Source organism: Carcharodon carcharias, chromosome 13 (assembly GCF_017639515.1).
Source record: "Carcharodon carcharias isolate sCarCar2 chromosome 13, sCarCar2.pri, whole genome shotgun sequence".
Taxonomy (NCBI): domain Eukaryota; kingdom Metazoa; phylum Chordata; class Chondrichthyes; order Lamniformes; family Lamnidae; genus Carcharodon; species Carcharodon carcharias.
This window is the reverse complement of record NC_054479.1, coordinates 137,550,199-137,681,693: the sequence shown is the minus strand read 5'-3', so window position 1 is coordinate 137,681,693 and position 131,495 is coordinate 137,550,199. Positions and strand designations below refer to the sequence as shown.

The 131,495-nt window shown below is 41.4% G+C and overlaps 3 protein-coding genes across 6 annotated transcripts; 2 read left to right on the top strand and 1 right to left on the bottom strand.

Annotated features, from left to right (window-relative positions):
• Nucleotides 1-20,253: 20,253 nt before the first annotated feature.
• itih2 (inter-alpha-trypsin inhibitor heavy chain 2) lies at nt 20,254-85,598 on the top strand. The gene is made up of 21 exons (XM_041203140.1): nt 20,254-20,343; nt 21,838-21,915; nt 25,938-25,970; nt 27,664-27,836; nt 38,462-38,566; nt 38,765-38,927; nt 41,217-41,324; nt 43,543-43,671; nt 43,787-43,903; nt 47,975-48,143; nt 50,915-51,040; nt 60,834-61,015; nt 61,923-62,105; nt 69,472-69,611; nt 70,908-71,080; nt 73,812-73,943; nt 77,762-77,875; nt 80,661-80,859; nt 81,718-81,890; nt 83,088-83,199; nt 84,996-85,598. The coding sequence occupies exons 1-21, from the start codon at nt 20,254-20,256 to the stop codon at nt 85,141-85,143; spliced, it is 2,847 nt and encodes a 948-aa protein (XP_041059074.1). The 3' UTR covers nt 85,144-85,598.
• Nucleotides 85,599-86,137: 539 nt separating this feature from the next.
• On the bottom strand, nt 86,138-109,461 carry kin (Kin17 DNA and RNA binding protein). Of its 2 annotated transcripts, XM_041203418.1 has the most exons (13): nt 109,303-109,461; nt 105,885-105,979; nt 104,679-104,722; nt 99,915-100,037; nt 99,313-99,494; nt 96,645-96,693; nt 94,927-94,984; nt 92,686-92,803; nt 91,405-91,455; nt 89,680-89,748; nt 88,587-88,686; nt 88,368-88,468; nt 86,138-87,317 (listed from the first exon to the last, which is right to left on the bottom strand). In XM_041203418.1, exons 1-13 carry the CDS (start codon nt 109,414-109,416, stop codon nt 87,255-87,257), a joined length of 1,167 nt encoding a protein of 388 aa, XP_041059352.1. In that variant the 5' UTR covers nt 109,417-109,461; the 3' UTR covers nt 86,138-87,254. The 2 variants fall into 2 exon arrangements, with proteins under 2 accessions (XP_041059352.1, XP_041059353.1); XM_041203419.1 differs by lacking the exon at nt 104,679-104,722 and having other exon boundaries at nt 109,303-109,441.
• A 435-nt stretch (nt 109,462-109,896) lies between these two features.
• On the top strand, nt 109,897-129,747 carry atp5f1c (ATP synthase F1 subunit gamma). 3 transcript variants are annotated; one of them, XM_041203415.1, is made up of 9 exons: nt 109,897-110,011; nt 113,346-113,380; nt 115,314-115,445; nt 116,077-116,281; nt 117,700-117,843; nt 118,597-118,661; nt 125,243-125,398; nt 126,730-126,826; nt 129,603-129,747. In XM_041203415.1, the coding sequence occupies exons 1-9, from the start codon at nt 109,914-109,916 to the stop codon at nt 129,604-129,606; spliced, it is 936 nt and encodes a 311-aa protein (XP_041059349.1). In that variant the 5' UTR covers nt 109,897-109,913; the 3' UTR covers nt 129,607-129,747. The 3 variants fall into 3 exon arrangements, with proteins under 3 accessions (XP_041059349.1, XP_041059350.1, XP_041059351.1); XM_041203417.1 differs by having other exon boundaries at nt 109,956-110,063; XM_041203416.1 differs by lacking the exon at nt 129,603-129,747 and having other exon boundaries at nt 126,730-126,830.
• The last annotated feature ends 1,748 nt before the right edge of the window (nt 129,748-131,495 follow it).

Below are 131,495 nucleotides of genomic sequence, written 5' to 3'. Positions count from 1 at the left end.
GGTTCCTGTGGAACTGGATCGTGCTCATCATTTTCTTGTAAAGGCAAATGGCTAAGGGCATTGGCGTTTGCAATTTGTTTGCCAGGCCTATGTATGAAAGTGTATTCGCATGCTGCCAGAATTAAAGCCCTATTAGTATTTCTGTATCTTCTTTCTAGAGCAGACTTTAATCTCGGCACTTTTGACTTCACTATTGGCCAGGCTTCTCTCAGGTGCACACTCAACTTGTCTGAGCTCAGTGGGTGAGTATCCCAAAATTTCGTTATCTGTCTGCTTCTTGGAAAATTCTGTGATTTTTGCTTCCAAAGCCTCTTTGGCTTCATTTTTGTTGATTCTTCATCTCTTCAATCTCTTTTTTGTATTTGTTTGCTGCCTCCTGGAAAACTGAACATTGTTGTGTCTTCTCTGCCAACCCATTCTTCAGTTTGTTCAGAGAGGTGTTCAATTTTTTCTGTTTCTCTTCATGCTTTTCCAGAGGTACAAACTTTGACTTGAGGGCATCTTGTAGTGTGTGAAGGTCTTTCAACAGGTTTTCTTTTTCCCTGAGAAGGTTGCTCACCTCGTCTCGAACTCTGTTATCCAGCAGGGTCTCTTCGAGTTTCTTTTGCTATTCTTCCAGGTTTTGACTTAAGACAGCCTATATTTCTTCAGGTTGTTGGGTCCTTGCACACTCCTTTTGCAAAACAGTAATGCTTCTGGCTTCCTTTTGGAATCCCAGTGGCCAATCAAGGTTGATTTCCCTTAGCCAATTTCACCCTAAAAGGCTTGGTCCTCTGCCTCTCAATACCAACACTTGTAGCTTTGTCAATTAGCTTCTATGATGGACAATTACTCTGCTTATGCCTTTTTCTTGAATGTCTTCACCTGTATTTGTTTTTAGCTTGGCAGCTGTTTGTTCTAAACTCAATTGATGTTCACCATTATTCAAATACCTGAAAGTACGTTCCCCAATTACTGTAGTGGAAGATCTCGTGTCGACTTCCATTCTTACAGGTTTGCCATTTACTTTCGCTGTGATAAATATGGGTTCTGTCTTTCCAACTTTCAGATTAAACAATGAGTAAATGTCTGAATTTGTTATTTCAGCCCCTTCTACATTGTAGATTTCATTGGGCTTCTTCTTTTGTTTACAAGCCTGCTTGAATCTTTCCTCGCCTTGCCTCATTATATGTTCATTTCTGTGACAATAGTAGCATTCGATTTTTTTAAATAGCCAATCGCTAAAAGGCTGGTTGTTTCCACCTCCATTAAAATTATTCTTCGATTTCACTGCTAAGTTATTTTTCTTTATTCTTTGGCCAGCGGGGGCTGTTTCCCACTCCTTGGTAGAATCTCTCTTTTTCATGACCTTTTTGGCTGAGGTTTCCCATCCAATGTGGAGGACAGCACCATTTTGCATAGCCTGTATTGCTTTTGAATCTCTTCCTGCACTTTCCATGGCCAGCACTATTTCTAGCGCCTTCTTGAAATCACTTCGGATAATAACCTTTTCTGAATAGTGTTCTCTTTCACACCACTAAATGATGTTTGAGCATGTCATTCAGAGTCATACTAAACTCATAATGGTCCATTAGCTGTTTTAAATTTGCCACATAACATGCAATTGTCTCACCCAGGGCTCTATTTCGTAAATTAAACCTGAATTGCTGCATTGTGACTGAGGGCTTTGGTTGGAAATAACCCTACATGAGGTCCACAAATTCATCAGAATTCTTCAAACCTGGGGCACTGGGTGCCATCAAGCTTTGAATCAGACTGTAGGTTTTGTTCCCACAAGTACTCAAGAGGATTGCTCACCTCTTCTCTTCCCCCATAATCTCATTTGCTGGAAAAAAGAACGTGAGGCATTCTATGTATTGAGACCAATTGCCTGTGGCTGGTTCAAAGGGATCAACTCTCCCAAATTGTGGCACTTTGAGAGGGGATAGCTTCTTCAATTCTAACGGAGCTTGCTACTTACCATCACTGGGAGAGGTACAGTGCTAATTTCTTTTAAACTTGATTTCTTCTGTTCAATCCTGTTTTATCCTCATCGCCAGTTTGTTGTAGGGTGGCTGAGTTATGCTATTAATGGTAGAGTTGCTCTGCAGACGCTTCTTGGGTGGAAACATTAAATTTGATTACAATATGCTCAGTAGTAATTACACGTGTGCTTTCAACTCCAACTCTATCTCTACACTGACTGCTAAGGTAGCCTGCGCTATTCTCCTATCAGTTGCTACAGATCATGTGATCTTCCTTAACAAGTATTTTAAGGTACATTACACACTAAATAAAACCATAATTACTTCAAAACCTGAAAATGGTTCCGGCCTTGTACGCTAGCACAGCCACACCACTGACTTCATGTCCTCTCTGGATGGAAGCTGAAAACTTCCCTTCACCACCACCGCCACCACCCACCTCCCCAAAAACCACCCACCTTGACACCTACCTGGGCTCAGTAACCTCCTGAGTTTTGTGCATTGGTGCATGACCAAAAGCAGGTTTGACAATATGACTTCAGCCAACAGGTATTTTATGCACAAGGACAGGAGAGTAAGGAAACAGAAGCTGGGAATGTAAGAAACTAAACTTCATTTAATAAATAACTCAGTCAGCTTCGGGCCTGGTGGCAATGCAATTAATTGCATTGAGTAACCTGATGTTGGTTCTTGTTGATAAAACAAGTGGCTGAATTTTAGTTTGCTGCTGTAGAAAACAGAACACGTCAATGTGGAATAAATAAAACTACTTCATTAGTGATTTCCCAATCAATAATGTTGTCAACATAATTATAGCATTGGCTTCCCATCACTATGTACAGCAGCAGCAGCAGCAAAAGAAATCTAATTGGACAATTGTGCAAATGCACAGCTTCCACCATCTTGTACCCACAAATTGAAATGTTTTTGGAATGTTTCACTGACTGGGTAATGTATCTCAACTTATTCGAACTGGCTTAGAGGTGAAGACTGCAGGGTAGCTTTTCCTTTATGGACACCTACTGGACATTTGAGCAAGCATTTCCACACATTTCCCTGCCCTGTGTCACTTACACAGCCTGGGCAAACTGCAGACATGTGACTGCTCCTTATCCAGAGTGGGCCCTTCTCTTGAATATCAGGCAGGAAACAGGCGCACAACTGCACACCTGCAGCTGTGCTCCAAACCAGCACCATTGGGAGTTCTTAAGATGCTACACCAAGGTCCTGTCTGCCTCTTTAGGTGGTTGTGAAAGCTTTCAGGGCACAATTGGATGAGGAACCAAATGCCCTGGCTGATTCTATTCTTAGCCAGTAGCATCTAAATATAACAATGATTCTTTACTCCTTTCATTGCTCTTCATGGAACATTGATTTGCCATATTTGCCTCCACAACAGTCATTGCATTTCAAAAAGTAATTTATGGTGCGAAGCATTTGGAGAAGTTTCATTGATAAGGCATTAATTTTGTATGAGTATTTATTTCTTGTCTTTTTATGTCATTTAAGCAACCACTTGGCTAAGTGTTCATCTATATATCTCTATTTATGATCTTCACTTTGCTGTAGCACCACATATACTGTTCAGATCTGCTAAGATTTTTTCTTCAGGCAAGCAGTGCAAAATTAAAGGAAATTCTTGAATATTCTTTGCCATCTAAACAACTGAAAAGCAAGTCCAGGCTGCTAACTTGTATTTAATAGTTTGCACTGAATATTTCTGGATTATCTAGTCTGAAGTATGATTGTTTAGCAATTTCCTCTGTTCAGTTAAAATGACTTCCAAAGTAGAAGCTTTCTCCATTTACTTGGTTGCAGCCATTAACTGCCATGGAGAGAGGCTAATCACCTTTACACACGAGGTAATGGTGTCAGAGGAGGGTTACCTGCTGCTGACTAACAGATAGGAAACTTGCCTATGTGTTTCAAATTCACAGTTTCCTTCATTTCAACAGAGTGCAAATCTGCTTTAGTACAGAGAAAGCTGCTTTACAGTAGAGTTTTTTTTAATGAAATCCTCAATTAAAAGAACGCTATTGTGCACTGATATTTTTGTTTCCTGTGTAGCTGATGGCCTTCTGACACCATTACTTGGTGACAAAAGATTGTTACTGCTTTATCCAGCCTGGTTAATGGCCACTCTCAGTAAATGGGGAAAACAGATGGTTTTGAAACTGACTTTCTCCGATGCAGATAAAATGATTTTAAAAACTGAATTATTGCTGGTCCGAGATATTGAAGAAAGCCAAATGCATTAAACATAAGTTATTTTGGAGTCTCCTTTTAAGCAGTTTTTGCGATAAGCACCATTTCTAATAAAGAATTTCAGAGATGCTGTTAGTAAAGATGTGATTTCTGCTGACAGTAAAGTTGAACATTTTTTTTCCAGCTGTGCGTATAAATAGTATTACAACAGAAAATGTTCAGCCTGTTGTGTATTTGCAAATATTTCAGGTGGAATTTATTCATGTGAAGAATAGTTCATATAGACATGTCAGCATTCTATGTTTTTTTTGGATTTCCAACAGCTGCAGGATTTTGCTTTTGTAGATGTGGCTATATGTTTTACTTGTACAGCAAACATCTGTCTCAATCCCTTTCCTGATTAAAAAATGCAGTGAACCCGTTAGCATTGTTATTAGCATTTTCATACCGTTCATTGTTACTCATCATTATTCCCTTCCCTATTTCTTTTGCTCAGTGCCATGAGATGCTTCTTCACCCTGACTTTGCCACTTTTTTGATGAAAGATCTCACAAACACTGGGGAATCCGTGATGAGGGATCATCAATTTGAAATTGTCACTAAGGGGTTGGAAGAAATTTCCTAACACAAAACGTTTTTGGAGCATGATATGTTTTACATAGAGAGTAAGCTGAGACAGAAACCATTGCATTTTTTAAGAGAAAAAAAAGTGGCAAAATAGCTGAAGCGGGGGAAAGATACACCGGCAGAGTAAGATTAGTCCTGGATTACACTAGCAAAGAGCTGGCATTGGTATGATGGATTCAATTTAATATTTTTGATAGTATAAAATGAGAAACATCAAATCAGTGCCTATCTTGACCACAAGCCATCCTAGAGAGCTTTACAGCCAATGAAGTACTTTTGAAGTGTAGTCATTGCTGTAATGTAGGAAATGCATGAGCCAATCGGTGCACAGCAAGTTCCAGCAAACAACGTGATCATTGTTAATGGTGTGTTGATTATGTTGTTAAAGATACACAGGTGAGGGGCATTAATTGATTAAAGCCTGGAATCACTCATAAAAAAAGCCAGCAGTAATTAGAGGTCTGGAAAGCTGCATGTTGTGAATAAACCTACTATCAAGGAAAAGAATTATGTCATGTTTTGTTCTTCAACATGTGGCTTGGATCCATTTGACATGGTAACAGAAAATAGTTGGCTAAAGGTGAAGATTTTTTTTTCTGACAGAAGACTGTAATTGGAGTTACTTTTGAGAAGAATGGCTGAAACCATTTGTTAAGTGTCAGGGTATGATTTCCCACCAACGTTCTCTGAATCTGAACCTTATGGCAAAATGAAGTAGATCTTTTGAACATGGGTTACGTCCTTACCAAAGAAAAACAAGATATGCCCTTGACACTCTTGCTTCCTACTAAAAGCAGGATCAGGTACAAAATATTTTCAGTGTTAGAGACTCATCAGCTGGACACTGAGGAAGGTTTGGACATTGTATTAAAATTTATGGACAAAATTTATAAGAAGGAGGATCTATTAAAAGCATATGAGACATAGTCAGACTTTGATAAATTTAGAAAAATAGATGATAATTCCATAGAAGAATATATCATGGAATTTAACAGACTATATACAAGATTCTATTTGGAAATTTCTAATTCAGTGCTTACTTTCAAATTGTGGGATTGTGCTAAAGAGTTGCACATGATAGGCTCCTGGTCTTAACTGGAGATAAATTCTCAGAAAGAGACATGTTTTTGGATCAGGCGTCTAAGGTTTTGAAAATATTCCAGGGGAAAGCAATCATTTCCAGCAATCTTCACAGTACAAATGGAACGTTTGGCAGTGTCACAAAATATGGAGGATTCAATCATTTTGAGACTGTTCAGATAGGGGGCATGGACATCAAAACAACAGAGGAATCACAGACAAAAGAAAGAAGGATGTAGACCTTTTTGGAAGATCTGTTAGACGACAGGAATGGAATAATAATAACTGAAGAAAGACCCCCAGGAATGCCTAGGGAATTATTAACAGGTGTTTCAGATACGATTTGTGGGCATCATGTGGTAAATTGTCCAAAGTGAAACAACAGAATTTTTGAGGCAAAGTATGACACACAAGTTTCAGAAGGGGAAGATGACAATATTGATCAATCTGAGGGAATTGTACTGACCACAAGAAGCTTCAGTCAGATAATGAGTATACTAGTCACAGATTTATTTAATTGCACCATGTTGGGCAGTAGCTGCATGTCCACAGTATGTGGAACGGAATTGGTTGAAATGTTATTTGGATTCACTCAGTAGTAAAGGTTGAAGTAAGATCAAGGACTATGGAAGTTCTACTTGCTTCAGGTTCGGGGATGACAACACATTAAAGTCAGTGAAAAGAGTGGTGATCCCATGTAGAATAGCAGGGGGAAGCCACTTTGTTAGTATACATGTAGTATCTAGTGAGATACCCTTGCTGCTGAGCAAGCCATACATGAAAAAGGCACAAATGAAATTAGACGTGGAACATGATAAAGCGATTAGTCTTTGAAAAGTCAGTAGATTTACAATTTACTCAATCAGGACATTATTGGATCCCTTTAACAAAACCTAGCGTCTCTAATCAGAATGATGAAGAAGGATTAATGGCACCATGTGATAGGAAATTGAGAGAAAGAAAAGACAAATTGTCTTAAAAGTTACATTGACAGTTTGCTCATCCTCTCTTGCCACAAGTTAAAGATCATCTTTAAATGTGCAGGGGCATCTGATGATGAGTACACAAAGCTTATTGAAGAGATTAGTGAAAAATGTGATATATGCAAAAAGTATCGAAGGGCACCATCATGGTCTAGAGCAAATCTTCCATTAGCATGAAACTTTCATGCAGTAGTAGTTATAGATTTAAAGGTGTGGGGCAAGGATAGAAACATTTTCATTTTACATTTCATAGACAACAAGGTTCGATCTGACTACAGTAATACATGGTAAAGACAAGAGTGATTGTGGATAAAATCATGGATAAGGACTGGACTGGATGTACTGGCTAAATTCGTAACTGACAATAGTGGGGGAATTTGCCAATGATGAATTCGGAGAAATGTGTGAAAATATGAATTTGTAATGACGAACACTGTAGCTGAATGTCTATTCACCAATGGGATTTGTGAAAAGAAATCACTCAGTGATTGATGAGCTGCTTCACAAGATCTTAGTTGACTGACCAATTCGTAAGCTAACATCTGCCCTGGCTTGGACAGTCCATGTGAGTAACTCAACTTCAAATGCTTGGGGGCAATAGTCCCTCTCAGTTGATGTGAGAAAAATCCCAAAATACCTTTGGTGATGTGTGATCACCCCCCTCCTGGCCATGGAAGGCACTACAGTTAGCTCCACCTTTTCCAAGTACTTGAATGCCCGAGATGCAGAGAGAAGGGTATTCATCAAAGCAGAAGGCATCACATAAAACCATCAGAAATAAACTTTAATCCTGGAGATTTAGTATACTATAAAAGAGAAAGTCAGAGAGTGGAAAGTTCTGGCTACAGTGATAGGGTGTGATGAGAAGGCAGCAATTCTGAAAAATTATAATCAAACTATTAAGGTCCATTCATCCCAGTTAATCGGGATTGATTGTAAACTTGCAGAAAATCTGAACAATTAGTAGAAGGTGATGAAACACCCTGTGTACATCACAACTCATATGTCTGACAGTTCTGAGGAGCAGAATATGGGAGATAAGGGGATGGATAATGATAGACAAAATGATAATGATGAATTGGGCTAATTATCCCACAATGCACTGCCAAAAATCGGTACTATGGTAACATTCGTACCTAAAGGGGCCAATGAATGGAGGGATGAGGCTACTATGGAGAGAAAAGGGAAAGCCACTGGAAAATTCAAACATTGGTTAAATGTCCATTATGATGGACAAGAGGTAAGATCTATGATTGGTAAAATGAGGTGAAAATGTGGAAAGCTAGAAAATGCAGTGCGAGTTCCCACAGCAGATGTGGAAGTGACTCTGACCCGAGGGAAAAGGTCACGTACTGGCAACAGAACTTCTGATCTTAGGAGGGCAAAGTCATGTAGCAATTGTACAGAATGAGTTAGGAGGGCAAGTAGAGGCCCTAGTTTGACTGGAACAAGGACTATAGAACAAACTAGGATTGCCACTAGAAGTAGAAGTGCTTATAATCGGGATGTTTTGGTGGCTACAAACTATATTAGAAGATGAATTGATAAGAGGTGTGAAACAAAGAGTCAGATCATTGAAAAGAATCTGGTGTATACACTGAAGTGTCAGATAGGAGACAACCAGCATTACCACACAGGTGGATATGTACAGAAAAAGTACTTCCTGATGGGACATATAAGGCCAAAGTGAAACTAGTGGCTTGGCATTTTGAAGAGAGACATTTATGACCAAGATGTTAGAGTAGACTCCCTCGCTGCAGGAATATTGATCATAAAGATTTTCTTCACTCTCTTAGCCACATATTCTTTGGAATGTAAGTCAATCGATGTAAAAGCTGCATTTATGAAGGGTGAAAAGGAAGTGTGTGATGTAGAAGGAAGCTTGGAAAATTAAAGGAAGGTGTTTATAGATTAAGTGATGCATCGAGGGCATGGTATTTCCCAGTTAGGTCTGTCTTGCTGAAAGTAAGTTATATTCAGCTGAAAACAGACCCAGCAATGTTCTACTGGTATTACAAAGGGAAACTTGCAGGCATCTTTATGATGCACATCGATGATTTTCTATGGGAACGTTCTGCAGAATTTGAGCAATTTGTTATAGGTAAGATAAAAGAGGAATTTAAGATTGGAAGTCGGAATATGGGACCCTTTAAATATATAGTGCGAGACAATAAGCTGAATAAGTCAGGAGTAGCCTTAAATCAACAATCATACCTAGAAACTGTTAAGTGTACCCTGATGAATCGAGCCAGGCCCTCACAGAAAGATGATCTTGCATCCAAGGAAGAAACAGGCCATTTAAGAAATTTGACTGAACACTTTAACTGGTTATGCACTCAGACAAGACCTGATGCCTTTTATGATGTTTGGAACTGAGTACTATGATGAAACATGCTACAGATTCTGAGGGCAAACAAAACCTTAAAATTAAATTCAGAGAAATGCACTCTCAAGTTTCCATCCTTGGGTGACTTGCAAGATATGAAGTTTGTCCTTTTTAGTGATGCTTTCCATGCAACCTTCCAGATAGATCATTGAGTACAGCTGGGTTTATCATATCCTTGTTGGGGGAAAAATGGAAAGTGTTTTTCCTTGGCCTGGGAAGCCAAGAAAATAAAGTTGGTTAAAAACACCCTAGCTGCAGAAAGCATGCAATACCATCTCCTCCTAAAGGTTAATAAATATTCCACTTACTCTGCACAAGTATCCTGCCAAAGAAGATGTTAGTGCTGACCCCATCATCTCAGTGGAAAATTAGACACCACATACAGAGCAAAATATTTTCAAAGGGAATAAATAAGTTTAAATATTTCTTAAAGTAACCAGACCAATTTGTGTCTAAAACCATATCTGAATAGTCAGGCAACTTGCTTTGCGGCAGCACGCCATCTAGTGCTACAATAATATTTGAGGTACAACACTAGCATAGATTTTCTACTGCATCCCATTTGATTTTGGGTGCGTATTGAGGTGAGGGTCCATTACATTCTCAGACATTCTTAAATTAGACAAGCTTTCTGGTGCGTATACAAAATGACTTTTCACGTCATAATTTATTCTAGACGCTGCAGGTCATTAAAACCTGCAGCAGGAACTTCCAGTGACTGGCATTCCTAATGCTGGAAGATCTTTGCATTGTTCATGTCCAAACATGGGAGCTGGAAGCGACAGGTAAGTAAGAGAGCATTGGTGAGGCTTGCTAGAGTTTCATAATATTAGCAGCACAGATACAATGGACCGAATGGCCTCCTTCTGTGATGTATCAATCTATGGCTTTTACTTCATTTGACTTCAGAAAAATTTTGAAATATGTAAAACGGGTTATTGATTTACTATCACCCATTTCGCACAATCGCACAAAGTGAATATTACCCCCACCGTGGGAAATGCTGATGTTTGTCAGGATGAGGAAGCACAGGGTGAGTCATTCAGCACCAATCAGGAAGAGACACCAAGAGAAAACAACTGGTTCACAGAAGCCCAACATGTTGAGCACCCCCACTGACTTCTGTGCAGAAAATAACCTTAGTGGTTTTGCTTTCAAATGGAGGCCAATAGCAAATGAGAGTCAAATTGAGAAACCACTAGCTTTCTCACATGTGACATTGGAAGGTGCTCTTGGCAAGTTGGAAGAGTCTGATAGTTAGATATGCATTTCCATCTCCCAAATAAATGAGACGCATGAATAAAGGTTGTATGAATGATCGTACGCCCACACATATGACAGCATATAATGACATTGCTCCCCAGGCAATTCTTTTTTAATGTTATGACACCTAGTAGCAGAATGCTTCTCTCAATGGTAAAAAGATTCCATTCTTTAAAGATATCCAAGCAGCTTTGTCCCTCGTCAGCACAAGCCCAGAGGTGTGAGATTACAGATGGCTTCATATCTCCCAGTGTCAGTGTACCCAAGCTATGGCTCACCAACTGACTCCCGAACTATACTGATGCTTTCACATTGTGGAAATAATAGTTTAATAGCAGCCTGGCACACATTGAAGCTGGGAAATAGCATTGATTAAAAGTAATAAATAGGCTATTAAAAGCTGCTCAGCTAAAAGATAAACAAATGGAGGGATAGATACATGTAAGTATAAATTCTAATTGTAAATATTATTTACAGAAGTTTATATTAACTACAACCTACAGCCTAAAAAATAACATTTATCCAAAGTGAAATAGATTGATGGCAATGAGTTCCAATTAACCATTTATGCTTACTACTATAGTAGTTAATGAATTCATTCATAAAATCCAGCATTCAGAAATTTAAACTCTTGAATTTGCATTTGAAACACCATTGGTGCAGGACTGCAAGATAAATGAATGAACCTTGAGGGAAAATCGACTGAATTGAGGGAGGAAAATTATCTTTAACAATAAAATTAGAGCTCTGCATTCTCGACATTTAGATCAGTGTCTGTCTACCTGTGGTAATCTAGAATGGCTATTTTTACAAAGGCCAGGATTTTCTGTGTTCCCCAGTGCTGGGCATGTTGGGTGGTGTGGGCAGTCAATATGGTGCCATAGGTTTCACAATGGCGTGAAATCAGTTTGCGATTGGCTGCTCAGCCTGCTGATGGTGGGCCATGTTCCCTGCCATCAGATGTCGGGAACCCCATTGTAATACATCAACATATCATTATAAGGCCAGCCCGCCGGACTCATCACCCCTACTGGATTGCCCGCACCCATCGCTGGGAAAGTACGCCAACGTATTTCACAACAGCACATAACCGAGGTGCACCTGATCGGCTGCACTTCGCGCGGGACTTCGAGGTTTGTTTGCCTACTTTTCTTCAGTCAGCATTCACAGTCATCAGCGCCAGGCTTCACAGACAGCACCACATCACTTTTAGGGGGACTCACGGCAGGTCTTTACCTACCAGATCAGCCATGTGTGTGGGGCTTTTCAATGGCTGCAGGGCTAGGGCTTGCTAGGCGAAAGGGGAGAAGTGGCCTCAGGCAAGGGAAGAGACTGCAGGAGGAGGAATGTCCTGGGAAGGAGGGTAACCCAGGGTGTGTGTGGGGGAACATGTTGATCTGTGCAAGTGGCCTCAAGGTGGTGAGGGCTGAGGAGGGCAGTCTCCAGAGGAGATGAGTCCAGATAGACATGTGAGGGTGTATGTGAGAATGGTTGGTGATGCCCCTTGAGCTGGCAGTGAGTGAGATGCCAGCGAATGTGCGATGGGTTTGAGTGTGTGAGTTTAGAGTGATGAGATGGTTGCCATACCCTGGTGGCACAGATGAGATCATTCAACCCCTATCAGCATTGGATGGCCAACCTCTTCTGTGCAGCATTGGCATTGATCACCATTGCCATCGTCTACCAAGTCGGAGTGGTAATGTAGCTGCCTGTCCTGCAGCCAGAGCGGGTGTAGAGGATATCACACCGGCTTCCACGGTGTCCAAAAGCTGCTCGAGGGCTGCAGTCTTCTTGCCTTTCAGGGCCATGTCTTCTTTGCTGCAGTCCTGGACTGGAAGCACTGAGCGCGGCTGGACTTTAAATATGGCACCTGGCGTGATGAAGCAGTGAGGTTATGGCGTGGCAGGCGAATGAGAGCCCGCCTGCCATTGAAACGGCGTGTTTCCTGGGAATGCATAAGTAATGCGGCAGGTTTGAGACGTTACGGTGTGAAAACCCGCCCTTGCGGCCGGCTGGTAAAGCCCACCTGCTACTGCACTTGTTGCAAATCTGGGATGATTCCACCCAATGACTCTTTTCAGATGATTAGCAATAATTCATGTTTTTGCATTTGGCTAAACAAGATGTTACATGGCAGACTGGAAAACAGCAATTACCAAAGCTGAAATAGTTTCAGGCTAATGAATTCCAGTAACTATCAGCTCCATTCACATGTGCTTCTAATTCTATGCCATTAGATTTTAAAAATATAACATTTGGGTATATTGAGCTGGCATAGGATATTGTTAATTAAATTAGAGTAACCTCAGCTATTATTGACCAAGTTAAAGAATGTTCCGTCATTCCAGCATTTCTTCAATCAAATTAATGTATAGCTCTTAATTAAGGTAATTAAACAGTTTGGGATATCCTCAATGAAGTCAAATTATCATCAGGCAATGTATAATATCCTTGCTTGATTTAAGCGTATTCTAAATTGAGTCAGACATGCTCAGTGATATGAAATATTAGTTGGAAGCTAATCAAAAGATAAAATCAAATGCACTTTTGAGGTTAGATTTTTTTTAATATTTAAAAATTAAAAGAATGCTATCAATGTAGAGTAAGCTAACAAAACAAACATGATCAGATTAAAAACTAGCTTGCCTCTTTTGATTGCTGTTGTGCGTTTTCCAGTGAGGTAGATCTATAAATTATTAACTCTCACATGTATCTGCCCAGCACCAGGGCCATCAAAACCTTTGAACTCCTTTCATTTCATTGCCTCAATAGGAAGGCTAGACTGTATCCATTGCAGATTTTTTTTTCCTGACACTCCCACAGGAGAGATTAAAGTTTATCTGTGGGCTTGCTGCATGCAGGCACAAACGGCAACAAGCAAGGGAGAGAGTCAATTAAAAGCCACCAGAAGTCAAGGGAGAAAGTTAAGACCAGATAAGTAAATGGTTAATTATAGAAAGCAGAAAGGACTCCTCAGAGGTGTAGTGTCAGATGAGGGGCAACTGTTGAGTTTAGCCACACAATGATTCAGATGCACCACGATAGATTTACACCTCCACTACATGGACATTAAGCATCGCCAAGTTGGAAGAGTGACAAAATTGTTGCATGCTCACTATGAAGCTCACCCCAGATTTTTCTTCCAATAATTTAACTGTGAAGAGAATCAAGCAGATTCCACAACAGGCATGTGCTTCTCCTTCTATACTTTAAATATACCTTGATTCTCATTTACAATAAATTTTGACAGTGTCTTGCAACTCCACAAATTCTACCACCTAGACGGTCAAGGGCAGCAGGCGCATGGAAATACCATTGCCTACAGGTTTCCCTGCAAGTCACACACCATCCTTGGAAATATATCACCATTCCTTCACTGACACTGGGCCAAAATCCTAGGGCCTGTATTCCACCTTCGGAGTGCGCCTGAAGTCGGCGCGGCTGGAAGCGGGTGTAAAACCCGCACCCAACCGAGTTCGCGCTATGAACGTGATCTTATGCCGGGCAGCCAATTAAGGCCTGCCCAGCATGTAACACGACTGCCGATGTGCTTTCCCTGCATGGGGGTGGGAACGTGTCAGGTGGCAGGTCCAATGGGGATCTGGCAGGGTATTAAAACAACGGAAGAGGCAGCTCCCTGAAGGCTGCCAGGGGTTGTGGGGGAGGCTGAGGGAGCTGCTTGGAAGCAATCCAACAAATGTCCTGCCATACAGACAGGGCCTCAGCACTTGGTGGTCATGGAAGATGGGAGGGCAAGTTGGGTGGGCACTCTGCCCCCCCTGTTTCTCAGATGAGTGCCTGGGAGTGCTGGTCAATGAGGTCAGTGCCAGGTGGCATATCCTCATGCCCAGGGGCGGCAAGAGAAGGCCGCTCCACCTGACCAGGGACACCTGGACAGAGGTAGCCGCCCAGGTCTGTGGGCACAATGTGGTGCCCATTGCTTGGAACGTTCAGGGGTCTAAGAATGCCTATGCCAACTGGCACTGAAGCCTGCTCTGCCAAGGCTGGGATATCAGCACGACTGGCCTCAGTGCAGTGCAGGGTGAGATGTACCACAGTGACACGGCCCACCTAATGCCCAAGTGGGAGGGTGGGTGGGAACCAGGAAAGGACCTTCAGCGAGACAGAGTAATACAAGACTATTTTTCCCTGTCAGGAGAAGAGCAGTCATAACGCTGCGGAGCGGCACAGAACAGATGGAGGAGGGCAAACTCTCTGCATCCTCATGAAGGATGAAAGCGGTGCGCTGGAGCTGGAATGCCACAGGCCAGCTCACTCCTCTGGTCGTGGTGAGGCAGGGGTCTCAGATAAAGGTAAGAGTGCAGGTGACAGACGCGTGTGCGCTGGGTACTGGAGACACAACGGGCTCCTCTCATCAAAAACTGAACTGTCACAGCCAGAGAGCCCATTGAAGCTCCCAATGCAGATGGCACCATGCAGCAGCTCTCCACTGTCTCCTCAGCCCAACCAGTACGCACAGTGACTATGACGATTGAATGTACTGATCTTCTGTCTTCCTCCCGCAGATGCATTCACAAGCCTGTGCTGCATCTGACACCTATTCATATCATCCAGACAACTCAGCCCATTTAAGTCTAATAAATGTTTATCTTACTTCACATAAACAATCAAAGAACAATCAAAGTCTCCATCCCTAACACAAGAGTCAAAATAATTAACGCAAAAAAATGTCACCCGTGGAACGGCCCTGTTGTGCTCAAGGTGCCTTCAACTTACATCTGCGGCTGCTGTGTCTTGGTGTCTCCCCTTCGCTGACAATGGTGTTGGAGGCAGCCTGTGACTCTGCTATCCTGGTGACTCTGATGAACCTTGGCAGTCATCCCCTGGCCGCGTGAGGTGCGTTTGTACCTCCTTGCTCACCATTGATGGACGGGGACCTAGCAGGGAGATTAGGTGCCTCATCCATTAGGTGACATCCTGAGGCGACTGTCTGTGTAAGGATTGCAGGTCCGAGTGCAACCCCAGGAACCTCTGAGTCTGCTCCTGAAGCTGCCTCTCCATGAGAGTCACCACTCTCTCAATGGAGGAGGTAGTGTGCTCGGTGCTCAAGGTCAATACAGAACTCGTGCTCTGCGTGGACTCTTCCATGGCATAGACCCTCATGGATCTCCACCAGTTCTCCCCGCTGGACATCCAGCATCTGCTGCCTGATGTGCGACTCCAAAGGCTCATCATCTGCCTCAGACACAGCATGCTCCTGGTCTCCAGCTGTGCTCCCACTGTGGACTCCCTTGGACCTCTCTGCCTCTGCCAGCTCCTTAATATGAATGGGATGTGCCCTCATCACTGTGTATTACCCGCAGAGCCGAATAACTAATGTCACTATTAAGCTGCTCGGGTGCACTGGCACACAGCAACCTGGAAGGTACCATGCCACCCTTGCCCCAGGACAAACCCACACATGCATGCCCAAGTAACATCTTTAAAGGAACCACACACTGAAATAAACTGGCCACGCACAACAACTACGTTTTAAGGGGAACACTGCTGTTGGTGCCCCTGCACCACACCGACTGCAGCAGTTCAAAAAGATGTTCATCGCCCCTCCTCAAGGGAAATTAGAATTGGGCAATAAATGTCTGCCTTGCCAGCGAAGCCCGTATCCAATGAACAAATAAATAAAAGGCACGAATATCAAAACCATTACTCTCAATGTACAGACAAAATCTTAGATAAGCTGTTAAATCACCAGGGCTTTGCTGTTACGTTTGCACTGCATCTAGTTGCATCTCAACGAGGCAGTTTCCACTCACTTTGTGTATCTCAGGATGTGAGATCTCACGATACCATGATGCTTAAGAAGCGTGGGTCATTGTTACACTGTTGTGTGATACATTCTTGAGTGACTGACATCCACAAATTCTGTTTAAAAAAAAGAATCAGACATACAACTGGCCCAAGTTGAACAACAAAGTACTCCATGTTAGAATGGGAGTGCAGCAGAATTCCAGATTCGAATACCAAATATCAGCATGAATGAGGTATAAGGTATCTCTAAAGCTAGTTGGCCAGTCTGGACTGGGAAGTCAATCGTGTTTTATTTATCTATTTTGTACTCTAGTGCTGGGTAGAGCTTCTCTGGACTTGCCTCTGGTGTTCTGTCTAAACTACAAATATCCCATCCTCAGTGTTTTTCATTCTCCTTAAATCTTTGCTGTTTTGAAATCAAACCTCTTTATTTTCTATTCTAAATCATTCTTTTTTAGGATGCAACAACTGTGGAACTCTTTATTTCCCTCCTTCCTTCTGCACTTGGCAAGTTTTTAAAACCCAAGCTGGACCTTAATCGTTATGTCCTCATTTACTGTGGCTTTTCTCCTATTCGTTCAGCCATGACGGTGTCCTGCATCGTGGACCTTGCCTGTTCACCTAGGTTTTGCAATTTAAAGAAGGGCTCTATTGTCATTTGTCCCAGACGCCTGTGACTTCGTAGCCTTTCAATCAGCCCCCGAGGCTGAATTTTCAGCTCGACTTGCAGGCACGCGCCCGACACGCATGAGCGTGAAATAGCAGGCGATGACATCGGACGAGCGTCCCGACATGACCACGCACTCGTGCACTATTTCAGTCGGTGGTCACATGCGGGAGTCAGCAGCGTGCCTGCTGACAATTAAAAGCGCTGTTAAGCCCGTTAATTAATTAATTAAACTGAATTTTTCCCTGAACCTCCAAGGGAAAAAGCCAAGCGGACTTTGGATTTTTGAGGAAACCTCATTCACGGGCGGGATGAGGTTTCCGACGTTAATTAAAAAATAAAATAAAAGTTTCTAAATCTCATTTTTAACAAGTCCCTGCTCATGTGACAGAGTTACATGTGGGGACATGTTTTACCTTCATTTTAAAATCTTTATTTTTAATGTTAGAAATCTTCAGCTCCCTGAGGCAGCTCTGTGCTTTCACTGAGCGCGCCCACTCCTGTGCTCGCCCTCCTCCCCCCACCCCTGTCCCCCCGCCACCCCCACCCAGGCAGTGTTGAGCACTTCAGCTCGTGATTCATGCTAGCTGGCCATTAATTGGCGAACCAGCATGGGTTTGCAGTCGGCGATCAGTTTCACGGCCACTCCTGGGCCAGCCCGCTGCACCCACCCGATGCCCCTGGCCTCATTACAGCCTTGGGTCCAAGTATGGACAAATGAGTTGAACCCATGAGATGAGGTGAGAGCGATTGGCTTAGACATCAAGGCAGCCTTGGACCGAGTGTGGCATCAAGGAGCCCTCGCAAAACTGGAGTCAATGGGTTTTGGGGGAATGCTCTCCACTGGTTGGAGTCATACTCAGCACAAAGGTAGTTGGTTGTGGTTGTTGGAGGTCAATCATTTCAGTTCCAATACATCGCTGTGGGAGTTCCTCAGGGTAGTGTCCTTGGCCAAACCACCTTCAGCTACTTCATCAATGATCTTCCCTCCATCATAAGGTTAGAAGTTGGGATGTTTGCTGATGATTGCACAATGTTCAGCACCATCAGCTACTCCTCAGATACTGAAGCAGTCCGTGTCCAATTGCAGTAAGACCTGGACAACATTTCAGGCTAGTGCAAGACAATGACCATCTCCAACAAGAGAGAATCTAACCATAAATAAACAGAAAATGCTGGAAAAAGTCAGCAGGTCTGCCAACATCTATGGAGAGAGAAACAGAGTTCACATTTCCAGTCCGTTTGCCCAAATGTTAACTCTGTTTCTCTCTCCACAGATGCTGCCAGACCTGCTGAGTTTTTCCAGCACTTACTGTTTTTATTTCAGATTTCCAGCATCCACAGTATTTTGCTTATATCTGAGAATCTACCAACCTCCCCTTGACATTCATTAACGTTACAATTGGTAAATCACCCTCAATCAATATCCTGGGAGTTACCATTGAACCAGAAACAAGTAACTCACCTCCTGACTCCTCAAAACCTGACCACCATCTACAAGGCACAAGTCAGAAATGTGATGGAATACTCCCCACTTGCCTGGATGAGTGCAGCTCCTACAAGACTGAAGAAGCTGGACACCATCCAGGACAAAGCAGTTGGCTTGATTGGCAGCACATCCATAAACATTCACTCCCTCCACCACCGAGGCACAGTAGCAGCAGTGTGGACCATCTATAAGATGCACTGCAGGAATTCACCAAGGTTCCTTAGACAGCACCTTCCAAACCCACAAAGGACAAGGACAGCAGATAGATGGGAACACCACCACCTGGAAGTTCCCCTCCAAGTCACTCAACATCCTGACTTGGAAATATATCGCCGTTCATCCACTGTCACAGGGTCAAAATCCTTGGAACTCCCCTCCTAACAGCACTGTGGGTGTAGCTACACCACACGGGCTGCAGTGGTTCAAGAAGGCAGTTCACCACCATCTTCTCAAGGGCAATCAAGGATGGGCAATAAATTCTGGCCCAGCCAGTGATGCCTATGCCGCATGAAAGAATAAATTCTAAAAAAATCAGCAATGCAATCATAACAATCGGCAAATTTTCCTGCTCACACCAGTCCTTATGATGCAATTTTTTTCTTAGTTTTTCATGGGATGTAGGTGATGCTGCCAAGGTTGTATTCACAATTACCTTGAAAAGACGATGATGTTCTTCTTGAATCACTACACTCCTCGTGGTGATGGGTGCTCCCCTGATGGTATTAGGTGCAAGCTTCTGACCCAGAGTCAGTGAAGGAATGGTGAAAAATTACAAAATCAGGTATTTGCGTGTGACTTGGAGGTAATGGTGATCCCACCATATTGCAGCTCTTGATCTTCTCAGTGATAGCATTGGCAGTGCTTGGAGGCACTGTCAAAGTAAACTTTTAGTATGCATTGGAAATCGGGGAAATTTGGCCAAAACCTGCTTTGAGCTGCTGCCAGTGCCTGTTGATAACTGGAAACTGGCTATAATCCAGGTTCAGGAGAAGTAACTCCCCAAATAAATTTAGTATTGATTCAACTCTAGAAAGAAATTGCTAATAGACATGACTAAGTGCAAAAGTTTATCTGTAAGAGGACCTGCCATCAATCCAAGTATCCCACATGGAGGCACTGGTAAGCCACCAATGGAATGACTGGAAATTATGGCACCTTTTTTTAAGTGAAATGTAGAGAAAATGAATAAACAGTTATTATGTGACACTTTTCTTCCATATCTGTGCATGAGGGAGTCCGCATTTACACTGGAAAGGTAATTTTCCAGGTTATAGAAACATAAATTCATAGATATAAATTAAAGTGTCATTGAGAGCATGTTTAATTGGAGTTAAACTAGAATCCAATTGACCCTCAAACCAGTAGAACATCTTATGACCACAAGCAACTTATTTTTGCTCTATCTGGCTGCATTCTTTATTAATTACTTGACATGCATCATTATTTTTAACATTTGTATAGTAGGATTTCCTCACTTACAGATGTAATTTTAATTTTTTTTTTGAATCTCCCAGTTTTTTAATCAAGTGAGATAACAAAGAGCCGACAAAGCAAAAGAGAAAAAAAATCAATCAGGTTTCAAATGGTTATAATTCAACGTTACAGAGAATGTCATCTTGTTGACACAACCTCTATAACTTATTTGCAGGTTTGGTAACATACCCAGTACAAATATTGACCATAGCTCAGGTCAAAGTGTTCACTGGACTCAAGAAAAGAACTTCAAATGTAACTTTTCCAGTTGTTTTGCCTGAATTTATAAGTGAGCTGCCAGCTCTGTATCTGGTGTCGCTATCATCAGTGTGGGAACATCAGGCAGCATGAAACATCTCATCTTCTTCATCTGGCTTTTGCTTATGTCTGAAATACAAAGTCTTGAAATAATTGCAGGCGACTTTTCTGATGTGAGTGTAAGTGCCTATTGCAGCGCTTGTGCATTGTTTGGCCTTTGTTTTATATTTTTAAAAGTTTGAATTTGATAATTAGCATTGTTCATTAAATTGTGCAAGGTAAGCATGTGACTTAAAGGGTCCGTGGTGTTGCTGTGATCTGAGAAACTGGATTAATTTTATGAAACAAAGATACACATATTAAATCAAGCCTTCTGTTTCTAACCATATTTTGCTTTAAGTGAGACTTCAGTGTTTATACGTACTTTGTATGCATATCCTTTATTACTTTGATTAGGGCTGTTTATCAATAAGTAGTTCTTTTTTATTCATTCATGAGATGTAGGTGTAGCTGGCAAGACTTTAATGGCCTTGACAAGGTGATGGTGAACCACCTTCTTGAACACAACTGAGAGGCTTGCTAGACCATTTCAAAGTCAACCACATTGCTGTGGAGTCACATATAGGCCAGGCCTGGCAAGAAGAGCAGATTTCCTTCCTTAAAAGGCACTAGTGAACTAGTTGGAATTTTGTGACAATTCAGTAGTTTCATGGTCACCATTACAGAGACTAGTTTTTCATTCCAGAGGTTATTTAATTCATTTAATTTATATTCCTCAGCTGTCATTTGAACACATGTCAATCGATACTTATTCTGCTTTCTGGATTACTAGTCCAGTAATATAATCGCTAACAAAAACAGAATTACCTGGAAAAACTCAGCGGGTCTGGCAGCATCGGCGGAGAAGAAAAGAGTTGACGTTTCGAGTCCTCATGACCCTTCGACAGAACTAATATAATCGCTATGTTACCATTCCCTGTATTTTGTATGACAGGAACAAAATACAAAAATTATTAAAAAAAGATATGTTATTTGTTCCTGTCATTTTCCATTACTTAGGAGTCTAGGATTTAACATTGGATCCAGTAGTATTTTGCATTTTCTCAATTATTTCAAGTTCTGTCGAAGGGTCATGAGGACTCGAAACATCAACTCTTTTCTTCTCCGCCGATGCTGCCAGACCTGCTGAGTTTTTCCAGGTAATTCTGTTTTTGTTTTCAATTATTTTCAAACCTGACTGGTGCAAAACTCTCTCAGTGTTGGGGAAAGCTATTAAAAGGGACATGTGTTAATTAATAGATAAAAACAAAAAACTGCGGATGCTGGAAATCCAAAACAAAAACAGAATTACCTGGAAAAACTCAGCAGGTCTGGCAGCATCGGCGGAGAAGAAAAGAGTTGACATTTCGAGTCCTCATGACCCCAGTAGGTTCTGGCAGCATCGGCGGAGAAGAAAAGAGTTGACGTTTCGAGTCCTCATGACCCTTCAACAATTCTGTCGAAGGGTCATGAGGACTCGAAACGTCAACTCTTTTCTTCTCCGCCGATGCTGCCAGACCTGCTGAGTTTTTCCAGGTAATTTGTTTTTGTGTTAATTAATAACTGGCTTTCACTAATAAAAGATCTATGTTGTTGTTTGGCCTCAGTAACAAACTTACTTCTTTCCGTATCAGCACATTGGAATTCCTGGATCTGATGAAAATACAGATGGTCCTCCTGCAAACATAAACAGATATGAAAGACGCCAGAAGGTATGGTTAAATCCATTGCCTCTGACAGCAATGTACTTCAGTAGTATATCGCATGAAAGTTGTCTGGATGAATCAATAGCTGCTGACATTGAGTGTACTAATCACTGAGGGTGCTGGAAAAAGTTTGACGCAACTCAAAGATCTTCATTGACTCTCTGGGTAGAAGAATGGTTCTTGTGATGGTCTGCAGTAGCATCAGAAACTTTGTAAAAGCTTTCAGAAGGAATATAATTATGACGTTCTATACACAGGAATCTGGGAAATCATTCCACTCTGGTGTCCACTAAGCAAATAAAAAGTAAAATTACATTCTTTTCCAGGACAGATTATTAGTTTGTGCGTAGTGAGCATTTATGTTTTTTATCAATGTTCTTGCCCTTCTTCTCCCGCTCTATTCAAGGTGCTGACTCTTAAGAAAGAAAGGACTTGCATTGATATCGCACAATTCACAACCTCAGGACATCCCAAAGCACTTTATATCCATTGAAGTACTACCAAAGTGTTGTCCCTGTTGTGATGTAGTGAAATACAGCAGCCAATGGCACACAGCCAGCTCCCACAAACAGTAATGTGTTAATGACTAGATCATTTTTTTTAGTGATGTTGGTTAAGGGATAAGTATTGGCCAATACACCAGGCTGAATTCCCCTGTTCTTCTTTGATTTGTAATGGGAGTGCCACTGCTGAGCCAAGGCTGGTTGGGTGGTTTCCTCGGCACCATTACTGACACTAGCATTTTAATTCCAGATTTAGTTAATTAAATGAATTTAAATTCTGCAGCTATCATGATGGGTCTTGAACTCATTCTTCACAATTATTTGTCCTGACCTCTGAATTACTGATCCAGTAACATAACCTCTATGCTACAGTACCCTTGACACATAATAAGTGGAAGTCTTCCCATTAGAACTCAATTTGACAAACTGCTTATTCAGGGAAAGGGAGGAGCTGTGAATTTTAAGATATTCTTTTACCTCCAGGGCTTTTTATCTGCTGTTGGGATCCTAGTATGTGAGTGATGTGGTGTAAGGGCTGTGTGTGTAGTCTGGGTTTACGTGCAGACATTAATATAACCATAATTTAGTATAAAATTATGGGAAGGCAAAATAATGGGTGACAGTGGAAATGAACCAAAGTTCTCATAAATGTGGCATGGGCACAAAATGAAGTTATGTGATTAGGCACAGTGTGAGGGTAGATTAAAAGTGTTGCACTCTGTACTTTTCAGTGTCTAACCTGGAAGGGTGGGGGGGGTGGGGGGGGGTGGTGGGGGGGGGGTGGGGTGGTGGTGGTGGTGGGGGGCATGGTGGTGGGGGACGGGTGGGGGTGTGTGTTGAGGGGTGTTTGACAAGGGAAACAGGTACTAAATGAGAAAAAAAGTGCTCCATCATCCAACACCAACAGTGTGTCTTTAACTTTGTGAACAAAGAAAATAATCATATCTTTATTTCGTTAACTTGCCTAAAGTGAGGCCAAAGTGAGTAAAATGAATATGAATTAACTAATATTAAGGAGAAACAGTGTCTTAAAATCTGAAAATCTCCACAATTCGTTTTGTTTTGATGGATAGGAACAGTGTTAAGAAAGTTTATTCCTCGTTGCAGAGAAAATGTCAGTTTTGGTTTGCAGATAATACACAAATTGTCAATGTTTACTTCTGTCTGATGTGGGTCAGTGAGGGAATGCTGATTTTTGTTGCATTCATAAAAAAGGAAAGACAACATTTAGTGATTTCAGTGACATGTAACTTTACTTTTTCTCTTTTATGCACATACCAAATACTTTTGGCTTTCGGACTTTGTGAAGTGTCTAACTGTTGGTTGACTGATGTGACTTATCAAACATACGAGAGGGTTTATAGGCCTGCAGATGGAGAGATACAGTCAGGGCAAAATAAGTCAAATGCAAACAGAAAATGTTGCTTTTAACAACGGTAAGCTAGAACACTGTGTATCTCAGAGATAAGGAATTGAATCAGAATTGAAAGAGATCAAATAAAAGCCTCCTCTCTTTCCTGTTAAAGGGTCTGAGTGAATTAAGTTTGAACAATTTTTGTTAGATGATCTGGTCTTAAATCACTTATCATCACAAAAGAAATGAGCCGAATCATGCTGTAGCGGGGCATCACATGTTGTGCACCATGTTAAGCTTCTTCCTGCACCCTTCAGCTTGAGTATAATTTGTGATGTGACTTGCTGGAAGTGCGAGCTGGTAATGGCGTAGGCAAACGGGCATCTGGGACTTCAGTGAATGACCAGATCAACAGTCAATCTCCTTAACCAATGAAATTTAAGGATAGAGAAGCAAAGCAGTGGAACGCTGCAGAAGGCGGGTGGACGAGAGTCAAATTAGGCACAGGAAGAGAAATAAAGAGAGGACAAGAAAATTTGGATTAAAAGAGGCAGAAAGGACAAGCAAGAAAAAAATGTGACGTTTAAAATTCAAAACTTTTTGAATCTCTAAGAACTTAACATTCACAGGAATGAGACTCAACAGCTTAAATTGTTTCCTTCCTGGGCCTAGAGAGATTTGTCATGTTCCAGTATATTATGAACTTTCAGTCAACACCTTAAAAATTTTGAACACAGTCTATTAAAATGGCCACTGCAAATCATGTGACCTTTTGCCTTCGGAACTCCAGGCAGTCTTGAGCCTCAAGCAAATACACGTGGACTTTCACAGCTATTTGGACAATTCACATATCCCTTTGTTTAAGGATGGACCGTCAACTAAAAGAACTCAGGCATTCCAGTGGGCTCATCTTTTTGTTTCACCATGGACAGAAGAAACATCAAAACTCAATGTGTTTTAGATGAATGTGTATGGATTCCCATCAACCCTCTGTAAGTTCAACTACAAGAAGTCTTGCTGCTTACTGTGAACTCCCTGCTTTAGAAGACCTTTACTTCGACTAAAGCATTAATTCATCTAAGAAACTACAGGCATGCCACAAAAGAGACTGAGACAACCATTAATTGTAATTGTATTACTTTATCCTCACCTGTATCTAATTTTTGTATTTGTGAAAGTGTGTGTGTGTTGAATGAATGGGTAGTCACGTTATAATCCTCTGGGGAAAGTGTGCGAAAATACAAACCTTCTTTATTTAAAACAAAACCCTCAAGTAAGCTCACTGATGGAAATATTTAAATGGGACAATCACTCTGAGGGTAAGAAAACACACTGATCACAGGCAGTAAGAAAACACATTAATTCTTTCTGTGACAGATTGATTGACATTATATTGTTAACAGGTATTTACACTGTTAATCATCAGCCTTACCCTCCTACAGTGAGTTTAATCAGCAAATAATATGCAAATCTAGTAACTTTTTAAATATAACATGGAGGCAAAAAATGAGATGCCATGTGCGCATAGCAAATGGTGGAAGTGCCAACAGGTTCTGATGATTCACCAGTTCACAATGTATCGCTTTTTCCCCTGAACATGATGGTTGATTTGCTCATTATTAATGTCACGCATTGTGGACTCACTGGCATTTTTCCGGAAATATTTGGTCCAACACTATTGCAGAACCAGAGATTGTAATTTTTTCTACATGATAGACTGGTTGAGAAGTGAATGCATACCAAGCCAGCAATTACATGTCTATATATTGCTATAGCCACGCCCTGGTAAATGAACTGAGAGGTGTGATTGAACGCTTCAGCAAAGGAGCCCTCTGTCAATGCAGCTTAGCAAATACCCATAAGGCCCACCCTCTAGCTAAGCCTGAATGCAAATGTCAACTTTGGTTTTTGAATCAAGAACCCAAAGTTCTAGCATCGTCACATTTTAATCCATGGAATTGAATCAGCAATATTACTGAAACATTGTAAAATCTCCCTGACTTTGAGACTTAATTGATGAAGAACAAATTAAGTTAACAAATTAATAAAGTAACTTTTGATTAATTATTACTTGTCTCAATTGAAATAACATTTTATAATGGCCTGAATGAGTTACATTTTCTAAACATGAAGAAAATGTTGATTTACCATTTTATTTTTGTATTTTACAGAGAAACGATGACAACATCGAGGAAGAGGTGGAGGTGGGATTGCTCTTTCTTGCTATTCTATAGTGTTTGAAATTGCTGACCAGTTTAACCATTATCTATCTACTGATCATGATGTTTACATGACTACTCGGTTATTGACATCTTTCCTTTTACTGGTACATTACTTTTGTAAATAATTTACATGCACAATTTCACGAATTTTCTTGTGTTTCATCTATCACTGGTCCTTTATTGAAAGCTTGATTAGACCATTGAATGAGTTGAAATAGCTCCTGAAAACTAAGTGTAATTGATTATTTCCATTGTTTATACCATATGCCTCTTTCAGAGGTCAGGAGATAGTTTTAATGAATGGATGAAGAAATGAATTGGTGATGGCTGAATAGATCCGGTGGGAACCCAGCATGTGGGCAGTTAGAGTTACCCAATTTATTTACCCACCCTAAAGCAGTCAGGAACTGACAGGTTCATATTCTACCCTGCTCAACTGAGCCAAACCAAAACCAATTGGTCTCAATCACATCACTGGAACTGACCCAAATTTTCGCTGGGTGGCTTGATTGGCTTTTTAAAAATTCATTTATGGGATGTGGCCAGCATTTATTGCCCATCCCTAATTGCCCTTGAGAAGGTGATTGTGAAATGCCTTCTTGAACTGCTGGAGTCCATGTGGTGTAGGTACACCCACAGTGCCATTAGGGAGGGAGTTCCAGGATTTTGACCTAGCGACAGCGAAGAAATGGTGACAAGTCAGGATGGTGGGTGGCTTGGAGAGGAACATTCAGGTGATGGTGTTCCCATGTATCTGCTGCCCTCATCCTTCTAGATGGTAGCGGTCATGGGTTTGGAAGGTGCTGCCTAAGGAGTCTTGGTGAATTTCTGCAGTGCATCTGGTGGATGGTACACATTGGTTTCCCACCAGGGTAACCCAGTGAAGTTCATTTGGGCCAGAAGGATCCCCAAAAGGTTTTTTTTAAAAATGTTTCACTTTTCTTGTGGGTCTAGGAGGAGCCTCTGGGAAAGCTGAGACCTTGCCTTCTGTGATCTTATCCCCACACCCTCAATCACAGGATCTCATTGTAGTGCTCTGCAGCGGATTTCTCCAGCTTACACATCGACCACAACATCTAGCTCATGCAATTTTCCATTGCTCCCTGCCGACTTTCCACCTGGAACATTGGGAAGCTGGGTATGGAATTTAAGTGATGTGGTGCTGTAAATTTAGGCACAGTCTCATTCTGTCACTGGCAGGAAATTAACTCACTAGTGCACATTGCCAGCCAGAAATCCATTTGGCATTTAAAAAGCAGGTTATTATTTGACCTCTGGGACCAAAGTCCAAGTCTAGGCCAAACTGTTCAGTTGAAAATTTCTTGCTTTTGCCATCAGCAACAAGCCTAGGCCAAATGAGCTTGGACAACTTTAGTCCACCAGGTACAGGTCTGCGATACTAAACACCCACGTTTTGGCATGTTGTTAATCTCATTCAGAACATACGCACGGATAGCTGGTCTGGGAAGAGATAAAACCTCTCAAGAGCACTCTTCTGAGGACAAAATGGTCAGAACTGGCCAGAAATGTAAAAGCTTTACACTTAATCTTCTCTGCGCTGTTCCTGACCCTGGGCAAGAAGTCTCTAGAGAGCAAGCCTTTATCTTAATTTACAAATTAATGCCCTCAGTTACAGACAAACATGTTTGTTAAAACCCCTTATTTTGTCAAATAGGATCACATGGATGAACAGCTCACCATACACAGCTATAAAGTTAAATCCATTATCACCTCACGCTTGGCTGAAACAGTCTTCAGCACTAAGGTAGTGAACAAGGAATCGAGTGCACAGAATGTGGCGTTCAATGTACAGATCCCACAGGGAGCCTACATCTCAAATTTCACAATGTGAGTATTCAAAGTGAGAAAAACTGTTCATTTTAACAGCTCCTGGTGGTTACTTTCATACACAGGTCCAGTGCACAAGATGCACAGAATCTCACCGTAGGACCCTTCACCAGCACTCAGCTTTTCTCTTTCAGATGCTAAAAACAAAAAACTGCGGATGCTGGAAATCCAAAACAAAAAATAAAAAATACATGGAAAAACTCAGCAGGTCTGGCAGCATCGGCGCAGATGCTGTCAGACCTGCTGAGTTTTTCCAGGTATTTTTTTATTTTTTCTCTTTCAGATGCTGATCAACCAGTTTCTATTTCAGATTTGCATCATTGTCAGCTTTTTCATTTATGTTAATCTTTTCATCAACCTATAGAGAAAAGATAGGAGTGGTTTGGATGAGAATTGCAGAACCAGAAGCAAACATGTAACCAGAAAGATGGGTGTATCACCATTTGTGTCTATGTGTAAACTTTCAGATTAGAGATACAATTACACAACAGTTCAGGAGGGGCTTATCCCAATGTTTCCTGACTGACTCTCACTGGGGCATCAGTTGGCAAAGGCTTGCTCAACAAGTCCTCAAATGAGTTGTCTTCATTTGCAAGCCTGAACAATGGGGTGTTAACAGGACTTTTGACCAAACTTTATGCTGCTTGCTTCCAAAGTCCACACATATAGATTTTCCAGGAGAGTCACTGAGTACAAATTGAGCTTAGGAGTATAGGATTTTCCTCTCCCTACCCAAGTAGTGCTGCGGCCAAATGTATCACTCTTACTGCTACCTCAGTTGGAACCCAAGCTCTGATAATCAAATGCGGGATCCACAGTTAATGTGAATTAGCACTGATATATGTGGGGCCTGTACTGATGCAGCCATTGAGGAGGCTGATAGATTGACCCATGAGATCCATGGGGCCAATTTTGGTCTACTGTGGTGATCAAGTGAGTGGCAGCAGGTTGATGTCACCCAAAGAGTAATAGCAGAAGCCAGTGGTAAAGGCCATGGTGGTATGAGGTCAAGCAAGAGTTAGAAGACAGCTTGGCAGTTTAGGAGGGCAGAAAACAGTCCAGCTGGCAGTATGGACTGGGGAGATGGGAGAAGCAATCCCACATGGAGAGGAAGTGTGGGTGCACACGGTGACCATCAGTAGCTGGGTGCTTTTGTGGGAGTACTATGCCTCCTCCTTTCCCCAACAAAAATGAAAGAAAAATAAATTTTGGCTGTTTGTGAAAAGATCTGCCAAAATGGCTCAGTTAAAGACCTCTTAGGGCGCTCCACACTAGGCTTGGGCTACACACATCCAGCCATTGGCCCACGAAAATCAGGGTCAGGGTCCCGCAATGAGCATAGAATCCAGTCTAGATATTTAAGCAGGGCTCCGGTCTGATCTAGACACCCATTTCGAGGCTTGCACAGAAATCGAAGCCTCTCACCACCTGTGGGAAAGACTCTTAGAAACTTGGAAAAGATAAATGAATGTAATGCCAACAAGGTGGCGAGTTCACCGAGGCCATTTCTCACTGGTGATTACCAAATTCACCCCCAGTGTATCTAAAATTAGTTATTAATTTAATCATAAACCACGGTTGTAAAATATCAAAGATTAAGATAAAAATTAGCTAAGTAGTGACTTTTTTTTTAAAAAACCTATTGCTAATGACAATTTTACTGAGAAGATATGATGTATTCTGTGAAATGGTTGGACTTTGGATCTTTATTTTTTTTTTCTGCATTGGCTCATGTAAATACTCTTTAGGTTGTTGACATTTAAGTTTGACTGCTCAATATGACCCCACTTTTAAAGCCGTATATGCTGGTGGGTTAATAGAAGTGTACTTTTAAAGGAAATTTAAAACCAAAATTATTTCCAAAAATTGTAAACTTTAGAAGCAGCAGTCTGCTACATTGTTTCAAAAGCCATTCCTACTCCCCCACTGCTTGTCTGACATCAAAGTCCCAATTTTAACTCAAACTAGAGATAACACCAGTCAGAAACCCATCTGCCAGAAATAGCTTGTTCTCTGATTAATAAATTCAAACCATGGGGCCATGACAACAGACCAGGGAGCAGTGCTTTTGACTCACTTCTCAACTCCCCTGGCCTGAGAAGTCAGAAAAAGCCCATTAGCACTAATAGTCCCGACTACCCCTTCACCACTTTATTGCTAAAGTGTATTGAAATCATTCAGCCAGTACCTATGTCAATGAAATTCCAGCAGTGCAGATCGAGAAGCTATAGCTCCAAATGTAATAAAGGAATTGGTTTTAATTCCTGGCACAATATTATAGTGAATCCTTGTCATCCAAGCCATCAACGCCTTGCTCTCTTCCCAAAAGAAGGTTTACTGACTCCACTACTCCAGCAATGTGGTGGCCTGATGGCTTCAGCAGAACTGGTGAACAGTTGTGTTGCTCAGTTTGGGGACTTCTGAGATGCTTCTAGGAGTTTCGAGTCCCTTCGGAAGACGAGTCATACGGACTTAAAACGTTAACTCTGTTTTTCTCTCCACAGATGCTATTAGAACTGCTAAGTTTTTCCAGCAATTTCTGTTTTTGTATCAGTGAAAAGGTTATTGCTAAGCAAGGTGCCACTTGATCGCACTGTTGATGGCCTCTTCCATTACTTTACTGATGATCCAGAGTAGACTGATAGGGCGGTAATTGGCTGGGTTGGATTTGTCCTGCTTTTTGTGTACAGGACATACCTGGGCAATTTTCCACATAGCCGGGTAGATGCCAGTGTTGTAGCTGTACTGGAACAGCTTGGCTAGGGATGTGGCAAGTTCCAGAGCACAAGTCTTCAGTACTATTGTTGGAATATTGTCAAGACCCATAGCTTTTGTACTATCCAGTGCTTTCAGTTGTTTCTTGGTATCACATGGAGTGAATTGAATTGGCTGAAGACTGGCATCTGTGATGCTGGGGACCTCCAGAGGACGCCAAGATGGATCATCCACTTGGCACTTCTGGCAGAAGATTGTTGCAAATGTTTCAGCCTTATCTTTTGTACTGATGTGCTGGACTCCCACATCATTGAGGATGGGGATATTTGTGGAGCCTCCTCCCCAAGTGAATTGTTTAATTGTCTGCCACCATCCACGACTGGATGTGGCAGGACTGCAGAGTTTAGATCTGATCCGTTAATTGTGGGATCGTTTAGCTCTGTCTGTTTATGCTGTTTGGCACGCAAGTAGTCCTGTGTTATCCCTTCACCAGGTTGACACCTCATTTTTAGGTATGCCTGGTGTTGCTCCTGGCATGCCCTTGTACGCTCTTCATTGAACCAGGGTTGATCCCCTGGCTTGATGGTAATGTTAGAATAGGGGATATGCAGGGCCATGAGGTTACAGACTGTGTTCCAGTACAATTCTGCTGCTGCTGATGGCCCACAGTGCCTCATGGATGTTCAATCTTGAGTTGCTAGATCTGTTTAAAATCTATCCCATTTAGCACGGTGGTAGTGCCACCCAAGACAATGGAGGGTATCCTCAATGTGAAAGCAGGACTCTGTCTCTACAAGGACTGTGCGGTGATCTCTCCTACTGATACTGTCATGGACAGATGCATCTGCGGCAGGCAGGCTGGTGGGGATGAAGTCAAGCATGTTCTTCCCTCTTGGTCATGGTACATCTTCTGCTTAGCTTATTGTGCCACACTGAAGCGCCCATTTCAGTCGCAGCTTTTTGTGACTGGTGGACATCACAGGGCAAACACAGCAACGTCTTTTGACAAAGATGGATGGAAACTGAACATGTTTTCCAGCTCATTTGGCTTGACTGTACTTACTAGTGACATTTTCCAAAAAGGAGAGCAGTTGTAGTGCTTGATGGCATTTAATGTGAACAGGTACCAACTCCAATGAAATTGAGTCACAGTGTGACTCTTGACATTGATTCAGTGCACTACACTGCCACAGAAATTAGATACATCAGTAGAGTATTATTACAGATCTTAAATTTAAGTGTCAACTATAGTATAGCTACAGCTGTGTTGGGCCCTGTAGCCATTCTACAGCTACAGGTGAAGCTGTCAGCATGCTACATCTGAAACCAATGCTTAGGCTTAAGTTTCTATACCTTGTTAATCATACCTTGAAAACCAAAAAGAACAACTGCATATCAGGTCAAACTACCCATGCACAAACCAATTTGGTTTAAGCTATTTACGCTATATGTAGACTAGCATCCTCGCTTCCCCATCCCATGAATGCTCAATTTTACCAAGCTGTTAGAGAGTAATGCTAAGCACTAACCAAGCATTTCCCACAGGAAGAGATAGGAAAAAAAGAGGGTCATTTCTCTGGTGATAAATGAAGTGTTGCTGTAGACTTTCGGATGAAACATTAAACTGAGGCCCAGTCTGGCCTTTCAAGGGAACATATAGGGTCCCATGGCACTATTTGGAAAAAGAGTCAGGGTGTCCTGGTCAATATTCCGCTTTCAAGCAACATCGCTAAAAATATTAACTGGCCATTATCACATTGCTGTTTGTGGGACCTTGCTGTGTGCAAATTGGCTGCTGTATTTTCTACATTACCACAATGACTACACTTCAAAAGTACTTCACTGGCTGTCAAATGCTTCAGAACATCCTGTAGTCATGAAAGGTGCTATAGAAACACAAGGCTTTCTTTCTTTCTTTCAAAGTCATCACAATATCCCACAATATCCCCACAGTATGTATAGAGCAGAAGGTGACCATTTGGCCCATCGAGCCTGCACTGGCTCTCTGAAAGAGCATTCCACCTAGTCCTACTCCCCTGCCATATCCCTGTAACCTTGCATATTCTCTCTTTTTTCAGGTAGCAATCCAATTGCCTTTTGAATACCTTGATCAAACCTGCTTCCATCTCCCTTTCAGGAAGTTTGTTCCAGACTCTAACCACCCTCTGGGTGAAAATCTTTTTCTTCACATCACATTTATTCCTTTCGCCAATTATTTTGAATCTGTGCCCTCTAGTTCTTGATGTTCTCTTGAATGGGAACAGTTTCTCACTATTTACCCTGTCCATACCCCTCAGGATCTTGAATACCTCTATCAAGTCTCCTCTCAGCCTTCTTTTCTCCGAGGAAAATATAGAAGAACATAGAAAAAACATAGAAAACATAGAAACTAGGAGCAGGAGTAGACCATTCGGCCCTTCGAGCCTGCTCCACCATTCATTATGATCATGGCTGATCATCCAACTCAATAGCCTGCTCCCGCTTTCTCCCCATATCCTTTGATCCCTTTCACCCTAAAAGCTATATCTAACTCCTTCTTGAAAACATACAATGTTTTGGCCTCAACTACTTTCTGTGGTAGCGAATTTCACAGGCTCACCGCTCTCTGGGTGAAGAAATTTCTCCTCATCTCAGTCCTAAATGGTCTACCCCATATTCTCAGACTGTGACCCCTGGTTCTGGACTCCCCCACCATCAGGAACATCCTTCCTGCATCTACCCTGTCTAGTCCTGTTAGAATTTTATAGGTTCCAATGAGATCCTCCTTCATTCTTCCGAACTCCAGCGAATATAATCCTAACTGACTCAACCGCTCCTCATATGTCAGCCCCGCCATCCCAGGAATCAGTCTGGTAAACCTTTGCTGCACTCCCTCTATAGCAAGAACATCCTTCCTCAGATAAGGAGACCAAAACTGCACACAATATTCCAGGTGTGGTCTCACCAAGGCCCTGTATAATTGCAGCAAGACATCCCTGTTCCTGTACTCGAATCCTCTGGATATGAAGGCCAACATACCATTTGCCCTCTTTACTGCCTGCTGAACCTGCATACTTACCTTCAACGACTGGTGTACGAGGACAACTAGGTCTCATTGCATATTTCCCTCTCTCAATTTATAGCCATTCAGATAATAAGCTGCCTTCCTGTTTTTGCTACCAAAGTGGATAACCTCACATTTATCCACGTTATACTGCATCTGCCATGCATTTGCCCACTCATTCAGCTTGTCCAAATCACACAGAAGCACCTCTGCATCCTCCTCACAGCTCACCCTCCCACCCAGCTTTGTGTCATCTGCAAGTTTAGAGATATTACATTTAGTTCCCTCATCTAAATCATTAATATATATTGTGAATAGCTGGGGTCCCAGCACCAATCCCTGCGGTACCCCATTAGTCACTGCCTGCCATTCGGAAAAATACCCATTTATTCCTACTCTTTGTTTCCTGTCTGCCAACCAGTTTTCTAACCATCTCAATACACTATTCCCAATCCCATGAGCTTTAATTTTACACGCTAATCTCTTATGTGGGACTTTGTCGAAAGCCCAAATAAACCACATCCACTGGCTCCCCCTCATCAACTCTACTAGTTACATCCTCGAAAAATTCCAGTAGATTTGTCAAGCATGATTTCCCTTGTGTAAATCCATGCTGAATCTGTCAGATTCTGCCACTGTTTTCCACGTGCTCAGCTATTAAATCTTTTATAATGGACTCTAGAATTTTCCCCACTACTGACGTCAGGCTGACTGGTCTATAATTCCCTGTTTTCTCTCTACCTCCCTTTTTAAATAGTGGGGTTACATTAGCTACCCTCCAATCTGTAGGAACTGTCACAGAGTCTATAGAATCTCGGAAGATGACCACCAATGCATCCATTATTTCTAGGGCCACTTCCTTAAGTACTCTGGGATGTAGGTTATCAGGCCCTGGGGATTTATCGGCCTTCAATCCCATCAATTTCCTCAACACCATTTCCCTACTAATACTGATTTCTTTCAGTTCCTCCCTCTCACTAAACCCTATGTTTCCCAACATTTCTGGAATGTTATTTGTGTCCTCCTTTGTGAAGACAGAACCAAAGTATGTATTTAGTTGGTCAGCCATTTCTTTGTTCCCCATTATAAATTCCCCTGTTTCTGACTGTAAGGGACCTACATTTCTCTTCACCAATCTTTTTCTCTTCAGATACCTATAGTAACTTTTAAAGTCAGTTTTTATGTTCCCCGCAAGCTTACTCTCGTACTTTATTTTCCTTCTTAATCAATCCCTTGGTCCTCCTTTGCTGAATTCTAAACTGCTCCCAATCCTCAGGTCTGTTGTTTTTTTTAACCAATTTGTATGCCTCTTCTTTGGATCTAATATTATCTCTAATTTCCCTTGTAAGCCATGGTTTGGCCACCATTCCTGTTTTACTTTTGCACCAGACAGGAATAAACAATTGTTGCAGTTCACCAATGTGCTCTTTGAATGTTTGCCATTGCCTATCCACCGGCATCCCTTTAAATGACATTTCCCAATCCATCATAGCCAACTTGTGCCTCATACCATCGTAGTTTCCTTTGTTAAGATACAGGATCCTAGTCTCAGAATCAACTACGTTACTCTCCATCTTGATGAAGAATTCTATCATATTATAGTTGTTCACCCGCAAGGCACAACTAGATTGCCAATTATTCCTTTCTCATTACACAATACCCAGTCGAGGATGGCCTGTTCTCTTGTTGGTTCTTCAACGTATTGGTCCAGAAAACCATCCCGTATCCACTCCAGGAATTCTTCCTCTTTGGTACTGTTACTAACTTAATTTGCTCAATCTATATGTAGATTAAAGTTACCCATAATTACAGATGTTCCTTTATTGCATGCGTCTCTAATTTCCTGTTTAATGCCATTCCCAAAATCACTGCTACAGTTTGGGGGTCTGCATACAACCCCTTGGGGGTCTATATACAACCCCCACTAACGTTTTTTGCCCCTTAGTGTTTCTCAGCTCTACCCATACAGATTCCACATTGTCGGAGCTAATATCTTTCCTCACTATTGCATTAATTTCCTCTTTAACCAGCATAGCAAATCTGCCGCCTTTTCCTTTTTGTCTGTCCTTCCTAAATACTGAATGCCCCTGGATGTTCAGTTCCCATCCCTGGTTACCCTACAGCCATATGCCCGTAATCCCTATTATATCATACCTGGTTACATCTATTTGCGCGGTTAATTCATCCGCTTTATTGCAAATGCTCCTCGCGTTAAGGCACAAAGCATTAAGGCTTGTCTTTTTAACAGTACTTGTCCCGTTCCCAGTGTTTTTCACTGAGGCCCTGTTGGATTCCCAACCTCTCAACAGACCCAACCTCTCTCAAATATCCTCACAGCTACAGTTCTTCATCCCAGGAATCATTCTTGTGAATCTCCTCCGAACTCTCTCCAATGCTTTCACATCCTTCCTCAAGTATAGCGCCCAGAACTGGACGTAGAACTCCAGATGAGGCTTAACAATGTCTTCTACAAGATTAACATGACCTTCTTACTCTTGTATTCAATGTCCTTATTAATAAAGCCTAAGATACAAAATGCTTTATTAACTGGTATCTCAATATGCCCTGCCATCTTCAATGACCATTATACACTGAGGTCCCTCTATTCCTGCACCTTCTTTAGAGGCCCTCTCTTTATTTTATATTGTCTCACCATGTTTTTCGTGCCAAAATGAATCACCTCACACTTCACTGCATTGAACTTCATCTGCCATTTGTCTGCCCAATCCACAAACATGTCTATGTCCTTTTGAAGTTCAAGACTATCCTCATCACAGTTGGCAATATTTCCAATCTTCGTATCATCTGCAAATTTTGAAATCATGACCTGCACACCACAGTCTATGTCATTAATATAAATCAGAAAGAGCAAGGATCCTAACACTGACCCCTGAGGAACTCCACTACAAACCTTCCTCCAATCTGAAAAACAACCATTTATCACTACTCTCTGTTTCCTGTCACTCAGCCAATTTCTTATCCAACTGCCTACTTTCACTTCTATTCCATGACCTAGAATTTTGCTCACAAGTCTGTTGTGTGATATTGTATCAAATGCCTTTCGAAAATCCATATACACCCACATCAACAGCATTTTCGTTAAGAACTTTCTCTGTTACCTCCTCAAAAAACTCCAACAAATTAGTTAAACATGATTTTCCCTTGATGAATCCATGCTGGCTTTCCTTAATTATCCTGCACTTGTCTAAGTGATTATTGATTTAATCCCATAAAATAGTTTCCAGGAGTTTCCCTACCACTGAGGTCAAACTGACTGGTCTGTAGTTGCTGGCTTTATCCTTGCGCCCCTTTTTGAACAAGGGTGTAACATTTGCAGTTCTCCAGTCCTCTGGCACCTCCCCTGTGTCTAAAGAAGACTGGAAAATTATCACAAGTGCCTCTGCAATTTCCACTCCCACTTCCCTCAGTACCCTTGGATGCATCTCATCCGTTCCTGGTACCTTTATCTATTTTTGAGTAAAGATAGCCTTTCCAACACCTCCTTCCTCTTGATTGTAAGTTCTTCTAGTGTACCAGATACCTCCTCTCTCACATCATGCAGACCATTAAGCCCCAGATTTAATCTATAGGAGCCCCGTGATTAACCTCCAAACCCCTGGGATAAAAAGAGGGAAAATAGCCAGGGTTCGCATTGTTGTGGTGGGATTTTCCAGTTCCGCCAGTGGTGGGCATCATCAGAGGCAGGACAGAAAAATTTGGGGAGCTTACGAAAGTCCAGCAATGATGACCATCATTGGCGGGACCATAAAATCCTGGCCTTGGTCATTATGCAGTGATTGTGATGAGAACAGGCTGGAGAGAGGATTCCGTTTGGTTGCGATGTCCTCCAACGTTAAATAACTCGCCTGCAATCACTTTGGATTCTTGCACAAGTCACTTCGGCAAATTATTGGATGGCACCTGGTAACCAAGGACCCAGACTTGAGCTGGAAGTCTGACCCTTCACGAGAGGGAGGAAAAAAATGGAGAAGAAGAAATCTGGACATGAGTTATGTACATTTCAGTAAACAACTAAAGAGCATTGCTGGCACAGGCCTGGAAATGAGTCTCTAGCCTATCCTCTTGGCTGGGGATTCTGCACAGTTCAAGGTAACTTTGACACAGGAAAAATGATAGCAGTATGTTAGATAATAAAGTCCATAAGAAACCTGCATCATTTTTTTTTATTCATTCATGGAATGTGGGGACCACTGACTAGGCCAGCATTTATTGCCCATCCCTAATTGCCCTTGAGAAGGTGGTGGTGAGCTGCCTTCTTGAACTGCTGCTGCCCATATGGTATAGGTACACCCACAGTGCTGTTAGGGAGGGAGTTCCAGGATTTTGATCCAGCAACAGTGAAGGTATGGCATTATATTTCCAAGTCAGAATGGCGAGTGATTTGGAGGGGAACTGCCAGGTGATGGTATTCCAATGTGTCTGCTGCCCTTGTCCTTTGAGATGGTAGCAGTCTAAGGAGGCTTGGTGAGTTCCTGAAGTGCATCTTGTAGATGGTACACACTGCTGCCACTGTGCGTCAGTCTGTAGATAGGGTGCAAATCAAGTGGGCTGCTTTGTCCTGGACGGTGTCAAGCTTCTTGAGTGTTGTTGGAGCTGCACTTATTCAGGCAAGTGGGGAGTATTCCATCACACTCCTGACTTGTGCCTTGTAGATGGTGGACAGGCTTTAGGGAGCCATTAGGTGAGTTACTCGCCACAGGATTCCAGATCTCTGACCTGCTCTTGTAGCCACAGTATTTATATGGCTAGTCCAGTTCAGTTTCTGGTCAATGGTAACCCCCCAGGATGTTGATTGCTATCATTATTGCAGCAGAATTAATTAATATTCTTTCCATCTCTCACACAGGACTGTGAATGATATAACATTTGTTGGATCTGTGCATGAAAAAAGTGTAGCCAGAAATCTTTATGCACAAGCACGAGCCCAAGGGAAAGCTGCTGGGATTATTAGGTAATGATTCTTTGATGTTTATGTGTTTTATCTGTACTACACACTCTACTTATTGGAACATGCCAATAGATAAATGGTCTCCAAACCCAGCCACAAAATGACTCTTCTTTCTTGTGTCTATTGTTAGTTGCCCAATAAGATACTCAGCCATCAAAGAAAACATCTGTTCAATAATTTATTGATGCTTTCCATGTTTAGGACATCTGCCCATGAGATGGAAAGCTTTAAAGCTGAAGTGAATGTCCCTGGAGGCAGCAAAGTCAGCTTCGAACTTTACTGCCAAGAATTGTTACAACGACGACTGGGTCTATACGAACAGACTATTATACTCCACCCGGGCAACTTAGTGAAACAACTCCAGGTACATTTGATAGTCTTTCATGCAGTACTGTGCAGTCAAACGGTTTCACTCTCACTGGATGGCAAGTATTCTACAACCTGGAGTTTGTTCCCCCTCTCCTTCCTCCTTCTAACATCTTTCTTAAAGCTAACCTCTTTGGCCAAGCTTTTGTTCATCCTTCCTAGTACCTTCTTCTTTTGGCTCAACATCTATTTTAACTCTGTTCAAGTGGATATGGCTTTGAGTGCGTTAAATGTCACTCAATCTCACTCTCTGATTACACATCTGTTAAAGGTGCTGTGTAAAGGCAATTTGACAAGGAAGATATACTGTTCTATTCAATGTAGCATACAGTATGTTATCAGGATCTCTGATTTACCATGACTCAATAAGTTAAATGCTATTTTCATTACAAAGTGCAGTTGGAAGTGTTTTAAGTATTAGAGAGTCAAATTCCATGATTGTGTTCACTTGTGTGGAAAGAGTCAGCCAGTGAGCTTCACTGTTTACCGTTGGTTTGGCCCACCCCGAGTTCATTACATATTTCTCAGTCCCAATCCAAGTTTGAAGCTGGCTTTGAATGGAATGCATACTTTATACAGCATTCAACAATTGTGCTCACAGCTGGAGTCAACATATAAATTACATGGCACTGAAAACTGTCTTCAGGCAGACATCAGACTCGGAGGCAAGGGAAAAGATGTAGACAATTGAAGATTAGAATAGGGCAGAGATTCCTCATCTACCTTCCCAGCTCCAAGACAATGAGGGGAAAAGATTTGCTGTCTGACCCTGGACCTCCCCCAAATTACTGGGCCTGAGAAACTGTTCAGCCAGCGCTGTCTGTCATTGACTCAGCAGTATCTATGGGCGGAATCGTCCCCTCCCACCAGCAGCAGGAATCATGGCGGGAAGGGGCGGAAGACATGGCAAAACTCAAACACAGTTTCCTGACGTTGGGCAATGAGGTCGGAACCTTGTTCCCCTGACTTTCATAACGAGTTAATGGATGCGGTAATTGGAAATTGGAAATGTTGATGTGCAAAGGGACCTGGGTGTTCTTGGACACCAATCGCTGAAAGCAAACATGCAGGTGCAACAAAACAGTTAGGAAGGCAAATGGAATGTTGGCCCTCATTGTAAGAGGATTTGAGTACAGGAGCATGGATGACTTACTGCAGCTGTGTAGGGCATTGGTGAGATCACAGCTGGAGTATTATGTGCAGTTTTGGTCTCCTTACCTAAGAAAGGATATACTTGCCATAGAGGGAGCGCAGCGAAGGTTCACCCGACTGATTCCTGGGATGGCAGGATTGCCATATGAGGAGAGATTGCGTTGGCTAGGCCTGTATTCACTGGAGTTTAGGAGAATGAGAGGGGATTTCATTGAAACATTTAAAATTCTGACAGGGCTGGACAGACTGGATGCAGGGATGATGTTTCCTCTGGCTGGAGGGTCTAGATCAAGGGGTCACAATCTCAAGATACGGAGTAAGCCATTTAGAACTGAGATGTGGAGAAATTTCTTCACTCAGGGGGTGGTGAACCTGTGGAATTCTCTATTGCAGAAGGCTGTGGGTGCCTTTGAAATATGGCGCCTGGACATGATGGCAGGATGAGCGACTTCCAGCCTGCCCTGCCATGCTATGTGATATGATCCTCGCAGCTGTATAATTAACCAGGTGAATGGCGCACAATTCGACGTGTTCACCCGCCTCGCTCTCCAGTGTAAGTTACGCCGGCTTCCCGCTTCCGCCACCAGACTCAGTCCCAGAGTGGGAGAATTCCGGCCTACGTGACTGCAAATGCCTGGATTTTCCAATTTATTGCAGTTGTCTATTAAAGGAAGGGCAGGTTAGCAGCTAAGCATTTCAACCTTGTTCCAAATCCTAGACTAATCTGGGGACAACAGGAGATTCACTAAAATAAATACATAAATATTGTGACTCCCAACAGTTCCGTGGTAAATGTAACGCATTATGATATCCTGACGAGGCAGGTCACAGATTTGCCTCTAATCTGTGCTCAGGTCAAGCACCACTGGGGACATTGTAACTGGCTCAACATCGCTGGACTAGAAAGGAAACATTGGTTAGGTTTCCTGCTGCTGCTCCTTATGCTATGCTAGAACTGCATTTGTACGGACATCATGTCAGGGATTTCATTGTGATGCTGTTCATAGTTAGACAACGTGAATATGTTTACATTCAGCAAAAGTCATCGCCTTCAGGAGAGAAAAAAATAAATGAAAAGGTGATTTATATAATCAATTCATCAATCTTTTAAAAACACAATCTATTTTTCCCTTAGGTTGATGTCTATATATTTGAGCCACAAGGGATCAGCCACATTGAAGCACCTAACATGCTTGGAGCACAGTTTGATGGGCTGATCCATATAACGAAAGGAGAGAACAAGGTAAACATGAGTTACAGCTTCGAATGGGATTTTCTAAGAAAACTATTCTGATGGATGCATCCTGAATATCAAATAGCCGAGATCAGAAAGCAGTACTGTAATTGTTTGGAATATTCTACCCAAAGGCCTAAACTATCATTTCTAGCCCATCAGAATCCTATATAATAACACTGGTCTTCCATTTATCAAAGTAACTGGCTCTACACCATCACTTCTTCAGTTGCTCACTGCACACTGCCTTACAGGTGTATTCGAAGCACTAGAGATTTTTTTAAGAATGGAACTTGTAAATGCCAGAACTCTTAAACGTAAAACAAAAAATGGAGAAATGCCTGGAGGGTCAATCAGCATCTGACTGCTTTACATGTAACCCTCCATCCAAACCATTTCTCATAAAGGGCCCAAGTGAAATGTTTCTCTCTTGTATGATAAGTAATGTGCATTGCATTTTCAGCATTCTGCTTTTGCATTGAAAAAAAGTGATGTCTTCAAACCCCAATTATAATTCATGAGATCTAAGATGCTTCTGCACTGAGTACCAGCTCAGCTCTACAAACTGGGGTTGTCATTGTACTGGCTCATGTGATAAGACCAGCTGGACTATCAGTCTGTCATTCTCTGTTACACACCAGTGCTTAAGATAACACTCTGTGTGCAAAATACTAGTATTGTACCCTGAATCTTAAAATAGAGTCACACCTGGTTTTATGAGTGACTTCAATGACAGAACCCTCTTTGCTGGTATTTGGCCCAGGATCTGCTCAGACAATACATTACTCCACTAGCTTACATGTACTTAAAATTTTTAATTTGATGTACCCCTTTAAGAGATCTTTCTTATACTACAGCTGGATATGGGTACTCACTCTGACAGCTGCCAGGAGCTATACCTTCAGACCTAAACACCTGATTCACACATGTGGTAAATTTAAATGTTTAAATAAATTAATTCTCTATTCTAATTTACTTTTGCCAGTTGGATTGAATAGCTTTGAATAGTTTACTTTTCTAACCAATGCATAATCATCTCTTAAAGTTGTTAGTTCTCCTAACCTTGTCTCTTACTAATTTTATTAGCGTATTGTTTCTTGGGGAAATAATTACAAACCCATTATAAGAAAAAAAAAGGATATGATATTCAGGAAATATTTAAATATGATGCAAATTTCCATCATTACATTAGAGATCAAGCCCAATGTATTTGTATTTTTTCAGCGCAGCTTTCATTATGGATTCATCTGTTATTAAACTTTTTATTTCAGACTTTCTGCATGTTTCCTTGGAAGAATGGAAGCATGAGAAGGATTCTTCTTGACTACAAATTTTGATTTAAAAAAAAACCTTGATAAAGCACAGTTTGCTTGAACCTTATGCCATGCAGTTATTTTATGTATACAGGATGGGGCCAATTTGAATGTTTTAACACAATTACTGCCCATCCATTGTTGCTGCCATGAAGCTTGAGTGTCTCAGCCTGATCTGCATTGCTGTAGCAAGTTCCATGCGACAGACCAGTACTCTGATGCAACTCACAGGTTGGGGAACACAGGAAAAACAACCCATTCCTATATGGACGCTCCTGGTCTTTAAGAGGGAAAAGCAATCTGGAGAAGAAGCACAAGTGGGCCTGAGTGTTTTTGCAGCATGCACTTGGCCCATTTCTATGATAAAATTGCTATCTGGGGTCCTATCTAATTCAAGGAATCCCAATTTGCACTCTAAAAGTGTCAGGTCATCCATATAAACACCACTACCAAGATAGAAGTGGCTGGAGAGTCAACATAAATGGGATAGTAAATAATCTGGCACCAATTTCAGGCCAATATCTCTCGGTTTGTGCCAGGTGGTTGCAGTTAAAGTCAGCCATGCTGTGTCCAGATACCCCTCATAATCCAGATGCCTTCAACCCACATAACCAACTGAAGAGCTATTGTACCTAGCAACTCCAGTTCCAGCAGAGTAACAAGGTTGTCCGCTGAGCTACCTCCAGAATATGATATAGTGTCAATCACTGCTTTTATTTTAACATTTTGCAAAACCCATCAAAGTATCAGAAGCAACAGGCCACTGTGTAGTGACATTATCAGATATGCTGGGTGAAGGAGAAACAGTCACTACCACAATATCTCCCAAACTACAACCCAGAGACAAATGCTAGATTCCTTCGAATGCCATTACTTGGAGTTGAGGCACTCACAATTCCATTTTGTATTTTTAGGCTCACGTTTCCTTCAAGCCAACTTTGGACCAGCAGCGGAAATGCCCAAATTGTTCAGACTCTGCCATTGATGGAAGCATTGTTGTGAGATATGATGTGAAACGGGAGCTCAATGGTGGAAATATTCAGGTTCTTGCTTGATCTTTAGACCACATCCCTTGCACTTTACTGATTTATTTTCACCTTTTGGGGAATATCTATTTTGTACTGAAGCATTACTAATCTTCTTTCTCTCTCACTGTAGATTTCCAATGGTTATTTTGCTCACTTCTTTGCTCCAAGTAATCTCCCACCACTTCCCAAAAACATCGTCTTTGTCATTGATGTCAGTGGCTCAATGTGGGGAATTAAAATGAAGCAGGTAAACATTTTTGCTTCAGTAATATTGCTTCAGGATTAAGGTATCTTGAAAGTTCGGAAATGATGCAGCAGGTCCTTCCATCCTTTTCTGTAACCCACTATCTCAAAGGCTGATAAAATTTCAATGGCCTGAATTTTTCAGATGGTGGTGTCTCGCTGAATATCATGTATACAGGATGGGGCCGATTTGAACGTTTTAACACAATTAGTTCCCCTCCATTGTTGCTGCCATGGAGCTTGAGTGTCTCAGCCTGATCTGCATTGCTGCAGCAAGCTCCATGCAACAAACCAGTACTCTAATGCAACTCAACATATCGAGGCCTCTTCTTTCCCAGTTGCCTTTGTTGCTAGGGTCGGCCTAATTTTCTTCTGAAATCATGTACGTGGTGACACATGGATCCCAAACAGCAGAATCTACTGACACTATGAGCTTTAACTATATACATTTGTACATTGTTTCCTGTTGATCCTGAGTTACTGTATAGCATCTCTTTTGTTTCTTTTGTGTTCAACTTGAATCCATGACCGGTGATTACATTGGCCAACATGTTCACTGGCTTCTGTGGTTCTCTTTTATTTTCAACTATCTGCATACCCTAGGTTATTACACTGTTTATTTCTGCATGCTTCCTTGAAGGAAGTGGCCCTCAATACATTTTCAACAGGTAGGAGATTCCGAATTCTACGGTGTGTCTCTTTGGGTTTTCATGAGCGCATTGCTTTGTTTTGTTCTCTCCTCTTGTTCTCTTGCTCTCCAAATTGATAAAGCACTGAGAGAGGAAGGGCTACCCCAATGTCCACAACCAACAGCAAAGGCTGGTACAGTTGAAATTAGGAGTTCCGCCAAGTGAGGAATTCTGAGCAGGCACCCACATCACATTTGCTTCATGACCCATATTCCATTCTGTAGTACAGCGTGTTGGATTATTGCTAACATGCTACTACTTTGGGGAAGATTGTGACCCTTCATAAAAAGTTAGCAAACAACACTACTTTATAGTGGATGTAAACGGAGTACAGCTGAGGAAACTGAATGCAGACTTGGAGTTTGGTGAGTGGTGGAGTTCAGTGAAAGGGGGAGGAGTTGTTCCTTTCCTTTTTCTAACTTTCCCACCCTCTAGGAATTGGTTCTTGCTCTACTACAAGGAAAGAAGCTAACTGTTTGGTGAGTATCTAGTAAGCGGGTAAATCGTATTCAATCCCTAAGGCTTAAAATAGTACACAAATTGGTGGAAAAGTTAATAAAATATATTTAAAAAGCAACATAAATAAGTAAATAATATAATGAAGTAATTATTTAAAACACAATAAGGAAGGCAGGACAGGTGATGTGTCAAGGCTGCAGCATGTGGGAGCTCCTGGATAAGATTGTGATCCAGGGCAAACACATCTGCAGTAGGTGTTTGTGGCTTGAGGAACTTCAGCTCAGAGTCATTGAGCTGGAGGCTGAGCTGCAGACACTGCCACACATCAGGGAGGGGGCAGAACCAGGGGGCACTGTTTTAAAATTAGAGGTCACCCTTATGGGACAGGGATGAAGAGAATTTTTTTCCCTCAGAGGGTTGTGCGACTTTGGAATTCTCTGCCCCAGAAGGCAGTGGAAGCAGGGTCACTCCGGCAGAGGCAGATACATTCTTGTTAAGCAAGGAAATCAAAGCTTATCGGAGGTAGATGGGAATGTGAAACTCAAAACACACAGAGCAGCCACAAACTTATTGAATGGCGGAGCAGGTTTCAGGGGCCGAATGGCCAACTTCTGCTCCTATTTTGTATGTTTGTCTAGTAATAGGGAGCACCAGCTTCAGCATTTCCATTTTGTTGTATCTACTTTAGCTTCTATTCATTTAAAATCATAATGTTTTAGTGATGCTATTGGAGGGGTACATATTGTCCAGGCCACCTGGGAAACTTCCCTGAGCTTCTTTGAAATAGTGCCACGGGTCTTTTACACTCACCTAAGAGGGCAGACTTGTCCTCAATTTGATGGCTCATCCAAAAGACGGCACCTCCGACTGTGCAGCACTCCCTCAGTACTGCACTGCCATGTCAGCCTTGATTTTTGCGTTCAGATCTTTGAGTGGGACTTGAACCCATAACCTTATAACTCAGAGGCAAGGGTGATACTAAATGTCCATGCCTGACACATCAATTTTGTGTTAATTATAATAGGGATCTACTCACATGTTCCTAACTTACAGAAATTTGAATCCTCCATCCCTTCCTCCCCAGCAGTACAGGTTTAAACACAAGAATAGCAGTCAATATAATTTCTTGCAAAGCAATTTCCAGGTAACACTGTCAATCTTTTTTACAGTTTGCTTCAGTTATTCAGGGCATTGGTGAGGCTGCATATTCAATTTGCAGTGTAATTCAGAGTTCCCAGTCCAGATGTTTGTTTATTTATGTAAAATATTTAAACAGGGTATCGCATGGTGCTGGAGTATCTTATTTACAGTTAGTGTCATGTGACAGCAAAAAGTGAATACTTTAACATATAGGAGAGTATAGACAAGAAAAAAGCTACAATTCAGTAATAAAAACAAAAAAACTGCGGATGCTGGAAATCCAAAACAAAAACAAAAACAGAATTACCTGGAAAAACTCAGCAGGTCTGGCAGCATCGGCGGAGATGCTGCCGATGCTGCCAGACCTGCTGAGTTTTTCCAGGTAATTCTGTTTTTGTTTTTGTTTTACAATTCAGTAATGTTAGTCACTTAACAACGAGACAACAACTGAGCCATAAAAGAATATTGGAGCCAGTCCAAAGTACAAAAACTTAAGGAAAATAAACAGAGAACTCAATGATTGCAATTAATTCCTGTTAAATAGATGTTCCTTCAAAAGTAGTTTAAAACATTGTTAAACAATCCATTCAAATTTGCTCCTTAAGTAGAGAATTCATAGTGATAATAGAAGATTATCCTACATGCACATGTTGTGTATGAACAAATCTGCTACATACTGGCTGCAAAATTTCCTAAGAATCGACTGTAGGTTTTTGCTAATAGATCTTTGCAACAAACTATTGATGTCACAATCATTAATCCTTCATCCTTTAGTGGCACCACTTTTGACCATCAGAAGCCCATTCCTAAACTGTTTCATTTTGCTAATGATTTCAATGTTTTCAAAGGCCTACTTAAAATCTCTTTCTGCGACTAAATATTCAGATACCTCTCCTATCTCGGTTATTACTGCTTGGTGCCCACTTCTCTATAAAGCACTTTGGGATTTAAGTTAAAAGGAGCTAGCTGCGGTCGTGAGTATCGTTTCAGTTCAAAGTGCACTGACTTTCATTGTGATTGAAGTTGGTCAGGAAGTGTTGGAATGACATTCCAATTCTCAAGAAAAAGCAAAACAGAAATAAAAAAGTAATTTGTTTTTCTAAGTTGCCTGCATTCAGAACAATCGCATTTTGACATCGGCATCCAATCGCAGTTGAATCCGGTCATCTGGCTTTCCACTTCATCAGCTTCTACGATCCTGCTTTCCTTATCTTCCTCTGGTAGCTCACTGAGAACACATTTGTGTAATAATCCTCTTTGCACTATTTTAATACAACCATTAGCTTAATTAAAGAGCTTAGTGACAACATTAAAATAGCACATAAAGAGAATTCTATGTTACCAGAGACATTAAATCCCTAAATTTGAAGGACACATTTTAGGGTAAAATTTAGGATCTCTCACGTGACGGACAAAGTGGTGCACACAGCCAGCACACATCCAGAAATTCTCCATTCGATTGATTCAATAAATGATCATTAGCACAAGTGCCAATGATTTTCTGATAAGCACTGGCTCTACACAAAACTTCAGCCAGAGAAAGGGCCCTCAGAAAATACAACTTTTTTGCAGGAAAACGCAAGCTTTTGACAATATTCCAAGATCGCTTGTTTTTTGTGTTCGTGAATAGCTAAACTTTTGCATGTATGTGGAAATAAACTGGACAACTAACTCAAAACTGTGACTTTCTAACAACTGTTAAAAATCACCCATCATTCTGGAAATTTGAATCCAGTGATAAGCAAGCTCCACTTCAACCAATCAATATTTTTCATTCTCCAAATTAGACCGTTGAAGCCATGGCAACGATCCTGGCCGATCTCCGTCCTGAGGACCAATTCACCATCATTGACTTCAACCACAATATTCGTTTCTGGAACGATCACCTGGTTTCAGCCACTCGTATTCAGGTTGAGGATGCCAAAAAGTACATTGAGAACATCCAGCCTAGTGGTGGTACGTGTTTGGGAGATGTGTAAGAATAGCCCAGGGTGAACCACTGCTGATCTTCCCTTTGGGGAAAGACCTGCTCTCGATCCACACAACCAACACAATTATAGCATAGCACTTGCTAAATGAGGAATCACAGGTTTGAACTTGCACTTAGTGGCACCAATATGCAGCACCATCCACCTCCAGTAAAAACGTAATTTAAAATTTACTTCCAAGATATTTGCTTATTTGTCTTCTCCCTTTTCTTCACCAAATTTTTCTGCCAATTTTCTTTCCTCCCCCTCTTCTGAAGGAGTGGACTGTTTGCTGCATCTGATTCCACTGCAGCGTCTCATTCAAGTGGCCATCATTCATGTGTGAGTCTTGCAAGTCGGCAAGGCTGTCCCACTTGTGTGAGTGTCACGGCGGAGCCCGATCCTGGGCGCCACCAAAATGCACTTCCAGCAGAGATCGTTGAATAGCTAACAGAAGTGGAGTCCTGACTAACCCAGAGTGCTGAGGGCAATTCTAACATCCTCATTGTCACATGGCTGAGATCAGCTACCTCCGTATAGACTGGCCAGCAAAACTGAGACCTAGATGACACCTACTAATTGGCTAAACTCAGAGCCATTGAGGGACCTCTTCAAGTTTATTTTGTCGCTTCTATTCCTTCTCAATGAGGTGGTTTCCGTTCCTGGTAATTCATTGATTACTAGTGTATATCTCTGGTGTTGCTCATGGTAGTTTGGTTCAAGCATCATTTAACCGAAGCAGGAGCATAGAAATCACCTAATGTACAGTATTTTAATCAGCTGCTAAGGGGGAAACCTATGCTTAACCTGTCCCTTTAAGATGACAAAATCTGTATATGGAAGCATCATTTTTAATTTGCCAGTGGAATGGTGGCAATATTGACCAGGCTGCATTTACTGCCCAGACCTGGTTGCCCTGCCTGATGCCTGGCCACCTTCTTGAATCTCTGCAACTCCTTGTAATGATTGCGATCCCTCCATGATGGTTTGAGGTGGGCAGTTCCATGTTTTGGACTCGGTAACAATAGAGGAACGTTGATCCGTGTCGAAGTCAGGAGAGTGTATGACTCAGAGGGGAATGTGAAAATGATGGTGATTGAAGATATTATAGCTCTTGGACATCTTGAGGGCAGATGTCACAAGGCTGGATGGTGGTGTCAAAGCAATCTTGGAGAGTTGCCGTATAATGCATTCTGTAATTGTACATGCTGGAACCACAGTGTACCAGAGGAGGTAGATATTGAGTCCGGTGACAAGGCCACTGGTCAAGTGAACTTCTATGCCTTGGATGGCATATTGAGCTGCTTAAATGTTGTGGTTACACCATTTCAGGCAAGTGGTGTGTTTTCCATCCCACCCTTGATTAATGTTCCCTCTAATGTCCCCTTGCTGCGTGCAGCAGGTTTGTTGGACTGTGCAGTCCCTGTAAGATTGTCTTGTGGCCTGCACACATGCATCTGCTTGTGCACTGCCTGTTGGTCCCCTGCACTGCCCTGCATTGGCATGGCTTAGAGAGAACGTTACCCCTGACTTGAATCTTGTAGATGGTGGAGAGGCTTTGAATGGTTAGGATATAAGTCACTGATAACAGCGTTCTTATCATGATGCTGATATGGCCTAGTCCAGTTAAACTTCTGGTGAATTTGTAGTTAATTTCTGTTAGTAAGGAAAGGTTGCAGATTGGCAGGAGATGGTAAATTCCTGGCTCCGGTTTGGAACAGATCAATGTGAAGCAACTGCCTTTCTTTCTCTCTCCTTGTGAATGTTGTTGACATGTGAAGTTGAATTTTAGGCTGCGCTTGCCATCCCACCCCACCCAAGATCCCGACGTCTGCCCCGCTGCAATTTAATGCTGGGACCAGGGTTAATCGGTTTAAGGCGAGACTTCTGCCCCTTTCTCGGGAGCCTTAGAGTGCTGTCGACCAATCAGATGGCCAGCAGCCCTACAATTCCGGCAGCACCAGCCAGGAGCTCGGACTACATGCAGCCCCACCACACCAAGCAGCCCGGGTAAGTCCAGGGTCGAAGGTCTCAGCGAGGGGATGAAGGGAGTGGGGCAGGGTTCAAAGGGCCAGGGGAAGGGTTAAAGAGATGGATGACCTTGGGGAGGGGTGCCTTCAATGGGTTCACACCCCCCACCCCTGCCCACCCAACCTCCTTGCACAACACCAGCGCATGTATGGGCCTATCCCTGCCATGGGTAAAATACTGGTGACAATGGGGTGAGGCCTCAAAGGATCTCAATTGGGTCCAGAGCAGATGGGCCATGCACAGCCTCCCCTGCTCCCCCTATAAAATTTCAAACAGGTCAGGGGCGGGCAGGTAGGTGGCAGGAAGGCCGCCCACTGGATCTTCTTGAGCCACCCCCCCCCCACCACCCCCCCCCACCACCCCCACCCCCCCCACCACCACCACCACCTCCCCCCCCCCCCCACCAGCCTTCAATCCCACTGGTAAAGGAGTGTAGAATCCGGCCCATGATATCTGAATTGTTAAGGACCAGGCACAAAATCAGTGCCTGTATTGGTATTGGATACATAAATCAAACAATCTAAAATTTCTAAAAGTAGAAACGTTACAGGTCACCAGGAAAAGAAAGGGAAGTTGTCCTTTTTTAAAAAATGAAGCAAATTTTTTAAAAACCCTATAACTACCAGACCTCCCTATGTCCCAGCTTTTCCACTGATATTAGCATAGCAACTATCCATTTATATTGCATGCATCATTCATTCACAGTTTTCGATCTTTTATTTTAAATAGGAACGAACATTAATGAAGCAATCCTTTCAGCCATTTATATATTAATAGAAGCCAACAACTTGGGTCTTCTGGATCCACGATCTGTATCGTTCATCATTATGGTTTCGGATGGAGACCCCACAGTAGGTAAGCACTCTCGGAGAGTACCTTAATTAAATATAGTATATTACAGTACATCAAGTTACATGGAGTCCCCAACGCAGGTACAGGCCATTCTGCCCAACTAGTCTATGGCAGCACTTAGGCTCCATGCAAACTTCAACCCACCCTTCTTCATCTAACCCTATCAGTATAAACTCCTGTTACTTTCTCCCTCATGTGTTTATTTAGCCAACCTTTAAATGCATCAATGCTAGTCATCTCAATCACTCCTTGTGATGGCATGTTCCACGTTCTGAGCATTCCCTGGAGGGGGAGGGGGGGGGGAATTGCTTGAATTCCCTATTGGATTTATTGCTGACTATCTGATATCTATGACCTCTAGTTTTGGTCTCCTCCACAAGTAGAAACATTTTCTCTGCTTCTACCCTTTATTTATCCAGAAGCTTGCTATTAGATAGCCCCTAGCCTTCTGAGGAATAGGCCCAGCCTTCTCAATTCTTTGCAATGGGGAGACACTGGGGTAGTGGTAATGTCACTGGACTAGTATGAACATACAAACAAGGAGCAGGAGTAGGCCATTCAGCCCATCGAGCCTGCTCCACCATTTAATAAGATCATGGCTGACCTGATAGTAACCTGAAATCTGCATCCCACCTACTGCCAATAACTTATCATCCCCTTGCTTACGACAAATCTATCCACTTCTGCCTTAAAATATTCAAAGACTCTGCTTCCACCACCTTTTCAGGGAAGAGAGTTCCAAAGATGCACCACCCTCTGAGAGAAAAGAATTCTCCTCATCTCTGTTTTAAATGGGTTTCCCCTTATTTTTAAACAGTGGCCTCTAGTTCTAGATTCTCCCACAAGAGGAAACATCCCCTCCACATCCACCCTGTAAGGACCCCTCAGGATCATATATGTTTCAATCAAGTCACCTCTTACTCTTCTAAACTCCAGCAGATACAAGCCTAGTTTGTCCAACCTTTCCTTATAAGACAACCCACCCATTCTGGGTATTAGTCTGGTAAACCTTTCCTGAACTGCTTCCAATGCATTTACAATGCATCCTTCCTTAAATAAAGTGCCCAATACTGTACACAGTACTCCAAATGTGGTCTCACTAGTGCCCTGTACAACTGAAGTATAACCTCCCTATTTTTGTATTCAATTCCCCTCTCAATAAATGATAACATTCTATTAGCTTTCCTAATTACTTGCTGTACTTGCATACTAGCCTTTTGTGATTCATGCAGCAGGACACCCAGATCCCTCTGTACCTCAGAGCTCTGCAATCTCTCACGATTTGGATAATAAGCCTCTCTTTTATTCTTCCTGCCAAAATGAACAATTTCACATTTCCTCACATTATACTCTATCTGCCAGATCTTTGCCCACTCACTTAACCTGTCTATATCTATATCTGTTTGTAACCAGATGTCCAAGGTAATCCTCTGGCCACTAGGTTCAAATCCCACCACAGCAGTTGGTAGAATTTCAATTCAAATAATAAAATCTGGAATATAAAGCTAGTCTCAATAAATGGTGACCATGAAACTATCATTGATTGTTGTAAAAAAAAAAAACCATCTGGTTCACTTATGTCCTTCAGGGAAGGAAATATGCTGTCATTACCTGACCTACATGTGACTCCAGACCCACAACAATGTGGTTGACGCTTAACTGCCCTCTGCAGTGGACTAGCAAGCCACTCAGTTCAAGGACAATTAGGGATGGGCAACAAATGTTGGCCTTGTCAGCGACATCCAGATCCCACAAAAGAATACATTTTTTAAAACTCTCTTCCAGTATCGTCCTCATGAATAGTGTAAATGAAATTAGGCAGAAGCACCAATGATTTCCAATGTAACCTACTGACTAAGGTAAAGTTGTGTTTAAACGGCACCCATTAACACCAAAAGGTCTAATTATACATAGATGGATCCTGCATCCTTTGGGGTTAGGGTTCGTGTGTACTTGTAAGTTGCAGCACTACATTGTTACTGAAAACAAACTAAAATTACTCCCTTTTTTGTGTTAAATTTTTGAAATCTTGAAGTCTCATGTACTTTCATTCACTTTTGAATTCCAAAAAAACATTGGTATAATTAATATGATTCCTCTTAAATCACAGAAGTATTTTTGAAATAATATGTTTGAGGATACGTTGATTGTATGATAATATTCAAGAATATTTCCTGGGTGTATTTTTTTTTCAATTGTTTAACTAAGCTAAGCAGTGTTTTTGTGTTTGTGGTTTAATTGGGATAGATGTTTTGTGGGTTGTCTCATGGTCTAATCTATACTGGGAAGGTTTCTCTCTACTCAAGGGTAACTCTGGTCTGACTCAGGTAGGTTACTTCAAGCTAATTTGTTAACACTATATGCATGGACAACATATAGGAGGCACCTCGAAGCACTGGAGTCATACCGTCAATGCTGCCTGCAGAAGATTGTAAATAATACTTGGGAGGACAAACGCACTGACATCAGTGCCCTCTCACAAGCAGCCACAACAAGCATCAAGGCTATGATCATCCGTCATCAGCTTCATTGGGTTGGCCACATAGTTCGAATGTCAGATTCCAGGCTCCCAAAGCAGGTCTTCTTCTCCCAGCTCAGTCAGGGCAGACACATCGGAGGATACAGAAGAAGCTCTTCAAGCTTGTGCTGAAAGCCAACGTGAAGAAATGCAACATTGACTTTAACTCCTGAGAGACCATTGCCTTGGATTGAAGCAGATGGTGGCAATGTCTGTGGGAAGGATCCAAGCATCTTGAGACCCAACAACAACAAATGAAGAGGAAAGCAGGACTGGCAAAAAGAACATGCCATGCCCTGAAATAATAATACACGACCACATGATAACAAATGCCCTACATATCATAAAGTCTGCAGATCCTGAATTGGCCTCATCAGCCATCCTCGAACTCACAGAAGACAATCATCCCAGCAAGTGAGAGATAGCCAATAAATAACACTATGTACATGATGAGCTACTGAGTAAGTACATCTCTCTTCTATGCAGACCATTCCATCTGCTCTATAGAGTATCTAGTACATGACTGCTGATGTCACTGTTATATACATGATACACATGACTATCTTGTTACTGTAACTATTAACCTATTATGATAGATCTTCACCTAAGTATAATGTCAACATTTTTAATAACAATGTTAAACAATTTCTTAAACTATTTACATCACTATTTCAAACTTCTGCAACCTCCCTTACTGTTATAGTTTCTATCCAACTTCTACTCTTTACCCCTCACCCCACCCCCAAGTCATTGTTATAGAGGAGTCAATCTCCCCCAGTGTTCTCAGCTGGCTGGGAAGATGCCGTGGATACATGCAGATGCTCATCTTTTCCCTGGAAAATAACAACATCAGCAGCTTTCCAGGACCACTGGTAATTGAACTGTAATCTCCATGACCACTGAACTGTAAGGATCGTGGAACCTTCTCAAAGAAAGACTGATCCAAGAGAGAAGTGGTCAGGATACTGACAATTGCACTCTCTTGAACAATTCATTCACGGCTGCATCAAGACCAAAAAAAGTATTCAATATTCCAAAATCGAACAGATCTAGATGACAAGAAGAAGAACAACAAAATTCCTGTAGGCATTGCAGGAAAAGAAAATGATTTCCCGACAGCATCTCAGGCACTGCTTTCACTTTCTGCAGGCAGCGGTAACATTGCCATGTTTTCTTCAGTGCGAGGCTGCTCTGCTGTGGGCAATGGGAAGACCATGCGAGCTGAGAAGAAAAGACAACACTTGTTTCAGCAATGGGATGAATCTTCAGAATGACATTTGGACAAATCTCTTGTACAAGACTCTTCCACTGTAGAAGCTCTCTGGATTTGGCCTCTGCTTCTGTGCTGAAGGACAACTTTAGTGGAAATAAGATATTCTGAGGAGATTGAAGTGTGGGTGTCAACTTACTTTCACCCAAGCTAATGGGCTCTATCAAAACTCTGACAGTGTGATCCTCCATGGAATCAAATATTTTCTTCTCCCTGGACAACTCTTTATGGTCAGGCAGCAATATACAATGCACCTCATTGGTGAGTTCAGTGGGACAAAGATACAAATTCTGCTCTTCCACAGCCAACACTGCTGACTCCTCAAAAAAAGAGACTTCATATGCTTCAGCAGTAGGGTCAAATCTCTAAGACGTTATCTTCCAATGGATCACTCAGTACTACAACGGCTTTTATCTAATAAACCTTTTTCAGGGAAGAGCCAACCTAGGTCCAAAGGGTCTTCGTTCAAACGGTCACAGTCTGCTGCAGTGCCTGCTGTGTCTGCATCCTCTGGCCTATCTTCAAAAAGAACCGAGAGATCCACAATCTCAAATTCCTCCCAGGGTCAAGTGGATGTTGTTTCTGTTATGGAGAGTGAGCCTCCGCTCAATGAATAAACCTCACCAGCTGCTACTGAATGACAAGTTCTTTGTTCTGCACCCTACTTTGGAAATTCCTCCACAAAAGGCACCCAGCTGTCTTGCTATAGGTCAGCACCTGCCCTGTTGTAGGTCATCATCTGCTTTTTCCAGAATTCCCAGTTGCATACAGACATCGCCACTCATTAAAAATATGCTTTAATTGTAGACAACATGGAGGGTCTCAACAATCTGTCACTACTTCTGGTGACCTTTTACTAGAAGATCCATGCCCACCTGGGCTTTGCAATTTAACATTTCATGGCAGAATGGGTACTGTTTTGAGCCATTCCAGATGATTAGTTAATATTGTAACGCCAGTTCCGTTATCAATTTTGAAACGTGTTAAAGCCTTTAACTGCCACAGTGACTGACCAAATGTCTTGATCATGCTCCTTTACTTCGCCTAGGAACTCTAATTTCATATCTTTCATTATTTCCAATTTCTTGAATTGTTTGCATTTCATAAATGTTCTCTTGCCTTCTTCCTTTAGTGAAATTGATAGATTTACCGAACCGCTTGAAATGTCCTCTCTTTACCTTCTGGGAAGATGACAGCAACAAACAAATGAAGCGTGGTATAAAAGTGCTGAGCATTAGCCCTGCTCATGTATATAATAATCATTGACATTAAAGGCTATCTGCCAGATGCATGCCTACTTCCACTTCCAATTTAGTTCTGATAGTAATTTTTCTTTCTCAGTCAGGATTCTGACACTAGCACAGATCATTGTGCCATTTTTGAACTCATGAATGGTACCCCCCACCACTTTTAGTTAGATCATTATTATAGATTGTGAGGATCCCTGCAGGACTCTATTCATGACCACTCTTCACACAGAGACCGTTACCATTAATGGTGACCCTCTGTCTAGGAGAAATCTGGGTCACCACCACCTTCTCAAGGGCAACTAGAGATGGGCAATAAATGCTGGCCTAGCCAGCAATACCCACATCCTGTGACAGTACCAATTAAAAAGGAACTAATTCCCTATCCGACCCAGGATTTTCCCTCCAAACCCACAGGACTCTATCTTAAGTGTCAGTCATGGATCAGTATCAGCACTCTGGCTTCAGAGTCAGGTGGTAGTGGGCTCAGCCCTACTTGAGTGACATGAACATACTACCTACATTGGCACTTCAGTGCAGTACTGAGGGAGGTGCTATCTTTTAGGCTGAGACATTAAACCGAGGTCCTGCCTGCCCCCTCACATAGACATAAAAGATTGCATGACACTATTTAAAAATATTGGGGATTTCTCCCAGTGTCCTGCCCAATATTTATCCCTCCACTAATGCCTAAAAACATAGCTGTTTATTTATCTCAGTGGCATTTGTGGAACTTCCTTGTGTGAAAATTGTCAATGGTTTTTCCTGCATTATGACAATGGCTGCACATAATTTGCTGTAAAACATTTTAGGGCATTCTGAGATTGTGAAAGGCACCTTTCAAAAACTCTTTAAAAATTCCAAGGTGCAATGTCTACAGGGCTACCTACATCCATCAGCCTAGTAACCTCCTTGAATAATTCAATCAAATTTCTTAAGACATGACCTTATTTTCCAGAGCCATGTTGTGTCTCTAATAATCCTTCTCTTTCAAGGTACTCATTCAGAGTATCCTTAATGATTGCTTCTAACAACCTTCTTACAACTATCATTAAGCTAATGGGACTATAATTTATTTCGTGGGCCTGACTTTTTTTTCTTTTTGAATATTGGTACAACGTGAAGCTCAGTCTAGTCAATAGAAATGATTAAAGACTGCAGCAAGCTATTAAATATATGAGTAGGGGCCTCAATTAGCACAGCTTCCATTCTTTGAGCGGCCTTGGGTAAATGCTTTCTGGATCACTAGCTCGATCCAATTTGAGACTCCTGTTTCTTTTCAGGATTACATTTGCGTCCACTTTAACATTTACAAACACACTTTGCATTAATAGTAACTGAGCATAATCTCCAGGAGTGAAGACTATCGCAAAGTAGCCATTTAAAACCTCAGCCATGACCTTGGAGTTCACCTGAAAATGCCGTAGCACTATGATGTCCTTTATCACCCTCTGACTCCTAATGTAATTAGAAAAGATTTTAATATTGCTGCTGCAAATAGCCACAACTTTCTTTTCCACTGACAGTAAAATGAAACTTACAGAGCAACAGGTATGACAAGAGATGTGTAATTTGACCAATACAACTGCTATCCATGTAATGCTACAGACTAAAGAGCCCACAATGCTACACCTACTCCATCGAGTTTGCTTACAAGACTGAAATCTTCTCCTGTTCGTTCCACCTTCTCACAGCAGCTCGCTGCCTGGCTGATTATTCCTGTTCCCAAAACCAGGCTATCTATATGAGAAAGCCTAAGCTGTAGTGGCAACACAGACTACCAATCTGCCCACTGTCCACACTCAGAGAAATTTCACCAGCCTTACACGGCAACTACCCATGCTGAGTTTCCGACTGTCATAACAACGATAAGTGTGAAAGATTGCTGGACTTTCAACTTTGCCTGGATTTTCTGGTAGTAATGATGATTGGAAAAAATTGTCTGTGATCACAGTCATTGGTCCTATGAAACTGACAGCAATTTCTGGAGTCCACACATGTGCAGATCCAGAAGTTGCTGTTAGTGAGTCTGTGCTTCTCCCATTGGTCCCCACAGACAACAATCAAGTGGAAATCAGTGAACTGATACAAACTTCCACTGTCATGCTACTAGGCTTTCTGCAAACACCCTTGCAAAATGTTACACCTTGTTGAATGAGATTCAACAAGATTTTTAATGGCATTCTAATTTTGTAGCTGCACTGCTTATTATATGTATATATTTATTACACATATATATTAAACCATATATGTGTATGCCCCAGTCACTTATTTCATTATCTTTAAAATTTAAATGAAAAGTGAAGGGATTCAGTGATTTTTGCCTCCTGGTTTGCTGTCTGTGAGAATGCATCAATGTGATTGGCTGTGCAGCCTGCATTATGACATCACTGTTGCTGGATGTTTGGAGATCCCCTTGACTTGGTGCCGGTTTCAAACTGATGTTGGGGGAATCCATGGCACACTAGATTCCTGTGGGGACCATTCTTCAAGGTTAGTGGCGAGCACTCTCATTTTGACATTGACTGCAAAATCTGGACCTTTATTTTTCATTGTCCCCAGGATGTCAGGTTTCAGACTGGAACCTCAATGAACACTTGCTGTCCTAAAAATTTGACAAGTTTTAAATTAACAAACATTTTAAAGTAACCCCCAGTTGAATTACATTCCACAGATAAATATCTAATAAGCCAAAAATGTGATATTGGCTAAAATGATGATCACTGCACAAAATATATTGGACATAAAGAAATGTGAACAAAGAACAGTTGCATCTGAATTAATGCACAATTTAAGTATTTAGCTAAAACAGTGTATCCAAAAATGTTACTGCCATCCTGACAATTGTAGTAAATTCTCCGGTATCCTTCCATCTACAGAGGATGGTAGACATGTAGCAAAAAAATCCATTGCATTTGGGGTGTCTTCATATGGCACACCTTTACTGTTGGCTGAAGAGGCCAATCTTTGAGATGCAGGTTCTTCCACAAGTGCCGGACATGAAGCTGCCAAGTGTCATTGTGCATTGTTTTTTTCACCATTGGCTTCTGTTACCAAGCCGCTGTAGCCACTGTCCACTACGGCGGTGCATGCCAGCCCACAGGAGATGTCGCCATTTTCCTCTGTCATCGGCCTGTGACTCTGTAATGTCATGATTGATGTCTAGGGCTTTCATTGCCACATTTGCAAACATCCTTGAAGCAGAGCTTTGGACGTTCTACTGGTCATCTGGCTCTGGCTTCTTCACCATATAGGGAAGCCCTTGGGTATGCAGCTGTCCTCGATCATGGGGACATCCCTGAGCCAACAAAGCTGCCTCTGTTTGATGAGAGATAACAAACACGGGAGCTCTGCCTTTGAGAGGACTGCTGCTTTCGTGATTCTGTCCTGCCAAGATATTCCCAGAACGTGCCGCAGACAGTGAAGATGGGAATTGCTGAGCTTCTTTTCCTGGTAGCTGTAAGTCATCCATGTTTGACAGCCATACAACAAGGTGCTGAGAATACAGGCCTTATAAACCACCAGTGTGGTCTAAGGTTCAGCTTGATGTTATTCCATGCACGTTATTGATGTTATTCTAGCCAGCAAATATTCCGTAGGTAAATACTGTGAATTTGTACAGCATCATACTGACCTACAAAGATATATGTGTTAAAAATGCTGAAAAAGAGACATGCTGTAGGAGCTTTTTATCTTACATTGATCAGGACAGATTTGCAAGATGAGTGACATCCTGATGAGTGCAAGGTGAAAAGCTTTGACAGCATGTCTCTTTTTTTCAGCAATACTCAAGCTCTGTACTACCAAATGGCTATGTGCTAATATGTTCATATACCAATATTGCTCCAAGCAAATTCACATTAATATCTTGGATGCCTATTTGCTTTTTTCAGAAACAAAGAACTTTGTGATGAGGTCATTGCTGAGGTGATAATTGACTTTAAATGTATATTTTTTAAACTGTTGTTTTTTCTATCTATTAAAGGTGAAAGTATCTGTGTGTGATGATGTAGGAAATTGTGTCTATCATCTTGTTGGATTTGTATTTTTGGGCTCAACTCTGATTCATCAACAAGGCTTACAAAGTACTTCCCCTTCACTATACTGCTCCTTCAAGCAATATTTTGCTAATGTGATGTTTCTGAGGGCCAGCAATTAGAGTCACTGCTGGAAAATTAACCCTGAATCACCCACTTGTATCACTGTGGCTCAGATGGTAGCACCTTCACTTGTGAGTCAGAAGGTTGTGAGTTCACATCGCAATCCAGGACTTGGGCACAAAAGTCGTGGCCCCTGCAGTACTGAGGAAATTCTGCACTGTTGCAGGTACTGTCTTTCAGCTGAGATGTTAAACTGAGGCCCTCTCAGGTGGATGTAAAAGATTCATGGTGCTATTTTGAAGAAGGGCAGGGGAGTTATCCCTTGTATCCTGGCCAATATTCACCCCCTCAATAAACATCCACAATAGCAGATTATCTGGTCATTATCACTTTGTTGTTTGTGGGAGCTTGCTGTGTTCAAACTGTCAGCCACAATTTCTACACTACAACATGTAGTGACTACATTTTAAAAGCACTTCATTGACTATGAGAAGTTCTGAGGTCACGAAATGCGCTATATAGATGCAAGTCCTTCTTTCTTCTCATTCAACAGTAGTGACTATTAACAAGTGATGAATTCCCCTCCATGCACACATTTTGAACAGTGAATACAAATGCAAAGAGGGATTCTAGGTCTTTAGAATTTGACTTTAATATGCAGGTGAAATCAAACTGAGCAACATACAGAGGAACATCAGAAGACAAATGAGGGAAGACTTCTCCCTTTTCTGCCTTGGAATTGGTTTTGACGTGGACTACGACTTCCTGGAAAGGTTAGCCCTGGAGAACCGAGGACTCGCTCGGCGCATTCATGCAAATGTCAATGCGTCTAGTCAGCTGACGGTAATGCATCGCCAATAACAATCCGCTAAGGCTTTTTTGCTTCTGCTTTTCCTTTTGCCTTGACCCGCATTGTTTGTGTGTTCTGTTGTCAGTTCAGTTATGGTTGCAGCAGTGACAATAAACCCAATTCTTCCCCCAACACTTCTTTTCTGGGCAGTAGATGAGAGGATTGAGCTTACAATTAACTTTGAGACACACTATTACACTTCCATCATCCTAATTAGACAAAGGAAAATATATATTAGCAATGACATTCAGTTTATCAATAAATTTCTCTTGGGCAAATTGATGGTAAGAATCAATTTCACCCCAAGTATTTTGCTACAGCTTTTAGATATTTATATTGGCAAGCATCAGGTGAACACTTGAATTATTTTAGTCTGATCTGCTTTCTTTTAAACATTTGTTTTGTTACTTTGTGCATTCCTTTACTGGTTCTTCAATTTTTTCACTTCAAGTTGTATGCTATTTTCAGGTTACTTTGTCTTTAGAATCTCTTTACCGCAAAGAGAATTGTTTCATGATCTCCTTGTCTAACCTGCTCCCGAAACATCCTCCTGGATGTGAAAGAGAGAACCTAGATTGGCGGGAAGTGGTCAAATTCTAACTAGCTCTTTGGGGGCAAATGCAAGGTGCAACAGCATAAGTGCACCACCAATTAGGCCATGAGGTAGTTTATGAGTTCTCATCCAACTATTCCATGGAGAAGTATGTCGGAGTATCTGTCACTCTATTTTCCAGTTTTCCTACTAATACGCCAGCTTGAGCACTACTATCCCTGAAGAACACCTTCCTGGCACAGGGTGTTGACTTCACACCGTATAATATCACAGCATTGATGTGTTGAAACATTCAAGTCCAATTTAGATGCATGTTACCAGACTGTGATTCTAATTGTGAATGACAGGATTTCTATGAAGAAGTGGCCACTCCATTGCTAAGAAACATTAACATACGTTATGGCGAAGATGTGACAGATGTGACACAAGATAGCTTTGACAAGTATTTCAGCGGTTCTGAACTAATTATAGCAGGAAGACTGAAGAATACAAAACCTTCAAGATTACAATGCCTGGTGACAGCATCTTCAGTAAGTGTACAAAACAATGCATTGATCTTATTACAACTGTTGGATATTAACAAAAATAATGTATTTCTTGCAGTTATAACAATTACTTGTCACTTGTTGAGTCCAAGATTTCCAGTAGCAATTATATTTCAGTTCATATCAATGTTTTTAGTGAGTTAGAGTGTTCAAGTTCCTGCACAATTAGGATACAGCAGCAATGGAATCATTAGTCCCATGGCTAATTCTTTACACAAATTCATTTCTTATCTGTGCACTAATAAGAATAAAATGAAAAGACAAAATAAAATGCTAAGGATGGGATGAAGATGCAAAGAGAAAGTAGAAAAGGAAGCAAGAAGGAGGCAGAAAATGGGAATGAGAAAGTGGCAGAAGGAAGGTGGGAAATGATAAGAGATGAGGAAAGGAGTGAAAAATAAGGAAAGGACGGGAGAAGAAGGCGGGTAAAAGAAAAGATAGGCCTGTGTTTGTTAACATCGCTAAAACAACTAAAGTGTTTTACAATGAGTTTCATTTTGGAGAGCGCAGCTGTTGTTATATAGTCAGGGCACTAGGAGAACCTTTTGCATTTCTGCAACTAGTACATCCACATTTGTAATCTCCACTTGAACAGGCAGACAGGAATTTGGTTTATCACCTCGTCCAAAAGATAGCACCTCTGGCAGTGATGCACTTCCGCAGTACTGCTTTGAAATGGCAACAAAAGTCATGAGTCACCTAAGTATCTACACCCACAAGGCATGAGTATAACCAAATGAGTAATGTTGGCAAAGACCAAGATCTTAGTAAAAAGCAGCAGAAGATGGTGAGAAGCCATAAATTTATACAGTAGCCTTAAAATGTACTGCCTGTAAGTGAGGTGAGGATAGTTGATCTGGAGTGTAAGCAGGATATTTCACTCACCTCCTGACTCCTGTCCACCATCTACAAGGTACAAGTCAGGAGTGTGATGGAATACTCCCCACTTGCCTGGATGAGTGCAGCTCCAACAACAGTCAAGAAGCTTGACAACATCCAGGACAAAGCAGCCCGCTTGATTGGCACCTCATCCTCAAACATTCACTCCCTCACCGACGCACAGTGGCAGCAGTGTATACCATCCACAAGATGCACTGCAGAAACTCACCAAGGCTCCTTAGGCAGCACCTTCCAAGACCACTACCACCTAGAAGGTCAAGGACAGCAGACACATGGGAACATCACCACCTGGAAGTTTCCCTCCAAGACACTCACCATCCTGACTTGGAAATATATCGCCATTCTTTCACTGTCACTGGGTCAAAATCCTGGAACTCCCTTCCTAACAGCGCTGTGGGTGTACCTACACCACATGGACTGAAGTGGTTCAAGAAGGCAGCTCAGCATCACCACCTTCTCAACGGCAATTAGGGATGGGCAAAAAATGCTGGCCTAGCCAAAGACGCCCACATCCTGTAAATGAATTTTAAAATATTTAAAACAAAAACAGAATTACCTGGAAAAACTCAGCAGGTCTGGCAGCATTGGCGGAGAAGATCCCGATGCTGCCAGACCTGCTGAGTTTTTCCAGGTAATTCTGTTTTTGTTTTGGATTTCCAGCATCTGCAGTTTTTTGTCTTTAAAAAATTTAGTTGTTTAATCATCTAGATTATTGTCTGAGATTTTCAGCAGTGAATCAGCTTAAACAGGACCAGCCAGAGAAATGTTTCAGAGGGTAGAATTTAGCCCTTGTTGGGCAGGCTCTGCGGGGGAGGGCAAGGGTGGTCGAGATCGGAAGGCGATTTCACACTGGCGGGCCACTTAAGGCTCGTCCAGCGTGAAACGCGAGTGGTAGCGCTCAGTGCTGCCTGTGCGGGCGGGGGAGGGGGCTGGTGGGAGGGGGAGGAGGGCCAGCGGGGCAAGTGCGCACTTTGCGCGTTTCAAAATCACCCTGAGGCACGGGGCTGCCGCGGGGAGATGAAGAGTTTCTTAAAAAAATAAAGAATTGAAAAATTTAATAAAACATGTCCCCTCAGGTGACTCCATCATATGAGCAGGGACGTGTTAAATAATTCAATTTTAAAACTTTTATTCTATTTTTATTTGCTTTTGAAACCTCATCCCGCCCATGGATAAGGTTTCCAAATAAATGCAAAGGACACTTGGCCTTTTCGCCGGCTGCCAACCATAAGGTTGGACAGGTGGTGAAAATTTTAACTTAATTGATTCTTTAATGGCCATATCAGGCTTTTTAATTGTCGGCGGGCACGCAGCCAAATCTGGCTCCTACCCACTGACCAAACTATTGTGCCACTGCGCGTTGACGTCGGGACACTGGCCCAACGTCAACATGCGTAATTCTTTGCCCAAGCAGGCTGCCGAGGTGGAAATTCTGCCCAGAGTGTTTTAACTAACCAATTAGATTTCAACAAAAGATTTAAGAGAAAACGGAAATTTATACAATCCATAGCGCAGCTGTAAATTGGATTATTAATGAGCCAGAGAATTGGAAACAAAGTGAAAATAATTCTAATAAAGTCAGTCTGAACAATTAGACTCAACAGCAATTACCTGCCAAACGTAATATTTTGATTATCTCATTTTGTAAGTGGAATATATAAATTTACAGATGATACCACATGGTTAGGAGTGCAGGATGAGCAGAGTAATATTGTTCATAGATGTATATCATTTAACAGCTAAATCATTTAAGATGGAATATGTTTGTGCCTTAATTCCTGATCTGTCTGATAAAATTAAAGAAAAAAATCCTAATGTAACTTCCTCTCGCTTTTTAACCCACTCTTACCATTTAACTTAAGATAATATTCCAGATTTATTTTTGTTGTTCCCTTAACTTACATATCTTCACAAGATCACCTCTCAAATGTCTCTCTTCTGGGCTGACAAGCCCAAGTCTCCACTGACATTCCTTACATTTCAGCTCTTTGACAGAAAGGATCACCTTTTTAACTGTTCTCCATACTGCCTCTAGCAATTAAATGCAATGCTCAAGGTGCATCCTGATCAGACAACCAGACAGATTAGCACGACTTCCTCTGATTTGTATTCTACTGTGCTGACTTTGCAGTTTGGCATTCTATTAGCTTTCTTGACTGCTGCTGTGCACTGGTTCAACATGTTAACTATTGTGTCTATTAAAGCTCCACAATCTTTCAATTTTGTCCTTGACTATTTTAACTGTAGAGTGAGCAGTTCTTTACCTATGTTTAAATTAATTTCATCTGGCATTGTTCTGCCCACTTACACATTTTATCAAAACATTCAATTCTTATTTTCCGAACTGCCTTCCTAGTTTAGTGTTACAGGCCCCACCACTTAAAATATCCACATTTGGCAGTCGGTTACATCGGCTTGCATTAACCTCAATTTCCACCTTGCTGTTTATCTTAAGCAGAAACGGCTGTGTTAGCTCACTAGTTTGAATTTGTTAAGGTGCACTTAATACAAGAAAACCATTAGTAAATAACAACTCATTCATGTTCAATTAACTTATGTTTACATAAAACCCTTCTAATTCTCTCTGTGGAGTTACAGTTTGGACTAAGCCAGTACTTCTCAAACTTTTTTCTGCTGTGATCCCATTTTAATGATTCACACTTGGCGTTGACCCTAAAGTAAAAACCAGTGGTGGGGAGTGGCGTGGGGAGGTGGTTGGTGGGGGAAGAGTTGTTGAGCATGGTGGAGGTTCAAACAGCAGATACAGACACAAAAAACAACTAAGACACCTATCATTTTGCAGGCTTGGTTGATGTCAGCGATTGGGCCAGAGAGCTCAATGGATTAGGCCATAGCCACAGGCAAAAAAAAAAAATTGTCCACATTTAAAGGGGACTCGCAGCCTATCCCAGGACTGCTAAACTTGAGTATCCGCTCCACAGCTGCCATTGCCGCCTCGAAGCTCGTGACCCCAATTGCTCATCTCACAATTGCACCGGCATGACATTCAGTTTGGGAAACCCTGGATTAACCACCAATTGCAGTTTAAATGAAGCTGCAGGAAATGATGGGACTGGAAACAATTGGCCAAAGGGTCACTACACAGGAGGAACATTCTCATTTTATTGTGGACCAGTATTACTGGTGCTACCTTGTTATACAATCCATCCCATATAACAGGCAACTTTTGTACACGTGAATTCACCTGGTTGAAACAGCGGGGACTGTACCTGAATAGTTGAACACTTTGTTTCTGAATCCAAGCTATTTATCAGCACATGAAATTTATTTTAATAGTCATTTCACTATGAAAACCAAATTAGTTAATGATTTTGTTTAGCTGGCGAAGAAATTTCAATTGAACATGTTAAGAATTCTTTAATTAATTTTCAGATAGGTTTCTGTTTGTCTCCTGCATTGCTCACCCTTTCTTATGTAGCTCTCTCTCTCTATTTCTATGCTTTTCACATGTTTGGGGGAACAGAAGCTGCAAATAATTTATATTTCATGGCGAACGCTAATTTATACAACAGTTGATTACAGACACAGCAGAGCTGATGGGATTCTTACAAGAGTTGATACAGCTACGTGTGATAAAACCAAAAAAACTGCGGATGCTGGAAATCCAAAACAAAAACAGAATTACCTGGAAAAGCTCAGCAGGTCTGGCAGCATCGGCGGAGAAGAAAAGAGTTGTCATTTCGAGTCCTCATGACCCTTCGACAGAACTAGTTCCGGAAAATCCCGGCCATAGTTTGGGAATCTCACTGCTGAGCAGATTTAAATATTTGGTTTTATTTTTCATTTTTTGCACTGAAATAGATAATTTAATCAGCAGGTGGTGGTATTGTCACTGGCCTAGTAATCCAGAGACCCAGGGTAATGCTCCGGGGACCGGGGTTCAAATCCCACCATGGCACCTGGTGGAATTTGAATCCAAAAATAGCCTGGAATAACAAGTCTAGTGATGACCATGAAATCATTGTTGATTGTCGTTAAAAACCCATCTGGTTCACTAATGTCCCTTAGGGAAATAAACCTGCCCCCCTTACCTGGCCTGGCCCACATAATGGGTGGAATTTTCCCAGACTTGCACTAAGTGCGATAGCGGGTGGGTAAATTGGGGTACTACCCACCGACGAAAACGTATCGTCCCCAGCCCACCTCATTATTTATTCACACCCGCGAAACACGCCATTTCCATGGCGGGCGGGCTGTCATCAGGTGCGTCTAAGCTCTCATGGCTGCGTCTCTGAGATGGCCCTGATCACACAGCGCAAGCGAGCTGCCCTCGGCCAGACAGGAGTCAGTCATTCTCAGAGGCTGTGTGAAGATCTATGGAGTGCCCTCACTGCATGTTGTCATCACCCTCCTGCGACTGAGTGACTCTTAGGGCCTCCACTGCATCTCCATGACAGGAGCGTTCTCACAGAGGGTATTGGTGCTGCCATTAGCCAGACTGCAGTGAAACATCCACATCTGTGATGTTAGGATCTATGGTATCACCACACTGCATGTCATCATCATCCTCCACAAATCCGGCAGCTATCAGGGCCTCCTGAGTGCGCCTGCCTCATCTAGCTATTGCGAGAGCCTCATCCTCATCATCGTCACCACCAAGGAGCCCCTCACCCTCGCCCCATTGCCAACCTCCTCATCCGAGGAAACCCTCCAGCTCCTCCATCTTCTCCTCAGCCAGCTCATCACCCCGTTGGCCGGGTTGTAAAGGGCGCAGCAGACGACAACGATGCGTGATACCCTCTGTGGACTGTATTGCAGGGCTCCACTAGACCGGTCCAGGCACCGGAACCGCATCTTCAGCACCCCGGTGGTCTGCTCCATCACATTGTGAGCTGCAGCATGAGCCTCATTATACCATTGCTATCGCTCCTGGACAGCATGTGCAGGAACACCTGCTGCCCCTTCTTCATGAGGTTGCTGCTCCTGCCTTTGCACAGCCAGGAACCTCAGTCACTCTCCCCTCAGTCTTCTACGGTCTCTGTAGGCCACTGGGCACACAGCTAGGTCACCAGGATCCATGATCCTGACGTGGTCCTCCTGCAGCATGAAAGAGAGAAAGACGTGGTTATTATGGCTGTACCTTCCTAGCCCTGTGTGACCGCCCCTAAATGCTTCCCGGAGAGTAGTTGTCACCCCTCAGATGGCCAGAGATGAATGCGCTGCATGGCTGCCCTGTCAACCTGCGACATGGAGGACACGGGTCTAAACCAGGATGCTGAGATTGCAAGGGGCTGTGAGCACTGCTACAGGGCCAGCATTGGCGAGGAGATTGTACAACGTGTGCAGTCCAAGTGCTCCCAATAAAGCGGTGGTGGACTCGAAGTCTGTGCTGAGGAGGTGGGGGACGCGGGGGGGGGGGGGGGGGGGGGGTGGTGTGTGGTAAGGTGTGGAGCGCTTGGTGGCCCTTTGGTGCCTCTGCGTTGCTGGCATGGGTGGGCAGGCTAGGAGTCTGACCCCAATCATATCACTGTGGCTGCACCTGATCTGTCTCAGTTGCAGAGGCCTGGTCAGTTTATGGAGGTGTCCCTAATGCGTGGCCACTTCCCTCGCTTACCCTGTCGCCCACTTTGGTTACCCGTGTGCGGGATGCAGTGCCAGGGCAGCACTTGACCCTCCCCACCCCTCAGCGCCCTGAGGCCTGTAAACAACAGGCGAGCTGTGGAGGACGCTGCTGCTCGCTCACCTCAGCTCCCCCAGAGTGAAGGCCGCCAAGTGCACGTCACCCACGTGCTGTTAGGAAACACGTCGGCGGATACGGCGGGGTTCCGAGAGTCTGGCTTGGTCTTTTAATTATATGCTGATGTATTACAATTAGCTACCCACCGACCGATGGTGGGAAACGTCGCTCGCTGTTGGCGGGTTGAGCAGACGATCGCGACCTGCCTTCACGTCATCGTGAAGCAGGTTACGCCCTATTTTTTGCACACGCCGCCTATCACACCCGCTGCCAGTGGGCTCGGAAAACTCCCCCCATGATTCTGAGGCCACTGCTGATTGTTTGTTGGGGGGGGGTGGGGGGGGGGTGCGGAGGGTGGTGGGTGAGTGTCGATCCAGATCCACAACGATGTGGTTGGCTCTTAAAAGCCCTCCGAAATGACCTAACAAGCCACTCGATTTCTCAAGGGCAATTAGGGATGGGCAATAAACATTGGCCTAGCCGGTGATGTCCATGTCCTGTGAATGAAGAAAAAAATTACAACACAGCAGGTTGAAGATGATGGCGACATGAGACCACAATGGCGGTAAAAATATAATGGAGAAATCTCAGGAGCGTCAACAGAAAACTTTTCATTCTTGACCGGGTATTGTCAGTGAAACTGCATCAGTCTTCGTTCTAAGGCATTTCTGGATTGTAGACCCATGACAAGATCAATAGAATACATTAATGTGAAACTCTGACATGCTCTTTACACATTCTGCACTTTTTCAGGCAAACGATGACCTACTGTTTCAAGTAGACTCTCCAACAGATGAGCTTGACAAGATTCTGGCTAAGCAGAAATACGTTCTTCCAGGGTTTACAAAGCAGCTCTGGGCCTACCTTACTATTAACCAATTATTAGCCGAAAGGTTAGTATTCTTTGTCAACATACCTTAACTGATGGAAGGGCATCTCTACCTGAAACATTCACTCTGCTTCTCTCCACAGTTGCTCCTTGACCTGATAAGTATTTCCAGCAATTTTTGTTTTTATTTCAGATTTCCAAGATCTGTAGTATTTTGCCTCAGTACCTCATCTTTCTTTCTTTGATTATTTTTGTTTATTTTCTCCTTCTATTTCACCCCCATCCCATGTACTTTCTTCCTTCCTCCCCTGAAAACACTAAGTGTTGCTAGCATATGGTTAAACAGGCAGTGTTAACCTTCTGCTGCCTTGACTAAGTGCGTCTATGCACTGTTTACAATCTATTCAAATATGGGGGAAGCACCAGAATCAGGCCCAAACTTGTCCTTGTCAGACATCCAGTGGGAATATCAAGCAATAGATAGTAAACATGAGTGAGTATTTAGTCCTGTTCTTAGCCCATGGGGCATAGGGGTCAATTTATTGCCCCCAACTAAGTTCTGCTAATCCAACATAAGCCAAGGATCAAATCTGTATGTTCCACACTAGATAGCTGGGCTGGAAACCATAGATCAGCACCTATTTCCCCATCCCTGAAAAACGCACCTTCCAGTTGAACCATTGAATCTTATAAATCATTTTGAACAAAGATTATTATTTTTCCTTTTTGCTACACTTTCTCCCCTATATGTCCCATTTTTAAAAATTCATTCACGGGATGTGGGCATCGCTGGTTGGGCCAGTGTTTATTGCCCATTGTTAATTGAGAAGATGGTAGTGAGCTGCCTTCTTGAGCCACTGCAGTCTCGTTGCAATCTTCTTCATTTGGGTAACATGACAATATGGGTCTTGGCGTCTTTGTATTAGCTAATATTGTGATTCAATCACCATCTGATTGGATGCACTATGATGACGGTGCTACTAGTGTCCCTCAGGGTTGTGTCTCTTAGGTGGATAAACATGCTATGACCTACTCAGTGAACTATGCTTAATTGCTCAGTCTACTGTTTTAACTAGGGCGTTAGCCATTTTAAAATAAATGATATATCCCTTCATTAAAAGATAAAAGGAATTTGATAAAGCACATTATTTGTTTGATGATATCACAGAGCACAACTTCCAGTTGTTAAAGATTCCTGACTGCAATGCCACTTTAGAATAATATATCTGACAATAGATACAAAAATTATCCATCGACCACAATGGTGTTGTGCATCAATAATATTTTGATTGTTCTTTTTGTCAGCCACTGTGGTTTACTCAGGTAAAGATAAATTGCCTCAATTTCCATTTCACAACAGGGCGTTAGCTCAATCAGCTTTACAGAAGAGGAATATCACAAGCAGAATTTTAGGTCTTGCCCTGGTTCACCAATTTGTGACACCCGTCACTGCCATGTTGGTAGAAAATGAAGAAACTGGCCAGAGGCTGTTGGCGGATTCCCCGAAGAGCACCAGAAATGGATGCTGTACAGGTTAGTTAACATAAAGCATTAAGAATGTTAATCACTTTTCCCAGGGTTGGTTATTGGCTCCAGTGCTGGGCAAAAGTCATTGGCTGCCACCACACTCAAATGGGGTCAGTCTGAGGATGCAGCAGAATGCTGAGTGGGCCAACAGCAAGTTGGGTCCCTAGGACTAAAAAAAATACGAAATATTTTTCGAAGTGTTTCCCTCAGACTTTCCTTTCACTTTAAATAACATCAGAGCATTTTATAATATATAACAACGCAATAAATTGTCACAAGCTCAATATTACTTTTTATTATCAAAAAGTCAGAGGAATTCCAATGTCCGCACTGCAGTGAAGTCATGCATGTTCAGCATAAGACAGTAAAGAATTACTACAATTTATGTGGGTAATTAATATAATATTGAAAGTTTAATGCAACAATGACAAATTATAGGTGATTAATCAAGTCATACTGAAAACTTTACATATATGACCTCTGATTATCCATGGGTATAATCAAAATATTATCCTTGTTTGCTTCAGTTTAAAGAAACTGATATTACATTTTACATTGTTAAGCAAACAGTACCAAAACTGCATAAGTTTGCCTGCTGTATTAACATTGTCATGGTATCTTTTCAAATGTAATCAATTGTTGGATGTACAGTATTGTGGAATGATAAAAATGCTGAAAATATAAAGTAAAAATACAAACATCTAGACAATAGGCCAGTCAAGAACTCTAGGAACTAGAGTTTATTTATATAGATAATTAAATTAATTAAGACATTTGCTTTTTCCCCTAGAAACAACTTGAACTTATTATAACTTAAAATCATCCTATCTTACATTTAGAACTGCTTCTTATAACAGTAAAAATTATATTTCATTTTAAAATTTTCACAATACTATCATATTAAATTAAAGATATCTATGCATTTTACTTTGTGCCCAACACACCACTATACCCATATATTGGTAGAGGTGTATAGAGATGTCTCACAAATTACAATGTTCCTCTCTCACTGTATGTCAACATGTCTAATTAAAATTGAAAATTCTAATATGCTTCCATTCCACAGATAATATTGATTAATGTATCAAATCAAGATAAGCAAATTTTTAATTTCCAAACACTGATTTCAATAACCAAACATTAGCATTTTTATAATGAAATTTCATTAAATATGCAATAACCACTGGAAGGAATAACTAATTTTATGATGAAATTTGCTTCTGAATCAAAAATGCAAAATAGTGGAAATGTCAAATTGGAAAAAGAGAAAGGCTTAGTGTTTTGAGTTGGTATCCTTTATCAGAACTGAAATAGCCTATCTACTGGTGACTGGCCTGTTGTCTATACGTTTGTGTTTTTACCTTATATTTTCAGCATTATTATCATTCCACAATATTGTCCGTGCAAGAATCAGTTAAATTTGAAAAGGTAGCATGACAATGTTAAAATAGCAACCAAAATTATACAATTAATTATTTGGTAATACAGAACTTGAGCATTGCTGAAGAAAAAGACATGTTGAAGCTTTTCGTCTTGCATTCATCAGGACGCTTCACAAGAATATCAATATGAGGGGAAAACAACAATTTACACAACAGAGTCCTCTTGCCAACCAATCAGCACACTCTTCTCATACAGTATAAATTGTTGTTTTCCCCTTTTATTGGTATTCTTGCAAAGTGTCCTGATGAGTACAAGATGAAAAACTTCGACATGTCTCTTTTTTCAGCAATACAAAATTATACAGTTTTGGCACTGTTTGCTTAACAAGGTAAAATGTAATATCAGTCTCTTTAAACTGAAGCAAGGAGTGATTTAATTGGCTTTCAAAACATCAAAGTACTATCAATGTCTGCTCAATTATTCACAGGGACAGCTGACTCATTTGTTATAATTAAGTCTGTGGGTCTTCCTGGTCATTATAAAATAACAATCGTTTCACCATCGCCAACCACACCCCTCATGCCCTGCCTTGTCTATTCCTCTCCCTGTCTCATTGGTGATTAGCCATATAAATACTGTGGCTACAACAGCAGGTCAGAGGCTGGGAATCCTGCGGCGAGTAACTCATCTCCTGATTCCCCAAAGCCTGTCCACCATCTCAAGGCCCGAGTCAGTTATGTGATGGAATACTCTCCACTTGCCTGGATGAGTGCAGCTCCCACACTCAAGAAGCTTGACACTGTCCAGGACAAAGCAGCCTGCTTGATTGGCACCCCATCCACAAACATTCACTCCCTCCACCACCAACGAATAGTAGCAGCAGTGTGTACCATCTATAAGATGCACTGCAGAAACTCACCAAGGCTCCATAGGCAGCACCTTCCAAACCCACGACCACTACTATCTAGAAGGACAAGGGCAGCAGATACATGGGAACACCGTCACCTCCGAGCAACTCACCATCCTGACTTGGAAATATGTTCCTTCACTGTCACTGGGTCAAAATCCTGGAACTCCCTTCTTAACAGCACTGTGGGCATACCTACACCACATGGGCTGTAGCAGTTCAAGAAGGCAGCTCACCACCACCTTCTCATGGGCAAGTAGGGATAAATGTTGGCTTAGCCAGCGGCACCCATGTCCCATGAATGAATAAAAAGAATCTGTAAACTGTAATATCCACACTTTGCATTATTTAACAATCTCCCTACAAGAGGAGAAAGTCCATGGTCACATGCCTAAATGGAAGTAAATTAACAAATTATGCTCTGATTTGGTACTCTTTATTCTCCAGGAATGCCTATTATTGGAAGGAAGCCACCTATCATTCCACCTTGGGCTGAAAAGAGTACTCCTCAACCTCCTCAACAACTAATTCGGCCTGAATTGGACTCAAAACTAGGATTGAAAGTTCCTGTCACATCAGGTACAATCTTGTGCATATTATTTCTATTATGGATAATTTTACTAACAGTTTATTTTCCACCCATCTGGATGAACTTTAAAAAACTTTAGTATGATACAGTAATGTGGTAATTGAAGGATATATAATGGTACCAGAATGTTCCCACCTGATTAAAAAACGATGCTTGTAAGCATTTGTTAATGTCTATCCATGAAGGAGGAACGCATATATAAAGATGTAAGTGTATGACAGCATGTCACTTCAATGTTTCATTCAAATCAGTTCAGGACTGTAATAAAGCTACAATCCTAACACCTGTAGAACTAAAGGAAGAAAGGGCTTACATTTATATAGCACCCTTCACAACCACCCCAAAGCATTTTACAATCAATGAAGTACTTTTTGAAGTGTAGACAGTGTTGTAATATAGGAAACTCAGCTACAAATTCGCACACAGCAAGCTCCCACAAATAGTCATGTGATAATGACCAATCTGCTTTTTTGTGAAATAAAAGCAGAAAATGCTGGGAAAACTCAGGAGGTCTGACAGCATCTGCGGAGGAAGAAAAACAGAGGATGACTCTTCTTCAGAGCTAAAGAGTAGAAACGTGATGAAATTTATATTGTTTAAAGGGGGTGGAGCGGGTGAAGCGGGATAGAAAGGCCAGCGATAGGTGGGGACCAAAGAGAGATTGACTAAGGTGTCATGGACACAAGACAAAGGGAGTGTTAATGGGAGTGGTAAGGCCTAAAGAAGGTGCTGCTGGTGGCATAGAAGTAAGAAAGCAGAACGTGTGACTAGCAGAACAAGGATCAGCACTCTGCGAAAGAACAACATAGAACAAGTGACAGATGGCCTTTTTGAGGCTGAGGTGGGAGGAAGGGGGCAGTGGCTGGAGAAAAAGGATAGAAAAATTGATTTAAGAAAAGGTGGGGGGTGAAACAATGGACAGAATTTTGCCCTTGGCAGGGGCGGGCAGGAAGGTGACCGCCGCCTGCGATCAGCACCGCACCGTGACTTCATGCTGGAGGGCCAATTAAGGGGGTGGGGTGGGGGGGGAGGAGGAGGAGGGAGTGTGGGCCGAGAGCGAACTTTGCGCATGAACGCGAGCGAGTGCTTCATAATCTCCCTGAGGCACAAAGCTGTCTCAGGGAGATGAAGCGATACAGAAAAAATAAAGAAAACAGCAATGTAATAAAACATGTCCCCTCACGTGAGCAGGGACATGTTATTAATTCAATTGTAAAGCTTTTATTTTATTTTTATTTGCTTTTGGAAACTTTATCCCACCCATTAGGTTGGACGGGCAGTGAAAAGTTTAGCTTAATCGATTATTTATTAATGGCCTTTTAATTGTCGGCGGGGGCACTGCCGACTCCAGCATGTGCCCACCAACCAAACTATCGCATGACTGCGCATTGATGTCGGCATGCTCAGCTGACATTGACGCGTGTCATTTCCCACTTGAATGGGTTGGGCACGCACCTGCCGGTCAAGCGAAAATTTCGACCTAATGAATAAAACTAAAAGTAAGTAAGTAAAAAATAAAAATATATTTTAAAAAGGAATTTAAAAAGGGGTGAAGATAGAGGAGAGAGTTCACGATCTAAAGTTGTTGAACTCAATATTCAGTCCGGAAGGCTGTAAAGTGCCTAGTCGGAAGATGAGGTGCTGTTCCTCCAGTTTGCGTTGAGCTTCACTGGAACATTGCAGCAGGCCAAGGACGGAAATGTGGGCATGAGGGCAGGATGGAGTGTTGAAATGGCAAGCGACAGGGAGGTCTGGGTCATGCTTGCGGACAGACTGAAGGTGTTCCGCAAAGCGGTCACCCAGTCTGCGTTTGGTCTCTCCAATGTAGAGGAAACCGCATTAGGAGCAGCGAATGCAGTAGTTTAAATTGAAGGAAGTGCAAGTGAAATGCTGCTTCACTTGAAAGGAGTGTTTGGTGTTTGGGCCCTTGAATGGTGAGGTGGGAGGAAGTAAAGGCGTAGGTGTTGCACCTTCTGCGGTTGCATGGGAAGGTGCCGTGGGGAGGGGATGAGGTGTTGGTGGTGATGGAGGAGTGGACCAGGGTGTCCTGGAGGGAATGATCCCTACAGAATGCTGATGGGGGGGGGGGGGAGGGGAAGATGTGTTTGGTGGTGGCTTCATGTTAGTAGAGGGGTAAAATAAATTATTGTCTTTGCTTCTATTGTTATCCAGTGACTTGTTCTTGAAAATATCTACGAGTGGTTGTCGGGTGAGAGTAGAATTATGTGCAACTGTGTGATCTTTATCAAATGACCTGTTGGCTTCATTGAGCAGGGTCAGGGTTTGGGTAGGTTATTTCTCCCACAGATCTAGACCCCAGCAGGAGTCCAAAGTTTCAGGAGAGAAAGGAGGAAAAGGGAGTTTAAAATAAGTTAAAGATTTGATAAATTAGTCACAGAGAAACTATTTCCTCTGGTGGGTGAATCCAAAACAAAGGGGGGTTAGAGTTAGAGTTAGGCTTTTCAGGAGTGTTGTTAGGAAGCACTTCCACACAAAGTATAATGGAAATAGGGAAATCTCCCCACACCACTGAAGGTTGCGGATGCTGTTTCGATTGAAACTTTTAAGCCTGAAGTCAATAAATTTTTGTTAGGTAAGGATATAGAATAAAGTTAGATAAGTGGAGTTAAGATACAGATCAGCCATGATCTAATTGAAAAGCGGAACAAACTCGAGAAGCTGAATAACCTATTCTTGCCCCTTTGTTCTTCTGACTGCATATTTGTAGGGAAGTTATCACTATGCATTTAATAGAACCAAGTTTCATTGAAAGTAGAACTTAAAGAAATTTAGCTTTTAAAAGTACCGTCTGTTTACATGTGGTTTATACTAGGGTGCAGAAGCTTATGGCTAGAATTTCTTACTTGTGCAATGATCACATTGAACACGGTATGAAGACTTGTTTTAAAACCATCTAACTCCACGTCTTCCATCTAATGTTCTTTTGAGTGTACTCATATAAGGGAATGTGCAGAGGTATACTTCACTTTGCCTTAGAAGCTAATCACAATTAAAAATACTAAATACTAAAGGCTTACTGCAAATTGTGTGAAAATATTTGTCCCTTTTCCCCCTCACTAAAACAAAATATATCTAGTGAGTAGTTGATATATACAAACTGGGAGGGTAAAAACTTTAATTACAGGTCTCTCTCAACTTGGCTGATGTAGCTTGGGCAAGAGACAAAGGCTACAATTGACCTGAAGGTACCTGGGTGAAGGAAGGGGATAACCTGCAGCCAGGGTTCCCTGCTTCCCATGACTATCAAGCTACACTTACCAGAAGTGAACACGTGAAAAGCTCGGGTAAGAAAGAAAGGTCAAATGTCTCCCATGATCGATTAACTCGCCAAAGCACCAGTTCTCAAGGAACTGCAAGCTGCCAGGAAATCACTGCCTTCATGGGGAGGGGATTGGGGGTGGGGTGGGAGGCGGTGGAGAGTGGAGAAGTCTAGAGGCGTCGGAAAAGAAAGAACAAAATATGATCCACACTTTACATATCTTGATAGTTAAGTTGCTGAACTGGTGTTAGGAGATCAGGAACTCCCAAAACAAATTAAGCCAAAACTCACTTCCTCAACAAGTTTCCCTCTTCTGCCCAATCCTACCGTCAGGGCCCTTAGCATGATTGCTTTTGGAAAAGGTGTCATCTCAGCCTGCCCATCCCTCTATATACAAAGCTATAACATTGGAACAGTTACTTTAAGTCAATATATTTTGCTTACTTCTACCAAATCCAAGAAGTCAGACATAGGCTGTATGCTACTGTAAACCAGTTTAATAATAATGAATATATTCTTGCTATTTAGTTGAAAATGATCCACACTTCATCATTTATCTGCCCAAGAGTAAACAGAACATTTGCTTCAACATTAATCCACAGCCTGGAAAGATCCTGAACCTGGTATCAGATCCAATCAAAGGTAACAGAAAAACTAGCCTATTCTTTTGAAATACTGATTATTTTTAGCCCTATTTTATAATCATTGCTATGGGGGAGTAATTTGCTGTGCAGAGTTTTGTAATTAAATATATAATTTAGGATTAGGATGGAAAACTGTTTCCCTAATTTCTCTCATTGTAAATATAAAAATATGTGAATATAAAACTCTATGTAGTCTAAACAAAAACTTTTTAAAAGAAGATTTTAAATGTTATTTTGAAAAGAACAATTCTTCACGTGGATGGAAGGGATTTGCACCTTGGAAGTGCTGACATTGAATTACTTCCCAGCTAAGACCATCCAGCAAAGACAATACAGGCCTGATTGGGGGTCATCAGGTGAAAGGACAGCAACGAACTTACTGAACAAACTGGGCTTGATACAAGTGAGACTTTTCCCCATGAATACTACTTACTCCGGGTTTAGCAGCTGATAATATTTGTTAATCAGGTGGGGAGGGAACAATTTTGACTTCTCCAGGCCACAAATCAGACAACAGCGAATCAGAAATTTGTTGGAAAGGAAAATCAGGAGAGCTGTAAAACGATTGCCTGTTTTTCAGCATTCGATTAAAGGTAAAATTATCCCTAGTGACCTTGGGTTCAAGTCTGAGCTTGATAGCTTATCTTCGCTAAATATATGATTGCTATGTTTGGCAGGGGTGGGGGGGGAGGGGTGAGGGGTGCAGTGGGTGGGGGCGGTGATTGTGTTTGCCTGTTTCTGTGAAGAATGGATGATGATAATTCACAAATCGCAAAGAATGGGGAGAAAACGAGGAGAAAATCTGGGAAATTATGGTTTGAGAGTGCAACCTGTACAGTAGAAGCAAGAATCCGAAATGAAAATTTTCTCATTGGAAAATATTTATGACACAACTACCTTTAAATTGGATGCATTATTTTCAGCATCAGCATAAAATAAAATGCTTTCATTCCTTATTAATGCAGGAATTGTTCTCGTCATGAATGAAAAATTCTAAATCGAAGCAAGCTTGCTTGAGAGTGTCTAAATAATGAATGTCAGTAAAGCACGAGGTAGATTATTGTCTTCAACACCTGGGCAGTAATCTTGCAGGAGTGGATTGTCTGCCTTTGTGGAATACACCTGATTTTCAGTCACTTAAAATCAATGGGTAGGCCACCACCTCCAGATTACTGTCAAGGCAGTGGAAATGAAAATCTACCTGTTACATTATAAAGAATTCAAAGCATTACACAAATGCAGGTGCCAGAATCGGACGTGGATTGAAATAGTCAGTTAATATCCTGAAGAGTTAAACTCAATTACCTTTACTTTCAGAAAGTTATTTATCTACTCGAGATATCAATATATAGGCATGAGCTTCAATCATATTGGTTAGGTCTTGCAGTCAATGCTGAAGGAATTGCACTCACCATTCACTATGCTGACAGCTGCCCACAAGCTTTAAGCAGGGTTTTGAGTGGACACTTGCTCTAGTCTGGTACCTGAGCTAGCAAGGTGACTGCTACAGGGCATCTGCAGCATGTCTGAACAGGACAAGCAACAGCAAGGCCACTCAGCCAATCAGATTGAAGAATCCTCACTTAGATACAATGTCTAAACCAGGAAGTATAAATTAGATTTAAATCATGGACAGAAAGTGAAGTAAACATTGGGAAGAAATGATGGGAATGAGATAAAAGACCAAAAAAGTTTTTAAAAATCCTTTAATGTTTTAACTCTCCAAAATTAGTTAACTTCAGCAGGAACTATCACCCACCATATGGCATTTAAAATTCACTCATCCCATCATGCACCCCTCCTAACATGTTCTGATGCGAGGGTATGTACCCCCAACTTCACACTTTTGCACAGATTTTGATGCCGAGTCTTGCGCCAAGGTATGTCAGACAGAAACCTCAGGCTTTCTTTTAACTGCACATTGTGCATGCTGCTGATTTTTTTTCTCCTTTATTCTTTCATGGGATGTGGACATCGCTGGTGAGGCCAGCATTTGTTGCCCATCCCTAATTGCCCTTGAACTGAGTGGCTTGCTATGTCATTATCAGAGGGCAGTTAGGAGTCTGTCGACCTGGAATCACATGTAAGCCAGACCAGGTAAGGACAGCAGATTTCCTTCCCTACAGGGCATTGGTGAACCAGATGGGTTTTTATGACAATCATTGATAGTTTTCATGGTCACCATCACTGACACTAGCTTTATATTCCAGATTCATTAATTGAATTTAAATTCCATCAGCTGCTGTGGTGGGATTCGAACCCATGTCCCCAGAGCATTAGCCTGGGCCTCTGGATTACTAGCCCATTACCACTACATCGCCATCTCCCCTGTACTCCATAATAAGAGCGATGGCTGATAGGCTAACCATTATTAACAGAAAATCTAGGCCATTTGAAAAAATGTTTATTAGTCTCTCTCAGAAGCTTTGGGACAAGGAGTGCTGAAACCTTGAATTATTATTGATGGGACACCCCTTATTGCAGCAATAAGAGATAAGAATTAAGTCATAACAGATACTGTTGGATTCTAGCAACAAAAAGTGACTGGCATATATATGTATTATATATGTATATAAAATATATATATAGTGCAACATCAGCATCTGCTGGTGGAGAACTGATACTGCAACAAGAAAAGTGCCTTCTTTCTTTCAGAAATAACACAGTTAACATTGTCCCAGTTCTGCTATCGCAAACCTTGATTAGCACATTTACACAAGAATAGTTGCACTGGCTGCTTCTGTCCTTTTTAAGGCAGGCACTTTATTTTTTTCTGCTGATAGGTGTTACGATCAATGGTAAAATTATTGGTGGCAAGAAAACCAAGAATAAGAAACTGAACACCTATTTCGGCACAATTGGACTCCATTTCACCAACCTGAATCTGAGCTTTGAGGTCAGCACAGAGAATATTCGCTTGAAAGATGGGAAACATAAAACTCTCCTTTGGTGGTCAGAGTCAAGCATTCTGACTCATGCTAGGTAAGCCCATCAAGCTATGCAATGCAACACCGAAATATTCTCCAGTGCCTATGGAAAGTTTTGGGTTGTTATTTGTAATTCTTCAGAATATGGCCAGCAAAATGTGCTTGGTTGAGGTGAAGGAAATAGAAAGTCAGATGTTAGCGATTTTGGTGCATGTATGCGTGTGCGTGCATGTGTGTGAGTGTTTGTAATTAAGGGGAGCCTCCTACAAAAAATGACAAGTTAACTGTACACCTCTATTTCTAGACACTATCCTACTCTGAAATACTCAGGGATAGGAACATCTAGTCAATGCGAAATTGCTATCAATAATGCAATCATGCATTTGACAGCCAGATTAACAAGTTATTTTGACCTTACATTTATTAATGGTGAGTTTATTTTTGGAATATTGCATCCACGTTTGCTTTAATTGGATTCGGCAAACTGCAACATTTTTTTTCTCTGGGACTTAGGACTCTGCAAAATGGAGGCAGACTCACAAAATGAACTTGCACTCATGGAAAAGTCAAGTTTGAGAGGAAAAGATGATTACAATTATTTTTGTTTTGATTTGAAAAAGGGATATGATTGAAGATTTAGTTATATATTCAGAACTGAGTTACAAAATTACATACCTTAAAAAAAAGAGGCACTATGTTGAACAAACCATCTTTCAGGGACATAGATGAAAGGTGTAGTAAAATCCTATATCCCTACCCCAAATCATCAGCAGTGACCCAGAGCTCCCCACATTTTCTCCTTCATGGAGAAGCCAGATAGAGCATTTCCTTCAATAACAAGCCAAACTGAGCTGGGTCGCTATTCAGGGTGATTTAGTAAATCGCACAAACTATTTGTGTATTTTTTGTTCAGTGCTGTTGTCTCAGTGAACAAAAATACGAATGTGACCATCACTGTTGGAGAAGATATGGTCTTCCTGATCTTACTTCACCGTGTCTGGAAAAATCATCCGACCAATGTGGATTTCTTAGGATTTTATGCTCCTCCTACAAACAATTTCTCAACAAACGTCCATGGATTGATTGGTAAATATTTAGTATTCAAGTTGTTTATTGGGCAAACCATTAACTCAGAATTGATATATTAAAAGTTTCATAATGTTTTATCTATCAAATATAGAAGTAAAAAATATAAAACTCTTAAGAATGTAGGGATCAAAGAACATTTGGCCCTTACACATCGCTGTCATTTAGATACTATTTCAAGCCTCTATGGGACATTTTTAGTATGTTCAAGCCAAAACGCGCAACTCTGCTAAATTTGGGATTAATCCCATTCACAAATGGTGCAGTTAGTGTTGCAAGCTAACCTCTGTCTGGGGCAACGTTACCCTGAATTGCCCATTGGGAAACTGACAGGATCGGGTGCAATGCTGGTTTTCGACTCCATCCCATTTTACTCTCCATTGAAGTCAATGATTGATTAGCGGTTGAGGTGTAAAACCTGCACTCCACTCGATCCCATGGGTTTCTCCCCTGGCAACTCAGGTTAAAATGATCCCATTTGGCAGCTTTTTACTGTGAGAGTATTCACCTGGTGGTCATTCAGGTCTCGAGCTATGCTTTCCACTAAATAAATACAGCTAATGGTGACAGTGGTCTTCTGCTTCCAGTACGCTGCTGATAATATAACTCAATGCAGTGGATGCCCTGCATTTAATGTTTCTAAAGGTTTTCTCTTGGAAAAGTTGAATCTTTTTTGTAAAACTATGTAATCCAATTTCAGGATTTTTTTAACACAATATGTGATCTCTAATTAGAGTCAGGGGACACAGTTTAAAAATAAGGGGTGGCCCATTTAATACAGATGATAATTTTTTTTTCAGGCCGTAATGAATCTTTGGAACTCTCTTCCCCAGAGAGTGGAGGCGGCTGGTTCACTGAATATTGTTAAGCAGAGGTGGATAGATTCTTGGCTAACAGGGGAGTCAGAGGTTATTGGGAGTAGGCGGGAAAGTGGAGTTGAGGCCACAGTCAGGTCAGCCATGATCGTATTGAGTGGCAGAACAGGCTCGAGGGGCTGAATAGCCTAATCCTGCTCCTAACTCATATGTTCATATAATACTCTGGAACATATCATTCTTATGTTAACCTGTATACTGTTCATCATCCAAGCTACAGCAAACATTAAACCTTCTGCCTTCCAACACATAAAACAGTCATGACTTCTCATGTCGTACTGACAGATTATCAAGAAGCTTAAAGAAATGATACTCATTGCAGGTCAGTTCACCCATGAACCTGAAGTGAATGTGTACAATATCCACCACGGCTTGGATCCTCATAAACCACAAGCCACCATGGAAGTGAAAGGACACAAAATTACAGTAACCAGGTACGTGAACAATAAAGGGACTGACGAGTTACGCAAGTCCAATGAGCAATAAAGTTTAAATTAAGGAAATAATTTTTTTTATTTGCCCTTCTTTGGCTTTTCCTATATTACTCACCTTGTTCGGTTGTGTTCCCAAGCCTTTGCCTGTGGTGCATGTAACCAGCCACTGGGAGCTTTGCAAGGAGGGGGACAGAAGATTGCTCAGGATCTGCTTGGGACTTAATGTTTTACCCAAGTAGGAATCCTCACACAGGTCCAGTTTATTTCCTAACCTATTGTTTGGAGAGTTTTAATATTATAAACAAGTACAAATCAATATACCATGTAACTTATTAATATTTTTGACGACTACAGGATAGCTAAACAAAATGCAAACTTATTAACAAATGTACTGCCCAGTAAAATTTTGAATTCAATTATTTGTAGGTTCAAGAGTATTTGACTTGTCAAATTAAATTATATATGCTACATTGAACTGGTACAAGTAATTAATGATTTTTGTTACACACGGATTTAATATGGTAATCAAAGGAGTTGGTGGGAGTTGATAAAACACTCCCGTTAAGCGTCATGTTGCTGTATCTTAAAGGAGATTCATTTTCTTTGGCTGATTATGGTCAACTCACTAGAAATTCACCTAACCAACCACTGATAGCTGAGGGGCTTAGTGAAACATGTTAAGCCAGGTGAATTTGACAAGTTTTTAATTTGGATTTGTTAGGTTCACACACACATATATATGTATATATATGATTACTTTTCTCTATTTGCTAAATTTATGGGTTTTGTTAAGCAGTCACTTCTATGAACTTACTTTCACACCTCCCTTTCAGTTGCCCTAATGTAACCTTTGGGATATGCAAATCCCTTTGCCTGGCACATATTGTGTAGTTCCTTTCGGCAGGTTCCTGGAGTTACTGAAGCTTGTCATCTATCCATTTACTTTGAGTTGACAGACAATATATATTGCTGATTACTTTGTTGTGCTTATTATTAATTTCTATTGCAATTGCTTCGGTATCTCTTCTTCTGCTATATTCTTTTACCTTTTCAAAGGTCATAGTGTCACCTGTACCAGCACTTCCATGTCAGTTGTGGCTCAGTGAATCAATAAGGTTGTGGGTTCCCACTGGAGGACTTGAGCACAAAAGTCAAAGCTGGCATTCCAGTGAAGGACTAAGGGACTGCTGTACTGTCCAAGGTGCTGTCTTTCAGATGAGGTGTTAAATCAAGGCCCCACCCCTCTGTCTGCACTCAGGTGGACATCAAAGATCCCAGGGCACTATTTCAAGAGAGGTCAGGGGAGTTATAGTTTGTGTCCAAGGCAATATTCCTTAATCAACTTCACAATAACAGATTATCTGGTCGTTATCACAATGTGGCTTGTCCTATGCACAAATTGCCTGATGCATTTCCTACAACAGTGACAACACTTAAAAGTATTTAATTGACAGTAAAGTACTTTGGGATGTCCTGTGGTAGTGAAAGGCGCAAGTCTTCCTGAAACAGTTTGCATCCCACTTGTCTCTATCTCATGACTATAGCCACATCCCTGTGATGCCAGTCAATATTTTTATTTCCTGCTTATTCCTTGTGCTCACAGTTAGTAGAAAAAAGACTAACTTTCTTTTACTAAAAATAGTAATCTACTCTCCTGTAGATTATATGGGGTGGTACTGGGTTGAATTTTGAATTACGCAACTGTACAACTTAAGTTACATTTCCTAAAGGGAACATTTGTGGTGAGAAGGCAAGTGGCATGGTTTGATCTAAGCACATTCTCCATTATCCTACAGGGGTTTACAGAAAGACTACCGGACAGATACGGTAAATGGAACAAATGTCCAATGCTGGTTTATCCACAACAGTGGGAAAGGCTTTATCGATGGACATTTCAAAGATTATCTTGTTCCACACCTCTACAGCTTCTTGGAGCATCCATGAATGCTTTATGAAAATGCAAAGATTAGAAAGATAAACTGGAGGGAAACAGTATCTGCAGCAAATAAATAATTGTAAATTAATTTTGAAAATCAGTTATATTAAAAAAACTCAAGTCATTAAATATAGTCACAAGAATGTTGCCTTTAGTAAAGTGTTAAATACAGTAGTTTTTCACTGAACTACTGTTCTATAACCCATTTACATATTTTTGGCTCTCTTGCTAATGTAACCATTTAAACACCCAATTATGATGCGTGTTAGATGGCATCCAGTGAGACATTAGAGGGACTGCAATACTGATATTCCAGATTTCCATACACTGGTTGTTGCATAGCAATGTGAAAGTGAAATCTTATTTTTGCCATGGATTTTTATAGATTTAATATTAAAATTTCCAGTTCACCAGATTTTGAAATCGTAAACAGAAAAATATAACATTGCTATTGGCTGCAATAAATGAAGTAAGTTTTCAAAAACAAATAAAGCTGCTCAGTTGTTTTTTTTTTGCCTCTATTTTGTAACCCAGAAATGCAGGTGTTCCAGCTTTTCTGGTTTCAAAAACACTAGCGCTTTGAACAAAATTAATTCACACAGATTACCAAAATACCAGCTTTAAAACTTTCTTTTTTAAAAAGAAAGATTTGTATCTCACCAAAATGCTAATAACACCTGGATGGCTTGTTCACCACCGCAGGTCAGATAAATGGACAGGAATTGAGGCAGAGAATGTTTACAGCATCTGGGAGACCTGAGAAATTAAATGTAATATAAACTCCAGTTGATCATCTTTTCTATTTTGATTAGCGTGGTAGGTTGAATGTTGCTGGGGGGGGGGGGGGGGGGGGGTGGGGGCTGGGGGTGGGGTGCTATTAATAATACCAACAATGGATGAAAAATTGTAGTGCAGAATGAACACAAGATTTTGCAAATTTTATCAGGACTGTGATTTTCAAACGCATGATTGAGATTATCAAATTTATAAACACAGCATATGTACCAAATAAAGGCACAAGTTTAATGCAAGCATGTGATACATTATCATCTTGTTAATTTTTCATTACAATGGGGCATATACTCTCATTCTTTTTCAGGAGACCACCACTGGGTCTTATGTCCAATTTATAAGCAGAATTGGTTAAGTAATCCATTGTGCCTTTTGGAGAAATTACAGTAAATCTGCTGGAATCACTAGACTATGGTAGTACAATAGCCCCAGCAATCCTGGCAAGGTGTGTGGATATAGAACAATTGTTCTATATAGGACAATTGTTATAGCTACTTGAGTGGTTGGAAAATAACCAAGTCAAAATTCATGTTTTAAGGAACTCTGTCCTACAACATCACTTTACTTTTAACATCCCTAAGAAACAGAAAAATAGATGGACAGCGATAAACTGCACACCTATATATGGTCCATGAGTCGAAATATGATCAACATATGCATATATGAACTTATAAATTAATACATATCTGGAAATTCTCTCTCAATATTCCTCAATTACACTCAGCGTATTCTAGTCTCCATTTGACAGCTTGATGTCATTGTGGGGACTAATTACATATGCTTGGACACACAAGCTAAATGAAGATTATCAAATACCAAGTGCAGTTAACAGTACAATGGGTATACGTTTTAAGTTATGGTAAAATAATCAGATCGGATACCAGAACATGCAATTAAAAGGAATATTAGATACATGAGATGAAGTTCCAGATTTGATTTTATAACTGCAAAATAACCATAAATGTTTACAAAACAAAAATAGTTTTAATTGTTTTCTATTCAAATATACAAATTATTGACTTTTGACTAACGCTCAAATCCTTGAACAATAACACAAAGCATTTAAATAGTTTTCTTCTGGTGATTATATTAAACAAGAAACATAATGCATTCACCCATCCATCGCATGTATGAAAATAAAAGAATATGAACTGCATTCTCATGGGAGGCAGGGGAAGCAGAAAAATCAAGATGTATATTGAAGCTAGAGATGAAAACGTTTTAAAACTCTGACACAGTAGAGTTTGTGTTTAAAAAAAAAATCAGTGGACACCAACATGATGCTTTGAAGTATTAAGTATTAAGACGAAACTCTTAAGACGGCTTCTTATGCCAATTTTGAAATATCTTCATACTGTACACCTTCAATCTTCCGCCCTTGCAGAGGTCCCTATGAAGAAACAATGGTTAATCATCCATTTGTAAAAATAGCAGTAAAAATTCCAAAGAGATTAGAAAATTCAATCTGGAAAAACTTTTAACAATTCAAAAAGCAGGCAGGGGTTTTCCATTTCTTATCCCATGATTTTGTGCCCATTTAATTTAATCTGCAGAAAATTGTTGGCTGGCAAGTGTAGAAGTGGAAAATCCGGCATCTTATAAGAATCACTGAAACTGCTTTAAAAGGTATGACGCTGTCTGTAAAATTACATGGCAGCAGAAAATGACTTAGGATACCAAAACCAGTGCAGCTTTTAAATTTATTTTTCACCATTGCTAGGCTAATTATTATCTTACAGAATTACCTGGAAAAACTCAGCAGGTCTGGCAGCATCGGCGGAGAAGAAAAGAGTTGACGTTTCGAGTCCTCATGACCCTTCGACAGAACTTGAGTTCGAGTCCAAGATAGAGTTGAAATATAAGCTGGTTTAAGGTGTGTGTGTGTGTGTTGGGGGTGGGGGGCGTGGTGAAGAGAGAGAGAGAGAAGTGGAGGGGGGTGGATACCACCCCCCTCCACTTCTCTCTCTCCCCCCCCTCCACTTCTCTCTCTCTCTCTCTCCCCCCCCACCCCCCCCTTCTCTCTCTCTCTCTCTCTCTCCCCCCCTCCCCACCCCCAAAACCCCCACACCCACACCTTAAACCAGCTTATATTTCAACTCTTTCTTGGACTCGAAATCAAGTTCTGTCGAAGGGTCATGAGGACTCGAAACGTCAACTCTTTTCTTCTCTGCCGATGCTGCCAGACCTGCTGAGTTTTTCCAGGTAATTCTGTTTTGGTTTTGGATTTCCAGTATCTGCAGTTTTTTTGTTTTTATAATTATTATCTTAGCCTATTCATGAATCAAGATCTTTGCAAATTGTTTGTTTTGATGTTCATTAACTCCATCAATATTTGTAAAGAAGTTACTAGGTCAATGCAATTTCTTTAATGGATTTATGGCAATGAGACAATGGCCATTTCATTAACCATATTCCCTATGGAAGGAAGATGTGTACTTACAGAATCTATGATTATTGTAGCACTGAAGTTTTTCTCATTTATAGAATCCAGAATGGCCTCATTTCCTCGGTAACCACCATTCACTACCAACAGCTTCTTACCTAAAATAGCAGGGGTTACATAATGTTTCAGCTATTACTATTAACAGCCTGATTTCCATAACTACTAACAATCTTCCAGGACAAATGTAACAATTAATAAAGAAATGTGGGTTTTTACCAGGGGCCGGGATAACTGTCTCCAAATGAGTCTGGTCAACTTTCAGTTTGTCTCCAGAATCAATCATTTTAATAATAGCAGTGTACTTTTCTTGAACTTCCTGTAATGCGAGGTGAATTGTACTCGATTAGTACAATTTTTTTCATTTAGCCAAGCATAAGAAAGACTTGCATTTATCCAGTGCCTTTCATAAGGCATCGCATAGTGCTTAATAGCCAGTCAAGTACTTCTGAAGTGTAGTCACTGTTATAACATAGGGAATGTAGCAACTAATTTACACACAGCAAGGTCACACAAACAGCAATAAAATAAATGATCAGTCTTGGTTTTAGATGTTAGTTGAGTTTTAAATATTGGCTAGGACTCCAGGAGAATTCCCTGCTCTTCGCCACATAGCACCATGGGATCCTTTACATCAATCTTGAGGGAGCAGGCGGGGTTCCTGTTCAACATCCCCTCTGACAATGCCGCACTCCCTCAGTATTACAACTTAGGCGCCGGTATAGGTTGTGCGCTCAAGTTTCTGGGGTTAAACTTGAACCCACAACCTTCTTACTTAAGAGGCAATAGAACTATTATTGACACACTTAAATTCTTATAAACAGCTTAGCAACAAATCATTTCAGGTCTTTACCAATTTAACGAAATTTGCATTATCCACTGGAATTTTTTTTGGGAGTCTTGCTTAAACAAGCTAAAATATAATCGAGCACTTCTAATTGATTGTTCAGATGTTAAGCAATTGATCCAGGAGGGTAACTAACTATCATCTAGTAATCCAGTACCTAGCAGAATTCATCACTACAGCTCAGATACTGAACTTCAGATTAGATGGCCAACAGTCTTTTCTCCCCTCATCATGACATTGGAAAAAGTGGGTCTTATCACAATGATGAGAACTTAATTAGGTGATCCAAATAGATCAAGCAGCTATAAAACTGTCAGGCAAGGAACTGGGAGACTAAATTATTTGCCAGTTTCCCTTATTCATCTAGTAGAATGTGAGCAGCAATTAATTGAGGTTCTACAGTACAAGCTTTGCAAATTATAGGTCAACCTTTTTATGGATTTCAGAAATCTACATTTTTCTTACCTTTATCACAGCTTTCTTCTTGTAATATTTTTCACCAAGTTTCTTGGTTATTAATTTAACAACTATTCCCTGTTAAGATGGGGAAAAAAGTACTTATCAATTGAATTTTCAAGAGCTCCTGCAGCTTGGTCATTTTACCATATGCTTAGACTATACGCTTAACAGATATTGCTTGGGGGATAAATCAAACACACACTTCATCCATATTTAGGCAATCAACACGATTTACAGAACTGCTTCAATATTTTCACAAAAGCAAAATACTGCAGATGCTGGAAACTTGGGAAAAATAAACAGACAATACTGGAAACATTCAGCAGGTCAGATCTGTGAAGACAGCAGTTCTGATGAAAGATTATCAAACTGAAATGTTAACTCTGCTTTTTTCCACAGACAATGCCTGACCTGCTGAGTATTTCCAGCATTTTTTGTTTTTGTTTAACATTATGTGGCGCTTGTGTTGAGATCCACAGTCCTACCCAACATGCTGCTTGAGGGCCATTCTCAGCACTACTGTAATGAATTATGCGTCATAGATTTATGACTGTGATTTCTAACAGAGTGGCCAGGGTCTTAATTTTTTGGTTGTCGGGCTTGTGCGATCGGCAAGCCCGGGAGTGGATGGGAAATGGGCCACGATTTCATGCCGTTTGACCAATTAATGGCTAGCCAGTGCTGAAATGCTCAGCGCTGCCGGAGTGGCGGCGGGAAGAGGGTGGGCGCCGACATAACCAAGGTGCGGGTGAGTGCTTCGAGAGAGCTCCCCAAAGGCAGGCAGTTGCCCCAGGGATCTGCAGACCTCCACAGACTAAAGGATACCACAAAAATGCTGCAAAATATGTCCGTGCAGTACAATCAAGCACCTGAAAGCATAACCTCAAAAAACCAGAACCCAGGTATCTCTTTTTATTTTATTTCCCCGCGGAGATTTCATCCGGTCCTGGATCGAGGTTTGAGCAAAAACGTGAACGCCGCCTGGGAGAAAGGACTGTCCGCTGACCGTAAATATGGACGGGCCACGTAACAATCGCTGTTGATCGCATCGATAATGGGCTTAATTGCCCACTTAATTGTCGGTGGGTGCACTTGACTGCCACACGCTCCCGCTGAGCAAAACATCGCACGAGTGTGTGATGACGTTGGGTGCTTTCCTGATGTTATCTCGCGCTACTTTATATCTGTTTGGATTGGGCGCACGGATGTAAAATTCTGGCCCTGATTGCACTCATAACTAGTTAGTAATTAGAGGTCAGGCACCACGCCGCAAGGGAAAAAAGCCTGTCTCTAGAGTTAACAATTCTGTAAGGACTTTAATTGGCTACTTCCTGTTGAGAGTTTGGGGGTAGCCTTCCTAATATTTCAACCTGCCAAATAAGTGAAGACAATTGAGTCCCATTCCACAGACAAGCAAGCCATGAATGGAGGCCTAGAGAAACTTATTCGTAGTTCCACTAAAACACCATTGACAGGGTGCTGGTTATTGTGACTCTGTAAAAATGGATTTCAACCTATATGGTATTGCTGGATTTTTGAAGGATGATATTCCACAAGTTTATTTTGCCGCGTGAATCACTGGTCTTGGACAAAGGATAAATAGGCTGCAAGTGGCAGCCAAGCTGTTCTATAAGGAGCTCAGTTTATAATCTTACGCATGATAACAAAAGAAGTGTTAAAAAAAACTTTCCATTTTAAGTTGGCCAGACAAGAATTACTTTCTGAACTTACAGTGTGAAGCCAGTAGTCTCTTCTAAGGCTTCTCTTTTTCTGCTCTTCGAACTAAACACAAAAAGATAATCAAAATTATGATTCTAAACTCAAAACTAATTCACCCTCAAACCCATTGGCTAAATGAAAAATAAATGCTGCAAGTTAGGGAGACATTCTGATTAGACTATAACATTCTGCAAATGTACAGATTAATGTTTAACCAGTGAGGGCGGCTGACATAGAATAGATTCCCATATTCATTGCAGCTTCCAGTGTAGATCATGTGCAGAAAGCTCCTGGGGCATCAGTGGCTGAAGGGCTAGAGCTAGAAGTTTCCAATGTAATTGAAAACAACAGGGATGAGTCACTTCAGGCAAGTAGCTGGAGATGGGAAAAACTCTTACAAGTTTTAAAAGGATATTCCGAGCTGTTAATAGCCTTTGCCAAAAGCTGAAGAATGAGGTGGTGGGGGTAAGAAATATCAGACAAAAAAAATGAAGTGGAAAGAATCAAAATGCAGAGGCATGATACAATATCTGGGGACAAGTAGTGGTGCAGCACATTACCAACTACCTGTGATTCAACCTCACCAGCTTAACATTCCTTGGTTGCTCCTTCTCATCATAATAGAATTCCCATAGCCAAACCACTTTTGTAATGATGTCAAACGTTGTAGTGTCAGAATCCACCCTTCTGAACATGTAGGAGAAACAAAATCACCCAAAAACATTTACAAAACCTTCTTCAAAACCCTTAACTGATCTTCCTCTGTCTCATTAGTTAATTACTCCTATATTCAACTGCTTCCTAGTAATCCTGGGCACAATGATGAGTGACTTCAGTAGTAACTGGGAAACTGGCAACTTTGTTTTAAAATTGCAATGAAGCTCCCCCCTCTTTGTTGCTGGTTAATCAAGTGGAGCTGATCTCCACCATTACAACGCCAAACTTGCATTAACCCTTTAACATAACAAAACATCCCAAGTCACTTTATAGGTGTTACCAAACAAAAAGTGACACCAAGCCACTTAAGGAGATAGTAGAGTAGATGGTCAAAAGCTTGGTCAAATAAGTACGTTTTAAGGAGTTCCTTAAAAAGAGGAAAGAGTGGTAGAGAGGTGGAGAGGATTAGGAATAGAATTCTAGAATGGCAACTAAATGGTGCAGTGCTTAAAATCAGGAATAGTGGGCTGGAACAGATCCAAACATGCTTGCTCTTCATTCAAACAAACATTCGGAACGACAAAATCAATTGCCAGACAACAGGAGCGAAAAAATGAAATACGCTCAGTACTCTACCTCCATAATCTCATCCAGTGCAGATTTCTTCTTCTTGTCCTTCGTATCGGAAGAAGTGTGACCCAATTCCTTTCGTTTTACCGAAGCTATCGTTTGCAATGGACTTGGTCCCAGGGTGCTGAAAAACATGCAAGATATGGTTTGAATATTCTTTTGTAATCAATTGGCTGTTACCTCCCCCCAACCTCTTCTCAACCTCACCTGCCCACCCTCAGCTAAGCAAGCTGGTGATTAGGCTGCAGACCACCCTGTGATTCAAACAATGATGTTAGTTGACTCTCCTGAACAGAGAGGGCAAACAGTCAACATTTTCTTTGTGGACTAGATTGACCCTTCCAACTTAAGAACATACAATAAATGAAATAAGGCCCATCCACCTCATTCAGCAAAATTTGGCATTAATGTTTCACATGTCCCTTCCTGTCTCAGTTTTACTCTAAATCTGAACAACTTCGCCACATGTCCAATTAACATTTGAACAACTGGAACAGCATCTTCACTCGCTGCACTGAGTTTACAGAATAAATTCAACTGTATATGATGAGTATTACTGTAGCTTATGTTTTACTCAGTTTCCTGAAGTCCACATAATGGCTGATTATTCAGAAATAAAGGAGATCAAGCATGAGGAATTGATGAGACAATCCTCCACAAAAGTTCTAATGAGTGGGTTGCTATGCTGCTAAAATACCTCTCAGTTATGAGCCTAAGTGTAGTTACATCATTATCGCGTTCACAGAGTGGGGGTCGGGGGAGGCGAAGGGGAAGACAAAGAGGAAGAATAACACACAAACGTTGAATTGAATAACGACGGACAGCTCCACTGTGGCTATCGTGTGCCTTAAGAATGTTGTTGCAGAAGCCATGTTGCCAAGTTGCCTGTCCAGTCAGGATTGATATGATAATTATGAACATCAGCATTCCAATTCAGAGAAAGTGGGCTATTAAAAACATGGACAAATGAGGCAATTAAAAATTTTTACTAAGGAAAGCATAAAACAAATGACGCCAAAAATGTAATCTTTAAAGAGCAACATTTCTTTTGCAAAATGTATTTCCTTTCTCAGTTAACAGCCATTTTACACTCAAGAAGAACCTACACAAAAAGTAGAAAAGGTGTCAGAAAACTCAACATTTTTTTAATGACGTCTTTAAGAGGTGCATTATTGTGAAAATGGATGTTATTATTTTAACACTTGTGGAAATATGGTGGTCTTCTGTAAAGAAGGACATGCATGCGTGCTCATGGTTCATTAAACTGGGGTAAAATTAGAAAAGTCAGCTTGTCTGTGGGAACTGAGAGATGAAAGGTAAAGGTGCTGGATGCATGCATTTGTAATGAGAGACTATAGTGAAGTTGCAACTACAAGTAAATAGGTTTGTTTTAAAATTTGCATTAGGTGAAAGATAAGGGCTTGACATTTCAGCTGCTAGATTTCAAAGGGAGTTTAAGGAACTTTTACAACTTACAAAGGTTTCATAAGTAAACAAGGAAAAGTTATTAAATTTTATTTGAGCTGAAAGTGGAGGCAATTGGAAAACATGAGGGATCATTATATTTTGGAAAAGTTGAGTTCAAAGAGATGCTTAGGACAATGGAGTCTAGGATGAAAGAGAAAAAAAAAGATATTTAAGAAAAGATGTGTAGTCGAGTTGAGGTGGCTGTGTGGGAAAGATGCCCTGAGACCAGCTCTGTGCTGAGAGAAGTTATGAATTTGGAGCAGCCATCCAATTTCAAGCCAGAAAAGTCTTTTTTCAGAAAGCAGTCCATTTCTGAACTTCCTTCGGATTTCCACAGCAGAGTGGAAGAGCGTGAGAAGTTGTGTGGTATACTTTATTGAAGTAGTGGCAGTTTTAGCCTTGGGTAATATTGTTGGATTTTTATGGTTAAAAATCTATATAGGAGCTGTTGCCAAGTAGCTTATTTGTATGTTCTGACAACGTGGGTTTTTTTATTGGGAAAGTTCATAAGACTGTTTCAACTGTGTAATTTTAATCTTGCGTGTTTAAGTTTTTTTTTCTTCTTGTTAATAAATCTTTCAATGGTAAATCCTTAAAGTGTTATTGGGATTCTAGGCTTCTGGAGTCAGTCGTTTTTCTCTAGTTTTCAAAATACTAAACAAAAAAGTTATGACCAGGAAGACAAGTTTCCCTCTGGGATTTGGATTGCTCAGCAAATAACATCGGTTGCGGTCCGAACAGTTATTAAATTATAACAAAACAGCAAGATAGGTTCCTTACCTAGATTTAGGAGCAGTTGTTGTTGATGCACTTTGTCCTTTGTTTAAGTTAAAGGCAACTATAAAGAAAAGTAAGAATTTATAATTGGGTTGATTGTCTATGGTTTTAAAGTGCTGGAAATGTATGATATAATTTAACCCTTTCTGTGACAGATGCCCTCCTACTTGATGTTTCAAACATCAAAGGCATCAAAATATAGGTAGCTTCCATGATTAATCCATTTTCCAATAATAATCTTAAGACATTAGTTAGGAAAAAATATACTAAAATAATTAACTTGAATTAAGTATTAACTATGGTGGAACATTTCAAGCAAAATAATTCTGTAGGACATTGAAAGTCAATCCTAAAATAATGCAAATCAACTCCTCTAGTTATAATTAAGGTGCAGTTAGTATATGAACAAATTAAGGGGAACAAATGAGCTGGGTGAGAGGGAAATAATTCATTTACTGCTTATTTGATGAAGAATTAAAATCCAGAAAATTAAAAATGCTCCAATACAGGAATGAAATATTCAGGAATAACTCAGAATTTAACTGAAAGTAGCCAACAAGCAACGAGAAGAGATAAATACAGAAAGGTGTTGCTAAGTAAAAGAAAAATTTTCCAATTTCTACCTTAACTGTAGCAGAGAATGTTTAGTGCCTGCCTCTTGGGCACGTGCTTCGTACCATTGCTAAACACATGTGCACTGATTAAACAGCATAGTTACTAATATTTAAGAACTTGACAAAAGCAATTTGCACTGATGTAGCACATTTAACAAAATCAATCCACAGGAGGTGCTAAGCCAGCCTTCTGAATTTTACGGAGTGTCTTAAAGGAGAGAGAGAGAGAGAGAGAGGTTAAGCTATTTAGGAAGGGAGTTCCAGAGTCTACTGGACTTCCAAATGTCTTATTTAAAACATCTCATTTAGGACTGAGAAGAGGAGGAATTTCTTCACTCAGATGGTAGTAAATCTTTGGAATTCTCTACCCTAGTGGGCTGTGGAAGCTCAGTCACTGAGTATGTTCAAGACAAAAATCAATAGATTCTAGATGCTAATGGCATCAAGGGATATGGGGATACTGCCAGAAAATGGTGCTGAGGTGGATGATCAGCCATGATCTAGCTGAATGGTGGAGCAGGCTTGAGAGGCTGAATGGCCTACTTCTGCTCCTATGTTCCAATGAAACTCATCCACTGATTTTTGAGACAAAGCCATTTGGTGATATTCTTTTGGCATAGTTAGTGAAAATACAATTAGCGCTAATGGATGATAGGTGGTTGAAGTACAATTTTCAGCTGACCAAGGAAACAAACGGAAAGTGTAAAGAATTGATAAGAATTAGATAAGAATTAGTCAAAATGAATTCAGTTGAAATGGTCTCAAACTTGATTCTTACAGTCAGTAAGCAAATATCAGCAAGGGTAGCATTTGGGATGCTACTACTGGACTTAATAACATTGTGCTAGGAAGGAGAAAAATTAGCCTTGGTTCCTGCTCTCAATTAGTGTGTAGTAACTTTTCAAGGAGAGCATGCACACGTAGACACAGGTGGGGAAAAAATATTGTCACAACACCATCTGCTCTTTCAGGAAAAATAGGATATTTTATGGTGATTGAGAAGCAATTGAAATCTCAAGTTACGCATATATGCAATAGACAGAATGAAGCATGATGCTTGATGAAGTTAAGAGAACAAAAAAAAAAGTTCTCACTTCACAAACGTACCTTTTTCTTCCTCATTTTCTCTTTTCAACTCCGTGAAAACGGGAACAACCTAAAAAAGTAAAATAGTAATCATGTTTCTTGCATCAAGAACTTATAATTAAATTCGCCAACGCTCCTTCGACAGCACCTTCCAAACCCACGACAACTACCATCTAGAGGGACAAGGGCAGCAGACAGATGGGAACACCACCACCTGGAAGTTCCCCTCTGAGTCAGTCACTATCCTGACTTGGAAATATTTCACTGTTCCTTCACTGTTGCCAGGTCAAAATCCTAGAACTCCCTTTCGAACAGCAGTGTGGTGTGTACCTACACCACAGGGACTGCAGCAGCTCAAGAAGGCAGCTCACCACCACCTTCTCAAGGGCAACGAGGGATGGGCAATAAAAGCTGGCCTAATCAGCGAAGACCACGTCCCGTGAATGAATAAAAAAAAGCACCTTTAGTAGAGTAAAATGTTCGCAGGAGTGTGATCGAACAAAAATTCACACAAAGCCACATAAGGAAACATTAGAACGGATGACCAATAGTTTGGTTAAAAGGTTTTAAGGAGCCCCTCAAAGGAGGAGTGGTAGAGGGGCGGAGAAATCAGGGCTGAGACAGCTGCCAATGGTGGAGCGATTAAAACAGGGGGGGCACAAGAGGCCAGAATTGGCAGGGTGCAGATATCACAGAGGGCTGTAGGGGTAGAGGAGTTTACACAGATAGGGAGGAGCAAACACCACGGGGGAATTTGAAAATAAAGTAGAATTTTAAAATTGAGGCTTTACAGGAGTGGGAACCAACAGTGAGCACAATGTTAATGGGTGAACAGGACTTGGTGCAACATAGGCAGCAGAGTTTTGGAGACCTCAAGCTTATGCAGGGTGGACGATGGAAATTCAGCTAGGAGAACATTGGAATAGTCAACTCAAGAGACAACTGTGAACTGCAAGAGGATGTTTCACTATGGATTTGCATCCATGTTTTACAGATTGAGATTGTGCTGAACATTGTTTTGAATCACATCTAAAGAGGCTGCACCCTTTAAATGTGGCGTAGGGATTCCCAAACTAAAAAATATACATTACTCATCTATCTTCCATCTGCAAGAACAACTATTCTCCGTCAACAAAATACATTGATCACTTTGGTGCTATGTTACATAATTAACTAATTGATTGATAGTGTTTGCGTATCTGATTAAAAAGAGGCTATTACAATACAGATGAGGAAGGCCATTCAGCTCATTAGGGAATCATTGTCTTCAGGAGAGGAAGGTTAAGCAGAGAAAAGAGAGAGAAAATTGGAGGGGGAGAAAGAAAAAGTACTTTGCAGTACTACAAGGTAATATTGAGAGGTATGGTTTATGTTGGTTATCAATAGCTGTTCTACTAATTTCTCAAAATACAGTCTGTTTCAGATAATCTAGTGCTTCTTTTCTAAATAGGGTTGAGTGCATTTTTCCTGATAGAGTGGCAAAGTGAACATTTCCATTAAAATCATTAGTTATTAGTATCATAGTTGACTTCATTGGAATTGTGCCATTTCTGGAGGGATAAGTTTCTATGTAGTTCTCAAAAGCTGAAGTTAGATTGTGCCATTAATACTTTAAGCTGCTCAAGGGATTTCAGATGCAAAAAATGGATCATAAGCAATAACAGGACAATGTGAAGCGATGACAGAGACATAGTTGAAGGGCTAAGTTTTGTAGAGGCTTTTGAAGATAGGGAGGGTGGTATATAACAACGATTTAGTAAGTGTTCCAGAGGGAGAGGCCAAAACAGTTGAAAGCTCTGCCAATAAGGGTGGAGAAGGAAGGGGGAGAAGAGTGTGAAGAAGTGTACAGCCAGGTAAGAAGGTACGTAGCTGTAAATAAGGCTGGTGGAGATTGCATTGTTGAATGCGGAAAGGCCATAGAGGGACTTGTATATGGCAATGAACACTCTGAATTCATTGCATTGTGGGGTGGCAAGAAGCCAATGAACATCACAGAGAATCGAGTTGCTGCAATGTGGAATAAATTATAAGCAGTAGAATATTGGACAAGTTGGAATTTGTGAAAAAGTAGAGTGCAAGATGCTGGCAAGAAGTGCTTAGGGTAGTTCGAGCTTTGAAGAAGCAAATCCAGAACTGACAAATGCATGGATAAGGGTTTCAGTGGTGTTGGGATGAAGTAGAGGCAGAGGTGGGTGATGCTGCTGAGGTGGAATTAGATGATCTTAAGGGATAGATAGAATAAGAGGTTAGCAGCTAGGCTCAGGGTTAAGCAGAACAATAACGTTGCTTGCCATGTGGACAAATGAGATGGTGATGGGTTGGGGCGTAGTTGGGGACAGGGTTAAGGTATGGAATTTTTAACATTGTCAAATCCAAAGCCACCTGTTTAAGTTACAAACAATCATGCAGCACCATGATAGCTATGGAGTCAAAAGTGATGCCTTCAGGAGCTGCTCAATTAAACATATGAAAGTCCACCCTGTATCTATGGTTAATGTAAATGAGGGAAGCAAATAGTTGAGGAACAGGAGAAAGCACAAGGATGGAACCTTGGAACACTTGTGAGCTGGCCATGCCAGGAGAGCAGAAACCACAGCTGATCAGGTGCTGGGTGCTTTGGAACAGGTAACATGAAGGTGGATCACAAAGGGAAACAATGATTCCTCAATATGAATGATCAACATTTTACCTCCTCTTTCCCTTCTTTTCCTCTCCTAACTAGTTCTTCAATAAACTTGGCATTTCTTTCCTCATCATCCAGCTCTTGCTTCTTCTTTTTCTCCAGTTCCTGTTGTCTACAAATAGTTTCGGGATCTCGATCAATGTATTGAATGTACCAGCCTTTGGGTGTTTCATCTACTTTGCAGTAACCTGAAATTGGAATGCAGTAAACTTAAGCTATGATGATCAACTTGTGCAAGCTTATGCTTAATAACTACAACTGCCTGAGCAGTAATTTAAAAACACATGGATCTCAAACAGCTCATCTGATCATTGAGATCTGATGTGAAAATAAATGTGATGGGGACTGCTTTATTAGAACTCGCTTGAGTCAAACTATGATTCTTCAAAAAAAGTGTTAGCTAGACTTAAAATCAGTTCTAATGCACTATTCAGTCTTTGTTTTGCAATCTCTATTTTTGTGTTAAGGTGGAGAAACTTGATCCATACACCGTGGATTGCAAAAATAATGCGGTGGGGGGGGGTGACTTTTAAAAAAATTAAATCAGGGTATGAAGGAGAGGCAAGGATAACTAACTCAAAAATAACAATCACGCAGATATCACTCACCTTCTCTGCCTAACCATTTGGTGAAGTCAGTCAGTGTCTCCCACATTGTTGCATTCATATGAACGTGCTCCCGGTGACTGATGTATTCATTGTAGATAACATTGTTGTGAACACGTTTGGTTCCTAAAAAAATTGAGATCATGTATCTTACTACTAGAAGGAAAGGATATTGTAGTAACAGAAATCATGCTAATATTGGATCTATACCAGATGTAAGAAATTAAAACAAAACTCCAAACACAAGGGTGACACTGGTGGTGCAGGTGCTAATATAGGTGGGGTCAAAGTGGTAGTATCTAATTCTCCACCCAATCCTGGTATTCCCTATGTGGAAAGGTCCCAAACACATAAAAGTTGGCAGAGATAGACAACAAAGAGTAAACATCCTTCATCACAAAGACATTGGTGGATAATCAAATGAGAAAGGAAGTCACTTCTGGTCATTATTGGGCATTGCTTACTACCTGTTCAATAATGGTATTGACTGTATAACTAAGCTTCCCACAATACTGTCTCTGAATTACATGATATTGTGTTCCTTGGGAACACTGATGCGGTATGAAAAAAAAGTAAATGCCCAGGTTACATAAAGATGAACTGAAGTAGCAAAGGTAAACTGAGGTAGCATTCACTTCACATTTTCTACAGCTCGCTTCTTTAGTGAACCTAGAGGAGAATGGGAGAAAGGGGGAGGTGATGGCGCAGTGGTATCGTTGCTGGACTAGAAATCCAGAGACCCAGCATAATGCTCTGGGGACCCGGGTTCAAAGCCACAGCCAATGGTGGAATTTGAATTCAATAAAAAATCTGGAATTAAAAGTCTAATGATGACCATGAAACCAGTTGATTGTTATCTGGTTCACTAATGTCCATTAGGGAAGGAAATCTGTCGTCCTTACCTGGCCTGGCCTACATAAGAGTCAACCACATTGCTGTGGGTCTGGAGTCACAAATGCCCTCTGAAATGGCCTAAGCCACTCAGTTATATCAAACCGCTATGAAGTCGAAAAGGAATGAAACTGGATGGACCACCTGGCACCGACTTAAGCACCAGAAACGACAATGGCAATCGCAGCCCTGTCAACCCTGCAAAGTATGGGGGCTAGTGTCAAAATTGGGAGAGCTGTCTCACAGATGAGTCAAGCAATAGCCTGACAAAGTCATCTTCATGGAATCATACCTTACAGATAATGTCCCAGACTCGACCATCACTACCCCTGGGTATGTCCTGTCCCACCGGCAGGACAGGCCCAGCAGAGGTGGCGGCACAGTGGTATACTGTTGAGAGGGAGTTGCCCCGGGAGTCCTCAGCATTAAATCCAGACCCCATGAAGTCTCATGTCATCAGGTCAAGGAAACCTCCTACGGATTACTGCATATCGCCCTCCTTCCCTGATGAATCAGTGCTCCTCCATGTTGAACATCACTTGGAGGAAGCATTGAGGGTGACAAGGGCGCATAATGTTCTCTGTGTGGGGGACTTCAATGTTCATCACCAAGAGTGGCTCAGTAGCATCACTACTGACCGAGTCCTAAAAGACAGCTGCTAGGCTGGGTCTGTAGCAAGTGGTGAGGAAAACAACTAGAGGGAAAAACATACTTGACCTCATCCTCACCAACCTGCCTGCTGTAGATGCAACTGTCCATGACAGTATCGGTAGGAGTGACCACCGCACAGTCATTGTGGAGACGAAGCCCCGCCTTCAAATTGAGGATGCCCTCCATCATGTCGTGTGGCACTACCACTGTGCTAAATGGGATTGATTTCGAACAGATCTAGCAACTCAAGACTGGGCATCCATGAGGTGCTGTGGGCCATCAGCAGCAGCAGAATTGTACTTGAACACAATCTGCAACCTCATGACCAGGCATATCCCCCACTCAACCCTGGTTCAACAAACAGTGCAAGAGGGGATGCCAGGAGCAGCACCACGCATACCTAAAAATGAGGTGTCAATCTGGTGAAGCTATAAAACAGGACTACTTGTGTAGAACAAAAACAGAATTACCTGGAAAAACTCAGCAGGTCTGGCAGCATCGGCGGAGAAGAAAAGAGTTGACGTTTCGAGTCCTCATGACTCTTCGACAGAACTTGCGTTCGAGTCCAAGAAAGAGTTGAAATATAAGCTGGTTTAAGGTGTGTGTGTGGGGGGCGGAGAGATAGAGAGACAAAGAGGTGGGGGGGGGGGGGGGGGGGTGTGGTTGTAGGGACAAACAAGCAGTGATAGAAGCAGATCATCAAAAGATGATAAAATTAAAATTTTAACACCTATGTGTTCTATTGTACTATTGTCGTTGACATCTTTTGATGATCTGCTTCTATCACTGCTTGTTTGTCCCTACAACCACACCCTCCCAACCCCCCCCCCCTCCACCTCTTTGTCTCTCTATCTCTCCGCCCCCCACACCTTAAACCAGCTTATATTTCAACTCTTTCTTGGACTCGAACGCAAGTTCTGTCGAAGAGTCATGAGGACTCGAAACGTCAACTCTTTTCTTCTCCGCCGATGCTGCCAGACCTGCTGAGTTTTTCCAGGTAATTCTGTTTTTGTTTTGGATTTCCAGCATCCGCAGTTTTTTTGTTTTTACTACTTGTGTAGTCCTGCCGAACAGCATAAGCAGCAAGTGATAGACAGAGCTAAGTGATCCCAAAACCAAGGGATCAGATCTAAGCTCTGCAGTCCTTCCACATCCAATCGTGACTGGTGGTGGACAAATAAGCAACTCACTGGAGGTGGCTGCTCCACAAACATCCCCATCCTCAATGATGGAGGAACCCAGCACAGCAGTGCAAAAGAAAAGGCTGAGGCATTCTCAATAATCTTCAGCCAGAAATACCAAGTGGATGATCCCCCTCAGCCTCATCTGGAGGTCCCCAGAATCACAGGTGCCAGTCTTCAGCCAATTAGATTCACTCACATGATATCAAGAAATGGCTGAAGGCACTGGATGCTGCAAAGGCTATAGGCCCTGACAATATTCTGGCAATAGTACTGAAGACTTGTGCTCCAGAACTTGCCGCATCCCTAGTCAAGCTGTTCCAGTACAGCTACAACACTGGTGCCTACCCGGCCATGTGGAAAATTGCCCAGGTACGTCCTGTACACAAAAGGCCAGACAAACAAAACCCGGCCAATTACCGCCCCATCAGTCTGCTCTTGATCAACAGTAAAGTAATGGAAGGGGTCATCAACAGTGCTATCAAGCGACACTTGCTTAGCAATAACCTGCTCACGGAAGCCCCGACCTCATTACAGCCTCAGTTCAAACATGGCCAAAAGAGCCGAACTCCCAAGGTGAGATGAGAGTGATTGCCCTTGACATCTAGGCAGCATTTGACTGAGTGTGGCATCAAGGAGCCCTAGCAAAACTAGAGTCAATGGGAATCAGGGCAAAAACTCTCCACTGGTTGGAGTCATACCTAGCACAAAGGAAGGTGGTCGTGGTTGTTGGAGGTCAGTCATCTCAGCTTCAGGACATCATTGCAGGATTTCCCTCAGGATAGTGTCCTAGGCCCAACCATCTTCAGCTGCTTCATCAATGACCTTCCTTCCATCATAAGGTCAGAAGTGGGGATGTTTGCTGATGATTGCACAATGTTCAGCACCATTTGCAACTTCTCAGAAAATGAAGCAGTCCATATCGAAATGCAGCAAGACCTGGACATTGTCCAGCCTCGGGCTGACAAACGGCTAGTAACATTCGTGCCACACAAGTGTCTGGCAATGACCATCTCCAACAAGAGAGATTCCAGCCATCACCCCTTGATGTTCAATGTCATTACCATCGCTGAATCCCCCACTATCAACATCCTGGGGTTTACCATTGACCAGAAACTGAACTGGACTAGCCGTATAAATAATGTGGCTACAAGAGCAGGTCAGAGGCTAGGAATTGTGCGACGAGTAACTTGCCTCCTGACTCCCCAAAGCCTGTCCACCATCTACAAAGCACAAGTCAGAAATGTGATGGAATACTGCCCACTTGCCTGGATGAGTGCAGCTCCTCCAACACTGAAGAAGCTGGACACTATCCAGGAAAAGCAATCCGCTTAATCGGCACCACATCCACAAACATTCACTCCCTCCACCACCTATGCACAGTAGCCGCAGTGTGTACCATCTACAAGATGCACTGCAGGAATTCACCAAGTCTCCTTAGGTAGCACCTTCCAAACCCACAACCACTACCACCTAGAAGGACATGGGCAGCAGACAGATGGGAACACCACCACGTGGAAGTTTCCCTCCAAGTCACTCACCATCCTGGCTTGGGAATATATCGCCATTCCTTCACTGTTGCTAGGTCAAAATCCTGGAACTCCCTTCCTAACAGCACTGTGGATGTACCTATACCACACGGACTGCAGCAGTTCAAGAAGGCAGCTCAGCACCATCTTCTCAAGGGCAATCAGGGGTGGGCAATAAATGCTGATCCAGCCAGCGAAGCTCACATCCCGGGAATGAATGTTAAAAAACGGTTTTGATGTCATTCTGTCAAGAGGCCACATATTGCCGACTAACACTAATGAGCAGACAGGCTGAAAACGGTTGGCATGCCAGCTTGTGTGCTTCATTTCTGGGAACAAATGAAGCACTAACGAGGAGCAATGTTAATATCAATATAACCTTATAAAAAGGACACAAAGGTGAGCCAGCAACAAATACTGATCACAGTACTTGTTTGCTTAAAATTTGAACCCCGCTGTAAGCCAAGTTAGATCTAAAGAGGTTGTGCGCGGAATGAAAGGGACCACAAACTCACCAAAACGTCTTCGAAGTAGTTCAAGAAATTCATTGCGAAATTCCCTGGAGGGGAAAAAGAAATTCTGTTCAATATTCCAGAATTTGACATCCGTGGAAAATGCCACCACTGCTGAGTTGTAGAATAGAATTATACAGCACAGGAGGAGGCGGCGTTTGGCTTGCGTTGGCTCTCCGAAAAGGCTAGCAAATTGTTCCATTTCCTGGTTCTTTACCCATAGCCTAGCAAATGTTTGCTTTGCAAGTACAGATCTAATTATCTTGAAGTTACTCCTGAATCTGCTTCCACCAACCTTTCAGGCAATTTATTCCGAATCATAACAACTTGCTGAGTTTAAACCAAAACTTCTCAGCTCCCCTGGCTCCTTACCAATTATTTTAATTCCGGGCTCTCAATCTCTAATGGGATAATTGCACTGCTTTGAAGTAATTTGTGAATTGAACCAACACACCATAAATCCTACAGCTGCAGCACAAATGACATTAGTTGTGACATTTTGCATGGAGTCTGAGATCACCTGTAGGAGGCAGTTTCACATTGACTGACCAGCAGAAGTTAGACCACTGCAAAAGCTAAATTTTGGAACTTTAGAAATGAAATTTTAAATAGGCCTATGGACTGTCTAGTTTTCTACCATTTCAAACTTTAAGTTAAATGGTGGTGCACAGCTTCCTCTAATTAGAGGACAGTGCTAAATGTGTAGGGCCATGGTGCTTTAAAAGGCACTGGGGTAAAATCAATTGGTTGTGTACAAAATTACTTCCATAATTTCCAATTCACTTCAGTTTATAAGCAGAAGATCGTGATCAAGCAAGAAGCCAAATGTTGAGGAAAATACTAGCGCAAGCTTGATGGGATGGATGTCCTCTTTGCATGCTGTAACATTCTACGATATGTCAAAATTTTAAATAAAAACATTCATTACTGCTCTATTAAATATAGACCCTGTTTTCAAAACGATGGTCCAGGTAATGCTGGGGCAGATCTAATATTCTTTTACAGAATTGCAATGGAACAGGACAGAATGAAAAACGTTGAAATAAAGAAACTAAGTTGGATACAGCAAGACAGCGGGTAAGTTTCAAGAAATTATATTTTTCTTTAAAGTTAAAACCTTATGCATCACCCAAAAGCTATGAATTTCAATACATAACATCATACTGAGCACAACTGACAGAGGGTTTTAAAGTGTCACACTATACATACTCTGAAAAGTAGTCCATGAACTGCTGTGGGTTCTCCGATGCCAGCAGAAGCTGTCGTTGGTGTGATTCCGACATGCAATGACATTTGAAACCATTCTGGAATACAACATAAATCTTATCAATATTCACATATCTACATATTTCAGGGAAGAAACGACCACTTTTCCATCTAGCCTGACCATTCAATTGCCTTTCTTTCTGGTGATGTATCTCACCATATAAAATGAATCTTTGCAAATGCAAAGATCTTGTCTGGTTTCTTTCTGGAACTATTCAACCGCCTGAACTGGCAATTTGTCATAGATTCATACACCGTCTATGAAGAGTCCTCTTTGTCGAGCATGGAAAAAAATCCCAGAATAAACAAATCGTCTTCATAACTCAATCCTTTTAATTCTTGTATAAATCTTGCAGTCCATTGTTGAATCTGCTTCAATATCATGATACCCCATTAGCAGTGGTCATGTTCAGCCAGGTCGGAGGTTTTTGTTTATGCTGTATATATTTTATTTGATCCTTTATCACCTGGGACACCAGGTTGCTGGCATTAGCAATCTCTCTATCAATATTCTAACTGTCCTTCCTGCTCCAAAACTTCAATCTCCATTATTCCTACTGAATAAGTATTTCATGTTGCCCAGTCTCATTAATTTACATCTACCCATTTTAAATACTCTTGCCCACAAACTATTCGCATATCTCTCCGGATCTGTGCAGTAATTAACCACACTCATAATTAGCCACAACTTCCATGTAGATAGTGTTTTCAATTTTGACACTTTTGAACAGATTCCAGCCTCCAAGTCATTTATAAAAATGAATAGTGGCTCCAACACCAATTAGTGTAGCACACCACGAACAACCAACTCCTAACCAGACATTTCATAATTTTATTGACCTTTATTAGATCACCTATCAGCCATCTTCTTTCAAGAGGAAAAAGACCAGCCTGTTCATCATTCCTGATATGTATAACCTAGTATTTCTGACAAAATCCTTATAAATCCTTTCCCTCTCCAGTGCCTCTATATAATTTTCATAATATGGCAACCTGAACTGTACACAATATTCCAAGTGTAGTCTTATGAAGGCTCAATACATAACGTTTCTACTTTTCAATTCTATCCCTCTAGAAATAACTCCAAATACTTGACTTTTTTATGGCTTAATTGATCTGCTTTGCTACTCTTAGTGATTGTATATTTGTACTCCCAGAACCCCAAGCTCCTCAACCCCATTTTGATTCTTATTTTCTAAGAAATGGGACCTTATTTTTCTCACCAAAATGTGGGGTCTTGGTTGTAAGATTCCACCACATGGGCCCAGATAAATTGGTGCACTGTAATGTATTCACTATGTGAATATCTTGATGTTTCTGAGGTACACAATAAAGCATTACCTATATACAATCTTTAATGCCTTCATTTTCTAAGACTCGCTTCTCTTAACTTGGTATACTAACCAAATTCAATGCATTTATTCCTTGAGACTGAATCCTATACTTAACCTATATGGGAAAAGTTAAACTTAAGATTCAGATAAATATTACTGACTGTCTCATCCTTATTCACAGGTCAGCAAGTTTATCAAAATAATCTAAAAGGTTTGTCAAACAATCCTGACAGTATTCTCCCCATAATCTACATCCCATAAACTGATATTTTATTCTCATTCTCTCCAACTGTCCTTACACAGCCTGTTCCACTCAAACACTGGGAGCAAAAATTTGACTTGGGCGAGGATAAAAAAAAAAGAAATCACAAAAGGCATCCTTTGGTTTGTACGGCAGTGCCAGTGAGTTGAGGTATGGGAGAGCTCACTATTATCACTCCTAATCCCAGTTTATAATCGTTCCCTTAACATACTGAATATTTAACACACAAAGAAATCACTGAGCAAAAATGAACACTTTCAGAAGAAAGGTTAAAGTTTTAAGAAATGAACAACTAAGCTTTCCCATTAAAAGCAGATGTGCACACTCCAATGAAAAAAGATAGTCATTAAGTTATATTTTCCTTTCTTAAGGTTTCTGGATCCAGGTTCTTCTAACGTGAGAAATAGGAGAAGTAGGCCATTTTAACCTTTGAGCCTGCTCTGTAATTCAACAAGATTATGGCTGATCATCTGCCATAACTCCAGTTTCCCACACTATCCCCATATCCCTTACTACCCAAAAACCTTCCCCCACCCACCCCCGTTTTGCATATACTCAATGAAACAGCATCCACAGGTCTGAGGTAGAGAATTTCAACGATTTATAATGCTTTGACGAAGAAATTTACCCTCATCTCAGTGCTAAATGACCATCCCCTTATTTAGATTCTCAAACATTTTCTAAGCATCTGCCTCGTAAAGCTCCTTAAGAATTTTCATAGAATCATAGAATGGTTACAGCACAGGTTATTCAACCCATTGTATCCATACGAGCACCGCCCCCCCCCTCTCCCTCCCAGAGCAACTCACCTCATCACACTCCCCCACACCCCTTGCCATAGCCTTGCAAATTTTTTCTCTATTTAAAAGAAAAATCCAATTCCTTCTGAAAGCCACGATCAAATCTGCCTCCACCACTCTTTCAGGCAGTGAATTCCAGGATCTTAGCCACCTGTTGCATAAAAAAGGTTTTTTTTTTCCTCACATCCACTTTGGTTCTTTATAACTCACCTCCCCCCCCACCCCCCACCCCCCCAGGCCCCTTCCCATTAGAATTGTGCCCCATGATTGTCTATGGCCTCTCCTCATCCTTCCTCCCAAAAATGTTATGTTTCAATGAGGTTACCTCTCGTTCTTTTAAACTCCAGGGAATGTGGCACTGAAATAAAACTGCGGATGCTGGAAATCTGAAATAAAACCAGAAACCGAATGCTGGAAAAACTCGGCAGCATCTGGGGAGAGGGAGGCAGAGTTAACGTCTCGAGTCCAACCTGACTCTTCATCGAAACTCCCGCCTCGTTTCCTCCATCTCTCCTCACAGGACAAGCCCCTCGTCCCCGGGGAACCGGTCCTGGTGAACCTTCCCCTGCGCTCCAACCAACGTCCGTCCGTCCTTGACCCAGGCCTCGGGTTCCCCTTGACCCAGGCCTCGGGTTCCCCTTGACCCAGGCCTCGGGTTCCCCTTGACCCAGGCCTCGGGTTCCCCTTGACCCAGGCCTCGGGTTCCCCTTGACCCAGGCCTCGGGTTCCCCTTGACCCAGGCCTCGGGTTCCCCTTGACCCAGGCCTCGGGTTCCCCTTGACCCAGGCCTCGGGTTCCCCTTGACCCAGGCCTCGGGTTCCCCTTGACCCAGGCCTCGGGTTCCCCTTGACCCAGGCCTCGGGTTCCCTTCCCCCCACCCCCCCCCACCAAGGCCTGGGCCCCGAATCCTTTCAGCAAGGCCCGAAAGTGGATGAAGTGCAGCCCGCCCTGGCTGGCTCACTCACCTCGTCCCGACATTGCTTCTGACACATCTGGCAGTACCATCGCAGCTTCTGCAGCCCTTTGGATTTGATGCGGTTGGCGATGGCCTTGGGCGTCAGGAACTCGGCTTTACCCATTCTCGCAACTGCAGCCGGACGAGACAGGACGCGCTGACGTCACCGGTTCCTGCGCAACGTGTGTTCGTCACCACGTTCCCCGCACGCGCCATGAACGTGCCTAATTTTCCGCAACACCCCCCCACCCCCCCCCTCCTCTCCTCTCTCGATTGTACTTTTACCCTTTTCTGTTGGATAATCAAACCTCTTAAGACAGGGAGTATTTGCAAATTTATCATTGCGTTGGAGGAGGAGGAGAAGGAGAAGGAGAAGGAGAAGGCGGCCCCGGGGGGCGGGGGGGGGGGGTGGGGGTGGGGTAGTGTGATGTGGAGAAACTTGTCGAAGGGTTTTCCGGGAGTTGTAGTTTGGTCACCCGTTTAGTCGCGATTTATCGGCGGCAGGGGAAGACTACAGCTCCCGGGATTCAACGCGGCAATCCGCGGGGGAGGAGGAGGTGTGGCTGCGGATCACGTGACCCCTGGCGGAGGTTGGGGGGGGGGGGGGGGGGGGTGTGACGCATGCGCGGTTGCTCCGCGCTGACCTTCAGCCGCATCCGCCCGAGAGGATTCACCATGTTTGCCAGAAGTGGAGCCGCTTTGCTCTTTGAGCCCCAATGGTAAAGGATATAGTCTCGCACTCACGAGAGGGCGGCTTCTCATCCTTATAAGGGAAGGATATTTTGTCTTAAGCTTCGGGAAAGATGTAATGCCCCCGGTGTTTTTGATCTTGGTCGATGACCCCCCAAGCTGAAGGCCTTTTCTAAAGGAAATCCTCAGGCCCTGGTGCAGTGGGTTTAAAATGATCTGGAAGACTTTCATGGCTTTGAAATGCACTCCCCCTCTTTTCAGGCCCCCCCCTTCCCAGGATGGCATTTAGTGTGCGCTCCCATGCCAGTCACTTTTCGGGAAGTTCTTCCTTTCTGCTCTGGATGGGAGAACCTTATTGATTTAAATAGAATGAAAGTATTGTATTTATATAGCGCCTTCCACGACCAAAGGACCCCCCCCCCCCCCACCTCCCGCCCAAAATGCAGCCAGCCCCTGTTGTAATGCAGGAAATCTGGCAGCCAATTTGCTCACAGCAAACTCCCTCAAATAGCAATGTGAGAATGACCAGATAATCTGTTTTTGTGCTGTTGAGTGGTAAATATTGGCCAAGATACTCCCCTCACTTCAAAAATAATGCCCTGGGATTGTTTTGTGCCCACCTGAAAGGGTAGATGTGGGGCGGGCCTTGGTTTCATATAAATTGGACAGAGAAATCTAAAATTGAGACAGAAAATGCTAGAAATACGCAACAAATCTTTTAAAGCGTGAAATAGAAAGAAAGCTATTTTGTGAGGCTGCTCATCAGTGTTATCCAGTTGTGGTTTATAAAATGTGCACATCATTCTTTATTCACCATTGTAGATAAAGTGAAATACTGTGTTTTCTTCATTTGGGTTGCAGTCGGTTCCTCACCATATACTTTATTTTAAATGAATCTGCTAACTGACTGAAACAAAATAACATTGTGCTGTTCACTGAGTTTGGTGTAATTATAAATAAGTTTATGGCATGGAATCAAAGTAACTTTTTTTTATAAGAGCAGCCAATGAGTCTAAATGTTACTTTGGAAATGTAGTGCAAAATGTTTTTTTTTAATTTGGTACATTAGAATATCCATTAGGCTATTGGATGGACATTTCATTATATAATATTTAGTGATACAAAATGAAAGCTCATTTAAGACAGGTGAGAAATTCTTTTTTGAGGTTCGTCTTTGGAACTCTCTTTCTCAAAAGGCGGTGGAAGCAGGGTCTTTGAATACTTTTAAGGCAGAGCTAGATGGATTCTTGATTAACAAGGAGGTGAAAGGTTATCGAGTTAGGAGGTTACAATCAGATCAGCCATGATATTATTGAATAGTGGGGCAGATTTGAAGGGCCAAATGGCCTACTCCTACTCCTAGTTCATATGCTCGTATGAAATTGAACCAGGAGCAAGAGTTATCTCATTGAATTGCTCTATTGAGTACAATATGAGAGTGGGGTCAATGATTTTTTAGATTTCCTCCTTTAGTGTCTGTGTTTTCAGTTCCAGGTTAAAAAAAAAAGAAATATATTTAGCAGAAGCATATTATGTTCACATAATGCAACAATGAAAAATGCTAATCTATTAAATCACAGGTCATCCAGTATGATGATGGCTTTGACTAGTCTTAAAATTTGTAACTACCAAACTTCTTCCTCTTTGAAGGTCCTTTCAAGGTTTTCAAAAAGTGTTGGAATGTCTTTAGCTGGGTTAGAAAAGTTGCAGTTTTCCTGTCCAATTATTTTCTTTTAATTCTTTCACATAAGAGGTGATTTTGCCTGGGATATAGTACCAAAGACAGCAACAGGCGATTAATTTGCCAGTTCGACATGTTAATGTTTGGGCACTGAGTAGTCTGGGCTATTGGTGTTCTCCTCATAACAGTCAAGACCTACCTTGTTCCCTTCTGTTATTCACACTTCCAGCATTTTGTCGAGTATAGTGATGAGAGTTGGAACCCCTGTTTTATTTGCCTCCGTCTAATTGTACTGCTTTGCTATTGATCTGAAAGAGGCTAGCTAATTTAATACTGATCAGAAATTGAACCTGGACCACTTCTGCTGTGTAGGGTTAGGGTGTGTTATATTTGCCCAGTGTCAGTGTGGAAATATTGAAGTGATGAACTTGTGCAAACTATTTTCAATGTTGGGTTGAATATACAAAGTTTTCTTTAAGTTTTGCATGCAGCATTAGAAAGCATTAGCTTGATTTGTAGAGTGAAGGATTTTCAGAATTGCCTTTTTGTGCATCAAGATGTTGGTACTATTTGAGTATCTAGTTAACAAGATGATGAGATATGTGGTCAAGTGTGCTGCTGCAACTGCACATGTGAACCTGGCTACATTATAGTTGATCATCAGTCAAAATTGTTGTGCTAGGACCATTAATAAAGCAAACTACTTAGAAAAGCACAACTTATACAGCAAAAGTGTAAAATGTCAGTACTTTGGATCAATTTTGTTTCTTTCCAGTAATCTCATTGTATGGCATAATTTACTTTATGGATTTAGAGACTAACATACAATAATGATTCAGTCTCTGTATCTTTTAGATCTTCACAAAGTCAGTGAATTTGTGGTGTTTAGTTCTATTCTGAACAAGGAGGAAAAAAAATTCTAATTAATGTGAGGCCACCTGTGATAAATTCTATCTATATAACTGTTCTCCAGAATCTCTTTCTGGAACCATTGACATCTTTTATATTAATACACTGTCACCATTGACAACTTATTACAGTGTGATAGTGATAAACTCTATATATCCTGTTGTGTGTTTAATCAAACTTTATTTATGGGTTTTCAGATCAAAGAGAAAATAAACACTGCTTTCTATTAACCTTCAAGTGAAAGACAGTGTGAACTTCTGAAATTCTGAGGTTGTGATCATCTGAATAAGCACTGCTCTTTTGGAACCTCAGCAACAAGTAAAAGTGTCTTTAAATATTCCTGTGAACATAAGACCAATTAGTCTTCATGAGCTGTTTGGAACATCAAAAAGTACTAACAAAGCAGAGAGTCGAGCATCATTTACCTGTCCTGCTAAATACATACCATGATCATTATGTAGGAAATTCTACTTTGGTAATTCATGCACTAAGTAGCCAGATTAAGTAATTGTAACAAGGTGAGCCTTGCTTAGTTTAACAATATGAGGTTATCCTTCTGTATCCCAGATGTGTGTTTTAGGCATGTGTCCTGGAAAATCAGCCAATAGATATGATCACAGTAGCTCATTCCTCCAGCGTTGCCATGTTGAGAGGCTGGATAAGATTTTTAGTCTTTGTCTTTTTTTTAAACTTTGGGTACGTTTTCCCCATCCTCCTCAGATAACCTGTGCTTTCTGTTGAGCTTTACTAAAGTCTGGTTTCAATTGTTACAGGGGCCAAGTCCGAAACATGGCGACTCTGAAGGACAGTGAGTATCCTATTTTCTTCATTATTTCTGAACAGTCACATGTGACTGTCTTAAACCTGAATACTTTTATAGTATCATGGCTTTCAAGAATTCCTTTGGTGAAATAATAGTGGATATCTTTACTGAAGTATGTTTCTGCATTGGTGGCTCACAAGATGAGCGATATAACTGGCTAAATTGGCATCAATTTTATGTTTCATAGTGGGTGGGATCATGTAGAAGCAGCAGTTTTGCACCACTTGAGCTTCTTATTGGCTGTGACTGCTTTTTGCTATATACTTTTGGAAAAATGGTAATGGTATAGCTGGCTCTCTCCTAACCACCTGTTTTATCAGCTGTCAGAAGCTGATGAGCATATCTTCAATGCATATGCAATTGTCTATATTTGTATGGCCGAAAATGACATTATTTTCCATAATCTTTTTTTAAAACATACAGTACTATCACACTGCTGATTGACATTTGCATTTTGTTAGGAACAAGATATAGCTTTAAGTTTAATTTATATTCCTTTATTTGTAGGTTAAAAGGATGAAACCTGGGTGTAGTTGCATTGAGGTTTTTTTCTAGGAAAATGTTGCCTGCAAGTCTGTGGGTTTGTTTGTATATCTGCATTTTAATGATGTTTCATGACCCTTGAAGTGGTTTAGGGAAGTTAAAACAAAGTATGGAACACTGCTATTGCCTAGCAACAAGGGAGCCCATAGACACGGAGAGAAATGGAAAAGCAGCTTGAGTTCAGTTGGTAGGAGCATTCCATAGACACTGCCAGAGAAGGCAGGAAGGGATCTGCAGGGAGCAGGTCCCAAAAGAGAAGTAGAAAGTCCCAAAACCAGGGAGTGGGAACAGGAAAAGGTCCCAAGACATCAGCTAAGTCAAGAAACAGGGATAGGAAATCTGGAACAGATCCTGTTCAGTGAAATTAAAGTAAGGAGCAGAGGAAAAGGCTCCGAATTAGAGAGAAAGCTGTGGAGAGCTGAATCAAGGCAAAGAGGTCTTACGAGAAGCCAGAAGGTCTGAGGAGACAGCCAAAGATTGGTGACTACTTACTGTGGGCATGTGAAGCAGCGGTGTTCTGTTGGCACGGTTGGATATCTGAGAGTGTATGGAAGGCAGAGCGTGAATGCACGTGGCGATTCAAGGGAGAGGAGCATTGGAAGGAGAGATCGAAACCCTGGAGGTGGATCCTTGTTGAAGACGTCAGAGAGAAAGTGTTGTTTTTGAGATGGTTCCATAGCGTGTTCTTCAAGTGGTGAGATTGGAAACCCTTGGGAGAAAGACGGGAGTGCAGTGAGACCGGTTGGCTCATGGTGTCGTATGATAATGCATCAAACAAAACCTTAAAAATTGCATGTAAAGTTCAGAGTAAACAAAAGTAAAATAAGTATAGCAGTTTTCTGTCTGAAAAAGTAACGTAGCATTGGAGCACAAGCAATGCTTTGAGTTTGATTTAAAAAATAATTCCTTTTTATATTGAATTTCAGTGTTAAACAAAAAGACTGCTTGGTCCAATTATTGGGAACAAGGAATGAGTCACTGTAAAACACAGGAACAAAGTTGACATTTTTTTTAACTGCTCTCTTCAAAATTTATTTCTTTATTGTTGTACAGGTAGATAGGAAAAAATCTTAATTGAAACAAAAACACTGAGTGCAGCTAGACTTTTTCACTAATAGGAATTGCCTCCTATTAGTTGAATAGTTTAACTATTTGATTTTTGAAAACATTCTCCATCAAAAGCACATATTTTTGCCATCAAGTAGCTTTTCATATTCTTCCAGAGAAAACCACAGTTGGTGACAATGGCACATGACATTTATAAGCAGATAGATCAAGGTGACTTCATGGAAAAATGCATTTTAGTCTTGGCTATGGACTGTAAAAATATGGCCCTGATAAACCACTACCTGATTAAATATTTGCCTATTTTCAGTCACCAGGCGCTTGAAGTCCATCAAAAACATCCAAAAGATTACCCAATCCATGAAAATGGTGGCTGCAGCAAAATATGCAAGAGCTGAGAGAGAACTGAAACCAGCAAGAGTTTATGGAACAGGAGCTCTCGGTATGATAACAAAGGCAACTGCACTACGACGATTTAATAATGACAACTTAATATTGAGATTGTGGAAGGGATTTCTTGCCTATTAATGGATATGACATTTATAGGCAATAATATTGAGTTTATTTTTTGATTGATGCCCTATCTGTGTAGGGCTCTGAGGGATTGAAGTTGGCTGAATCAATCTATTCACTTAATGCTGCCTGTGATTCCTGCCAGATCAAAGTTGGTTTTCTAATTTAACATTTGAACTATTTCATTAATTTGCAAATGAATATTAGTCAAACTTGTGAACTGCAGATTCCATAAATGAGCTGGTAATCAGGCACAGCCCGAACAAGATGCTTTTGGTACATTATATGGCCTGCACCATTTATTGTTTCCACAGAATTGCTCAAGTTCTTTTTAGATTCTTGCTACCCGTTATTCCTTAACAATTCCCATCAAAAACTGAGCATGTGTCTTGCTAGCATTTATAGGAACTTGCTGTGCAAGGTAGCTTCTGGGTTGTTTACACAGAAGGCTCTGCACTTGAATTGATTGGACCCTAAAAGGTGTTTTTCAGTTTTTTTGATGGATGTGATAAGGCACTAAATGAATACAAGTTTTATTATTGATCCTTTTCTTTTTTAAGCTTTATATGACAAGGCAGACATTCAACCTCCTGAAGAGCAAGCCAGACACCTGATCATTGGGGTGTCCTCTGATCGTGGTCTCTGTGGTGGTATCCACAGTAGTGTTGCTAAGGCCATAAGAAATCAAATAGAGCAATTGACTGCTGCTGGAAAAGAGGTTAAGATTGCACCTATTGGTGAGAAGCTGAGAGCACTGCTGTATAGGTATGTGTTGGCTTTGAGTCTGAGAACATATTCATGCTTGATAACAAAGGACATTGGTAATCTACTCTTGGCTAAAACACTGGCCTTGAAATGACATTGCGGGCTAGTGGCATGAATATTTAACACCATTAATTTATTTTGTTGCTATTTTAGTAGAAATGTTAATCTGTCATTTTAAATGGCTTGCTACCTCCCAATAATATTAGGAGGGAGAAGTATTTCATAAATGTTCACTATTTTCCTCCAGCACCAGTTAGGGACCTGCGTTGTAACTAGCTGAGCTGCTGATTTTGCTCTTGACTCTGTTTCCGTGTTAGACTCTATTTTATGTTAGATTCAATATTTGCATTACTCAAAGTGCAAAATTCTTAACGCCAGACTAACAAGTGAAGGAAAAAGCAAAATACTGCGGATGCTGGAAATCTGAAACATAAATAAAAATAGCTGGAAAAACTCAGCAGGTCTAACAGCATCTGTGGAGAGGAATACAGTTAACGTTTCGAGTCCGTATGCCTCTTCATCATAACTAAGGAAAAATAGAAAAGAGGTGAAATATAAGCTGGTTGAGGGGGGTGGGACAGGTAGAACTGGATAGAGGGCCAGTGATAGGTGGAGGCAAAGAAGAGATTGCCAAAGATGTCATGGACAAAGGGATGTTGACGGTGGTGATATTAGGTAAGAAATGTGCTAATGGTGACATTAAGGGTAGAAAGCAGGACGAGCAAGTGACAGCCCTAGTGGGGTTGGGGTCGGAGGAAGCTAAAAGGTGTTTCATCTCCACCTTTTACCCTATTTCGATCCTTCCCCCCACCCCCCAATCCCACTAGGGCTATCTGTCACTTGCTTGTCCTGCTTTCTCTTTTGTCTTTGGCAATCTCTTTTTTGCTTCCACTTATCACTGGCCCTCTATCCAGCTCTACCTGTCCCACCCCCCTCAACCAGCTTATATTTCACCTCTTTTCTATTTTTCCTTAGTTCTGATGAAGAGTCATATGGACTCGAAACGTTAACTGTATTCCTCTCCACAGATGCTGTCAGACCTGCTGAGTTTTTCCAGCTATTTTTATTTTTGTAACAGTGAAGGCAATGTGTCTTCAGCTTTGCAGTATGAAAAGGTTAGAGAAGTTCTTCCGATTGCCTGCAAAATATTAAGCTAAAAATTGAGGGGTTTTGATCACTGAATGCAATCCAGAATTATACGCTGAATCATCCAAATGATTGCTGTAATATTCATGTCATTGCAAGGAAAGATTCCAGTACTGATTTTAGCAGTACCATAGTTTAATAAATTAGAGGCAATGAGGATAAGATTACAGAGGTTGTAGAACCACATTCTGCAGATGTGTTGGGAAACTATTTAGCAATGTATAACTTTTCAAAACAAATGAGTCTGACTCAGTTTTTGTTTTAAATTGTAGAAAACATGGAAGGCACATGCTGGTGATGTTCAAGGAAATGGGCCGGAAACCACCAACGTTTGGTGATGCTTCAGTTATTGCCTCTGAGCTCTTGAACTCTGGCTTTGAATTTGATAAAGGTTCTGTTATATTCAACAGATTTAAGTAAGTCGCTTGGCAGGCCACTGGTTTAAAAGAGTGCATAAATTCTACTTTAAAGGTTCTTCCTAAGCTCTACCTTCTGCACCTTTGATTGGCCTCCCCATTCAACTTAACCACTTTTTTACCTTTCCTGGCCCCTGTGTCTGCCACATTGTTCATGATTTTGTTTTCCTAAGAAACCCCCCCTCCCTCCATCCTTTTTTCAAATCTACCATTCCCATTACCCCACTAAAAATAAAAAGCTGAGATCTGTTTATCCTAATATGGCACTGCGTCCCAGCATAGAGCCCATTTCTCTCAAAATTTCCTGTTCCAATCCCTTCAGTCTGGCTTCTGCCCTGCTCACAGCACATGGTGGTCAAGGTCAAAAAGGAAATCCCTGCACGATTATGACAACAGTGCAAACCTCTGTACTGGGATACTTTATACCAGAATTGTGATGCTAGCATTATTGTTTTCATGATGGATTTGAAGAAGCGCATGTCTTCTGTTTATTGATGCAGAATCTATGACACATTAGACAGCTAAGAGGGGGAGAAAACCTCTTGCGACATAAGGTGCTATATAAATGCAAGATGTTGAAATAAGTGGATCACCATTAAGGAAAATACCTTGGGGTGTTGGGGTCATGTGGCTTTTACTCCATATCGAGCTCTACGCATTTTCGTAATTACAGATGCAAATTTAAATTGTTTTTAAAGGTGCCTACAAGCTGCATCTTAAATGTTGCCACAAATAACTTATCCTTGTTTTTAGGTCTGTGATTTCCTATAAGACTGAGGAGAAACCAGTCTTCTCTTTTGACACACTTACAAATTCTGGTAAGTTACCATGCTGTCTGTAAGATAGATAAATGAATATGGTTCATCTTATTGAATTACCACTTTCTATCATGATAGCTTAATATGATTTCAAAATATATAGTTGACATTGGTAGTACCAATGAGAACTGCCACTGAGTCTAAACAAATAACCTCTGAAGAGATAGTTGTACATTATACTCTTAACTTTTGCAAAAAAAAACTTTTAAGAAGGTTGTATTTTGTATTTTAATAAGTTGTAAGAGAAATATAGAGAACAGTTTAATGTCATAAATCTTTCAGTAGTCATACTTGCAGAGATATGACTCGCTTGACTGGAACATAATTTATTATAAAAACAAGACAGCTACACTGGTATAATTCATTGTATCTTGTTGCATCATGCATACTTCATCGTTCAGACATGGGAGTCATATCTCTTATTGTCGCATTTAAATATTTAAAGAATCCTGTGGATAGATTTGAGTAGAAGAGAAAGGGCATGTCACCTTATTTCATGTATGGTGGTAAGTATTTTCTAGAGTTTCAAAAATTACTTTAATGCAATTAGGCAAATTCTGTTGATGAACCATGCAATGCATCTTGCTCTTAGTCATAAGTTAACTCAGTTAAATCACCCAGACAGCATGGTGCCGAAAAATGACAGTGATAGACCAGGAGTAAAAGTTCTCAACTGGGGCAAGGCTAGTTTTATTAAGCTTAGCTCTAATTTAGTGGACTGAAAACAGCTTCTTGAAGGTAAATTAGTGTCAGAGTGACGGGAGGCATTCGAGGAGATGGTGAGAGTTCAGAACAAATGTGGAAAAGGATGGAACTCTCAAATCTAGAGCCCTGGTTGTCAAAAAAGGGAAGCTTAGGAATGTTAGATAGCAAAAGCTAAGTACTGCATAGTGTGTATAGTTCTTAATGAGTAGTTTGCATCTGTGTTCAAAAAAGAGGGAGATATGCAGATGTGATAGTTGAGGAGGAGTGTGAAATATTGAATGGTATAAACCTAGTGAGAGTGTAAATATTAAGAGATAAATTGCCACCCTGGCTGTTAAAAGAAGCAAGGGAGGAAATAATGGAGGCTCTGACCATAATTTTCCAATCCTCTGACTAGAGGATTGGTGGGAGGACTATGAGGGAAAGGGATAGACCAAATTATTACATGCCAATCAGCCTAACCTTGGTAGTGACAAATTACCGGAAAAAAATTCTGAGGGACGGTATAAATCTTCACTTAGAAAGCCCTGGGTTAATTAGGGACAATCAGCATGGATTTTTTGTGGGGAAGTCAGGTTTGACTGACATGCGTGATTTTTTTGAGGAGATAATAGGGAGAGTCAGTGAAGATAGGGAGTTTGATGTAGCCTGCATGGATTTTAGTGAGGCTTTTAAGGTCCCACATAGCAAACTGGTCAGGAAAGTAAAAGATCATGGGAACCAGGGGAAAGTGGCAAGTTGAATTCAAAGTTGGCTCAGTGTCAGAAAGCAAAGGATTATAGTTGATGGGAATTTATGACTGGGAAGGCTGTTTCTAGTGGGGTTCCGCAGATATATTAGGTCCCTGGCGTTTCCTAGTATATACCAATGGTTTAGACTTAAACGTAGGGAGCATGATTAAGAAGTTTTGCAGGTGAGAAAAAAATTGAATATGTGGTTGATAGTGAGGAAAGAGGATGTAGACTACAAGAAGGTGTCAGTTGGGCAGAAAAGTGTCAAGCAGTATTTAATTGGAAAAGTGAGGTAATGTATTTGGGGAGAGCAATAAAGGTGAGGGAATACACAAATAATGGCCATAACTTCCAATATCTGGGACGTCATATCCAGGGGGTACCCCAAAGATGCACTGCGGGAACCCCTCCAGAAGCCCTCAAATACATTACATGACAGTTTCTTGGGAAATTCAAATTTCCGTTGGGCAATTACCCTGTACTGGGAACCATGTGATACTCTGATTTAAATCACAGTCTTTGGATGGTTCTGACTGTCTTACAGGAATAGTTACTCAGAAGAAGTTCACAGAATTTAAACCACTTCTAACTCCTGGGTAACGATAGTACTGACCACACCCAGCCCTGTCTTTGACTACCCTCCCGACTCCTAACCGGCCCACCCTCCTTACACCCCCCGACCACCCTCCTGATCTCTCCCCAGCCCCCCCCACCCCCCCCCTCCCCCCACCCCCCCCCCCCCCCCACCCCCCAACCCCACTACCCAGCTGAACCCCTCTCCCCCAGCTACTCTTCCGAACGCCCCATTCCAACCAACTTCCTACCCTCCTGAGCCCAGTGGCTATGCTCCCAAACCCGCATTTCACCCCCAACTTACCTTCGCCCAAACCATCCACTCTTTCATATTCTGGGCTGCCTTCTCTGCTTCCAGCAATATGGCATTTATGATCTTGGTTATTTGACTTGAATTCAACACGTTACGCACCAGCTGTTTGATAATAGTTTGTACAGCAGATTTACAAGAATATAACAAATGGTGCTTGTGTGGTAGTTGGAGCACTGGCATTCTGGGCCACATGGTTTTTCTCTCTCAATTCTCTGCCTATGGCTGCCCTCCTGACCCCAACCCCAACTACCCTTCAGCCCCTTACTAGACTCCAGACACCCCCCGACTACCCGTCAGCTCCTGACTGACTACACTCCTGACCTGAAGCATTTGCTACAATTTTCAGCCAGAAGTGCCGACTGGATGATCCCTCTCGGCCTTCTCTGGAGGTCCCCAGCATCACAGGTGCCAGTCTTCAGCCAATTCGATTCACTCCACATGATATCAAGAAAAGGCTGAACGCACTGGTTACTGCAAAGGCTGTGGGCTCTGACAGTATTCCGGCAATAGTACTGAAGACTTGTGCTCCAGAACTTGCCGCACCCCTAGTCAAGCTGTTCCAGTACAGCTACAATACTGGCATCTACCCGGCCACGTAGAAAATTGCCCAGGTATGTCCTGTACACAAAAAGCCGGACAAACCAAACCCGACCAATTACCGTCCTGTCAGTCTGCTCTCGATTAACAGTAAAGTAATGGAAGGGGTCATCAACAGCGTTATCAAGTGGCACTTGCTTAGCAATAACCTGCTCACTAGCACCCAGTTTGGGTTCTGCCAGGGCCACTCAGCTCCTGACCTCACTACAGCCTCGGTTCAAACATGGACAAAAGAGCCAAACTCCTGAGGTGAGGTGAGAGTGACTGCCCTTGACATCAAGGCAGCATTTGATTGTGAATGGCATCAAAGAGCCCCAGCAAAACTTAAGTTAATGGGAATCGGGGGCGGGGGGGGAAACTCTCCACTAGTTGGAGTCATACCTAGCACAAAGGAAGATGGTTATGGTTGTTGGAGGTCAGTCATCTCAGCTCCAGGACATCACTGCAGGTGTTCCTCAGGGTAATGTCCTCAGCCCAACCATCTTCAGCTGCATCATCAATGACCTTCCTTCCATCATAAGATCAGAAGTGGGGACGTTCGCTGATGATTGCACAATGTTCAGCACCATTTGTGACGAATCATACTGAAGCAGTCCATGTCCAAATGCAACAAGCCCTGAAAAATATCCAGGCTTGGGCTGATAAGTGGCAAGTAACATTCGTGCCGCACAAGTGTCAGGCAATAACCACCTCCGACAAGAGAGAATCTAACCATCAACCCTTGCTGTTCAGTGGCATTACCATCACTGAATCCCCCACTATCAACCTCCTGGGGGTTACCATTGACTAGAAACTGAACTCAACCAGCCACATAAATACTGTGGCTACAAGAGCAGGTCAGAGGCTAGGAATCGTGTGATGAGTAACTCACTTCCTGACTCCCCAAAGCCTGTTCACCATCTACAAGGCACAAGTTAGGAGTGTGATGAAATACTCAACACTTGCCTGGATGAGTATAGCTTCCACAACACTCAAGATGCTTGACACCTTCCAGGACAAAGCAGCTCGCTTGATTGGCAGCACATCCACAAACATTCACTCCCTCCACCACTGACACACAGTAGCAGCAGTGTACCATCTACAAGATGCACTGCAGGAATTCACCAAAGCTCTTTCAAAAGCACCTTCTAAACCCACAACCACTACCATCTAGAAGGCCAAGAATGGCAGATAGATGGGAACATCACCACTTGGAAGCACCCCTCCAAGTCACTCACCATCCTGACTTGTAAATATATCACTGTCGCTGGGTCAAAATCCTGGAACTCCCTTCCTAACAGCACTGTGGATGTACCTACACCACATGGACTGCAGCGGTTCAGGAAGGCAGCTCACCACCACCTTCTCAAGGGCAACTAGGGATGGGCAATAAATGCTGTCCCAGCCTGTGAAGCCCGAAGCCCATATCCCCTGAATGAATTTTTAAAAATGTGCTTTATGGCAGCTAGTGCCATAAAAAAGGTGTACCTTTCTTTGCATCGGTTCTACTGCACTTGACAGAGGATTCCTGAACAGTTCACACCAGGTCCAAGTCAGAAGGTCATGTGAAAAAAGTGCAGCTGCATTTCAGTGTAGATAAATGGGGGTGAAGTGGCAATCCAACTGTGACTGCCACTCCATGGAAGTTCTGGCCCAATAAGTGTAGAGGAACAGAGAGACCTTGAAGTGCATGAAATTCCTGAAGATAATAGGACAGGGTAAAGAAGGTGGTTGAGAAGGCATCTGGGATATTTTCCTTTATTAGCCAAGGCATAGAATATAAGAGCAAGGAGGTTATACTGGAAAAACTAAAACACAAGTTAGACCTCAGCTGGAGTACACGTTACAGTTCTGGTCACTGCATTACAAGGAGGATGTGAGTTGACAAGGCCCTTGGCTTGGGATTCTAGAACATGGGGTCATAGTCTCAGAAGAAGTGGTTGATCATTTTGGAATGAGATGAGAAATTTCTTCACTCAAAGGGTTATGAATCTTTGGAAATCTCTACCCCAGAGAGCTATGGATGTTCAGTTGTTGAATGTGTTAGAGACAGGGGTCAATAGATTTTTGATACCAAAGGAATTAAGGGATCTGGAGATGATGTGGGAAGTTAGAATTAAGGTAGAAACTAGCCCATGATCTTATAGAATGGGAGGGGCAGGCTTGAAAGGCCAAATGGCCTACTTCAGCTCCCATTTCTTATGCTCTTGGATGTTTGTACTCGAGATGGTACAGAGGAGATTTATGAAGATTGTGCCAAGACCGGAGTATTTTAACTGAGAAAAAGTTGGATCGGTTGGGCTTGTTTACCTTGGCACAGAGGAGGATTGGGGAGAGAGTTAATTGAGGCATAGAAAATTGATGGAGCTAGAAAAGAGTGAATAGGAAGAACCTATTTCCCTTAGCAGATAGGCCAATAACCAAGGGGGCATGGATTTAAAGTAATTGGTAGGAGAATTGGAGAGGAGTTGAGAATTTTTATCACGCAGAGGGTGGTGCAGGTCTGGAACTCACTACCTGAAAGGATGGTAGAGGTAAAACCCCTCATTGCATTTAGAAAGTACTTGTATGTTACGCCACAAAGTGCATATCCAAGTCTACAGACCAAGAGCTGGAAAATGGGATTAGGCTGAATAACTTTTTGGCCAGCACTGACACATTGGGACAAGTGGCCTCCATCTGTGGTGTAAATTTGTATGATACTGGATTACATAACAGTTCATGGCCTATGTCTTCCATTCTCAATCTAATTCATAGTAGACTGCTTCATTTGTAGTGACTGAATGCACATATATTCCTTTGACTAGGGACCAATAATGTATGTAGAGAGGGGAAACAGTAGCCCACAACCACAACTTTAAAGTGGGCATTTGAAAGAGGGTCAACTTATCCATGCATACAGTGAGTCCTTCAGTGGATAACTTTCAATACAGTTGGGGACCTATCAAACTTTTAAAAATTGTATTGCATCTAGACCCAAGAAGGCTGCAGATTGTTCACAGTATTGAGAGCCACTTATCAATGGAACTTCCATGTATTAGAGTTGCTGTCTTCTGGCTAGAAGATGTATTTGAATTTCTTGTAACAATTGGGAGAAAAATAATTACTTAAAATACTTTCCAGCCACTTTAGTAATTGTTTGCTTTTGAATTTATCTAGCTGGGTTCAATGTTGGATATGCAAACTGTTTATGATTGAGCATCGCCAACATGTTTATGCAGAATTGTGTTAATCCCACACCAAGCACATTAAGCAAGCACTATCATAAAGCTCAAATGTAGTTTGGTATTTATATCTTTAATTATCCATGTAGAAAATATTTATCCGGCTGTTCTACATTTATCATGGAAGTGCATCAAGTTGAACTTAATTTGGAATTACCTGGAAAAACTCAGCAGGTCTGGCAGCATCAGCGGAGAAGAAAAGAGTTGACGTTTCGAGTCCTCATGACCCTTCGACGAAGGGTCATGAGGACTCGAAACGTCAACTCTTTTCTTCTCTGCCGGTGCTGCCAGACCTGCTGAGTTTTTCCAGGTAATTCTGTTTTTGTTTTGGATTTCCAGCATCCGCAGTTTTTTTGTTTTTATGAACTTAATTTGGATTTGGTCCTTATTTTCACATCTTGTATCATTGCCAAATATGTTGTGATAACCTAATTGTTAATCCTTTGACTTTATTTCTAGAGAACATGAGTGTTTATGATGACATTGATGCTGATGTCCTGCGAAACTACCAGGAGTTCTCACTGGTCAACATCATTTACTTCAGCTTAAAGGAATCCACTACAAGCGAGCAGAGTGCTAGGATGACCGCTATGGATAGTGCCAGCAAGAACGCTTGTAAGAAATTTTTACGATAATTTCAAAAATATATCTTTCCTAATGGTTCTCCAAATTTACCCAGAGAGTGCGTGAGCTTTTATAGATCAGGAAGGTGTCACATTGATACCTAGTATGTGTCAAATTAACACTCTCTCTTGTGCTCCTTCTGAGAGTAAAATGAGCAGCTGTTTGTTATGATCATGACTCAGTATCCTTGTATGGAAGCATTGAGATGAAGTTGGAAGTAGGATTGATCATGATGGGATGGTCTGTTGATACTGTCAGTGCACTCATAAGTGATAGCCATTGGAGCATAATACTGGAGAACAGCCTGGGCCAGTAGTAAAGCCAATAAAAAGTCAATACCTTCTGAGGCAGTTTGGGGTGAGAGGAGAGGGGTGGGTGATCTTCCCCTACATCCAAACTATTTTTGGCGGGGAGAAAAACCTCAAAATCCCTAGTTGTCTTCCTTAAATTGGGTGGTGACATTTTGGATGGCATGGCGGGTTTCAGCTTTAGTTTTATGGCTGCATATTTTGCTATTTATGATCCAAATGCTGACTTTGTAGTGAGGGAGATTATTTCATAAAGATACTTTATTTCCTGAATCATGCATCTTTAAATTGAAAAACAATTAAGAGGAAAAAGACACATGGCCCAAACTATCCATTGTTTCATATTCTTGGCTGCCTTCTCTGCTTCCTGCAATATGGCTTTTCAGTGGCATTTATATTCTTGGTCATTTGACTTGGATTCAACATGTTGCACACCAGGTGTTAGTTTGTACAGCAGATTTTCAAGTATGTAAGAAATTGTGTTCGCATGGTAGTTGGAGCACTGGCATTCTGGTTCACATGGTTTTTCTCTCTCCATTCTCTGCCCCCTACTCTCAAGTTTTGAGCAGAAAACAATTGCTTTTGACGAGGATTGAGCTAAATTCTCAGGATGAGTAGTACGTCCTCTCCTTGCAACCCCCTCTTCCCTCCCATTTTGCACAGCAGTTTATGTATCTCCTTATCCCGAGTTTCAGAATAGAGAATAGCAGAGAGATCAGGAGCAGATCCTTTGCCACAATGTTGTGTGCCTCTTATGAAACCAGAAAAGGGAAAATCACTGACACGGATTCTCACCACAAATCTCCAAAAACCAAGCAGATTAAAAAATTGAGCTAGGAACTGGAATCAACGTGAAAGCAAATCACAATCAGCAACTTGGTATTTCTTTTTATGCAAATACAGAGTGTTATTTTACTGAGAGAGTCAGCAGCTAATAATCCAGATCTTGGATATAGGAAAGAGCAAATAGCGAAGTAAACTAACACACTTAAATAAAATTGTTAATTTTTTTAGCTGACATTATTGACAAGCTGACATTGACATTTAATCGCACTCGCCAAGCTGTCATTACCAAGGAGCTGATTGAGATTATCTCCGGTGCTGCTGCTCTGTAAGTATTATGGTGAACATGAACCTGTTGTATGATGGATACTTTGATATGATTTCCTTTATGGAAAATAATATTGGTTTAGTGAGCAATGTATAAGAAATATGTACCCTAAACAAATTGGGGGTGAAGGTGGAAAATGAGAACTCAATAATGTGAAATCTAGATACCAGGATACAAAAACTTTACTCAAAAATAACTAAGTCAGGATTAAATTTAAGGCCAGGAGTTTTGTTACACACTTAGTATTCTTAATTTTGTGTAGCCCTAGGGTGTTTATGGTATATATTCAAACAGTATTTTGATCCATTATGTTCTGAAAGTCATAACGTTTGAGTTTGTGAAGCAAGACATTGTGTTTACATTGAGTCTGATGTCTGTGCATTTAACTGCAAAAGTCATTGCTCTTTCTACCTTTTGCCTTCTTTACCTCTTCATTCCCTACCCAAGAGACCATGATGGGGCATGTCATTTATAATTGAGCTTGCTTTTCAGTTCCAATGAAAACTAATTGCAACTATTTGTGGTAACACCTTCCGAAATTGGAATCGGTTTGAACGATAAAATTGAATCGGCAAAAAACTCAACTTGACAAATAGTGCATTTCTCTATATGAGGAACCTACTGCTGTAATTGCACTTGGTCGCTCCCTATATCATTTAATATTCCTCCTTTAAAAACTATAAAATTCCCTTGAAACAAGAGTTTATGGGCACTTATTAACATCAAAACTTGTATTTATATAGGGCCTTTGATGTCATAAAATATTGGGCACTTCACAGGAGTGTTACCAAATGATATGACACTGAGCCACAGAAGGAGATATTAGGGTAGATGACCAAAGACTTGGTCAAAGAGACAGGTTTTAAGGAGCATCTTAAAGGAAGAAAGAGGGGTTTATGGATGGAATTCTTAGGGTCTTGGCAGCCAAAGGCACAGCTGCCAGCAGTTAGCAATTAAAAATAGGAGATACTCAGGAGGCCAGATTTGGGGCATTAGAGATATTTTGGAGGATTGTAAAGATGGAGGAAAATAAAACTAGAAGAGGGTTGAGGCCAAGAAGGGACTTGAAAACAATAGGATTTTTAAAATTGAGGTGTTGCTTAACTAGGAGCTAGTGTAGGTCAGCGGGCACAAGGTGTTGGTGAACCTCCCAAAGCTGTGATTTCTGCCATCTAGAAGGATGAGGGCAGCAGGCGCAGAGGAACACCGTCACCTTTAAGTTCACCCCCAAGCTACACACAATCCTGACTTGGAACTATATTGCCATTCCTTCACTGTTGCAGGATCAAAACTCTGGAACACCCTCCCTAACAGCACTATGGGTGTGCCCACACCACATGAACTACAGCGGTGGCTGAAGAAGGTGGCTCACCATCTCCTGCTTGGGGGCAATTAGTGATGGGCAATAAATGCTGGCCTTGCCAGAGATACTCACGTGCCATGAACGAATAAAAAAATGAATGGGACTTGGTGTGAGTGAGCACCAGGGCAGTAGAGCTTTGGATGACAACTGGCTAAACCTGGGAATTTCAGAAAAAGAACTTTTCAAACCACCCATTATGGTTTCTGTGGTTTTCTTAAATTTGATCGCTGCAAGCAATGTTGTTTATAACCCTTCATAATCTTGAAGACCTCTCCCGTTACCCCTTTGCCACCTCGGATGAGAGTGGGAATCCCTCTGCTTTCTACTCCATTTAAATATTTTACCGTTTAAGGTGTACTTCTTTTCCCTATTCTTCTTTATACAAATGTAGTATTTCACACATTTCTTTTGCGTAATTAATTCAATCTGCCACCTATCTGCTCATAGTGCCAGTTAATCCATGTCGTCCTGCAGTATTGTGTACTTGTCACATTTTGCCGTTGGGGCATAGGATTATAGGTGGATGTGTACTATCAAATTAGCTTTGGTTTCACTTTATTTTCACTATAATTTGTCACTGTATAAATTCTGTTCTTATTGTGTGTGGCTTTAAATTACATGCAGTATAGTTTCATTTGTGGCTTTGTGCATTTCACATAGTGTTTTTGCTTATCATTTTCATATTACATTGAGTGCTGTTGTGACTAAATTACATCGCTTTATGCATCTGGCTTCCTGTCTTTGTTTGCTGCTGTGGGCTTAACTTTAACCATGACTGAATTGCATGTATAGCTTCATGAATCATTGTATTTCCTTTTTTACTTTCTGCAATTACAAGGAGTTTTTAAGCTTGCAGCAGCCTTTTTGGACCACAAAGAGGTAATGGTTTATATTGGTACAGGTGGCAAAAATGGACAATGTTAAAAATACAGTACCTGGTAGTAACTTGTGAAATAGATCTTCCTATTCTGCCTGCTAGATGTTTAGTTTAAGTCATTGAAAAGAAGAGAAATTAATCTCTTCTCCAGCACAATTTTAGTTACAAATTTAGTCCAGCATTGCAACCAGGAGTGGTTAAGCACCAATTCCTGATCACAAATGGGAAATACATGAATTGCAGTTTGAAGCACTGGAAGCACAACTCCATGGTGCAAGTCATTATAATAGAAATGCTCAAAAAATAAATTTAATGGTGCAAAAGCAATTTTTAAAAAATACAGAAGCAAGACACTTCTAATCTGCCCTGATTGTGCGCTATAGTTGTTAATAGATTTGAAAGTAAATATTTCATACTTTTTATACTGTCAGAAACTCATCTTAGTGGTGAGATGAAAAAATAGGAATTGTACTTTGCCCTTCATGGAACTAATCCTGAGAAGTTCAGTTACTTATTACATTGTGTTAATTTTGCAGGTAAACATGATGCTCCAGAAAGACACCAGTGGAAATGCATAAAAACATGTTTCTGTTCGAAGATGATGGACAGTGTTTCTGTCTAATTAATGGGAACCTTCTAAAGTTTGTAAATTATAATACAATAAAAACCTTACACAGTCAATGGTTCCTTTGCATTTTTATCTCTGGTGGGGTAGGTGGTGAGGACATAAGGGATGTTTTGGTTCTGGGAGGGAGAATGTGCGAAGGCAGAAGTGTGGGATGTGGGATGAACATAGTCTAGAGCCCTGTTAACCACAATGGAGGGGGTATCCTTGGTTGATGGAAAAGGAAGCCATGGGGAGTACCTGCCATCTGATAGAAAACGGGAGCGGTTGTTTGGGTCTAAAGTTCATAAACTCGGGGTTAATTCCAGAAAGCTGTAAATTACCTAACAGAAAGATGAGGTTCTGTTCCTTCAGCTTGGGCTGAGTTTTAATGAAACTTGGGAGGCCAAGGATGAAGAAGTCAAAGTGGGAATGAGATGGAGAATTAAAGTGGCAAATGACTAGACACGCAGTAGTTGTGACTGAATGGAGGTGTTCAGAAAAGCAGTCACCTAATTTACATTTGGTCTCCCCAGTGTAGAAGCAACTAGATTGTGGGCAGCAAATACAGTATATTAAGATGGAAGAAGTACAAGTAAACTTCTGTTTCAACCAGAAGGACCGTCTGGGACCTTGGGCGTTGGACAAGGAGGAAGTGAAATACGGGTGTTTCATCTACTATTCATCTTCCATAGGAAGGTGCCAGGGAAACACTGCAGGTATTTGGGGTGAAGCAAGAGTGGACCAGGGTGTCAGAGAGGGAGTGGTTCCTTCAGAATACTAAAAAGAGGATGGATGAAGGCGATGGAAATGGTGGAGAACGAGCTATTGAATGTGGAGACTGGTGGGGTGGAAGGTGAGGACTCGAGGGATATTTCGTGGTATTGGGATGGAGGTGCGAGGGCAGAATTAGGATGAACACACTCAAGGGCCTTGTCAACCACAATGGAAGATTATCCTTCGCTGAGGAAAAGGGAAGACATTTTGAAAGCTCTGGTGTGGAAAGCAGCATTGTTGGAAAATGTGATGGGAGAATAGAATCAATTTCCTACTAGAGGCAGGGTGAAAGGGAGTGTAATCAAAGTCACAAACAAAAATAGAAAATGCTGGAAAAACTCAGCCGGTCTAACAGCATCAGTGGAGAGAAAAAAAAGTTAACATTTCAAGTCCTTATCACTTCTTTAGCTCTGAAGAAAAGTCATAAGGACTCGAAACGTTAGCTTTTTTTTTCTCTCCACAGATGCCGTTAGACCTGTTGACTTTTTCCAGCATTTTCTGTTTTTGTTTCAGATTTCCAGCATCTGCAGTATTTTTTTTATATAGTATAATCAAAGTAGCTGAGGAAGTTAGTGGACTTGACTTGTACATAACAGTTGATTTGGAATCAACCTTTTGGAAGGATATCAGTCCAAACTTCCAGGAAAACCACAATAGAATACTTAAGAATTTATAAGAGCTTAATCTAAGCATAATCTGAACAGAAGAAAGAAAATGACCAGAGATGGTATATTTTCTAAAGTAACTAACTGAGGATTCATTGATAAACCATCAACATTGAACCTGTTTGTATCCTGGTAAGTGAACTTAATAGAGCACAATGCCATTCAACTGTAATGATTTAGTTACAGGAAGGAAAGCTTAATCAGCCTAGACCAGCAGAACACCTTTGATACGGTTCTGTACATGTCTATGTTTGCTATACCATCCAAATAAGTGGAAACAATACCTGCAATTGGTTAAAACTCAAGGACACATCTAGCATAATTTTTGTGAGTGGTGGGAATCAATGGTTTCTAGTATTAGGAATTGTTATTTCATTCAACTG

Coding starts and splice junctions, on each gene's coding strand:
- itih2 (XM_041203140.1), top strand. CDS start 20,254: ATGAAACATCTCATCTTCTTCATCTGGCTTTTGCTTATGTCTGAAATA. Junction 43,904..47,974: donor GGGGAATTAAAATGAAGCAG/GTAAACATTTTT, acceptor TCTCCAAATTAG/ACCGTTGAAGCCATGGCAAC. Junction 77,876..80,660: donor GGTATCAGATCCAATCAAAG/GTAACAGAAAAA, acceptor TTCTGCTGATAG/GTGTTACGATCAATGGTAAA.
- kin (XM_041203418.1), bottom strand. CDS start 109,416: ATGGGTAAAGCCGAGTTCCTGACGCCCAAGGCCATCGCCAACCGCATC. Junction 96,694..99,312: donor GAAAAGAAGGGAAAGAGGAG/GTAAAATGTTGA, acceptor TTACTTTTTTAG/GTTGTTCCCGTTTTCACGGA. Junction 88,687..89,679: donor AGAAGAAAGCTGTGATAAAG/GTAAGAAAAATG, acceptor CTCGCATTACAG/GAAGTTCAAGAAAAGTACAC.
- atp5f1c (XM_041203415.1), top strand. CDS start 109,914: ATGCGCGGTTGCTCCGCGCTGACCTTCAGCCGCATCCGCCCGAGAGGA. Junction 110,012..113,345: donor TTGCTCTTTGAGCCCCAATG/GTAAAGGATATA, acceptor CAATTGTTACAG/GGGCCAAGTCCGAAACATGG. Junction 125,399..126,729: donor TAGTGCCAGCAAGAACGCTT/GTAAGAAATTTT, acceptor TAATTTTTTTAG/CTGACATTATTGACAAGCTG.